Source organism: Acartia tonsa, chromosome 12 (assembly GCF_053477335.1).
Source record: "Acartia tonsa isolate MP-2025a chromosome 12, ASM5347733v1, whole genome shotgun sequence".
NCBI lineage: Eukaryota > Metazoa > Arthropoda > Copepoda > Calanoida > Acartiidae > Acartia > Acartia tonsa.
In genome coordinates this window covers 21,076,721-21,220,899 of record NC_137271.1, presented here as the reverse complement: position 1 = coordinate 21,220,899, position 144,179 = coordinate 21,076,721, and the positions used below count along the sequence as shown (strand labels likewise).

The 144,179-nt window shown below is 31.7% G+C and overlaps 2 protein-coding genes and 2 long non-coding RNA genes across 5 annotated transcripts; 3 read left to right on the top strand and 1 right to left on the bottom strand.

Annotated features, from left to right (window-relative positions):
• Positions 1 to 2,112: 2,112 nt before the first annotated feature.
• On the top strand, positions 2,113 to 5,221 carry LOC145333404 (phytanoyl-CoA dioxygenase, peroxisomal-like). Its single transcript, XM_080178522.1, has 8 exons — positions 2,113 to 2,271; positions 2,714 to 2,767; positions 2,850 to 2,903; positions 3,024 to 3,184; positions 3,335 to 3,430; positions 3,579 to 3,745; positions 3,848 to 4,015; positions 4,125 to 5,221. Exons 1-8 carry the CDS (start codon positions 2,211 to 2,213, stop codon positions 4,399 to 4,401), a joined length of 1,038 nt encoding a protein of 345 aa, XP_080034648.1. The 5' UTR covers positions 2,113 to 2,210; the 3' UTR covers positions 4,402 to 5,221.
• A 19,231-nt stretch (positions 5,222 to 24,452) lies between these two features.
• On the top strand, positions 24,453 to 26,355 carry LOC145333406 (uncharacterized). The gene is made up of 4 exons (XR_013884496.1): positions 24,453 to 24,546; positions 24,977 to 25,052; positions 25,474 to 25,544; positions 25,910 to 26,355. It is a non-coding gene; the product is annotated as an uncharacterized LOC145333406 (long non-coding RNA).
• Positions 26,356 to 43,710: 17,355 nt separating this feature from the next.
• Positions 43,711 to 138,433, top strand: LOC145333396 (uncharacterized). 2 transcript variants are annotated; one of them, XM_080178512.1, is made up of 21 exons: positions 43,711 to 43,778; positions 50,557 to 50,627; positions 80,737 to 80,812; positions 81,339 to 81,484; positions 81,805 to 81,909; positions 82,322 to 82,390; positions 82,634 to 82,671; positions 82,995 to 83,113; positions 84,030 to 84,083; positions 97,427 to 97,510; positions 98,010 to 98,071; positions 98,755 to 98,806; positions 112,090 to 112,190; positions 115,230 to 115,342; positions 120,054 to 120,130; positions 120,398 to 120,501; positions 120,885 to 120,938; positions 125,055 to 125,165; positions 130,390 to 130,493; positions 131,226 to 131,298; positions 136,271 to 138,433. In XM_080178512.1, the coding sequence occupies exons 2-21, from the start codon at positions 50,616 to 50,618 to the stop codon at positions 136,364 to 136,366; spliced, it is 1,650 nt and encodes a 549-aa protein (XP_080034638.1). In that variant the 5' UTR covers positions 43,711 to 43,778; positions 50,557 to 50,615; the 3' UTR covers positions 136,367 to 138,433. The 2 variants fall into 2 exon arrangements, with proteins under 2 accessions (XP_080034638.1, XP_080034640.1); XM_080178514.1 differs by lacking the exon at positions 84,030 to 84,083.
• On the bottom strand, positions 110,036 to 110,457 carry LOC145333397 (uncharacterized). The gene is made up of 2 exons (XR_013884491.1): positions 110,372 to 110,457; positions 110,036 to 110,073 (listed from the first exon to the last, which is right to left on the bottom strand). It is a non-coding gene; the product is annotated as an uncharacterized LOC145333397 (long non-coding RNA).
• Positions 138,434 to 144,179: the final 5,746 nt, after the last annotated feature.

The window sequence follows — 144,179 nt, the reverse complement described above, 5'->3', positions numbered from 1 at the left end:
AGAAGAAGAACAGAAAACTGTCATACAGTAATTCTAAACATATAAAAAAGTAACAGGATGTTTGCTACGTGTTTGTACCGAAGTATTGCAGTAACCGCTGAAATGATATGGTTATCTTTGCAGTGAAGCATCTTTAATTACATGGAAAGTTTATAAATATTTTTTGAGAGGTTAGTTTCACCCTCCTAAGAGAAATTGCCCGTGGATAAAAATAACTACCAGCTGAATTAATAATTGAAAAAATAGTGTTAATAACCCCTATCCCCTCTCATTTACTCAAGTGCCCTTAGAGGCCTATAGTGGCCGATGGTGTTTTATAAAGAACTAAGTTTTTTTTTAAAAGATCTTGTTAACTTCTAAACCAATTAATTAGGTTTTTCATTGTAGGGAAGCTTTCCGTTATAATAGATAATACTAGTTGCCTCGCCCCTAGATTCTAGGGGAGGACGAAGGGGGTCAGTAAAATAGCCTAAAACCACCCAAAGATATTTGTAATCTTCCCTGTAAAGTAAAATTAATCAGAACTACCAGTTTTCGAGATCATCTTTACCTTTAGAGTAGTAGCCGGGGTCTAAAAATAATAATTGAATAAGTTTTAACTTAATGGGACGATGAAATACAATAATGAAACGTATTTGGAGGTCAAAACTGCTTGTACTTCTTAATTCTAATAGTATGTTTATGTGTTTAAGCTGCAAAGTAAATAAAGTCTGGTAAAACCTGAGATATTAAAATTTAATAAACAAAATATGTAAACTAGGAGATAAGAGTCCATAGGAAGCATAGTCTATCAAATCTAAATATTGTTGGACAAACAAATAATTTGGATGGGAAAGCTTTGTTTTGGTCATAGTTATATTTTTCAGGGTTCTTTTCAAGTTGAATGACATCCCTTCAAAGAGAAAGAGCCATGTAAAAAACTACTCCACCTACCATAAGTTATATTCTTTTGCTTTTTGATATTATTTTAAGATGAAATGTTTTATATTTTCTTGAGTAAAGCTTCTACAGGGTGTTTTTTTTTAATGGAACAAAAGTATTGCTTAATATAACCCACTTGCCATTAAAAGAAATTAATAATCTATATCTTATATTCTTCATTGGGTTGGGGAGTTTTGTATAAGAAAAAAATGTTTAGCGATTCTCAACAAATTATGCCTTAAAAACCGGTTTTTCCAAAGTACCTATTTTTGGAAGATTTTTGGATCATGACCAATTTAAAGAGTGTGCAAAAATGTGTACATTTTTAAAAATCAAATTGTACGGCTTGTGTTAATAGTAGAAAATTGTTACGCATACCGTTAGAATTGTCATAAACTCTAGTTTTTGGAAATAAATGTATCGTATTCATGCTATTTGTAGTATAGAAGCTACGTTGGAAAATGTGAGAAAGGTTTAAAAGTTTTCAGTAAGTTTGGACATTTTACCACGTAGCTCCTAAACTATACGCAGCACAGGAATACTTCTTAATCACCCAAAAACTAGAGGTTATGACGATTCTAACAATATGCATAACATTTTTCTACTATTAACAAAAGCTGCGCAATTTGAATTTTAAAAATGTACACATTTTTGCACACTCTTTAAATTGGTCATGATCCAAAAATCTTCCAAAATAAGGTACTTTGGAAAAACCGGTTTTTAAGGCATAATTTGTTGAAAATCACTAAATATTTTTTTCTTATACAAAACTCCCCAACCCAATGAATAAATTAAGATAAAGATTATCAATTTCTGTCAATGGCAAGTGGGTTATATTAAGCAATACTTTTGTTCCATTAAAAAAAAACACCCTGTATATCATTTGACCTCAGTTTTTTGTTTGTTAGTTTATTGTTTTAGGTCAGGTTAGGCTAGATTATATTGGGCACTGGATAGTCCTGCAAAATTAGGGCACCTAAACTATAGGGTCCCCCACAAGGATTTGACATAGAAGAAAACTACCTCTTATTATTTTTAATTCATTTTAAAAATGGGGGTGGTTTCATTGCTCGATAGGCACTTTGTGGAAAACAAAGGGAATACATTAAGTAACTTATTGTAGAGATGCTCCGCACCTCAATAAAGCAACGAAGTTTGACCTGGAAATTCTAAACAAAGTGTTATCTCTAAAGTATAAAATGGAGAAACATCAAGGATAATTCATCAGTTATTCAACACACCTTGAAGTATCAACAAGTAAAAGCCTAATAATAAAACAGCATATCATTATGACTGTAACATACACAGTGAAGTCTAGTGTTAAGCAGACCTTGACAATTGACAATCCAGGTAAATAATTTTGCCTTCGCAAATCATAATTTATTTCATATGAACTATTATGAACAAGTAATTTATAGTATTTAATTTCATGCAAAAATTTAAATATTCAATTACAACATATTATAAGAGTAATTTATTTTCCAGTATGGCTTAGAAACCGATTTATATCCCCTGGATAAGAATCAGTTTTCAGCTTTAATAAAAAATCATGTGTAGCAGCGTATTACATACAATTTTCCATGACAAAATTAATCCCAGTTTTGTTAGGCCGGGCCTTCGGCTCCTTTGGGATAAATAAACTGGTTTTTTAATCTTGTAATTTTTCATTTTATTATCCGAGGAAAATTGTCTATATAACGATATGATAAATAACTATTATTCTAGTGTAAAAATAGTCATCTTAATCAATATTACTGAACTTAGTGTTAAATAATATTACTTTTATTCACAGGTGAACTTTTCTACCAGATGGCCAGAAAAATGAATAAAGGAGAAAAAGATTGTGGTAAGTGCTTTTACATTAAATACTCTTAAGCATAAACTTTATCAAATCTGTGAAAATTTTATAATTGTTTATATTATTTTAGGTGTACCTGGCACTACTCTAGAAAATGAAAAGCCTAAATACAACTATACTCTAGGTAACACTATAGAATCACTAAAATATTTATAAAAACTAAAATTTTAAACATTTCAATGCATAATATATTTCTTAAGGTTTTTACATCACTATTTTGATTATAAATATTTTTCTTATTTAGATTCAGCAGCCAAAAAGTTGACTAAGAAGCAGAGAGACTTCTATGAAGAAAATGGATTTCTTGTGATCCCAAACTTGGTGCCCTCGGAGCTCATTGATGAATGCTATCAAAGATTCATTGATATTGTCAATGGAAAGGTGGACAGTGGTTCTATTCTCAAGGTAGGTTAATCATTAAATTAATATTTCAAAAATCACAAAACCTTTCAGATATTTTTTTGCTATTAATAATGTATAGTTTTCTTTTAAGTAAAAAAAAATTAGTTATTTATGACATCAATGAATATGATCTCTTATTTTTTTCTCATTTAGATGAAGGATCTATCACTGAAAGACAGGACAGGATTACCAAATGAAAGAATTTACAACAAAATTCAAGATTATGTTTGGGATGAAATTCTTGGAAAGGTGAGATTTACTTATTTTGTGAACTTAAGCTACCTAAGATTTTCTCTTTTACATAATACCACAAATTGTTACTCATAAAGTTTGTTCAAAATTAAATTTAATTATTATGTACTATTGTCAAATGTATTAATATCCAATATATTTTCAGTACATAACTCTTCCTGAGATCCTTGACTACGTTGAGTGCTTCACCGGACCTGACATTCGTGCAGTCCACACAATGCTGATCAACAAGCCTCCAGATGCAGGAACTAAGACCTCTAGACATCCACTTCACCAGGACCTACACTACTTCCCATTCAGACCTGCTGACAGGTTGGTAGCTATTATTCTTATTCTTAAACATTAGTTTTGTAAATTTTTAAATCATGTTCCAAGTTAATGATCTTAGAATTTAACACTTTGTATGAATTGTAGGATAGTAGCTGCTTGGACTGCTATGGAGAGAGTTAATGAAGAGAACGGTTGTCTGGTTGTACAACCTGGTACACACAAGCTCAACCTCCAGCAACATGATTATCCTGATTGGGAGGGAGGTGTCAATGGGATGTATCATGGCATCAGAGGAGCTGAGAATAATCCTAGGTAAGTTTCATATTATTCAAATCTAAAAGCAATTTTTTTCAATTTTCTCAACAATGTGAAAATATACTCTTAATTATAAAGGTAAACTAATTTTTTATTTACTGTTTAGAATCCACTTGCACATGGAGAAGGGTGACACTGTGTTCTTCCATCCTCTGCTTATCCATGGCTCAGGCACCAACCGCTCCACCAACTTCCGCAAGGCTCTGTGCTGCCACTACGCCACCAGCCATATTGACTACATTGATGTTGCTGGCACCAGCCAAGAGAATATTGCCAAGGAAGTTGAGGATATTGCAGCAAGACGCGGCATTATCATGGATTTCATGGATCTATGGAAGTTCAGGTCACGTGATATCAGAGGAAAGTGTGCATCACATCTGTGAGTGTACACTTAACAGGGTTGTCAAATGTTTGTTGACCATTTCCATTTTTGATCTGTTGTCTTGGATAAGTTATTAAAAACTCAACAACTTTTGCTGCTAAAAGTTTATTTGCAGTTTTTAATTTTGACTTTTTAAAAAGTCTCTACAGCTTAATTAAAAAATATGTAAGTGTCAAATATTGCCATGTAAACAAATACTTTTATTTTGAATCTCAGTGTTTATTGAAGACATACTATTTATATTTAATCATATGATGTATTTATTATTTATTATAATATCTTTCTGTATTTATCCAATAAACTAAAATAAAATTAGGAATGAAAATAAACATGTTTTTTTAAGTTAATATATTCTACATTTGTAATAAGTATTCAGACTTAAATTTTAATATGAATTTTTGTTTGGCAGAAATTTTACAGGCAAAATTCATTCAAATAGGTCTATTGTATTATCAATGCTTAACTTTCTTAAGTTCACATAAATTATATATTATTATTATCTAAAATTCATGTTAAAATGTCTGTCAGTTCAAAAAAGATTATTTTAATATAACATGTAACATAAGTTTCCAAATTTAAAAGAATTTTTTTTTTGTATTTCTATAAAAGGGAAGGAAGGTTGTGTCAATGTAAAATAGCTTAAAACTTGCAAATGATAACACAAATCTTATTTGTCCTCGTATATTTTAAAAGATCTAACTACACACAGGGACTTCCAACTACTTTAAGTAATCAGGAAATAATTGTTTTTTTTAGTGATTTTTGCACTGCTTATGCACAATATTGTACTTGTTTGAAAGTTAATAAACATGTTCTCAAGGGTTGTTGTAATTTGAAGATGTCTAATGTATAATATTTCAAAAGCTATTCAAAATTTTTAAAGAAAAATTTCAGAATTAAAAACCGATATAAACCAGAACTTATGAGCAAATCATTCATTGTGGAAGTAAATCAAACAAAAAATTTCTAAGTATTCAATAGTTATTTCTCGTATCGTATTATAAACGGCTTTCCGCGGATATAGAATGTACAATTATAAGATTAAAACTAGTTTTATTCTTGTGATTGTACATTTCTATATTCGTAGAAAACTGGATATAATACGATGCTAGACATAGTTTTTTCGTATGGATGAGAACCGGTTCCTATCCACCGGATTCGAATGAATACGAGAAAGTTTTTTTTTTAAACATTTCATTTTATATGAAAATGATTAAAGAGTCAAAATTTATATATATCAGGAAATTCTTTCATGTAAGGTTTTATACATGTTAATGCTCTCTTTGATTTGATTTTAAAAGATTAGAGTCACTTCAGAAATATGTCAGAAATTAATTTTTAACATAGTTGAGAAAGTAAAAAAAATAAATAATCTGCAATTCTAATCAACTTTAAATCTTGTAATGTCTGGGTGAATTGCTTCTTTTATTTCATACCAGGACTCCAAATTATTAAATAACTTTTTCTAAATCTTAGTATATGACAGATGCAATGTAGCTTTCCCTCAAAATAACTGTTAAGTACTAAACCCCTACCTTTAATCAAAATAATGTAAAGAGGGGGGGGGGGGTTGATTTTTCCAATACCTGCGGGGCTCAAACCCTGTTGGGCTACCCAGTACCTAATATAACTTAACCTAAACAATGGAAAAACTACCCTTTATTTTCATTGAAAAAAAGGAAGGTTTGGAGGGTTTCAGAGCTCAACAGGCACTTTGAAGGAAACCGCAGATTCAATGTTCTCGACAAGATGCATCCAAGGCCGCCAACATAGCAGCTACTGGCAGCTGAACACTAAACAATTTGGTAATAGTTATATATCGCATCGTATTTTGGACAGCTTTCCGCGGATATTGAAATAAAAACTTATAAGATTAAAACTAGTATTAGTTTATGTTTTTTTAAAAACTATTACTATAATTTCCTTAGAAATGGGCTAAAGCATGCAATAAAAGGCATATTTGCAACAGCAACATGCGGTAGAATGGTGTAACTATAGAGGGAAGTTAACAACGCCCTCAAAATTGAAATTGACAAGGCCTGCCTTCTCTTTTTAAACCCCCTAATGGTTTCACTCCCCCTGGATAATCCCCGTGCACGCCACTGCTTTACATTATCAAAATTGAAATGTTCTTGAAAAGGTTGCGTGGTTTTACTTGGTTAATTATAAACCAAATTGCAATTAAATAGATTGTCTTGCATGGCGCGCTATAATGTCAACCTTGTCGTAAAGCAAACTCTTTTTTTTATATTCCTGCATTGGAAAATCAATTAAGTATTTAGCTACACGGATACGGTAATAGGGCAATGATTCAAATATTAATTCTTTGAGACAGTGTTTCAGAGCCGTTTGATTTTGGTGCGGCTCCGGCTCCAATTTTTGATAAAAATGGACTTGAAAAACTTAAAAGGGGCATTTGCACATGAAAAAACAGAGTTACCAAATTATAATTTATAAAAAATCTCTTTATTTATCTAGTCCGGAGCCGGAGCCGTTTTTTAACGAAAATACGGCTCCAGCTCCAGCAAAATATGGCAGCTCCACGGCTCCCGGCTCTGGCTTCGAAACACTGCTTTTAGATGTCTTGGACTTTGGGTACTAGAACTAACGCAATTTTTTTGGCTAATTTTTAGAGGACTAGCTTGTAATTTTGATTTTATAGCAGATTCCTTTTATGATCAATTATAGAACATACATAGCATTTTAAGAATGTGATAACATATTAACAACTACTGGCTTCGCCCCTAGCCTCTAGGGCCTTTGCCCCAAGATGTATAATTACATCTTCTATTACTTACCCAGCATATCACAAATTTTCGCACCTACCCAGCAGGAAAACATTTTGCAATTAAATTCGCAAAATTCGTAAAATTCGTAAATTTCGTAAAATTCGTAAAATTCGTAAAATTCACAAAATTCGTAAAATTTGTAAAAAAAACAAAACAAAAAAAAATGGGGGGGGGGATTTTTTTGTTTTTTGGGGGGGTTGGGGGTGTCCCACCCCCCAAGAAAATAGCTTAAAACCACCACAGGACCAATAGGTATATACCCTGAAGAGTAGAATCCAATCGGTTAAGGGGTTACCGAGATCTTAAGGGACAGACAGACAGACAGACGGAGAGACGGACAGACATCAAGCTACTTTGTATTATAGACTAGCGGCTTCGCCCCTAGCCTCTAGGGGCTTCGCCTTATATAGTTTTGGGAAGTCAACCCTCCTTAATAGAAATATTCAAAATATTATTCTTTTTTTAATTACTCTGTTGTAAAATTAAACCCAGGTTGTGCGCTTTATGCACAAAAATTTTAATTTGTACAAATTAAACCCAGGTTGTTTGCCATATACACAAAAATTTCAATTCGTAAAAATTAGACCTAGGTTGTTCGCATACAGAAAAATTAAAATCAAAAAAAAATATTTTGATTTTTTTTGGGAGGGGGATTCATGGGGGCTTCGTCCTATGTTGCAGTGGGGTTCCCCCACCCCAATTACTGGTTTTTGTTTTTAAAAAAATAAAAAAATAAAAATTTTGGATGTGGGGATTTTTTTATTTTTTGGGGGTTTGGGGTGTCCCACCCCCCAAGAAAATAGCTTAAAACCACCAGAGGACCAGTAGGTATATTCCCAGAAGGGTAGAGCCCAATTTGATCAGCAGTTACTGAGATTTTACAAAAAATGTAAAAAAAAAAATTTGGGGGGTTGGATTTTTTTTATTTTTGGGGGGGTTGGGGGTGTCCCACCCCCCAAGAAAATAGCCTAAAACCACCACAGGACCAGTAGGTATATTCCCTGAAGAGTAGAATCCGATCGGTTCAGTGGTTACCGAGATCTTAAGGGACAGACAGACAGACGGACAGACGGACAGACGGACAGACGGTCAGACGGACAGACGGACAGACATCAAGCTACTTTGTATTATAGATGGTAAATATTGTTTTATGTGCCCTTGCTTTTTCAATCCAAGAAGCAAGAAAAAGTGGCTTCCCGGATTATGACGTCATACTATATACTAGCCAATGAGATGCCAGTATACACCAATGGTAAAATTTATGCTGGCCCCACATTGGTTATTCTATCGTATAAAGTCATAATCTGTGGAGCCACTTTTTCTTGCTTCAAATCCTAATTTGATTTAGTTTGCAGTAGCCAAATTGATTTTATTTTCTAGATAAATCTGGTTGTCAAGACTATTTAGTTAAAATTGAATTATTGTCCATTGTCCTATACCTATATACATGATCCAAGAGTAAGAATATTTATGTAAAACTCACATTAGCCCCTTGTGTTTAACAATACTGGTTTTAATCTTATATAATTTTCATATCTTCGGAAAAATGTCTATAATACAATGCAATAAATCCTTATAATAAAGTAACAGGATGTGTGTTTGTCTGTCTGTTTGTTTGTACCAAAGGAACTCGCTAACCGCTGAACCGATCTGATTCTCCGTAACAGGGTAGCTTCTCATTGGTCCCGGGAAGGTTTGTAACTATTTTAGGGGAGGGTTCCATCACCCTCCTAAGAGAATCAACAAAAAAATCAGAACACAACATAGAAATATTACGTATTATTTAAAAAAAAAACATTTAAAGTGCCACTAGAGACCTGTAGGGACGTAGCTGCTAGTAACTATTATATAGAAGCGATGAATTTTTCTTTTGCTCTCTAAGACAGGACTAAGTCGCATATCTTACGATTTTAATCTGATGAAAAAGAATCTGGCAGATCTTATGCTATTATCAGCGCGCAGTGGTGCAAGTACGTGATTTAATCCCCAACTCTTAATTCAATTGTCATACGATAAAGTTTACATTATATACAACCCCAAAAAGAAAATCATACCCGTTTTTTTGACAAGTGAAAGTAATTGATCTAAATATGGCATGCTTATTGCTTAATTCTCAATAAATTGAAAAATGGGAAAGTGACAATTCATCTGAAAATCATTTGGAGTAAAATATATATATATATATCATTGCTTATATGTAAAAATATGGAGCTTTGATTGGCCCCTAGAGGCCACTAAGGGTACTAGAGATTTTAGTTTTAAAAAGAAAAGAAAAGTTTGGATGGGGTGGTCTTGAGGCAAAACAGAACTTATGAGAAGCTGCAATGTAAAGAGAGTCATATCGGCTGGTGAGATCCTTCGGTACAAATAGATACACAGACGATAGACAATCTTATACTTTCATATAAAGATTTTGCAACAATATTTACGTTCTAGCAGCTGATTACCATGCTCTGACCGCTGGATAACGCTATGGATTGTCAGCCTTGAATTTGCTAATTTTCTTCTTTCATATTTTTTTCTTTTTCATTATTTTCTTCCTTAACACCTAAGTCTAGGTGTCATTTTGTACCTTGTTAATTTTATTTTATAACTTGTGAAGTTTTAGGGTTAAGGTTTGCTGACCCCTTGTTAAATGCGAAGCTTTTCTATAGAACCTCTTTTCGTTAATTTAGACATGTTAGAATTGTTCTATCAATTTCTAGGACAACAAAGTACAATATTATGATCAAATCCTAGAAATGTAGAATATCCTGCATTTATTTATAATTTTGTTTAGACTTACAAATTAATGTTCTGCTTATGAATTTGTGTCACTATACAGAAGTTATTGTTCGTTTGTGCTTCCTTCTGGTTTCAGTTCTTCGCTTTAATGGAAGTTGTCATCCTAGTTTGTTATACATTTGTCATTTCTGAGAAAATCTTATGATAAATATATATTTTTACTATAATTGACATTGATTTAATTAATTCCACTGCAACTTAGTTAGCTTGGTCTCATGTCTACTTAGGTATGACTTAATTATCTTATTCTTTTAATCTATGCATAATTGTTAATATTTCGATACCCAATACCGAAGCTTAAAAAAACTTTGAATCTAGTAAATATTACTGGAATAAAACATATAAGAAAATAAAATTTAAATCTAACTCATAGCTGTGACCAAAAAATGTTTTCTCTACATTTTATACATTGGCTATTTCATGAGCTACGCTTATATGTATGTCGTCATCATTTACAAATAATATTCATGTCTTGTAGGGAAGGGTAATGCTCTCAAGTGGCATTTCAAACAAGAATGATAACAACCAGAATTAAAAGAAGCTAAAAAATCAGAAAAACTAACATTAAAGCGTCAGAACTAGTGAGTAGGAAGAATATGAAATTATTAAGTCTAGACATAAGTTTATATAAGTTTGTTTGAAAATTGTTTAAAAATAGGATTCTGTTTTAGGACATAGTTAATTGTAACCTGTTGTTCTAAAAATCATAATTCAAAAAATAAGAATAGGATACTTATATCAGTTAAGATTGGTGTCAATTTTTTATTGAGTATACATACTTTTTGGTAATAATTCCTACGCTGTCAAAATCATATCTAACTATTACAGGAATTATCATGTAAAGTTTGAAATGGATAGCACACTTCTATCATGCCTAAATTAGGGATCATAGCTATCAATTAAGGACGAACCATGATTATAGAAAAAGCTTTGTCTATTATAAGCAGTCTACCCGCAATTAGGATTTAGAAAGCGAAAATAATCTTGTATTTCAATATTTAATTAACAAGGAAAATATCATTCATCAAAATAATTAACCCTTTACAGTCGGGCCCCTTGCCGCACCTTAATCAGTCGGGGGGGGGGGGGGGGGGGGCGTTCAACGCCCCCCCCTATTATCTCAGTTCCTATTAGAGCTAGTGGGCTAAAATTTTTTGTGCAAGTCCCCTGTGTTATGATGAATTTTCGACCTTAAGTAAGTCAAGGTCAATTTTCGCTTCCTTCACCCTTTTATTTAACAACCTTTGTTTTTAGGTCCTTTTTTACTTAAAAATTTCAAACGGCTGTAATTTTTTTATTTTTGAAGCTAGAAGAAAATTTTTTTTGCAGAAAATATTTATTTTTATGTAAATTTTATGTTTGAAATATCAAAACATAAATTTAAGCGGCCGCAGCTGTACTTGGCAGCTGCCAGCCGCCGCAGTCGGCGGTCGGCGGGAAAACGGCGGCGGATCTTTATGAAATTTTAATACATTATGTAGACATGTAAGAAAAGCTTAAGTTTAAAATTTGAAGTCTCTAAGTCAAAAATTGCGGCCACAGGAGCCTTTAAAGATTTCTGGAGACCTGGAGGATCAGGACCTGCAGGATCATACCTGGAACCTGAAATTGACTTGAACACCTGTATTTAATATGAGGATGTACTACTAGAGGATATTTTAGTATTTTGGTAAGATAAAATGCTTTGTTTAAGTCAAAAAAATATTTTTGATCTTTACCTGGATGACCCTGCCAGGTTTGCTGGCATCCTGTGCCCGCCAGGATGGAGATATTCAAAAAATTCCAACTCTCAGTTTTGTGTCATACCCAAACTTAAAAAGTCAAGCAGTTTGGGCTCTTTATCTTTCACACACAGAAAATGAGATAGAAAAAACCGGATGGGGGGGCGTTCAACGCCCCCCCCCCCGACCGTTAAGGGTTAATGAACATTATTTTCGTCAATAAATCAATTGCTGAAACGAGATTTCTCTTCTTAGATAGGATTAATTGGAATTCCGATTTTCATCTAAGTAGATTCTTTAAAATAATTAAGGTCAATGTATTGCTGTTACACAGAAACAATTTTTGTGAGGCAGCGATGCAGCGACTCTATTTTTAAAAAAAATATCTACATATTTTATTACATTATTATTATTATTATATTTTTAAAGAAATATTACAGTATTTTATTTAATAATATTCCTACGTTGTCATTCTTGTTTAAGCAATCAAATTGCATGTAGCATATATCATTATCAAAAGTGAAGTTTCTCTATAATTAGGGTTAGTCCGTATGTCAATATCGGATAGTTTTTTTTGTTGATTTATGCAAATTGGCATATCGATTAAAAACTTTATATGATGATTTATATAACAGTTAGGTAAGATTTGGGAAGCGTAACAACTATATAATCGTTAAAAGAAAGTCCGTACGTCCATTTAAAACGTGCTGTTTGTTTACTCTTTTTAAAAAAAAAAATATTATATAATTAACCGATTCATTTGATTTTTACAATGATGATTTCTAGATTAACAAGGTACAATATCTTAAGCGAAGCAGATTCCAGTATTTACGCAATTTTGCAACAAATTTATATTCAATTCTGTTTAGAACTACAAATTAGTGTTCTGCTTATTAAGTTCTGACACTCCATGCAAGAATTATCGTTCGTTTGTCCTTCCTTATTATTTTAGAACTTTGCTTTTATGGATGTTGTCGTCCTTGTTAAAAGTATGATTGACACTTATATCTTAAAGCATTTTAATTACTCTTGGGTCATTAACGTAATAAATAATGATTTTGCATATATGTATTTCTTCAATCCTAATACTAAAGTAACAGGATGTTTGTGTGTTTTTGTGTCTGTGTGTCTGTACCAAAGGATTTCACTAACCGCTGAACCGATCGGGTTTTCCTTAACAGGGTAGTTTCTCATATGTCCTGGGAAGGTTTATAACTGTTTTGGGTGAGGGTACCACCACCCTCTCAAGAGAAATCACAATAAATCAATTTTTTTGCCTCCTACGTAACATTGCAAAGTATCATAGCAATTTGATAGAGACTCCTTCGCAACATTGCAAGGTATTGTATTAATTTTTTTAAAACACCAAAGATTTAAAGTGCCACTAGAGGCCTCTAGAGGCGTAGCCGCTAGTTAATCATAAAGTAAGCAGCTACTCTATATTTAGAGTATTTCAATACGCCTGGGACAGTTATGAAAGGCAAATTTCAATATTTCTCAAATAGCCCTATTTTGCAGGAAGTAAGGGAGGGGACAATGGATCAAATATTCAATTTAAAGAGTCTTAAACTTTGGGTACTGGCTTAAAGGGAATGTGCAAGAATTCAGCAGTTTCTGACTGACTTTGGGCACTGGCGCATCAATGCCCCGCTAACTAGCTGAGTTTGTTTTAATCATAGCAAACAGAAAAGTTTGTTATTAGATGGCTGGTTTTTACAAATATTTTTCCCAAGAAAATGTCATTTCATGTATAGAAACTTTACTGTGATATTTATGTAGTAAACAATATAAGAACCCCTTGAATTTAGGTGGCAGTTAAACATATATAAGAAGGGTTGACGAAGTTCTAAAGAATATTTTTCTAGTGATTAATTACAGAATGTTTACTACATTGTGATGTATTGGTAATTTAATTTTCAAGTAAATGATTTTATCTTAGAACTAATTTTGTTCTAAATTATATTACTGTGATTCCTTTACAATTTTTGTCAAATTTTCTGGATAAATCTGGTTTTCATCGCTTTTCAGCAAAAACTCTTAAATTGAATTAATTGCCCATTGTCCCCTCCCATACTCCCTGCCTATTTTGTCTGGTTGCAATGAAATTTGACTATTTCATCATTTCATCTGAAAAATACAAAGTAGGTTTGGCTCAATTGAAAGCAGATTAAATTTAATTTTTTCAAAGAAAGATAGTCATAATTGGTCACAAAACACTCTATTGTCAATATCCATGAAAAATAGGTACTTTATGATAGAGTTCTCTTGGGGCACTTTAGGTTTAGCGAGAATCAAGATCCTTCGGAACAAACAAACAGACAGTCAGATAGACATTGTTCTACTATGTATTATAGATACTGGATACAATTTGATATTTAAGCTTTTAAGGATTTTGTTAGCCTTGTAAAATTTAAAACATCTGACTTTTTAAAAGATTTACATTAACAATTTAAAACACACAGAAACAGTATAGAAATAGGAAAAGCTGAACTTCTTGAAATATTTTCCCTTCTTCAGGTTCAAACAATCGTACAGACGGTCAACATTAATAATTAGAGTGTGGTGGATGCCCAAAACAGGTGCAACTCATTACCATCCACAAATAGGACTTCCAAACAAAGGTTGTGTATTCAAGAGGTTGGTTGTATGTTGGGTATAACTTGCCATAATATCTGGGGTGATTGTACAGAAAAGGTGAGATTGGTTTCTCTTAGTTATTCTTTGTTGTTGGACCTGACGTGTCATGGACATGCAGAGGCCTCGTCCAAAAGAGATGTTTGACAAGGTATACCCAGGAAGGAAGGGGACAATGGGCTGTTTATTTATTACACTAGTTCCCAAAGTTTTAAAATAACGAATTTTTATTCATTGGTTTAACAACTTTGAGGACTTTTATTGAATTTTGATTGGTTAGTTAGTTGAGTTAAATGTCAATAATTTCAACCACTAATTGTCATCTAGAGAAGGGGTAATTATGTGCATCATCATTGGGGATGTATATCAATCTATCGGCCATTGTCTTATCCTTTTAGATTCCTGGGTATTTGTGTTTCTTCTGCAGACATGAACTGTTACAAACTATTAAAATGATTTTATTTATCTCTCATTCCGCAAAATTGAATTTAAAAAAAAAATTTGGTTGACATTATCTCTAAATCTAGGAACTTACCCCACGTTGTACTTACAGGACGATGACCGATTAAATGATGTACATCCCAAATGATGATACTCAAAAGTACTTCTTCTGTAAACTATGCTTAGTGATTGAAAAATGTCCCCAAATTTATTAAGCCAACAAAAGAGACGTTATTATAAAACTTTGGTGACCAGTGTAATAAACAGCCCAATCTCCCCCCCCCCTCCCTGTATTAAATCCTTCTTTAAGGCTTGCCAATTAATTTCCCCTCACTTGAATCTAACTTTAAAGATTTTAATTAATAATATATCTGAGATTAAGTATTTTCAATTGGCGATTTCTCTTGGGTTCTGTATAAAGCTTCACTGCTAAGAAGATCCTAAATTTTTCCAGAGTTATTTAAATATTTCGGTACATTTAGATAGACAGATAGTTGGACAGATAGATGGACAGATAGATGGTGTTTTGCTTTAGCAAAAATTAATAACAGAAAACAAATTTTTCCTTTTATACTTACATATATATTTCAGGAAATAAAGTAGGGGAAAAAAATGTCGCTTACTAAGAATGCTGCACATTCTTGTTTTAAGTAAGGAAATAAAGTAATAGATAAATTAATTCTATTTTTATAAATAAAATACAGATTTTTAGCCAACAAATATACTTAAACTTTATTCAGAAAAAAAACACTTGTTCTTTTAATCCTTAATATTGCACCCAAATAAAACTGTAATAGTGACTTGAGAGGAACAAAATATCTGCAAGCAGCAATAATATGGGAATGTTAAAAGTTAAAAAGGCCTGTACACAATGACCTTGACAAAACACTTGTGTTAAAAAAATAGGTCATTTAGAAGTCCTTCATATCACACCCAATGAAATTTAATTAGAAAAAAACTAATTCTAAACCTATTTCAGGCAGCAATCTTGACGGAACCCAAAAAGAACATTATATGTAATGTATATGAATATTTTTTTATTATGTAACTTGTTAGTATAAAAGCAAGAATAATTTCACAAAAAGTCAGTCCACAAAAAGGCTCAAAGCATCTTATATCTCTCTCTTATTCTCAGGTTAAAATCTTAGTTACTTTTATAGTTGCACTTAGAATAACTTTTCTTGCTTTTATACTTATGATACTTATAGTATTTGCTATATGATAGTTTGTTAAGTTCTCTTTTAGCTATTACCTGGCTAAAGACTTAGCAAATTTTGTATATTTGATTTTTCTTATGCTAAAGCTCTAATTCTGATACTTATAATATTTTTACATTTTCCTTTCATTTTGAAAAAAAAATCACAAGTGTTTTAATTTTCCACACTTGGAGAAAAATTAAGATCATATATTTGAACTTATGCTGAGAACTTAAAAGTTTCAATACTTGTAAAAATTTTTGATTTTATTTTGATAAAAAAAATCACAAGTGTTGATTGTCTATACTTAGAAAATTTTTTAGATTACATATTTAAACTTATGCTAAGAGCTTGATTTGCTATACTTGTAATATTTTTGGCATATTCTAATCTTTAAGAGAAAAATTGCAAGTGTTTAACTTTTCAACACTTGAATACATTTCAAATTATAAATTTGAATTTTAAGACTAACAGTCTGATTTTCCTGATACTGTTTTTAAAACTAATTTATTTAGGCCTACTTAAGGAGTCTTTGATTATTGATCTATAAACTTATTTAGGATAAAAAAGAACTTATAATCATTTAAAAAAAAAAAAAGAATTAAAAGAACAAAAATCCAAAAAAAATAATATTGTATGTGTATTTAATCCCAATCATTATAAATTAAAAAAAGAAGTTTTTTGTTGTCTAAATATTGCACTACATTTATTGCCATACTTAACCTTAAAATAAATTAAAAGAAAAAAAAAAGAAAACAAAAAAAAACTTAAAATAATTAAAATAAAAAAAGAGATTTCTATATATTTGATCATTATATTATATGTGCCTTATTACTAGTTTGTAAGTTTTATTTGATTGCATATTAAGATATTTAATCGCATCACTATATTGTATCATACACCTGTTTGAGCAAGAAATAAAAAGCAAAAAAAAATCTTTGAAGTTTTTTTTTTGGTAGTTACCTAAGTGCAATAAAGTAAGTTTATTGTAAGGAACATTGGAAGGTTTCGAACCCGAGCAAATATTATCCAGCTCCTCTTTTCTAATCGAAGTGGCATGTTCTATATTTCATCATCCTAAAAAAATAGAATAGGTTAGCAAAAGATAAGCCCAAGAAAATAAGTTTTTTATAGGTGGAAAGTCTTAGGAGAGGCTTGGAAAATTATTTACTATTTTCTTTGGTTGCAAACAAAGAATTGGTGATCTTTTTCTTGGTTTTCTTTTGGGAATTTTTGACTTATATTTTTTTTAAAGGAATAAATCTTTCTTGGCTTTTGTCTTAGAAAAAAATACTGAACCAACTTTATCATAATATCTACCTAAGACAGAAATAAACACCATATCACAACAATGGACAGATAGATGGACAGATAGATGGACAGATAGATGGACATATAGATGGACAGATAGATGGACAGATAGATGAACAGATAGATGGACAGATAGATGGACAGACAGATGTACAATTAGATGGACATACAGAATGACAGATAGAGGGACAGATAGATGGACAGAAAGATGGACAGATAGATGGACAGAAAGATGGACAAACAGACTGTCATTCCGAAGTTTAATCCTAATATAGGGTGGTTTAGCTTTGTTATTTTCTTTCTTTTCATTTTTTCTTACCTTAAATCCTTCTATCCCTCCATTTGGAACTTTTTGGGGATTGAAAAGAGTAAAAAAGACCACTTTAAAACTAAAAGTTAATCCGTGCAATCAAATTATTTATCTAGCATTCCATAAAGACTTTCTTTCATTACAATTAAACAGGAATATAGAATAGTGAATTGGAATAGGAGAATTAAAGCAAAATGATTACGTCCATTAGTGACACTATTTTATATAAATACTCTTGGCAGTGCCTCTAGCATCTAGGGGCTCTGAATTCGTAGGAGAAGATATCGACTGAAAATAGCCAAAAACCATGCACATAATTAGATCTAAATATAAAATGACATAATCATCCTAGGACCTATGGGAAGCTTTTCTAAAATGGAGAAGCCAATCGGTTTCGTGACAACCTACGCTACATACAACAAAAAACTTACTTCTTTGTATTAAAGGACTAGCGGACGCACCTCAATCATACGGGTACTCTGTATTGAATCTTCAACAAAATGGAGAACTCAATCGGTTTATTATTTATAGAAATCTTCCAGATAAAAATAGCTCACTACTTTGCCCCTATTCTCTAGAGGCTTTGCCTTATGTGGTAATTGGAAGTCAACCCTCCTATATAGACTTTTTCTTAGACCTATAGATATTTTCAAAAAGTGTTATCCTTTTTGTCAAATTATTTTTGGCAAAATCAAACTCGGGTTGTTCGCCGTATAAACAAAAAATATTGGCGTGCTTTTTGGTTAATTTTGAAACCTTTTGTTTTTTAGAATAATTATATGAATACACGTGGGAAAAGTTCACTGGATAAAAGGCCGATAAACTTTATTTCTTTTTCAAAGTCTTTTGACCCCTCTATTCGTACCCTATCCAATTGTCTAAAGGGATAAGACAATGGCTGATAAATTTATCTACATCCCCGATGATGATAAACAAAATTACCCCTTCTGTAGATTAAAATTAGTGGATGAAACGTTTGAAAAATCAACTTAATGAATTGACCAACCAAAATTCACTAAAGTCCTCTCAAAGTTGTTAGGTCAACGAATAAGAAAACGTTATTATAAAACTTTGAGGACTAGTGTAATAAACAGCCGAATATCCCCTCCCCCCTGTAATAATTAATATGCATATTTGATTTAATTGAACTCTATTTCTAATCTTGTCAACTACAGTGATATTTAGATTTCTAATTGTAATTTACAGTCTAGAGAGCAAAGATGTGATGTTATCCCATTAATTAAAAATTTTATGTTTGCATATTTTCAAATGAAAGGGTTTTATTTCTTGTTTTTTGATCTATAGTTAGTTCGCAGGTATTTAAATGGATAAGATAATGGCTGATTAATTAATGTACATCCCAAATTATAATACACAAAATTACCCCTTCTGTAGATTAAAATTTATAGTTAAATAGTTTGGACACTACTTAATGAACCAACCAATTGGAATTCAATAAAAATCCCAAAATTGTTGAGCTTACAAATAAGAAAACGTTATATCAAAACTTTGGGGACTAATAAATAGCCAAATGTCCCCTCCTTTACTGGGCTTTTATTCCTGTTTTACTAAACAGTGGCTGCGCCTTTGCCCACTGAACACTTCTATCAGGAATAATGGGGGCGGGGGGGGTGATTCCTTTTTTTAGTTCAGAAATAAACAAATAATAATTGGAGTTTCTATTTACTAAGCCATACTAAAAAATCATATATAACTAATGTATATTAATAGCATTGTATTACAGACAATTTTGACAAACTTGGTAAAGTAAAGGTGTGATTACCAAAATTCTTCAGATTTTTTGTCAAAAAAAATGACGGGGGGGGGGAATCGAGTGGGAATCGAACCGTTTGTGATTTTCTGGAAAGCAATCTACTAGTATTTTGTCACAAAAGATTTGTTTGATATCTCAAACCAAATTCCATATTTTTAGTATTCCAGACTAAAATAGAAAAAAAATTCGCGGATTTTTTCTAAAATGCCCCACTCTAAAATTAATTTTTTACTTTTTCCGGTATGTCAAAACATTGGATTTTAATTCTGTGCAAACCGCTTAAATTGTTATTTTCTAAAACCTGGAATCATTTTATCCTACCCGTGCTGTAATAATAAAGGTCGGTTTGTCTGTCAGATTGTATGTCTGTTTAAACTCGTTCAGATGTGATTTTTATTTATTGACGTTAAGGGCTCAAATGTCAAAATATTTTGCAATTTGTTTCTGTGAAATACCAAAAATATGATGTGATATATTGGTCTTTGATCTATTGATCTAATAATTTTGCTTCAAACAAATTGTGATAAAAAGCTGTCTTGCTCAATACCCTATATCTTTACTAGCGGCTTCGCCCCTAGCCTCTAGGGGCTTTGCCCCAAGAGGTGATAAAAAAAAGTTAAGGTGAAATTCGTAAAAAAATAAAAATGAAATCTTCTACAAAAAAGGACCAAGAAAATCTTCTACAAAAAAATGGGGGTGGGGTTGTTTTTTGGGGGGTTGGGGGTGTCCCAGCCTAAAACCACCACAGGACTAGTAGGTATATTCCCTGAAGAGTAGAATCCGATCGGTTCAGTGGTTACCGAGATCTTAAGCTTCAGACGGACGGACAGACATCAAGCTACTTAGTATCATAGATATTGCTGCACAAAATGGATATTGACATTTGTCGTCAATTTATGTTCCTAATATGGACCTCGTGTATTGGTCAGTTAGTTCATTTGGAAGAGAGGGGATGGAGTAAAGGGGAAGATGGGGGGGGGGGGTATTGGTATCTGTATTAAAGTATTAATGATAATGTGGTGTAAGACCAAGTAATAATAAATTCATTGGGTTAGGGGTATTTTGTTGAACCACTCTAAAAAGGATTTTACATTTTACAAAAAGAATTTGCATATTATTTTTTTTTTCATTATATCACAAGAGATAGGCAAAGGTGCTAGAAAATAACCAAACTTTAAAAGTTTTCTCAAAATTTAAATCTGTTTTTTTTTCTCGGAAGTATAGCTTTTCTATGTGTGTTTCATTATTATGATCAAGGCGCTGGATCTTTAAATCATTTCAATGGTGCGCCAAATCGGGGTGAGCCAACTTTCCACCAATGAGAGCACAGCATTTTACGAAATGCCGCGCTGTGATTGGCTGAAATTCAGCGCACCCCGATTTGGCGCACCATTGAAATTATTTAAAGATCCAGCTCTAGTCTTATTTTTAATAAAAGTATAGATGTACTTTCTAGACAAGTACCTGTTTCATTGCAGAGACCCTTTTCGTCTGCTAGAAAATTACTTTCTCGTATTCATTCGAATCCGGTGGATAGGAACCGGTTCTCATCCATACGAAAAAACTGTGTCTAGCATCGTATTATATCCAGTTTTCTACGAATATAAAAATGTACAATCATAAAATCAAAAATGTTATTAATCTTATAATTGCACATTCTACATATATCCGCGGAAAGCTGGTTATAATACGATGCGAGAAATAACTATTCTTTTCTTTTGGTTGGACTGGGGTGTGTTTATATTTCCGACACCAATAACTGATTTTTAAGACCCAATTCAATATTAGAACAGGGTCCCAGCCCTGATGTAAGATTTACAAAAGCTCGTTCTTCCTCTATTAATTTTACTTTAATTTGTTCTAAATTTTTGCTTTAAGGGTGTTGTTTTTTATTAGAATTTACAAAGGTTTCCATCGATATTTTTTTGCTAGTTATATTAAATTTGACAATCCCTTTTTGAATGTTAAAATTTCTAATCTAACCCATGCGAAAATAATTAAAATCGAATTAGTATAAATAATTTCTTTTATCTATAGATAACCACAAGATTACAACTAAAGATAGTATGAGGGATGGGACATTATTTACTAATCCACAAAGTTTTATAATAACGTTTTCTTATTTGTTAGTTGAACAAGTTTGGGGACTTTTGTTGAATTTTGATAGATTGGTTAATTAAGATGAGTATCCAAATTGTTTCATCTACTACTTGTAATCTACAGAAGAGATAATTTTGTGTATCATCATTGGGGATGTATATAAATTTTTTGGCCATTGTCTTAGCCCTTTAGATCCCTAGAAAACCACAAGATTACGACTACAGATAGTACAGAGAGAGTATAAAAATAGTTTGACCACTTAACCTGATTTAAAATTGTTCAACCTGGGAGTAAAAGGTTGTTAATCCCCTCAAAATTTGAAACAAATCATTTTACCCTCTCAACATTTCTCAAAATAAATTAAACTTAAACCTTTGAAACCCATCTAAAAATAAAAAGCTTGGACGTCCCTACCCTAAAGCCTAACAGATGTATTTTTTGATTTTCCAGTAAACCTAAAATCATTTCGTTGACCTCATGCCAGACATTCAACTGGTTTACCTAACTTTCGACTTGTTTCGACTTTCTGTCAAGCTCTAGGTTATTATATTGTACCCAATCTTCCCGGGAATCATCATTTCAATAACTTAATTATATAAGACATTGTTTAAATATGAAATTTTAGTTTGATATTATATATGATTATAAATTGATAGCCTTAAGGGCAGTAAAAAAGTTTTCTGAAAAGAAAAATTTAACTTAAACAGACTTATGGAAATAATTATCTATATGCAGGGAAAAGGTACAATGGAGGATTGAAAAATTTGGATTTTTATTACACTAGTCCCCAAAGTTTTAGAAAAAAATTTCTTATTCGTGGGCTCATCAACTTTGGGGACTTTAATTGGTTTGGTCATTTAACTTAGTATCCAAACGTTTCAACCACTAACTGTAATCTACAGAAGATGTAATTTTGTGTATCATCATTGGTAATTTACATCAATTCGTCGGTTATTGATTATTATCCCTATAGAACTCAGACAAGGGACAGTGATTCTGAGTGAAAATATTCCCTGAACCCACTTCCTTCTTACCCATTTCCCTTTAGTTACAGCACAAAACAAGTTTCACACCAAGTGACGTACCACAAAACATCCTAATTCTCAGCAATTTTAGAAGGAATTATTTTGCTGAATAACAGCCCCTGATCTTTGTGTCTTATGATTATAAGAAATTGTTGAATGATAAAATTGATTTAAATTTGCATAAAAAGGTTTTGTCGGTCTGATGACTTTTCAAAAGTGCACAGGATTTTTCCCAGGGTTTGCAGGGGGTGCGCTTAGGTATGATAAACAGGGATATAAAGGGATAAGACAATAATTATAAATAAATATAAATCCCAAATAATGATACACAAAATTACCCTTTCTGTAAATTAAAATTAGTGGCTGAAACGTTTTGATGCTCAACTTGATAGATCAACATATCACAATTCAATAAAAGTTCCCAAAGTTGTTGAGCCAACAAATAAGAAAACGTTGTTATAAAACGTTGGTGGACTAGTGAAGAAACATAGCCCAATGTCCCATCTTTACCTGCATAATATAAAGTTGTATCTTACTTTTATAATTTAAAGAAACACTAATTTAAAAAATCAAGCCAGTATTTAAAGGGGGGAAGGGTGGACTTCTTTAAAGCAATCAAAACTAAATAGGTAGTCAAATTATTTTGAGGGGGGGGGGAGGCGTGGTTGAAGATCTTGAAAGAAAATTAATTCCGTGTAAGAAAAGGCTGTGTGATTTTTATGATTGCAGAAAAAAAATAAAAAGTAAGTCTATTTTGTGTTGAATCTAGTAAGAAATATCCAATCCATTTATAAAAGTAATAGGATATTTGTACCAACGAAATTCGCTATCTATACTATATACTATACTTCTTCTTTACAGTAAGCTTATCATAAGTTCTTTGGATGTTTTAAAAAATATTTTAGTTGAGATTATCTAAATTCTTTCAAGTAAAACCGCCTCTAGAAAATTACTTTTACAATTGAGATTCAAAAAGTGTGATTTTTCTTGCCCTCCCCCATACATACCTTACTTAGACGATAAATTGATGTAGATCCTTAATGATGATACGCAAAATTACCCCTTCAGTGGATTAAAATTAGTGTTTGAAATGTATGGACACTCAACTAAAGGAATCAATCCATCAAAATTCAATAAAAATCTCTAAAGTTTCTAAGCCAACAAATGCGGAAACGTTAATGTAGACCTTTAAGGACTAGTGTAATAAACAGTCCCCTCACACCCTGAGTTTATTAATACAGCAGTAATTATCAGGGAGTAAGGGAGGGGACAATGGGCAATTAATTCAATTTAAGAGGGTTCGCTGAAAAGCAATGAAAACCAGATTTATCAAGAAAATTTTACCAAAATTGTAATGGGATCATGGTAACCTAATTAAGAACAAAATTAGTTCTAAGAAAAAAATCATTTACTTGAAAATTAAATTATCAACACATCACAATGTAGTAAACATTCTGTAATTAATCACTAGAAAAATCTTGTTTAGAACTACCTCAACCCTTCTGATATATTTATAACTGACCCCTCAATTCAAGCGGTTCTTAGATTACTTAATACATAAATATCACAGTAGAGTTTCTATACATGAAAAGACATTTTCTTAGGAAAAAATATTTGTTAAAACCAGCGATATATAACAAACTTTTCTGTCTGCATATTCAAAACTAGCTCAGCTAGTTAGCGGGGCATTTATGCGCAAGTCCCCAAAATCAGTAAGAATCTGCTGTATTCGTGCACATTCCCTTTAAGCCAGTCCCCAAAGTCTGAGACTCCTTAAAAATTGAATATTCGATCCATTGTCCCCTCCCTTACTCCCTGAGTAATTATTGAACACTGTCACTAAGCTGATGCATGCTTGCTTATGATGTATCAAGTGGTCAGTCTGGACATAATATAATCTTTTGACCGCTTAAAAGGGAAGGAGAGCAAATATTAGGAAAGCAGGGGGGTATTAAGAGTAAATTACATTTCAAACGATGAACCAAAAAGAGCTCTATTGTATAAAAGGAACACTTTTACATTGATTTCGTTAGTGTGCATCTAAATTTACAAATCGTCAAGGTAAGTTAAAGTTATCATTATATACTTATTATTAACAATTAAAACTTCATGAACTATTTGAAGCTGCTTGACTTAGGTTTTTTTATGATTGAGTTTTTAGAGGCTTTTATTTTACTTCTAATTTAGTCAAAGAGCGATTTACAACCAGATAGAAATGGGACAAAGGTCTGTTTATTACGCTATTACCCAAAGTTTTACAACAACGCTTTCTTTTCTCGTTAGCTCAACAACTTTGGGGACTTTTACTAAATTTTAATTGGTTTGTTCAATAAGTTGTTTGTTCAAACATTTCAAGAACTTTCAACCCTAATTTTGTGCGTCGTCAGTTGGGGATAAATGTCAATTTATCGGCCATTGTCTTATCCCTTTAGATCCCTGATTATTAACTCGCTGTAATTAATGTTTAATTCAGTTATGTTTGTATTATTAGATGAAATTCAGTCTAGCTCTCCTCTTTACTGCCATCCTGTTTATAATCACCCTACAAGCTTCTCCAGCTAGAAGGGGTAAACAAATTTATTTTTTCGGTTTGCATCAGGACAATTGACCGCTGATAGGAATATTACAATGATCGTATAAGTTTTTTTTCTTCAGATATTTAATGGCTCATAAATTGATCAACAATAATATACTACTATTCTGTAGACTTCTTCCCTACCAATACTTTTATTTTTTTCCTGCCTTCTAATAATGATATTTCTCGTATTCATTCGAATCCGGTGGATAGGAACCGGTTCTCATCCATACGAAAAAACTATGTCTAGCATCGTATTATATCCAGTTTTCTACGAATATAGAAATGTACACTCATAACATTACACCACGGGGCTAAAAAAACTAGTTTAAATCTTATAATTGTACATTCTATATCCGCGGAAAGCCGTTTATAATACGATACGAGAAATAACTATTATTTTACTCATTAAGGTGGCGTTAAGATAAAGGCTGGAGGAATCAAAGGCCCCCTTGGAGGATCAATAGGCGGTGCAAGTATTAAGGTAAGTGAAATTTTAATTTGCAAACTTTTCATGATTTGGTTGCTTACCTAAATATGTCACAACGTCAAAAAATTTTGTTTCTTTTTGATATTTATTATTTATTTGTAAATTATTTCATTAATCATGATTCTAGTTATAAAAGGTATAAATTTTACTGTGGATAACTTAAAACGTCTCAAGACAAACATTTCCACTAATTTTAGAGGACAATTCTCGAAAAAAAGCTTATCTAAAACCTAGTTTCTAAGTAAAGGTTGCGTGATTTAAATTTTAAAAAATTACTGAAGACTGTGTAATGTGTATTTAGCTTCAAATTTAATCTTTTTTTAAAAAATCTACTACTAGTAAAATCCTTAACATTTTAGGTCGGGAACGTGAAGATAAAGGCTGGTGGAATCAAAGGTCCCCTTGGAGGAGGTGTTGGAGGCGTTAGTATTAAGAAAACACGTGGATAAAAAAATATGAAACAGAATAGAAAAAATAAGCTTTTATTTCACTGTCCAAAGAATTCTAGTTAGTTATTTATCGCATTTTATTATAGAAAGCTTTCCGCGAATATTAAAATGAAAAGTTATAAGCTAAAACCAGTTTTTTTAGCTCCTATACTAAAATATCTAGTTTATAAAATATTAACTAGTATAAAAAATGCCAATACTACAAATATGATTTTAAAGCTTTTACATAAATCTCATTATTTTCTCTTAAATTAAAAAAAATAGATTGTTGTAAATACAATTTTGTGTATTATAATAATTGTAAAAATTTGACTGATAATTATTTTATTTTACAAATAAATTTATATATTGCTTAGTTTTAGTGTTGTTAGATATATTTAATCAATAACAGTTATATATAGATAGTTTTTTTTTTCGCCATTTGCAAGATATTTTTCTATAAACGGGGTTTGTACGCGCCTCCGTTCGTAACAATTTGCCATTTCCGTTAATTTAGGCATCTTCTTATCGATTTCATACTTCGCATGGTGATTCCTGCACGATTTAAAAAGCATAGCAACTCTATAATCGTCCATTAAAAACAGAGTACTGTTTTTATAGCTTCTAAACAAAAATTTTTTTTATTATAATATCCATTCGATTTTTGATTCCTAGATCATTAAGATACAACATTTTAAGCGAAGTACTCCATAATCAAGTCCTTAAAATATCATTATGTAATGTATTGTTCATTTTGCATTAATATTTTGCTTTTTAAGCTTTGAAAATCTACAAGTGTTCATGTTTGTTTGTTCATGTTAGAGATTTTTCAATTTTCTCACCCTTATTCTAAAACTGCTGTCTTTTACTAAACAAGGATGACAACATCCATAAAAGCGAAGCTCTGAAACGATATGACAGACTAACATTAACTTTTGCTGAGTGTCAGAACTGAACATACAAAATATGAAAATATAAGGTTTGACAAAATTATGCGTAAATTTGTTGCAAAACTTCTTAAATACAGAATTTTGTTTAATGACATACTGACATTTTAATACTTGATTATAGAGATGCTTCACTCATAATATTGTACCTTATTGTAATAGGAATCAGTAATAAAAAAAATCAGATCATTCGGATAATTTTATCACATAAAAAATTGTTCAAAAAAGTAAAAAAATCAACATGTCTAAAGTGGACGTACGGACATTCTGGTAACGATTATAGAGTTGCTACGCTTTCTAAATCGTACCTAACTACTACAGGAATCACCATGCAAAGTTTGAAATCGATAGGACAATTCTAACATGCCTAAATTAACGACTAAAAGCTAACTATCTCGGACGGACGGACCGACCCTAATTATGGAAAAGCCTCGCTTTTAAAAAATATCTACTATATTCGCATAATTTTAACTTTAGTTGACCTTTACCTCTAAAAACAGAAAATTTATATGTACTTAAAATGCATGATATAAATTATATAAAACTTACGGGTTGAATATTTTCACTGGATAGAAGCCCTTATATTTACCAAACGTAACACATATACCTAACAAATGGATATATTGACAGAGGAAAATTTCGTTAATTCAATTTGCTAATATGGATCTGATTTGTTGGTCAGTTCGTTCATCTAGTTGAAGGGGAGTGGTTATTAGGGGTGTAGTTAGTAACTAGCGTAAGTATTACTTATTAGAGTACATGAAAATCTGTTGCAATATTCAAGTAATAATATATTAATTACCTAACCAGATAAACCCTAGACTAGCAAAATGACAAAATATGGAGCCTTCTTAAAAAGGACAAATATGAATCAACCCTGATAATAAGAAAATATTTAGATAGGACAACATATACCAACAATATATATAATTTTAGCTGTCTTAGGGGGGCAACACTAAGTAAAATTGACAACCTTTACATCTAACCCCCAAATATTATTTTAGATTTATTTTACTTGTTGGTTATACTATACTTTACTCCTGCTTACTTATATTTTGGAGAATCGAATATGTTTTAAGATTTGATTAAAAATCTTCCAAATTAAGCTGACATTCCTATTTTAGGAACTTCAAATGTCAGAAAGATATGTTTGGGGTCTTAAATTTTCAACTTTAACTATATAATTCTTTTAAATGTCCACCCTCATATAAATATATTTTCTATTGTAATCATAAAACAAGGATAATAACATCATCAAGAAATAAATCAAACCGATGTAAAGTAAGCTGTTTTTTTGGATATCTACTTCAATAAGATCTTTAGAAACTGCTTTTCAGTTTTCAGAGAAGCTTTGTATTGATTCTGGTAAGGCTTGAGGCTATTTGCAAAATTGCACTAGAAAAGTAATCGTTTTAGGATCTGATTAACGTACATATCTTATTAAGGGCAGCTGCCTGTAAAATTGGACCTGATGTAAACAGATGTAATACATACAGTCTACTATCTTTAAAGTAGCTATGCTACAAAAAAAGGCCTATGCTGCTAAGCCTAAAGCCTTAATTTTACATATAAATAGTCTTCCTATACTTGGCTTATGGGTTAGGGTAAAAGAGGGGACAATTATTTTGAAAAAAAGGATGGATCAATGCATAGACGTCCAAGGGGAGGGGGGTAATGGGGTGATTACCCCCCCCCCCAAATGAATTTGGGGTTGCCGTAGTCACCCCCAAAATTTTGGATTTTCAATTTTTACCCCACCCAAATAAAAAAAATGAAATAAAGATTACCCCCCCCAATTTTTTTTAATTTTACCCCCCCCCCCCAAATAAAAAAAGCTTGGACGCCCCTGGATTAATGGATATTAATTACTTATCAGCCTGTTTGATTACATGGTAGGATGGCTAAAAATAATTAAAAACCCAACTTCCTGATATGTTTATTGGCACCAACTCTATGATATAGACAGACCTTTATCTTGAAGTTGTAACTCTGCATTATAGTTACACTTCACCTTTTATGGGCCAGAATTTTTCCTATGTCTTTATAACTATCATCATGCAACTGACACAGCAGCCATAAGTAAATATGCCCTAAGTTGTTATGCAGTTTGGACCGAGATTCAAACCTATCACCCATTTGTATAGATAAAAAGTGAAACTTAAGAAACTAAGGAAAGCTTTGAATGCAATTTGCATCTTTGACTGTCCTGTATACCTTTTAATTTTGTGAAAAATTATCTTTAAACTTTGTTAAGGGACCATGTTTAATTTTAATCGAAAGGGGCATGCTATGCGTATTTAAAAATCTTGGCAATTTTGCGAATTTTCAGCAATGTTTCTAACTTTGCAAAGATTTTAAATACTTAATTAGGAATGCACTATTATAAAGATTATAAAGGTATAAATGAAAGAGGGCTTCATTTTTTTATTTAGATTTTAAATGATTTAAATATTTTTGGTTAAAATTATTTCTGTTTCTTTTATTCCCCCCCCCCCCCGTTCTAATTTTAGTTTATTTTTTTCGGGGGGTCCTTTTTCTAGGGGCAATCTAGTTTTATAAACCTTTCCAGAACCTATGAGAAGCTACCCCGTAAATGTGAACCATATCGGTTCAGCTGTTATCAAGATCTTTTGTTACACACAGATACAGATCCTGTTACTTTATTATAGGGATTTTTCTTACAAACATTCCTCTATTATCTTCTATGTCTATTTCTTTTTTGTTCTATAGTAAATATATACTTTCTTTTATGCTAAGATTTATGTTATTGTATTAAATTATAACCATGAAGGATACAGCAATACATATTTTTTTAAATCATCAATTTTAAATTTATTGATAATTTTGTGAAAGATTGATAAATTATTGAAAGTACAACACACTTCAAGGGTGTGACACCTAAATGTAAGAATAGGGGAAATGTTTTGGCCCCTTGGTTACCACTCTTATAGGAAATTCAGTAAAATTATGGTTTTTGGTAATACATCCTTTTAGTTAATGAGTTTCCATTCAAATTTTTATTTCTAGTATAATGGAAAAAACGTATGTATGTTTCTTCCTATCTAATCCTTACAATAAATGAGAATAAATGATATCAGATATGATAATTGATAGTTGATGGCCTTATAAATGTTCACTAAAAAATTTAGACGAAAGTTTGGAGATATATTAAGAACCTAATTAACATATTTTACAAAGATGATTTTTAGTTCTAATTACATGTTTGATACCTGGTTAATTTTTAAAGTGTGTGGGCTGGGGCCAAGTGGTTTATAGGGCCTAGAGCAAGACAAGGGCGTGCAAAACCAAACTTTTACAAAATGCTATTTATATCAAAGAAAATTTTGCAAGACCGGTTGCGTTGTAGAACACAGGTTTATTTGTATTTACTTCAACGGCATCTAAATCTGCATGATTAGTGTGGAAGATTAATGGAATATCCTTATACTAAAGTAACAGGATGTTTCTGTGTTTGTCTGTATGTATGTGTGTTTGTGTGTTTGTACCGAAGGATCTCGCTAACCGCTGAACCGATCGGGTTCTCCTTAACAGGGTAGCTTCTTATAGGTCCCGGGAAGTTTTATAACTATTTTGGGGGAGGGTACTTCCACCCTCCCAAGAGAAATCGCCCCTAGGAAAAATTTTTTTCTCCCGAAAAAGAGACTTGAACGAAACATAAACCAATTATTTCTCTAATTAGATATTTTAAATAAAAATAAACATTTAAATGCCACTAGAGGCCTCTAGGGGCGTAGCCGCTAGTAATATAATATAGTAAAGAGGCTGCAGTTATTTGATAAATTTGATTTTGAGTTTTTTTTATATAAGGACATGTAAATAGAATTTATTTCATAGTGCTTTTCAGGACTTCTTTATTTAAAGACTTTGTTGCTTTTCTGGAATTGATTAAAAGGGTTATCTAACAAACACAACCTATTTATGCTATTATTTGAACCAAAATTTTTTTTTACTTATTAATTGGGAAAATTTTACTTCTTTGATTAGACATTGTTTAGGCACACCCAGTGTTTTGTTTAAATAAAAGGCCATTACAAACTATGTATTTTTATCATGGTTCAGAACTGTTTTAATCTGGTGGAACTATATAGTTTTTTGATTTTGGATAGTGGTAAAAATTGTTGATAGTGAAAGTAAATATGCGCACGAAGCACACAAACATTTTTTTAAGGATTATTTTTTTTCTTGGGGGGGGGGTATATTCCCCTCCAAAATTGTTTGGTAGGGGATAATCACCCCTTTACCCCATCCCCCCTTGGACGTCCTTGACTATGAAGCCATATGGAATTGAATAAAATCGTCTACCTTCAACGCAACCTATTTTAAGTGTTTAGTCTAACCAAATAAGATGCGCCCCAATTATTTCAGGGAATGCAATTAGATATTTTTAGCACACACACACACACACACATGCTTGACTATATGTAAAGAAACATAAAAATGGTCGGTTCCGCATTTTGCAAAGTTAATATGTAGGTCTTATATGTTGGTCTGTAATGCTTATAAACCCTGTCGAAGCATTGTCTTGACATACAATCTATTTCAACTTTATTGTTAATTGGCGTTATAAAAATTATTTTGCCTTAAGCCATTTCGCCTTTTAATTCAATTAAGATAATAAGTCAGCCAGTAATTATTTTCTTTTATGGCTTCAAACCCGATGAATATCCGCTGGATTAGAACAGGTTCTAAGTCATACTGAAAAATAATGTATAGTATCGTATTACAGACAATTTTCCCCAAATACTAAAATAAAAATCAGAAAATTAATTTTTGTTAAGCCGGGCCTACGGCCCCTCGGGGCTTGTAAAACTGGTTTTAATCTTATGATTTTTCATTTTGATATCCGCGGAAAGCTGTCTATAATAACTATCATTGTTGCTATAATGCTGACTTAAAATATGGAAAAAGAAGGTAATAGTATATGTATCAAGAAACTGGCTGACTGACTTATTTTATACATATTCTTTAGCATAATAAATAATATTTCCTTTCATATAAAATAGTAAGTTTTTATGTTTGTCTCTTAGGATCTTACCAACCACTCAACTAATTAACTTTTTATTTTCAGTGAAGCTGAACATAGGCCCCTGGATTGATTCATGCTTGATTTTAGTCGTCTGATGGTTTTAGGCTATTTTACTAGCCTCATTCCCCTAGATGCTAGACCGCACCCGCTAGCAAATTATATAAAACTATTATGACAAAGGCATTGTGGCTTGAAAAAATTCTTATGTTGATATAAAAACAGCAGATGTCCTTTATTCAGTTCTAGTGGCTGTGCCCCCAGCACTTAGGAGGTATACAAATAGCTTAAAACCACCCCAAGTTTTAGATCTTAAAACAAAACAGCCTAAACCATCACAGGACCTATGTGAAGCTTTCCTGAAATAGAGAACCCAATTGGTGAGATCTCAAGCTTCAGACAAAAAAACTTACTACTTTATATAATATCCACTAGCGGCTTTGCCCCTAGCCTCTAGGGACTTTGCCCCAAGAGGTGATAAAAGAAATTAAGGCAAAAATCGTAAAGGACCATGGAAATCTCCTTCAAAAAAAAGGACCAACGAAATCTTCTACAAAAAAAATAACGGACAAAGGAAATCTTCAGCAATAAAAAAAAATGGGGGGGGGTTTGGGGGGGGGGGGTTTGGGGGGTTAGGGGTGTCCCACCCCCCAAGAAAATAGCTTAAAACCACCACAGGACCAATATGTAGATACCCTGAAGAGTAGAATCTGATCGGTTCAGTGGTTACCGAGATCTTAAGGGACGGACAGACAGACGGTCAGACGGACAGACGGACAGACATCGTTCTTCTTTGTATTATAGATAGACACAGCGTTTCGCCCTTTTAGGACTCATCAGTATGGCTCAATTCATCAGAGTTAATTTTGCACGTGGCGGGGCTTAAACCGGGAACCATTTGATTACCAGGCCAACACCCTACCTATTGCGCCGTTACCCCATGACAGGTGAGAAATGAAATTTCGACCAGAGAGCTCAACCAACTTATGACGAGTTGGGGGCCTTGCACTTATGGCTAATTAGTACGTTTTTTATATAATAGTATATAGTATGTGTGAGTTTGAGTAATTTTGTTTGTTTTCTTAATTAATATGAAAAATGTATTGAAATTTAGTTTCGTATTGCACTATCATTTCAAAAATGTAATAATTAGGAACTTTAAGTTGTTTTATTTTCACCTATAGGCCTCTAGGGGCACTTGAGGTAGTTGGAGGTGAAATTCAATCCCATTTTAATCGAGTGGTACCCAACCCGAAAATAGCTATAAACCTTCCCAGGAGAATCTAAACTTTAAAAGAGAAGCGTATCGGTTCAGCGGTCAGCGAAATCTTTCGGTAAAGACTCAAAGAGATCATGTTATTCTTTTATAAAAGAAAAGCTCACTTTTCTTCAGTTGCATAGTATAATTATAGCTGCGCTACTTATACACAAACTTGATCTTGCAGAGGTTAATGTATGGAAATCGATATATTATTACTTGGATGTTGCAACAGATTTTCATGTACCCTGACAAAGTGTACTAGTAGCTGGTTAAAATTTGCCCTTAACATTTTCTTCTACTGGATAAACGAAATGACCAATAAATGAGGACCATTGTAGCAACCTAAAATGATGAAAAATTTTCCCCTGTCAATTTATCCACGTATTCTATATCCATTGGTATGAAAAAGTTTTGATAAAAAGTCGGGTCCATTTAATTATCTGAATATCTATCTTGATATAAGAAAACAATTTTGGTTTGCATTTAAGCAGGGCTCGGCAGCCGCACCTTAGCGGCACATGAGCCTCACTTTTAATCCTGATTGTGTGCAAAAAAAGTAAATTCCGAAGATATAGATTTTCTGTTTAGAGAAAGGTTTAGACACCAAGCTAAATTTTAAGGTTGTAATATGACAATTTTTATTGAGACTAACACTCGGCTGCCAAGCCCTGCATTTTAGAATACAATTTACAAAAAAAGAGGAAGTATGCCTTGCAATGATAAAACAGTGACATGAACATGCCAAAGAAAGACAAAAAAAATGCCTTAAACTTTTCCGCATGTCAAAAATTACCGCTTCCTCTTATAGGAAGTCCGTTTTTTGTCTGTTTATATATTTCATCATAATATTATGTAATCTGTAGAATTTCATTGTGTGGGCACTTGAGATGGTTCAACTTTAGTTTTGAAAGAAATTTTTGAAAAATTTGGTTTAGGCCAGTTTTTATGGGCGATTTTTGTTGGTAGAATTGTATTATCATCTCCCAAATTAGTTATAAACCTTCCAAGGACCTATGAGAAACTACACACTGTAAAAGTGAAATAAATTAGTTAAGCGGTTGGAGAGATCCTTCTGTACACACATTATCTTTTAGCATTTAATGTAGGCTTATTGATTCTAGATTTGGTAGGGAAAAATATATTTCGTCCCAATAATGATTATTTAACAAATTTAGATTCTGATTTTTATACCTGATAATAAATGTATAGTTATAGAAGTATAATCCAGACATCTATTTGCCCAACGTGATGGATACTCTTTTCGTCTGCTAGCAAATTGCCCTCTGTTCTTTTGTTGGGCTTGGCTGTTTTAATATTTCCGATGCTATTAGCTGATTTCAAAGTCCCAGTGCAAAATCGGGACATGGTCCCCGCTCTGTGGCAGAGTTTCATAAAGGTCATGTCTTCTCTATTCTTTTACTTTAATTCCCCCTGATAAACAATCTTCAAATGTATTAAATGGATACAATTAAGAAAAATGAATAAAACATTTTTAAACAGATAAGAACACAAGAGTTTGAACTCATTTAAAATGATCACTCAGGCCTTATTACCCTGTTAATCTTGTGTGCTAATGTTATATCGACAAAAAACTCTTTGCAATATGTTATTAGAATAACGTACTGCCAGTTTCTATAATGTATTACTTTATATATTATTAAAATAACAATATATTAAAATAATGTCAGTCTTGCGCACTTTTATGAATACCAAATAGTCGACATTAATAATGTCATTCGTATTGAAATATCGCTGCTATGTCAGCCATTTCTACTTTTATATTGTATCAGCCACCAGAAGCTAGATTCTTAAATTTTACTAGAAAAAATTTCGCTACTTCTTTGGGCTTCTTCGCCAAAGTTTAACTGGGTGTTGGATTAGTCCCAGAGGGGAAGGGGACATTGGGCTGTTAATTACACTAGTCCCCAAAGTTTTATAATTACGCTTCTTATCCGTTGGCGCAACATTTTTGTGGACTTTTTATTAAATTTTTTATTGGTTGGTTCATTCAGTTGTGTGTCCAATTGTAATCTACAGTGTGGTTTATTTTGAGGATCATAACAATTTATCGTTGTCTTGTCCCTGTAGATCCCTATTTAGTCCGGCAATTAAAATGATGTATGTAATGTACAATTGTATGGCCTAAAAGATTATAATCTGTACAGGAAGGATAGGCAGTAGACATTTGAATGATTATGCTTTTTTTTTATTGGCAGAAAAGTTTGAGGCAAAATATATAGGTAAAACAAGTTGTATGAACTATAATCTAGGTAACAAACGTATTAACCTCCTAAAAACGAACAATAACTCTTATAGAGTTTATAACTTGATAAACAGACAATTAAAGTCTAAACAAAAGTGTACATAATTTTTAATAAGGGGGGGGGGGGGCTGTACTCAAATTTTCAAAATTGAAAAAAAAAATTCTAAGAGGATATTACCAAAATTGTTGTAAAAAAGCTAAAAAATCAGCATGTTTTAAATATACGTACGTTCTTAGTTACTATACTTCCTAAACCGTACCTTATTGTTAAAGGAATCATCATGCGAATTTTGAAATAGACAATCCTAACATATCTGAAAAAAACCCCAAAACGGACGGACCTATCCTAATTATAAAAAAGCTTCACTTTCAAAAATAAGTGAACTAAATGTAATTTACATTATATTTTTTTTAAGCAAAAATAAATATAAACACTTTTCTATAAAACGTTTGATAAATAGTTTTATGTAAAAATAATAAATTTACTGACCTAGAAGGACAGACGGACAGACAGACCCTAGCTATACATTGTTTTCGATCCCTAACAATTACTATTGCATTGACAATATATATTCTATCATTTGAAAATGACATTACACAATAAGTAGGAACTACAAAAATTACTCAAATTTTATTGTTTTAGCTTTTTTGTCTGATTTTTGTAAACAAGTACAATTATTTTCATAAATAATTCAATATAACTGAAGATTATTTAATTAGAAAAAAGATTATTAGAATGGTGTATATAATAACGCTAAAGCAACTGATAAAGTTTTTTAAAAATTTTCTCGTATTCATTCGAATCCGGTGGATGAGAACCGGTTCTCATCCATACGAAAAAACTATGTCTAGCATCGTATAATATCCAGCTTTTTTTACGAATATAAAAATGTACAATCGTAAGATTAAAACCAGTTTTTATGCCCGCTATATAAATAAAACAGGTTTTAATCTTATAATTGTACATTCTATATCCGCGGAAATCTGTTTAAAATACGATGCGAGAAATAACTATTCTCAACCTGTAAAAATATACATTTCACGTCGATATAATCCTTCCACGTGGAAGCGCTGGAAAGTGTCATGTGTGACGTCATAAAAATGTGTCTAAAATTTAGGGATAAGTAGAGAAGTGGAAAGGAAACTCCTAAAAAGAGATGGATAAAAAACGTATTTTTATGACTTCACACATACACTTTTCCTCGCTTCTTCCCGGTGCTTTTTCGAACAGGCTCTTAATCCACTGCTTAACCTATCCTACATTAAGCATCAAAATAATAAAATTTCGATGAATTGAAATTATTTAAACGAAAAAAAAACAGGAATTAAAATGTAGTGACCTGCGGAGTAGCCTTACTACTACTAAAAAAGACTTATAATTGTCATGTTTGTTTAATCATAGTAATTACTAGAGTTGGCTCGATATAATTATCTCCCTATTGGCTAGATTTCTATATGCATATCTATTTCTCAATAAATATATTTTCCTCACCCGGCATTACTATCTAAAAGAAAGTAAATATTTAATAATCTAAATGATTTTAAAAAGATTTTTTAAATTATATTTTTTTCTTTACATTACCATCACCAAAGGGTTAATGATGATGATTACAATTTTAGTTTAATATTTGAACACACAAAGTGTCGCCACAATCAAATTCTTTTAAAACAGAGTTTTCTTAAATTTATCATATTATAAATTTAAATTTTCTTTTTTATGATTAGAAATTAAATACATTGATAAAAGGTAAATAGCAACATGAAATTAAAAAAAGGAATGTATTTTTAATAAAGTAAAATAATGGGTCTTATCGTTCTGGGCAATGAGAGTTTATTATGGATTATTGGAGCACTATGAGTTTTAAACAAATATTTCTTGGAAAACTTGAGCTCGTTTATAGACATTTATTTCCTATATAGATCTGACATGGATCTTGAAGCAATTAAGCAGGCCGTTTTGTACATGTTAAAAATTGGAAGATTTCATTAAATAAAAGTTATCGCAAATATACTTAGTAAATAAGAAGAAAAAAACTTACAAAACATTATTATTATATAATTAATTTGTTTGTAGCTTAAGGTCTCCAGAAATGATTGAGTTCTTCATTTTGAGGGAGATGTAAATCGGTCCCATTATGGTTTAAGTCTATTCCACTTTTAGAATCAAGTTTAAGGTTTTTTATGAATTCCCTAACCGTTCTAATTCTGATCCCCTAGATGCAAGAGTGCAACTGCTTGTATGTTTAAAAGTAACAGGATCTGCGTTTGTGTATTTATCATAGTTCTGTTTGTGTTTGTCAGTAACAACGAGATTTATCTTACTGCTATACTGTGTCGTTCTCCTTTACAGTGTAGCTTCACATAAGTCCTTGGAAGGTTTATAGCTATTTTGGGGGAGGTTACCACAACCCTACCAAGAAAAATGACCATTAGAAAAAAATATATAGTTATTCATCAATGTATCTTATTTATATATTATTGGTTTGTCGTCTTTTAATGCTTTTCACATGCCACACATATTTTTTTTTTGAGTTTAGGTAAATGTTTTTTTTTAAATTTTGCAAATAATGTTTAAACATGTTAAACCTAAATACTCTAATATATGAAGACTGTAGTCTACTTTGAGAAAAAATACTCTGATTTGATAGCTAACCATTTCTAGATTAATAAAAACTTTAACAAAAATAATCACGAAACCTTTCAATGAAAGAAGTTAGATGATTTTATTTTTATTTTCTTATAGTGCAATGACGATTTTGATAAAGCTGTTCTATATAAGTGTTTTGGCCTTTATACACAGTTTAATCAAATGATATTATTCACATCAAAATTTATCCCTTTTAAAAGTTTTCCTAATACACAGGTAAATTAAGATAAGTCTCATGGACGTATGGATATATCATTACTTGGATATTACACCAGATTTTAATTTTTACTAATTAAGTGAAACTCGCAGATGGCTAAAATAACTATCCCACCTATCCACCCTCTATACTAAATTCCCTCCCCGTCTACTGGATGAACAAAGTGACAAATGAATGAGTTACATTATATATCAGCAACCCAGATTGACGACAATTTTTAAAAGCGAAGCTTTTCTATAATTAGGGTCGGTCCGTCCGTCCGTACGTCCGTCCGTCCGTCCGTACGTCCGTAACGGATAGCTTTTTCCGTTAATTTAGGCATGTTAGAATTGTCCTATCGATTTCAAATTTTGCATGGTGATTCCTTTAGTAATTAGGTACGATTTAGAAAGCGTAGCAACTCTATAATCATTACCAAAATGTCCGTACGTCCATTTTAAACATGTTGATTTTTTTACTTTTTTAACAACAAATTTTTATGTGATCTAATCATCGGATTGATCTGATTTTTGGTATATTGATTCCTGGGACAACAAAGTATAATGTATTAAGCGAAGCAACTCTATAATCAAGTCCTAAAATTGTAAGTATGTCCATAAAAATTTTCCTGTATCAAGCAGTTTTTCAACAAATTTACTTACAATTTTGCTTTGACTCTTATAAATTTATATTATGATAATTAAGTTCTAACACTATACAAGTATTAATGTCCGTTTGTCCTACCGTTTCAGTGCTTCGCTTTTATGGATGTTGTCATCCTTGTTCCGTTGTAATTAATGTGTGTCCCGAAATATAATTAACAAATTCTAGGGATTAAAACTTAATAAGTAATTAAATGTTTAAGGACAACGATTGAGAAAATGTGTTTACAAAAAGTTTAGTACCATTGTAATTTCTTGTTCATTGTCTCATCCCTCAAGGAGAAAAAAAAAGAAAAATACATGATTTCTAATGATGATGTCTACACCAAGTAGAATTCATCAATGTTATATCGTATTAGTTTGTCGCAGGGATCTAAAGGGATAAGACAATGACCGACAAATTGATGTACATCCCCAATAAATGATACACAAAATTAACCCTTCTGTAGGATTCATTTAGTGGTTGAAATGTTTGGAAACTCAACCAGATGAATCAACTAATGAAAATTCTATGAAAGTCCCCAAATTGATAAGCCAACGAATAATAAAACGTTATTATTAAACTTTGGGTACAAGTGTAATAAAAAACCCAATGTTCCCTCCCTCCCTAAATAACCATACTTTTCATGTTTAACAATAAATGTTTCTATAAATGGTTAGTATAGTTTGAGCTACCCCCCCCCCCCCTACATATTAAAAAAATGGAAAAGGATGGCAACATCCAAAAAAAAGCACAGCTCAAACATTCAAGAAACAATTTACCATAATAGCCAAACACGGACAAAATGACAAATTCATATCTTCACTGGAAATAATAAATGTAAAGGATGGATATAAAGGATAGATGTATAATTGTGGTGGAGACCCTTTTCGTCTCCTAGCAAATTGCTTCCAGTTCTTTTGCAGAGACTTGGCTGTAAGTATTTATATTTCCGATGCTATTAACTTATTTCAAAGACCCAATAGAAAATGGGACAGGGTTCTAACCCTGTGGGAAGAGTTATATTCTTTTGCTTTAATCTAGAAACTTTTAGACAACTATATCTGATAACAGCCAAGAAAATATTGTTTTTTCTTCTAGAATTCTCATGTACACCAAAGCGTAATATTTGAATTACATGACAAGGTTATGTAAAGAGTTGCTAACTTGTTTTTCGAATCTTCCTTTGAATTTCAAACCTCTAGCTTTAATAGCAGCTGAGTTAATAATAAACTTTTGACTTTAATAATAGATTGATTGAGAATCAAATTAAGTTACATAAGAAAGACTTAGAGGTTTGGGTCAACATTACATTTTCAAAATAGATTCACTCCTTCAGATTTATATATAGCAGTTAGATTTTAAACCTTTCTTAATGTTTTAAATCACTTAGTTTTATTCGAGTTTTTAAATCTTATTTGATTTTTACTCAAAAGCAATCATAGTAAATGAAAACATGGATCTATGACAATGGTCCATAAATTAATGTCCATCCCCAATGATGATACCTAAAGCTTTTCTTTAGATTTAAGTCATTAGATGGTTTTAGGCTAGGGGATGCTTGGGGCGCAACCGCTATTATAAATAAAAGAATAAACTTGAAGACTAAGAAAGTCCCTTAATGACGTCATAAAAATGAGGGATGAGGAGAGGTAATGAAAACCCCCAAAAAAGAGATGGATAATCCCTTGTTTTTATGACGTAACATGCTGACTTTTTGAGGGACTTCCTTCGTCTTCATAAACCTTGGTTGACGATAGAATTAATGTAAAGGTTTAGTGATTATTTTAGGAATATATTTATTTGTTTAATAAAAGCAAACTAAAATCACTTTTGTAATGAAGCAAGATTTAAATCCAAAAAGAAATAAAAGAGCCTAAAGCCTTCTATGGACCTATGTGAAGCTTTCCTAAATAGGATAACTCAATTGGTTTTAGTAGTTATTGAAGTCTCAATTGATTTCAAACTTTGCATGGTGATTCCTGTAGTAGTTAGGTACGATTTAGAAAGCGTAGCAACTCTTTAATCATTACCAGAATGTCCGTACGTCCATTTTAAACATGTTGATTTTTTTTACTTTTTTAACAACAAATTTTTATGTGATCTAATAATCCGATTGATCTGATTTTTGGTATACTGATTCCTTGGACAACAAAGCACAATATTATAAGCGAAGCAACTCTATAATCAATTTCTAAAAATGTAAGTATGTCCATAAACATTATTCTGTATCAAGCAGTTTTTCAACAATTTTATTTGCAATTTTGCTTCGATATTTATACATTTATATTCTGATTATTCAGTTCTGACAATATACAAGTGTTAATGTCCGTTTGTCCAACCGTTTCAGTGCTTTGCTTTTATGGATGTTGTCATCCTTGTTCCCTCTATGACTTTTGTCTTTAATATCTTAAATATCATAAAAATAAGGGATTATCCATCTCTTTTTTAGGGGTTTCCTTTACCACTTCTCCTCTCATCTCCTTATTTAATGACGTCACATAGATCATTTTTAACACAATTTTGCAGCATTTTGGTCTTTCTCCCTTTTCTCTCTATTTCTCTCACGTCAACTCTATAACTAACTTTGAGCGTCTGTCAGACTGTCCGTCTGTCTGTACAAGTAATGAAAAATATTATTTATCTTCTATTTAAGATATAAAGCTGATTTGAATTAGACATTATTTTTTCCGTCGGTGTGTCAATAATGCTTTTGGAGACACTATTTAAAAGCGAAGCTTTTCTATAATTAGGGTCGGTTCGTTCGTACGTCCGTCCGTAACAGATAGCTTTTTCCGTTAATTTAGGCATGTTAGAATTGTCCTATCAACTTTGCGTTGTGATCCCTGCAGTAGTTAGGTACGATTTAGAAAGCGTAGCAACTCTATAATCATTACCAAAATGTCCGTACGTCCATTTTAAACATGTTGAATTTTACTTTTTTAACAACAAATTTTTATATGATCTAATTATCCGATTGATCTTATTTTTTGTATACTGATTGCTGGGACAACAAAGTAAAATATTATAAGCGAAGCAACTCTATAATTAAGTCCTAAAAATGTAAGTATGTCCATAAACATTATTCTGTATCAAGCAGTTTTTAAACAAATTTACTAACAATTTTGCATCGTTTGTCCTACCGTTTCAGCGCTTCGCTTTTATGGATGTTGTCATCCTTATTTTAGGTAAACTTAATTATCTTGACTTTTATTAAAGTTTTAAAGCTGAGATCTTTGGTGAATATTTCTATGACTTATACACATCCACTTTATATATTTATGTCCGTCTGTCTTTCGGTAATATTATGAGATTCATTTTTACATGTGCAATATGATTTACAAAACTGCTTCTAAGAATAGATTCCAGATTTAATTTGTGGAATATTCTTATGAGCGATAGATAGATCAACCCTTTTACTCCTTTTACCGCATGTATGTCAATAATGCTAGTTTTTTTCTTGGCCTTCTAGTCCATTTATTTGACTTTACTTGATATTTTGCTATTTTTTCTTTATATATCTGTGCTAATTATAGACGTTGTCATCCTTTTTAGAGTAGCTATCTTATATCTATAATTATAAAAAGAAAAAAATGACAAAATATATATCTTTGTTTATTCTTATTCAAAATTCTTTCTTGCTTGCTATATCTTCTCTCATCCTCTCTATTTTTTACTGTCTATCTCTTTCTAATTCTGTCTATCTCTCTCTCTTTGTCTATCTGTCTAACTCTCTCTTTCCCTGTGAAAGGAAAGTAAAAATAATGCCCAAAAAGTTTCACTAAATATATATTACATATATAATAAACTCAAAATGCAGGTCGCCGAAAAGTTTTTTTTTAAAGGGATGGGGGGGGGGGGGGGTAAATTTTTGGTGCAAAAATGGTGGTGAAAAAAGAGAGGGCATGGGGAGGAAAATTATTTCGCGCGAAAGATCATTTTACCACGTATGCCTGGGACCGGCATTTTACGTGGCATTTTGCCGCCAAACAACCTGGGAGTGCGCGCACTGATCCACGTGGTTCAACTTGGCAGAGGATTGGCGCGGAAATGCGTTAACCCACATATGTAACGTCGGTGTGCCTTAAAACTCCGCGGAAAGATAAGATTAGCCAAATTTGATTTTGAAAAAAGAGCCCCAAAAAAGTGTTCTTTCTCTAAAAGTGTTTCTCGGGCACTGAGCCCACTTTAAATTAATGGGAAACAAGGGGAAATGGGAAGATTGTTTCCTGTTCATAGCCCCTGCGGGGCATATTACCTGCATTGCCCCAAACGAAAACTCTTCCCCACCGTAATTTTCAATTTATTTTTAATTTTGTGGAGAGGGGGTTTTTGTGCACAACAAGGCACTTTGTGGTAAAACATAAAAAACACTTAAATTTTTTAAAACGTAGGGTTATAAAATTTAATCAGCTTATATTTCTAAAAGAGAAAAACCTTATTAAGACTTCGTTGCAGACAAACAAACAGACTGACTTATAGATGCTTAGCTTTTAGAAAACACAAAATTTCGCGGTTTTCACGGTGCATTTTTCTGAGCGCCGATTTTTAGTGGGGCATTAGGATACAAAATTGTCGGAGAAGGGGGGGGGGGTAGAGTAGGGTGCAAGAATTTTTTTTAATGGGTTACGGAAGAAGGGAAAAATACCCCCTTATACCCCCCCCCCCCTCCACCCCTGTCTATAGATCCTTATTTTTTTCTGGTGAAGAAAATGTTATATATTGTGGTGCAGGACACTTCCTCACCACAGTTCCATTCCAGACATCAAACCTCACACATAGATAGTTAAACATACAAAGGAATTTATCCTTACCTTGAGCTGCTTAATTGTATAGGCAGCGGCGGTTGCTTTGTGATACTTTTTGAGCAGCGGCCCACGGCTGCTTTATAATGGTCAAAACGTTTGTCTGCTTTTCTTTGCAATTTTTTTGGCAACAAAGAAAAATTGTTTTCATTCAAATAATTCTCTCAAAATATTGGACAATTTTCTTTTTTTATTATACTGCATATCAATTTGCAAAGATAAATTGTGCATAAAGTTAATCAAAACATTTTTCACAATTAAAACTTTAAAAAAGAATTCGATATTTTATTAACTTAAACTAATATTCTTTATCACAAAGAAAAAAAACTAGCTAAAACCTCATTTTTTTTTCTTAAAGTTCTTTACAGACATTTTTTAATTTTTATTTTATGATATACAAATGTTGATACAACATCATTTCAAATTTCAATATTACTTCTTAAACAAAATTTAATTAAGTAAATATAAAACGTTTCTCTTCTTTAAAGTCATTAAATAAGGAAACCAAGCAAAATAAAGCAATTATGTAATAAGTAATTTTAAACGTCTTTTTTATTACATTGCGTTTTTCCACAATACAATCTGCCCTGTTACATTTTACCTTAAATAAACTTTTATTCTCGATAATATTATTTTACATTCTTTTTAGCCTTGGTCTAAATTTTTTTCTCATTCAAATAGTATAATGGAGAAAATAAATAGGTAAATTTTGTATATCTATTTCTACTAATTTTAGTTTTCTATCTTTTAAAACATGTAAAAAACCATGTTAAAATTATTCTATTTTCTTTTTAAAATAAGAACAAGCATATTAAAGAGTAAATAAAGATTTATATTTTTCTAAGATTAATATAAACTAGTAATAGTTGCTTCGCTCCTAGCTTCTAGGGAAGGGCAGGTATGTTGGAAAATAGCCTTAAACCCTTAAAGAATATTTATAAAGCCTCTCTCAAAAGCACAGTCAAATCAGCCAAGCAGTTTCAGAGATCTTTAGCTTTAGACATAAAAAACCCTAGGTACTACTTTTGAAATAAGCTAAAATATGGTTTAAGTTGGTCCTTTTTTTAGCCCTTGTTATCTCATTCAATATTTTCTTTTCCTTTTCAACAGGATTATATACTAGCTTTAAACCAACATATACTAACACTTTTAGAGTGTCTTTGCTCATAAAAGAAATGTGTTAGAAAATTTGCGAATATGTGCGAAAAAAAACAAGAATTACGTGGGTTGAATTTGAATTTTAAATTGTTATAATTTTTGGCCATTTAGGCGATAATACTTCATATGTTTTACACATGTAAAAAGGAATTCAGACGCTGGTAATCATGATTTTTCAATGTAATGCCTAATATTTAGCATAAAATTATGTATAAAGTAATTTGCAAATTATATCAAAACAACATCACATGATAAAAGTCAGGATAAACTAAAAACACTCCATGGCAATTATAAAGCTTCGTTGAAAAGTACAATAATTTCCGAGATCTTTGGCTTCAGACAACAAAAATTTACTTCTTTTATATTATAGGATTATTATGTCTATAAAACTGCTTATGTAATAAGGCCTTGTTTATAAAATTTAAATTTCGCCATAAAAGAAATTATTGCAACTTTATCGCATAAAAAAGGCAATACTAATAGACGTACTAGAAAAAAATATACTTTTAAGTCAAATAAATTTCTTTCAATACTATTGCATTTGACATTTTAGTCTTGTTTAAGCAAGCTACAAGCCGATTCCTCAATTTTAACATTAAAAACAAGCAACCCTTTGATTGCAATACTTTACTTAACCATTTTTTTATGTCACGAGCCTGGCTTAGCATTTTTGCAGCTTGCTTACAGCAAACGCAGTAAACACACAAATTCTAAGGGTTTTAAAATTTTGGTGTTTTACCGTAAAGTGCCTATTTATTATTCATTAAATAAATTGAAAAAAAGGTTGAGAGGTTAGTTAGTTTCAACTATGCCAAAACCCTGCAGAAGATCATAACCCTGCGGGGCTTCACAGAACCCAATATATCCTAACCTAAAGTAATAAACAAACAAACGAAATACTAAATTCTATTCTCTCCCTTATTTTAATTTATTTCAAAATAGCTGGATAGATAGAGGGCTCTGTGACCTGCAAGGCATTTTGAGGGAAATTATACCAAATATCTGCTACCTTTATTATTATTTGTTGTCTAACCCTGAATTTTACAAGGGTAACTAATATTAGTTGTTAAGAATAGATAGTTTTGGTTGAACAAGGATTATCAATGTTCCTTTATGATCCATTCTTTCAAATACAAAATAGTCCAATATAGTTAGATAGGTAGATAAACACACACAAACTAAATTTTAGTAGCGAAGCTACTTGGTAAGTGACTGGGTTCGTCTGTCCGTTTGTCTACCACGCTAATTTTCTCTTTTTTTCTCTCTATTTTTCCTTTTCTTATTCTTTTTATCTTCTTTTTCTTCAATCCTCTTTTTCACCTCTAACTAGCTTGATTCATTATTATACTTTCATTTTTTCTAAATATTCTTTTTAAAAAGCTTCTATATATTACATGATCGTCCTTGTCTTATTTTAAATAAAAAAAAAACTAAAAAATCATGCAGTTTTCCCAAAACTAAGAGCTATTTATATTCAGAAATGTTAACTATTTTATTAGTCAAAATTATCAGTTATTAAGTGATTTCATTGATTCTTAGCATTTCTTGATATATAGATCCAAATTTAAACAATATTGATAATTATTTTTCTTATTGTATAATCAACAAATAAACAAACTAAAAGACCGACAGACTTGTATAATATCTTCGCTATAATAAAAAAAAATTCCCATTCATTAAAGGCCTTTTCGCTAATGTATACTTTAATTTGCTTAATTAAAAACACAAGATACCATTGTTTTTTTTCACCCTCTAAATAAACAAAACAAAAAATGCCTCGCTTTTACGTTAATTAAGACTACTGCCGTTTTTTGCGGCAAAATGTGTCGCAATACTAAGAATAATGGTGTTCTTATAATTAGGAAAATTTACTATTTCTTTAGAAAAGTACAAACAGTACTTCTTAAAAAGGTTGTTAAATCAAAGGTTTTTGTAACAAACATAATTTGTGGAAAAATCATTTCAGTGCTAGGGGACTTTAAAATGTTCGATTTTTAAGTATAAGCTGTATTTTAGTCAAGGCATATCCCCACCTCTTGTTATTCAAACATTACAGTAAAGATTGACGTTCAACGGCGTTAACCTCATCTCAGCGTTTATTGTACATGTGTATATATTTCGCATATTTCGCGGGTTTATGTGCACACCTTCTGATGTAATGTGTGATTTTTAGAGGTCAGTTTTGTCATGAATCTTTCTTAAAATAAAATAACCAGGAACCTAAGAGATGTTAATACATGACGAAAATGTCTGTGTATTTTTTGCACATTTATGCATTTGCAAAGGATAGGACAATGTACTTTATTTTACTTTTTTATTTTTTATGTTAAGTAGTTAGGTTTTTTTGTTTATAGCACATAATTTCAATAACTTTTCAACTAATGGGGTTATCTATTTTAAATAAGCTTCACATAGGTCCTCTAAAGGTTATTTTAGCCGTAGTATTTTTAGATTCAAGTCATGGGATGGTTTTAAGTTATTTCTATAGCCCCATATGATAGACATTGTCACGAGTGTGATAATAAAGAATTTAATCCAGCTCCATGTAAATAAATTAATTAGTTATCCCTTCACTTGTGATTCTTTTGATTTTTGTCAGTAAAAGAGATAGGTTTTCTAAAATTCAAATATTTGAATAGGATCAAGAAATACGTAAGTGGATAATTAGAGATTATCAAAAAGCCCATTGCATTCATCCTTTTTTAAAGACTTTCTATGGACTCAGACATTCCCCTTATATTATATTATCTACTTTTGAAATGCAATTGATATACATATCTATAATAAAAGTATAATTACCAATAAACAATTTAGTTGCCTAATGTTTTGGCTAGAACTCGAACCAAGCACCAGCCTGACAACTAGCAGACGTGGTATTTGATTTTCACAAAAATTGTCCCCCTTGAATTTTTCGCATTATTCGGTCGTGATACTAGCTGACATGTTAATACTATTTAAAAATTCTATTAAATACTATGAAATTAAACATATACAAATCTTTCTATAAACAAATATTGATAAAAACATTATATTTAGTTTTTTTGTTCTTTTCTTTAAAACTTTCTAATAGAAGAAATTCTAACAGACAAAGATTTAAGTAAATAATTATTAAATCCTTACATTTATTTACTTTGGTGTTTTCCCTTGAAGTGCTTGTAGAGCACTTATTCCCCTTCCATTTCTTATTTTAGAAATTAATATATTAGGATGGGGGGTTAGTAGTTTTTCTTATGTCTAGAAACCCTATTTCAATATAGGGGTTGGGGGGGGGGGGGCAATTTAAAAAGGAACGTTCTAATAGAAAGTTCTTTTTTAAAACATGAATTCGTTTCTGTTTCAAAACAAAAAGCAGAGTCAAAAGGGACAATTTCTTTTCAAATTCACAAGAATAATAAAATACATTAGTAGCGCCGCAATAATATTAACTTATTGGCATTTTGTTCTTAAGGGAAAGGGATATTTTTAGAATATAAATTATTTTGCAACTCAAATTTTCTATTCAAAAACTTTTTAAATGTTCAATATTTTTTATATGATAGTTTTATTATGCTAACAAATCTTTCTTATTTTCGGCCTGCGGAAAAGTGGAAGGAAGATTAAGTAGAAGCATTGCTTATTATTTGCATGTTTACTTCATAATTGCTTTTGTCAACGATAATTTTTGCAGTTTACATTATTTAACAAGCGTAGCTGCTCTGTACATTAACCATTAGGTTCGTCCTTTCAATGGAATCAGGTGGAGACACAAAATGACGTAATCTTCTACATTTGGCCCAGAATAGCAAAGTTTTTTTCAGTATGGCTTCGAAGCCGATTTACATCAGCTGAATTAGAACCGGTTCTCAGCCATGTTGAAAATCATGTATTGCATCGTATTACAGACAATTTTCCACAAATACTAAAACAAAATCATATAATTAATACAAGTTTAGCCTTCGGCACCTAAGGACTAACAAACTGGTTTTAATCTTAAATTTGTCCTTTCAATATCCGCGGAAAGCTGTCTATAATACTGTGCGATAAATAATTATTCTGGATTCTCTACGTATGATATTTTTCTACACTTTTTATAATCTTATCCTTGTTTTTCTTGTCTAAAAGTAGGAAATTTAAACAATACAAATTTGTCTTATATTATAATTAGATTTTGTATAATTATGAATATTAAAAACTGTTTGTTTGTTTTTAGAAATAACACTAAAATTAGCATTTTTAATTAGTTTTACATATGTATAATTTCATATACTCCCTCCCTCCCTCCCCCGCCCCCCTCGGCCCCTCCACCCCCTGGTATGTTTCTAACAATATATTTTTAGCAAAGGTATTAGGGATTTTCAATAATTGCAATGATTCTTTGATTGGATAATGGAGACTTTAACTGAACATAAAACAACGTCGTTTTTTCATCCTAAAGATTTTCTTTTTTTTAGAGTTGTACATGTTCGCTTCATTTCTTCAAGATCCTTTTTGTAAATATTTTTTTCATAATATTTTTCTGTGTTTTATAACTTTTTAAGTATTACAAAATTTCGTTATGGTAATCAACTTTTTATTGTTTACAGAAATGATATGAGTCATTTTATAAACGAAAGTGTTTTTTTATTGCAAAAAAAAATAATGATTATAAAAGAAATAGAACAGGAAAAGCATACATTTATGAAGTTTGAAAGAAATTAACAAAAAAATTACCTCTTATCTTTTATTGTGTGTAAGTTTGTTTATATATATTCAACTGTTTAATTCATCCATTTACTTATAGCGTATCAACCAAATATAGGCTTAATATTATTTTTATCGTCTTTTAATTCACCTATTTATAAAAACTATAACCTTTATATTATTCCACTTACAGAAGAAGGGCGATGTAAGAGGGTTGTATCATCCCCCCCATGCAAATTTATGTGGGTTGATACATTTTTTTTTATTAGTCCATCCCCTAATACACACAAGGGGTGTCAAGTTAAACTCTCTTAAATTTTCGAAAGCGCTTCGCGCATCCCATTGCAAAACTCTGAAACGCCACTGGATACATGTGAACATGATCATCCTTGTTTATACAAATCTTTCTTTAAGTAGATTTCCTTTAAAATAGCATGTCTATTAGCAATTCTAAAGCTAGATACAATAAAAATATGATTGTAATAAAATAAGAAGGAAGGAGAAACATATTAAGAAATAAAGACAATTATGTCCATAAGTGGGGCAGCAATAACAAGTTAATAAGATCATAAACCAGAATTCATTGTAAAATAATTTTTGTCAGACAATGTCAGTAAATTACTCAAAATGTTAATGATGGCATTTTTTTCTCATTACATTGTTTCTAAAAAGCAAGAATATTTTAGCTCTTGCCTTTTCCATCAATTAAAAACTGGTTCTTTCAAACATCAGTATTTATGTTATTCTTATAACAAGAAAGTCATAATGCATTAGAAGCGAAAAACCAAGAAATTTTATTGATTTTGAAACTAAAATTGAAAATGGAGGGTTTACTTTCCCCCCACCCCCACTTTCTTCTCCCGATTACCCCTTGAGACCTCAAGATGTGTAGACGTCTGTTAAAAATAACCCATCCAATTTAAAAAGTTCATGTAAGGATAAATTTAAAATTGCAGATTCTCCAGATCCCTATTTATTATTTATTTGGAGAGAAACAGAAGAAATAGAAGACACAATGATTTTTAAGGTAAGAATTTTGTTTTCAGTATGGCTTTGAAACCGGTTAATAACCGCTGGATTAAACCGGTTTTCAAACATACTAAAAAACCATGTATCATATTGTTTTACAGACAATTTTCCGCTTATACTAAAATAAAAAAAAACTGAATATTTGTTTCCTCCTAGCTGACAAAACTTAAGTAAATCTTATAATTTTTACTTTTACTATACGCGGAAAGCTGTCAATAATACGATGCGTGAATAACTACTTTAAGTTGTCTAATTTTCAACATTGACTCTTAAACACCTCTTTTTGTTTTGACAGTCTTTCATAACCTAATAAATCAAAAGCATTAAACACAAATTAAAGAAAGTTAAAGAAATCGAATGTGCTAAAAGATGTAAGTTATATGTCAAAGGTGTTTCCTTTAAAACTTATAAAAATGAAAAGTATCAACAGCTAATTACTCTTTAGCCTGATTCTAAATGGCGGGGACCCTTCTGTCTGCTAGCAAATTGCTTTCTGCTCATTTGTAGCGACTTGGTTGTGCAAATATTTCCGATTCTATTGGCTGATAACAAATAACAATTGAAAGTCGGAACATGGTCACCACTCTGATTGTAGAGTTACATATAACTCGTGCCCCCTCTATTCCTCTTTTACTTTAATTAAATAACAAAAAGTAAAATTGGTGGTTTAATGACAATACCTTTATACTTATAATTAGTTTTTAATTACGGTTGCAATTACTTTAATGTGCTGAGTTACAAGATACATGCATGATGTTTAAAAGTAGTTTTTTTTTACATAGGGACAAATGTTTATAATACACTTTGGTATGCGTGCTAGTTTCATTGTTTTGGAGGATTTTTTAGTTTTAAGCAGGGAATTTTAAGGATAAGAAATGGAAGATAAATTAATCTACATCCCCATTGACGCTAAATCAAATTTCCGCAAATCATATGTTGAAAAGTTTAAACCCAACTAGTTTAGAACCAACAATCAAATTTCTACAAAAAGTACCAAAAGTTAAGAATCTTATTTGAATTTTTCACATATTTGTTTATTCAAATCTTCCTAAATGTCCTATTTGCTTAAAAATTTGGAAAATGTCTTTATTTGTTTAGATGCCAAAAAGTTAGGAAAGAAACTTTTATTCAGTAAATCTAAAAGTAACAGGATATCTATATGTCTGTACCGAAGGATCTCGCTGAACCTTAATGGTTCTCCTTTACAGTGTAGCTTTTTATAGGTCCTGGGAAGGTTTATAACTAATTTAGGGGAGGGTATCACCATCCTCCAAAGAGAAATCGCCCCCAGAAAAAAATAAACCCCCCTTAAGGCCCTCAAAGACCTCTAGAGTCGTAGCCGACCGTAAAATAGATAAGACAGAACAGACAATGATTTAAGCTAGAATTCAATTAAAAATTTTGTAAGTTCAGAAAAAAAGTATATTTTAAAAAAAATATTTGTTTTTATATTACATAAAACTTATCCATATTAAATGGATTGCTTAAAATTTTTATGGATGTTTGTTGACAATATTTGCAATTTTTTTACACCCTTAAATTTTGTTTAACTAGCAATAAAACTTTAAAATTCACTTTTGGACTTGTAATTTTATAGTATAAATTAGGTCAATATGTATTAAGATCTTAAACATGATGTACGAAAAGCATAAGTTTAGCTATAAACTTATGAATATATGTATAAAGTTATTATGAATTTAACCATCTATATTCAGCAGTTAAGTGATAATTAATAATGTTAAAAATTTGGATTATTTTATCCCATATCCTATATTTTTTTCAATTAATTTAACATTAAAATCAAAAATATCTTTAACCTTTTCTTTATTTGTTTCAATTTTCCAATTACCCCTGTTTAAATTCTTCCGTCGAGTATTTTTAATAAAATAGAGATATTAAAAATTCCTAATCCTTTAGCTCTACGACATGTATATTATATTTTATATGGGTAAAAATAACCCGAATTACACTATCTTTATGTTAAAATAAAGCCATGATCTGACCTGGGGCGCGTACCATTTTCCCAACAACTGCCAAGTTTTTTTATCTAAACAAAAAATTGTCAAATTTCGGAATTCATAAAAATCCTATTTATTTTCGGATATGTAACAATGGGTATAGGATATAAGTGAATAGGGGATAGGGTAAAGCGGTTGGAAGGGGGGTATCGTTATTTCAGCCAGCTCCTATGATCACTTTATCAGAATACATACAATTTTGGTGCAACATCCAAGTAATAACAAATCGATTTATATAACACAATGAGAAAATTTGATTTTGCAGATTTTTTTTCTCTACATCGGATAAACACCACGTAAAGCACATACATAGATCTTAATCTGTAAGTAAGGTCGTGTTTTCTTATATGCATAGGTATTGTCCCATAATCCTATAATTAGGTACATAAATTAACTTTATATTATCATACACTGTAAAAAAAAATATTTGATAATCTCCTGTTCAGTTTATCGAAAATTAAAGAATACCAGGTGGATAAAATGACAAAGGAAAAATTGTCGTCAATTTAGGTTGCTAAAATGGACATCACTTATTGGTCAATTCGTTCATCCAGTAAGAGGTTAGGGGATCGAGTAAAGGCGGTGAATCGTTATTTTAGCCAGCTACAAGTTTTACTTTATTATAAAAACATGATAATCTGGTGTAAGATCCAAGTAATGATAAATCCATAATTGTATTAGGATAGGAATAGTATTCTTAAGTCTTTCAATATGGAATTCAAGTTTAAAGTGTTTTACAAATTAATTAAAGAAAAGCTCATTATTTTACAGTTCATAATTAGTAAAAAATTATATTTTGGTATTAAATAAAAACTTTCACTATAAGAAAAGTCATAAGACAAGGTCAATAAGGTATGGCTTCGAAACCGATTGATATCAACTGGATTATGAACCGGTTCTTACCAATACTTTAAAATCGTGTGAAGCATCGTATTATAGATATTTTTCCACGAATATTAAAATATTCATAAAACATTAAAACCAGTTTTAAATCTGTTTGAAATCATATAACTTTTCATTTTAATATCCGCGGTAAGTTGTCTATAATTTTATTTTAAATTGGAACATTAGAAAGTGCCTTAATTATTTTAAACAAAAAATGAAATAAAACAATTGTGAATTTCCTTTGTAAAATATCCGTTTATGTTTTAAGATAATTAGAAAACAGCTTAAAGCATCTTTTTGCTATTTTTAGCGTGTTTTCTAAATATCAACAAAATTTTCACAAAAATAGCAAATTTGTTTTTCATTGTAATTTTTATTTTCAAATTCAATAAGTTAGGGATCATAATAGAAACACAATAACAATTATTTAGAGATATTTTTTATGTTAGCGCTTTTGATTGCACACCCTTTCCCTCTCCGTTTGAAGATTGATACACCTTTTTATAGGCAAAAACTTTGAAATGGTGAGCAATGTCTTTTTATTAACTCCATTCAGGGACTTAAGGACAGCCTCTCTGAAAACAAATTATTCATATAAAGTGCTTTCAAGCTAACTGCCTGTTTAGCAGTGTTAATCCACCCCCTCCCCTCCCCCCTATATCTAATAATTGAAAATAAGTGGAGGGGAGTAATATTTCTTTTTCCAACCAATTCAGTGGAGGGGGGGGGGGTGCTGCACATTTAGGGTTACCCAGTATCCAATATAACCTAACCTAACTTACTGACCAAAAGTAATAAACAACAAACAAAGAAAAAACTACTTCTTTCTTAATTTAATTTCTTTCTTTGTGTAAAAGTGTCAGAATTGAAGCAGTTACCAAGTTTGATTGTTTTTTTAGTGATTTAATAGCACAATTTTTTTTCTTGGTACACAAAGATACTTTTTGTTGCCCAATGCATATCCTTGACTCCCTGTCCCTTGACCATCAATACTCAACACAAAAATAATGACAAAAAGTTAACGGCTCATAACACTTTTCTGCCTCTAAGGCTAATGGGAGCTTTTAAAAAGGGGCAATTTTATTTCCATTGCAAATATGTAGTGCTGCTACTTTATTGTAAGGGTATGCCTGTAAGTCTTTAGGCTAGCATAAAACCACCCAAATGCATTTACGAATCTTCCCTGAAAATTACAACTCATACAGGCGAGCAATATTAAGATCTAAAGCTTAAAACACAAAATAAAACTTACTACTTTATATTATAGGATATATGAAAACTACTTTTTCTTTTAAAAAATGTAATTTCTTAACTGCTATTAGAGATAATTGCGGTTCGCTGGTGTAAATAATGATTAATAGACGCAAAAAGGTAATTTCTCCAACATTTTTCTGTCATTTAAATATTCACGAAATGTTAAATACTTGGCAAGCTTGGGTTAATAAATATATTATTATTTGGATGTTGCAACAGATTTTCATCCACTCTAATGAAGTAATACACGCAGCAGCTGGCTGATATAACAATATCCTCATTTAACGCATCTCCTTCCCATCTACTGGATGGACGAACTGACTAATAAATAAGTTCGGTATTAGCAACCTATATTGACGACAAATTTTCCCTATTCAATACATCCACGTATTCTTATATCCATTCTTTAGTTTTTGTATCAAAATATTATATCTTTAAAAATATAAACTTCTTAATAAGCAATCAATCAAGGGACATTTATTTTATTGATATCCAAGAAATGGTTGAATTTTCAGCATATCTAACTTTACTGTATAACATGTAACTGTCCTTTGTAACGCTGTACTCTGAATGTAAATAATTGTCCTTGTTATAACATATTTATATGAATTGCTACTATTAGTTTTTGCTTACTTTCTTTGGACAAAATCTTGTGTTAATATATTAACCATGATTTTTCTTTTTTTCCTTGGCTGTTTTATCTGATAACCAGGCGAAAATTGATCAACTTTTTGTGGTCTAGTTTTGGACTTAGAGAAATGATTATTCAAACTGCAACTGTTGTTTTATTGTTTGTAGCGCAGCTACTCTTTATATAGTGTGTTTGATGGCCATACGTCCATACCAAAGAAGTTCTTTTTTTACTTGGATCTTGCACCAGATTATCATGTTCTCTAATAAAGTGAAACTTGTAGTGGATTACCCATCCCCTGCACGAACTGAACAATAAATGTCAGGGGAAATAGCAACTTAAATTGACGACAATTTTTACCCTGTCATAGTTTTTTTTGGCTTAAACTTGATTTAGAATATTTAAATTTTTAAGGCCTGGGCTCAAAATGATTTATTATTATCATATTTGCATAGAATAAGGAGGAATAGAAATGAAAACCATATATATTTTTGGGAAAGAAGGTGTATCAACTTTTTTTTTAATAGCTAGCCGGTTCTTTTAGTAAGTAATAGATGTAAAATTTTTCATAGAATTCAGATATGCAATCGGTTTTTTTGTAGACCTCTTATTTTTTAAGTAATTTAAGTTTTTTAAAAAAATAATTAAGTCGGTTTTAAGGTACTAAAACGCAACAAAATAAAAGAAGAAAATGGCCAGTAAGAACAAAAATAGTAAGATCTTTAATTTGACACCTTACTTTTAAAATTCTGTTGAGTAATTATTGAAAAAATCTATTTTTTTAACCTCGGTTTAATAAAAACTTTAGACCTAAATATTTTCTCAAACAGACATAAAAAACATGGGTTCATATATACCTTTAGAATCAGAAAAATATTACGAATCCATTGTAAGCAAAATTGAAAAAAAGTAAAAAAATAAAAAAATGGCCAATTGTATTTTTTGTTCTGGCAACACTATCGTCTTCCCTTTTTTACCCCCTCTTTACCCCCTCTATACCCCCTTCCCATTTTTATACTCAATTAAAGAGTTAAGACGTTGCCTGTACAATATAATATGATATTTTCATATAATTCCTTTTATTGTAGTTTATATACTATATTGTAAACTTTTTTTTTCAATTTTGCTTACAATGGATTCGTAATATTTTTCTGATTCTAAAGGTATATATGAACCCAAATTTTTTTACTTGTGAAATGATAAAATTGAGTTCAAAGTTTTTATTCTCCTGGGTTTAAAAAAATCGATTTTTTCAATAATTACCTGACAGAATTGAAAAAGTAAGGTGTCAAATTAAAGATCTTACTATTTTTGTTCATAATGGCCATTTTCTTTCTTTTTTTTGTTGCATTTTAGTACCTTAAAATCGACTTAATTTTTTTTTTTAAACTTAAATTACTTAAAAAATAAGAGGTCTACAAAAAAAACGATTGCATATTTGAATTCTATGAAAAATTTTACATCTACTACTTACTAAAAGGACCGGCTAGCTATAAAAAAAAAAGTTGATACAACTTCTTTGAAGGAATCTTTGACTTGCGCAGTAAAGACAACAAGGCTAAAGTAAAAATCACAATGACTAGTTGGACAAAACTAGAATTATTTATTTTGTTTTAAATTCTAATATATACTGTTAAATGTTTGTTTTATTTTCATGCTTTTAAATTTCGTGATGTGTTTATATTTAGAAAATATTGAATCGAGTTTCTATGAGTGGAAGGTAATCAATGACCCTTAAAAAATAGTGTCTAACTAAGAGAGTTCCACGTCTGATACACACCATTTGAGGGTGAAAGCAGCAGATAATGCTTGGTCATTTTAGACAAAGATGAAATGTTACATGTAAATGTACATACTATTGTTTTGATTCTGATAAATATGATTGACCACATTTATAATTTTTAAGGGTCAGCTTCATGGGTCAAACCCTCCCCCCCCCCCCCCTACCTCAAGTTCATGTATGGATGTAGTTGCTAGTATGTATAATCAGCTGTTTGAAATCAAACATAGGAGCACAACCTATAATAAAGATATTAAGACCAATATTTTTGGTACATTTTTTAAAAATAATTTTCTTACTTAATTAAATTTTTTAAAGTCTTTGCACATAAAATTCCATTTTAATCCATTGTGACTAGGGAAGAGAAAGATGGATTCTTGGCTACATGGCTGTTAGTAGATTATTGCAAAAGGAATTTATTTTGAATATTTTTTCTGAATAATTACTGAAATCATGTTATTTACTAACAGCCTTATAGCCGTTTTGATCTTTCAAAAGTTCCAATTTTACTTCAGGCTAGCCAGGCAGAATCTTCTACCTGGATTCTATTCTATACTTTATTTTCTTTGCATATTTGTTACCTCATTTTTAGAGAAGACTCTCATTTATCATTTTAAAAAAAGACGTTTTATACATGTAGGGAGGGGACATCGGTTTGTTTATTACACCCGTCCCCAAAGTTTTGAAATAACGTTTTCTTATTCGTTGGCTGTATAACTTAGGGGACTTTTATTAAATTTGATAGGTTGGTTCAGTAAGTTGAATGTCCAAAGGTTTCAACCACTTATTGTAATCTACAGAAGATGAAATTTAATGTATCGTTATTGAAGTTATTGCCCTATCCCTTTAGATCCCTGGGTTTAAGTGTCTGTATGATTGTTTGTTTGTTTGTCTGTCTGTTCCCAGTCTGTCCGATTATGCAAAAGAAAGTAAATTAACAAGATTTTTAGGGTCTGCTAATAACCTTATCTGCTTTAAGTTTATCAACATATGATTTATGTTCTATTGTCAAGATTAGAAAACATAGAAGAAAGGGAAACCGTACTAAAAACAGACTGTACAATATTCTCGTTTTCATTCGAATCCGGTGGATAGGAACCGGTTCTCATCCATACGAAAAAACTATGTCTAGCATCGTATTATATCCAGTTTTCTGCGAATATAAAAATGTACAATCATAAGATTAAAACCAGTTTTTTAGCCCGTGCCTTCGGCATCTCGGGCTAAAAAACTGGTTTTAATCTTATAATTGTACATTTTATATCCGCGGAAAGCCGTTTATAATACGATGCGAGAAATAACTATTAACAGTCTAAAAATCAGCGGGTTATGAGCATAAAATGAATGAAAAAAAAACTCATTTATAACAGTAACCATCTTACATTTTTAAAAGCCATATCTGAATTTTTAACTTAACTTAAATAGTGAAACACAAAATTTGACCCCCACCCCTTTTTTTTCTTCATTTTTATGTTTTTAGTCTTTTTTGTAGTGAAATTGGGAAGCCAATGGCCGATAAATTAGTTTATATTCCCAATGAATATAAACAAAATTAACTTTTTATATAGATTACAATTGGTAGTTGAAACGGTTGTATACTCAAATAAATGAATCAACCAATCAAAAGTCAACAAATAAGAAAACGTTTATGAAAAAAACTTTTGGTACTAGAGTAATAAACAGCCCAATGTCCCCTCCCTCCTAGAGTGCTTATTTTTTTTTTTTAAATAGTATAACTTGTGACAAAAAAACTTTCTTTTCGCAGATTTTGAAACAATACTTTATGCAAAAGGCCAAAAAATTACACCCATTGATTCATAATTTTGAGAAATATCTGTCAAAAAAGTGCACATGAGAGTTTTGGGCATGAATGTACATATCAGTCAGTTTTAACTTGCGTAGCTATTCTACAATTCTGCTTGTTAGTTTACAGTTTTGGAAGGATGGGAATGCCATGGTAAATATAAGGCACAATCAATCCCCTTTCATAGTTTAGACTTATAGACAAAGGTGGTGCAATTAATGGATATGTTGTTTGCAGTGGCGTGCGGTGGGGGTCTAGGTGATTAGGGGTGTCAACACTTCCCTTAAAAATTAAATTGGGAAAGCATGTACTCGTCTCCCCCCCCCCCTAAAGGTGTCACACCCTCTGGTTAATCGCAGGGCACGCCACTAGTTGTCTGTAATGCTCCAAAAAGATTAATACTAAGCGTCCCTTATTTGATACAAGCTCCGCTATGTCTGAATATACCTATACTTGTTTTCTACCAAAAAAAAAAGGAAAAAGGAAAAAAATGCCTAACCCCCATTTTGTTGTCAAATTGAGATGTATGCCTGATCAAAACAAAGAGCCCCTTGTTCTCAATTGGCCAACCGCAGGGAGAAATCGATAGGCAAGCTTTAAAGATTTGTGCAAAAGGAATACATTTTTATGAATTTAGATTTTCTATACATTTTTCATAACAACAGACCTTTAAATTAGGTCTAAAGACAACTAACCTTGTGAGTGCATGTTAATGATTTCCGTATTTTTCAGGCAAAAACATTCCCTCTACTTTTAGTATCAATAACACACATCTGACATAGTAGTAGTAGGTACAACGCCTCTGCGTGTAAAGATTTAATTTTGTAAGAATTTACCTATCCACTTATCCCTGCGGGGAATAGGAAATATTCAAGTTAGAAACTTTAAAGAAATCTTACTGACAGACAGGCTGTATTCTTCAAAACCACCTAGAAGAATAAAATAACTGTTTGAATTTAAGCCAATATTTTATTAATAATAAAAATAGCAAGATATTAAATGTAATAATAATTATTCTTTACTTACAAAACTTTATTTAGATATAAAACAAAATCATAACATAACATTTACATAAAATCATTATAGCAAAAAGATAAGAAGGGGTTTTTTAGTGCGTTTGTAATAAATATGCAGTTTTGATGATTTCATGTACGGAAGTGAGGGTACACTTTTGAATAAATTGACGTGCACTGAATATTTATTTTAATATTTAGGTTATTATATATTTCCTAAGATGTAAAATATTTATTAAATGATTATAATACTTTTTAATACAGTTGCTCACTATCTAAAATACGTTAACAACGTTATACTTAAAGACATTAAAAATAATTTTGAATAGAGGGAAATTTATTGGCTTTTACACAGGTCATTTGAGTTTAGGACGCCAAGAGAAAAGCCAGCCAAGCTAAATCAAAGGGTTGGTTTTCTCAATATATCGTACAATTAGCACAAGTTGTACAAATTAGCTACGTCTAAGTGCGATCACCATTTAATGTTATTCTTACGTTGTCTATTTTTATGTCTGTCCGTCTATCCTTATGTTTGTTTGAATGATGGACATCCTAAGATTGATCATTCAAAGAAGATACCATTCATACGGCCTAGATCTTCATTTTCAAAAGCGGAGTTACTCAACAATTAGGGTATCTGAATGGTCTTACGTCCTTTCTGTAGAGAATACTAAAAATAAATTTTTGTTCAATATTTTTACCATAAAAATGTATAGCTCTGTGTGAAATAATATTTTTTCTCGTATTCATTCGAATCCGGTGGATAGGAACCGGTTCTCATCCATACGAAAAAACTATGTCTAGCATCGTATTATATCCGCGGAAAGCCGTTTATAATACGATGCGAGAAATAACTATTCTGTTGCTACTTAAGATGTACTGGTCTTTTGTTTGTTCATGGTTTATATCAATAAAATGTACAGCTCTATGTGAAATAGTATTTTCTTTGCTGCTGCTTAAGATATATGGATTATTTTTTGTGAATGTTCTCTTGTTCAAATTGCATCCAATTGACTTTGACCATAGGCTTGTTCATATGCTGCAAAAGAGATTTTGCCAATTAAATTTGCTTTATTTTCTCATTATCATATCCTTCTTTCTTTTTTCGTTCCCTGACCACCTTCTCTATAACTCACTTTGTCCATATATCCATCCATGACTTTTTGTGCTTTGCCAATTTAGGATGTTGTTATCCTTGTTTATTTCAATTTGTTGACTATTGTTATGTTTAACGAAATGTGGATGTAGAACATACGTGGATATTATGACAGGGGAAAAATTGTCGTCAAGTTAGGTTGCTAACATGGACAACACTTATTGGTCAGTTCGTGCATCAAGTTGGAAGTGAGGGGATAGGGTATAGAGGTTATTGTTATTTTAGCCAGCTTAATTTTTCACTTTATTAAAATAAACGCGAATCTCGTATAAGATCCACGTTATTTAATCAAGAAATAAAGTCAAATTATTTTTTTAAGCGTAGCTAATCTAAACATACAGACAATTTAAAGGCTTATAGAGTATTTTTGCTCAAAAAAAAAATTTAATTGCATTAGAAAAAAATAAATTCTATAAGCGTTTGCTTTGAGATATTTGTTACCATATAAATAAAGTAAAGATATACTCTCAAAGTTGCCAAAGATTGTGCGTTTGTAAGGCTTAATAAAAAATAGTCATGATTAAAGGAATATCGTCATAATATTTTACAAATCACATAACTGACTTTTTTATGTCGACTGCACTAAATTAAATGAACGTGGTCATCTCTGACACATAATAAACTACATACTTATTGCCATTGGTATATGATACTCATAAGATACCATTCAAGAAATATGAGGGTACTTTCAGATAAATACTATCTTATCTATAGCCTTGACCCTTAAGGTTGCTTAAAACTGCAGTCAAGAATATTTACCAAAAGTTTAAAAATAATTGAAAAGTCTTAATTTCAATGGGGTAGGGTGACATCAAAAATAAAGTAAACCTTATCTCGAAAAGAATGTTTGTGGAAAGCTTGATTTATCTTGAATTATTCCATCCCCGTATCCCTATTTCCTAACCTCTAAGTAAATATGATTTGATTGCATGCAAGTTATTTAATTTTCAAGACAATTTCATTATTTTCAACACACAGCGTATTTACTGAAATATGCGAGGGATCTAGAGGGATAAAACAATAGCCGTTATATTAATGTACATCACCAATGATAAAACACAAAGTTAACCCTTCTGTGGATTTTAATTATTGGTTGAAAGTTTTTAACATCCAACTTAATTAACCAACCAAGAAAATGCAGTAGAAGTCACATTATTTGTCAACCCAACAAATAAGAAAACGGTATTATAAAACTTTTGGTATTTGTGTAAAAATCAGCCCAATGACCCCTCCCTCTCTGAAAACCAAGCCTTAATAAATAATGTCCAAGCTTTTTTTTGGGGGGGGGGTGGGTTACAAAATCTTTGCCATCATCGTAAAGGAGAGACATGTTCATTGGTTAGCGGGATCCTACCCAACAAACACACACACACATCCACAAGACACCCTGTTACTTTTACATAAGGATTACATGGTACTAACTTATTCAAAAAGGGCAATGGGTTTTTTTTTATTTAACTATTAGTACATTTATCATATTATGAAAGTAAACTTGTAAAAATGTTGATTATTTTTATTATCTAAAGTTTGCATGATGATTGTCCATAAGTCACAGACTTTAAACTTTTACATACCATAAGATGCAACCCTCAGCCCCCCCCCCCCTTTAGAAACCCCCCATAAAAAAAATCAGACTTTCAGAAAACAGGATCTTAATTTTATCAGGCAATTTTGGAGATATTTATTGACATACAAAATACCAGGAGTCGGCAGCAGCTGAAACATTTCTGCAAAAAACTTTAATTTTAGTTTGATAAACTTCCTTGATGCTTTGGTTATTAAATTGATCATACCGGCAACTTAGTAAAATAATAGAGGGGCATGAGCTTTATGTAACTCTACCAACGGGGAGGGGATCCTATCCCGATTTTGTATTATGTCTGAGATATAAACACAGCCGAGTCCCTGCAACAACAAAAAAGCAAATTGCTAGCAGACTGAAAGAGCCACCTCGGGCCAGTTAATTGTATGGATTATATATCTATACTTATACATTCATTGGTAACCCCAAGAATGTAAATTTTTGTATGCTAAACTTGTGCCTGTTTACTACCAGCGGCTGCGTCCTTATCATGAAGGGGCTCTGTATACAAAAGGGGTAAGAACGGGAAATAAAAATAGCCTAAAACCATACCAAAACATAAATCTAAAATATAAATAGCTAAAAACCATTCTGGAAACTGTATGAAGCTTACATGGAAGGATGAACTCAATCAAGTCAGTAGTTATTGAGATCTTAAGCTACAGACAAAAAAACCTTATATTAAGATTATGAATCTAAATACTTCTCCAGTTGTTGAATTATTCAAATATGAAATCATTAAGCCGACAAATGACAGAAATAATTGATATATAAGTTTCGGTAAAAAAACGTCTTTTAAACATGGACAATGTTTCCCAAAGAAAAATGTGAAACATTTAGTTTAAAAATTTTACTTCGAAACCGCTTAATATCCGCAGGATAAGAACCTGTTCTGAGCCATTCTAAAAAATCATGTATCGCATCGTATTGGAGACAACTTTATACGAATAATAAAAAAGTGAAGCCAGTTTTGTTAGCCCAGGCATTTGGCCTCTTGTGGTCAACAAATCCTTTATTTTTTACATTTACTATCCGAGGAAAAATGTCTATAATACGATGTTATAAATAACTATTCTCGCCTTTTAACTTGCTGTTCAACCTCTATTGTATTGTGTCCCTCCTTTTAGTCAATCTTTTAGAATTTATTTAACAGTAAGTCCTTTTCTTCTATAAGAATATTTTTAAGAATATCATTCACTTTTTTAGTAAAAACAGTGTAATAATAAAAGAAATTATTGTATTATACAAAATAGAAAAAAAGAAAAACAGCTAAAACGTAATTTTCTTTAAGGAATTAAGTGTGAACATTAAAAACATTGTGTACAATAGCATGCTGGGAATGTAATCAATAAAGAATTTGGTGTATTTCGACTATTCAACGTTAGTTAATTACACGTTTTCTTTAAAGACTTATTATTAGTTTTATTTTGATAAAATTGCAGGAAAAAAAAGATGATTTATGGATGCACACCTGAATAAAGTCATTTTAAATGACAAAAAGTGATCTTAGCACGAATAATAAATTAACTTTTTTACTTCTTGTGAAATAAAATGTAATAATCACTTATATTGCAATTGGAGAACACCCCCCCCCCCCCCTCCGTGGTGCAATAGTTTCTGAAAGGGATAGGCCCCCATTTTAATTAAACTATGAAGTTCTAGAGTTATCCTTAGGATTTTAAGAAATACAACATTTCCTGGGGGTAATTCACTAGTGCCAAACTTGAAGAAAATGGGATTCTGCTGATAAAAACATAAAAATTAAGATAAATTATTTGATTTTAAATAATACTTATTAATGATATAAAAATGTGTTAAAGTGTTGTCTAAGATTGAATTTGAAAACTAGAAGAAAAAAACATTTTTTTTGTATGAAACACGAGATTTTATTAAATATTTAACTTATTTATATCTCCATTTGAAGGAAGCTAAACAAAGGTCCTGGGATGGTTTTAGGCTGTTTTATTCTCAAGATTACGTTATTGGTTAGTTTAATGCTATTTTTATTTCTCCTCGTAATACAAACACCCCAGATGCTAGAGCCGCAACCGCTAGTAGTGATAAAATGCAAAACCTAAAATAATTCAAAAGGTAAAATAAAATCTCAAATAAAATGCATAGCCTCAAATTATTTGGGCAATTTACTCCAAAACAAAAATAGCTGATTAACACAAATTTACGCAGTGACAAATGACGGACAGGCGGAAAGGTCATCTATAAGTGAAGACACGCAATTAATTAAAACTGACCTCATGGTTTTTTTTCTTTGGACACGAACCTGTAGAGTAGAAAACAAATCAATAATAACGGTTAATTTAGTCGTCTTAATTAATCTACAGGCTACATCCCCTAGAGGCCTCTAGGGTCATTTGAGGTGAGTTAAGGGGGGGAGGTTACCTTCATCTTTTGGATGGTCCTCTTTTCTGTTGGTGATTTCTCTTGGGAATATTGACTTATGAGGAGCTACACTGTAAAGGAGAACACTATCGGTTAGCGTTTTGCATGATCCTTTGGTACAGACAGACAAACACAGATCCTGTTATTTTATATAATGATATTTAATTAATTTTGCAGAAAACCTGTCCAAATTCTCGTAGCGCCCAACTGTGAAAATATAAATGACTTATCATTCTACCCATTACCGTCTTGCAACGTTAGACTGTCCCAAATTTCTGTCTGCAAAAATATGAATTTTTAAAAATATGTTGACAAAACATTAATATTTGCATATTGATATATGACATTCATGCTTAACCCAAAGTAAGGCAAAATAATTTACAACTTACAATTAAATTTTCAATTTCAACCATTTTAATATTTGTTATGAATATAATAGTTTCTTTTACAATTACAACAAATCTTTCTTTTTCTTCAATTTCGATTATTTTTCCTTTTCTAAATTTTGGTCCAGTCTATTCTAAATAGAGACAGCAAGTCACATGTAAATTGAAGATCTTATCTTGTCCGTGGTAGAATGACCCAGCCTAATCAGAATTCAAATGTTTTTACTAACAATTTTTGCAGATTACATTTTTGGAATGATAATTCGAAGTTTTTTATAAATCAAATAAGTGTTCTTTTGTAAATTGACACAACACAGATTTTTAAATTTAAGCATTGTGCTGCTTTCCCTCGAAATATCTACCGAGCTATGAAGCCAGTTTTGTAAGCCCCGAGGGGGTATTGATTTTAAGATTTTTCTTCTGAAATTTGTAAAAAAAATTGTCTGTAATACGATACTATAGATGATTAGCAATACTGGAATAGTTATTTCTCGTATCGTATTATGAACGGCTTTCCGCGGATATAGAATGTACAATTATAAGATTAAAACTAGTTTTTTTTAGCCCCGGTGTGCCGGAGGCACCGGCTAAAAAAACTGTTTTTAATCTTATTATTGTACATTTCTATATTCGTAGAAAACTGGATATAATACGATGCTAGACATAGTTTTTTCGTATGGATGAGAACCGGTTCCTATCCACCGGATTCGAATGAATACGAGAAAACCTATTCCATCCATTTATGGCTGTTACAATGTATCTAATTTAATCTCGGAACCATTGAATAATACATTTATTTACCATTATCTATCACATTTGTTTAGATTTAATTATTGTACTTTCAGCGTTAACTCTGGACACATTTGTTCTCGTACTAGATGCTAATTAGAGCATATTAAAATTAAACAAATTCGTCTGGACAACATCTACTTAATTATTCAGGGAGAGAGAGGACATTGACAGTAAATTAAACTTGTACCCAAAGTATTTTAACCACAATATCTTATTCGTTGGCTTAAAAACTTTGGATATTGTTATAATTTTCCCATTGTTTAGTTGAACTAGTAGTTTATAAACTGTTCAACCAATAATTTTGACCTACAGAAGGGGTATTTTTGTTTTTCATAGTGGTCGTTTATCATTTTATCGTTAATCATCTTATCCCTTATGATTCCTGTCTTAATTTCAACCAGTTTTAATTACAATTTTAAACATCAACCAAAAATTACAAAACTAAACAAATTTTTATTCTAATATTAACTTGAGATAGGGTAAGATAGAAATTTATAATAAAAGCCTAAAACATACACATAATTAACGAATAGCCAATTTTATATCTCTAGGACAAGCCATTAATATTCAATATTATTCAGAGATTTAAATGGATAAGACAAAGACCGATCAATTGATGTACATCCCCAATAATGATACACAAAATTATCCCTTCTGTAGATTACGATTAGTGGTTGGAGCGGTTGAAAACTCAACTTAACGAACATAAAGTTGTTGAGCCAACGAATAAGAAAACGTAAATATAAAACTTTGGGGACTAGTTTAATAAACAGCTCAATGTTCCATCCCTCTCTGCATATTAATACATTTTTTTTGCTGTATGTGTATTTTCAACGATTTTTGGGAAACTCCTTTTTAAAAAATGCTACATTCATTACCCAGACCATTTCAAATTGAAATAATTAAACGTCGTTGATCAATCTAATTAAAAATATGATCTACATTTAATTAAATAACAAGTGACAAGTAATTTAATTAAGGCAATTCAAGGTTTTTAACCCTGTTAGACATGGAATTTGTATTGACATGAAATAAATATTATTTGTCTACACAAATTTAAAGGGTTAAGACAATGGGCAATAAATTGATGTACATCCCCAATGGTGATACAGAAAATTACCCCTTTTGTAGATTGCAATTAGAAGTTGAAACGTTTGGACTTAATGAACCAGCCAATTGAAATTCATTAAAAGTCCCCAAAGTTGTTAAGCCAACGAATATAAAACTATGGATACTATTGTAATAAACAGCCCTATGTCCCCTCCCTCCCTGATTTATCTACTATAAACTTATAAATGAAGAAACTTTAAATAGACTTTTATGGCTATTTTTTTTGCATAGATCTTTTTGTCAAAATTTTTACATGTTATGCAAATTATATTCACAGTTTGGCACCTTAAATTTTGTTAACACATCAAGAAAGGTCGCGTTCATCCATAAAACTAAAGGTTTCCCGATTTTATATATGCTGTTTTTTCGCCGGCAAAAAAGTAAAAATAATTTTTACACCATTTTGTTTGATCCAATGGTTACAGAAAAACATCACGCTTTGTCTTTCATTTTATTAGTGACAATAGTTTTCCAGTATGGCTTCGATCGAAACCGATTAATATCCGCTGTATCAGAACCGGTTTTTAGTCATACGGAAAAACAATTCGCCCAATTTCAAACAAAAACCAACGAATTACACATAATTTTCTACAAATATCAAAATAAGATTCATAAAATAATAAAATTTTGCTAGACCGGGACTTCGGCCCCTCGTGGCTTACAACACTGGTTATAAAACAACTGCGATGTGATAAACAACTATTCTTTAAACCATAAATTGAATTATTGTAGAATACATTTTGCATGTTAAAAAAACAAAGCAACAATTGGCTAAAGAGTTAAGGTATTCATATTTTTCCTTTAGAAAAAAGTGTATAATATACATAAGAAAAGTGGGAGTAAGGACATGTATACTCAAAAACAGTTAAATTCAATTTTGAGGCTTTATTAATTGAAGTAATTTTTTTCATCATTAACGTTACTAAAAGATATTAAATAAAATCATGCGAAAAAGTTTAAAACAAACTATTCTCCTAATTTTATAATATTTTTTTTCATAATAATAGTCCCTTACCACGTATGTGTATTAACTTTTTGCTTACTCGTAAACGCACAAACAAAAAAATCTTCCAAATGAAATTAAGAATTTTAAAAATTAAATCTACAAGAAAAGATATACTTAAATCAATGTTTTAAAGATTACTCTACTCTTTGGTGGAGATTTTGTTAATGTTCTTTTAAAGTTTTAGATTAAAAATAGTTTTCACAAAGTTACGCCAAAATTGCACTGTGTAGTTTTTTTTTATAATTTTTCATTGTTTTTGTATAATAACCGCCTAAAGCCAAAATTTAAAAACTTGAGAAATGCGCCAAATATTTGGTTTCAGGATTTGTACTACTTGTACTTATTTACTAGACAATATCTTTGTCTGGTAAAACCATTTGTTTTATATATTCACTAGCGGTTACGGCCGTAGCATCTAGGCAGACCAAGAATTAAATCTGAAAATATAATAGCCTAAAACCATCAAAAGACCTTTTTAAAGCTAAACAACAATAGAGAACCAATCGGTTTAAGCTTAGGATAAAAAACCTTACTACTTTATATATTAGGATTGCATGAAAATCCAATGAATTCTGAAAAATTAAAGATATCTTCCAAAATATCCTTTAAAATATTCCTTTTTCAATATTAAACAAAATCTTTATTAGTTGTACAGAACCTTAAAATAAGTGTAGTCGATTTTACTTATGAAATGTTTTTGTCATATTCTAGATTTCATTCAACTGTCAAATAGTTTAAACTGTTTTGTATATAGCAAATTTTACAGGGACGCAAGGATACTAGCGGCTACGCCCAAAGCATCTAGGGGCTCGATTATGCAGCAATTATTGATTTCTTAAGCTCAAAAGAACCTTACTTATTTATATATGTAATATGATTATGAATGTCAAAGACTGTTTTCACGAATTCTAATGAAACTTCCTTTCGTTTTAGCAGATTTTTATAACTTTAAAAAAATTAACGAAAATTAAGTAAGATTTTTGAGGAATTTAACACATTTAGTAATTTATTAACATTATCTGAAACAAAAGTTTTTTTTCTAGTTTAGACCTTTTTTATTGGCATTTATACAAATATCAAATGAACTATTTTTTTGTACGGCATCTGATCTTGCCTCCCTGAGGAGTTATATAGACCTGTCAAGAAGTTACATTTGAAAACATATTTGTACACTTCCTGGATGATGAAATACCTAAACAATTGGTTAGATTGTATGTCTGTCGGACTATATATTAGTAATTCTCTTATGGGACTCCCACCCCCTATGCTTAGTACCCACCGTTTTAAAATTTCGTTTTCTTATTCGTTGGCTTTGGGGACTTTTGGGAATTTTGATAGGTTGGTTGGTTAAGTTGAGTGTCCAAACGTTTCAACCTCTAATTGTAATCTATAGAAGAAGTAATTTTGAGTAACATAATTGGGGATGTTCATCATTTTAATCCCTTTAGTTCCCTGAATTTTTCAACAGTGTTACTTTAGTATTACTATTAACACGTGACGGTGAACCCACATTCATTATCAGAATCGCATTAAATAAAGATATCTATAAGATTCTAGTTGTGAAGCTTAATAGCGATAATGATATTGGTGTAAAGAATAGGAAAGAAGCTCCTAAAATCAGGGATCTTAAGGTATAAGGCAATGACAATAATTTTAGCTATGATCCAAGAAGGAATAAAACACTTGAAATAAATTTTATTATGTTTTTTTACAGTCATTTTATTGCCAGTCAAAATTATTGCTATTTTTTGGCCAAATATGTAATTGAAAGTGACATAAAAAGGCTTTATGGATAGATTTTTAAAAAGATATTTAGTAATACAAGTAATTTTAAACCCTTTTTATATTTATAAGTGTAATTTACTGTCCAATGTCTCCTCCCTCCCTGTATATTAATAAAATACTTTTTATGGATGTCATTGTCTTAATTGTTTTGAAAATCTATATATGATAGCCTTTTTTAATTGGTCAAAACGTATTTGGCGTTTGCACCTAAGTTTGCGAATGAAAAATGGGCTTTGGATGGATATTAAAATATTCGCGAATTTGTTCATACACTTCGCGCAAATTTTATTGTTTTTTTAGCACATTTATCATTTAATAACTTGATAATATATATTGATTTAATTTATAGAATTGTCTTTAACAAATTTTTTTTTTATATTTTAGGTATGTTTTGAAGTTTGTTACCCCTCATTATGACGCTTTTTTACCGATTGTATGATTCAAAAGACTCTTGAAACATACGGTTTTAAATTTTTCACATGATCATTTTGATAATAAATCTATAAATATAGATTTATAACCACACAACTACCTGGATCCCCCTGTTAGGGACCTTTTTCGTCTGCTAGCAAATTGTTTTCTCTTCTTATATTCCTAACGCTTTTGGTTAATTTTCAAAGACCCAATTGAAAATCGGCACAGGGTCCTTGTGGATGGGACATACAATTATATAACCTATTCTCTCTTTCTATTGGTTTAATCTTATCATTTGAAAACAAAAGTGTTTAAATTATGCTACATACCAAGAACACTTTTTAAGCAAAGTTTGGGACCACCCCGAAATAAATACACACTTGATATAAGATACAATATCAATAATAACAGCGTGTACGTACTCCAGTCAGGGATAAACGTCCAGGCAAATTGTATAATAGTTATTTATCGCATCGTATTAGAGACAGGTTTCCGCGGATAGTAAAATAATATATTATAATATTAATAATAATTTTGTAAGACCCGAGAGGCTAAAAGCTGGGCGAACAAAACTGCTATTGATTTTTACTTTGATATTTGCAAAATATTTCCGATGCTATACATGATTTTTTAATATGGCTAAGAACCGGTTCTAATCGAGTGGATATCAATGGGTTTCGAGTCAATACTAAAAAAGATTTTCAGCATATTTGTATATTGGACGATTTTCATTAATTTCAATTATATTATGTTTAATGCTTTGTTGATTGGGAGGTGAAACGGTATAGCATAATGATTAAATCTGTCTTTTTTTCAACTATTTGTTCATTTACTTATCATTTCATCTCGCACAATCATATAAAAGTTGTAAACATAAGCCTTAGATTGTTTTTGGGCCATAGGCCTGAAAAACAGCATGTTTTATTTAACATGAGATTGGTAGGTGGCAAAAAATTACACTTTTTTTTTCCAAAAGAAGCGCATTAATATTTGATATAAAATATCAGTTTGCTGCTAAATAGATTGATCGATACATTATTACTTGGATGTTGCATCAGATTTTCATGTATTCTAATTAAGTGATAGCTGGCTAAAATAACGATACCCCAATACAACCCCTTTACACCCCCTCCCTTCCTAATGGATGAACAAACTGACTAATAAATGAAGTACATATTTTTCCCCTACCCTAATATCCACATCCTACATCCAATAACTCTTAAAGGGGTTGTCCAAATTTCCAAATTTTAAGGACTGTGTTAAATGGAACATATGAAAATTTGCAATATGATTATAGGAGTCCAAATCATATAAATTTTATTTCATTGCCGATATACACTTTTAATACATAGTTACGAGTACACTCTTAAGTTTTAAGTTTTTGTTGCAAAAAAAATACTTAAAACCTGCCTTTTAAACACGAAAAAAAGTTTTTTTTATACATATAATAAGATTTTATTTAGACTATATTTTAAAAATAGAATTGCTTTTCTTGGTAATTATACGTAGTTTCCGAAAAGAATTGAATAATAGATTTTAAATCATGCATAGAATCAAACTGGTAGCGTGAACAGGAATTCATGAAAGAGGGAGGGGGGGGGCGAGGTCATGAGGGGGTGAAAAATTGAGAGACAACTCTTTATTTAGATTTCAAGGGGGTTTTGCTACGCCCATCTATCACTTTTAAAAATAAGTCAAAATGAAAGACTCTACTTTTGAATAAATAAGTGTATACTTTTAATACATAGTTATGGCGGGCGATGAAATTTAAATTGAAAACTAAGCTTTTATGGTATGGCATCACTTCCGTAAAATGTATCACATTAACAATTCTTCAAAACCGCATATTATTTAAACGTCAAAAATACATTATCTATTAATCGGCTATGCCTGGAGGGGTATAACTTTTTTGTGGTGATTTCTCTTGGGAGGGTGATGGCAACCTCCCCCAAAATAGTTATTAAATTTCCCAGACCAATTAGAAGCTATCATATAAAAGAAAAACCATATCGGTTCAGCGGTTAGCGAGATCCTTCGGTACAAACAGAGAGACAAAAAGACAGACAAACAGACAGACAGACCGACAAAAATGCAGACAGACAAACAGACAAAAAGGGAGACAGACAGACAGATCATTCCTTGTAAATTTTCGTATCCATAAAACACTTTGAGTAAATGATATTAAGCGGAATGGATTGAACACTGCTTGAAATGGCTGTAAAAAGGGCCTCAGCATTTTGCATTCAAGAATTCGCTTTTACTTTCGTTTAGTTCTTTAAATAAATCAGTAAATAATCCATAAAAGTCGTATCAATATATTAGAGAGAGGATAATCTGCTATTATTCTTTATAGATATTGGAATTTATAAATAATTTAAAACTTCTACAATGAATCTTAGGTATCTAAAGGGATAAGACAATGACCAATAAATTGATGTTCATCCCCAATGATGAAACAAAATCTTACCCCTTCTGTAGATTACAATTAGTGGTTGAAACGTTTGACACTCAACTAAATCAAACCAATCAAAATTCTATAAAAGTTGCCAAGGTGCTAAGCCAACCAATAAGAAAATGTTATTATAAGACTTTAATTTATGAACCTAATTTTTGTATCTAACACTTGTCCTTGTCGTGTACATGTTAATTAAAGTTGAAATGTTGAATATTTTCAAATAATCTTGTCAATCTATATTCAGGGATTAAGGGATGAGTAAATTGACAATAAAGAAAATCAGGGATCTCAAGGGATAAGACAATGGCCAATAAATTAATGATACACAAAATTAACCCTTTTGTAGATTACAATTATTAGGTGAAACGTTGGACACTCAATAAATCAACCAATCAATATTCAATAAAAGATCCTAAAGTTGTTGAGCCGACGAATAAGAAAACTTTTGGGACTAGTATAATAAACAGCCCAATATCCCCTCCCTCCCTGGAAAAAAACTTACTAATTTAGAGGCGTCTACTACAGCGATTTAACAGAGAATTGGGTTTAAAATATTGCCACGGTCGTAGCGGTCATGCGTCTTGCGTCATATTGGCAAGGTGACGCAAATTTCAGATCTCGTTTTTCGCTGATTTTTCTTCATAAGATAAAAGCGATGCTTGCAAGATTATTTAATTCGCTATAATATAAAAATAAATTTTGTCTCAAATGGCGAAATCATGATCTGAAATTTGCGTCACCCCCTCCCCCCCCCCCCCCCCCCCAACCTGAATGTGGGAGGGGTAGAACCGGTTATAATAATGTTTTGTTTTCTTGACTTTAAATTAGACTCTACCGACCTAAAGGGGGTGCAAAGAGGAAGAAAATTCTCATTTTAGAGGGTTGTTGAAAACACCTACATTCCCCATTTTCCTATGCTACTGTACCTATATACTTCTCAATTTATCCCTGATTTGATCTGGAATCGACATTGATTGTATAGCGATTAAAATCATGTAAATCATTTGTTTAGAACCTAAAAAATGTATTACCAAATTTGAAATTATAAACACCCCTCCCCCCCCCCTTTCTAATTATATATTTAAGTTTACATTACATTTAACCAAATTTCATTCTCATTACGACATCGATTGTATAGCGATTGAAATCATGTAAATCATTTTGTTTGTGTGGCTTAGAACCTAAAAATTGTATTACCATATTATAAACAACCACCCCCCCCCCCTTTCTAATTATATATTTAAGTTTACATTACATTTAACCAAATTTCATTCTCATTACGACATTGATTGTATAGCGATTGAAATCATGTAAATCATTTTGTTTGTGTGGCTTAGAACCTAAAAATTTTATTACCAAATTATAAACAACCACCCCCCCCCCTTTCTAATTATATATTTAAGTTTACATTACATTTAACAAAATTCCATTCTCAATACAAGTTTGATTTTAGAATTAGAGTGTTTCATCAGATTTATCATTTAAAGATTAAAAAAAACACAAATAGCTTTATTTAACTTCCTTTAAGGAAAATGTTCCCATATTTTTCACCTATTTTATTGAGAACTAAGTGACAAAAAGACGCGAGATTTCATTTTCATTTGGGGTAAAGTGATCCGTAAGTATTGTAATCAAAAGTTATTTATTTGTATTAATAAGCTTCATACTAGCGGTTGCGCCCCTAGCATGAAGATATGGGCAGAATAATAGCCTAATTAGTAGTTCTCGGAATCTTAAGCTACGGACAAAAAACCTTAAAGAATATGTAGCTATACCATTCTTATTAACTTTAAATTTATGGATCCATTTACCTAAAAACTTTCCCCCGACATTTAAACCAGATTTTTGTTGTATTTTCGATGATATTTTATGACATAAAACTACTTCCTTTTATGAAAAATTATGTAAGGAAAAGACACTGTAAAAAATAAAAGTAAAATTATTTTTTTTTGTTTTAAGTATTTTCTCGGGAGTCTTATTGGGTGTCGTACTCCCCCATCCTAGCAGTCCTAATTTAACAAAGCATACTTGATAATAGTAAAACTTTAGGCTAGCCGTTTAAGAGATATTAGTAGACAAATAAACATTAAACTACTTTTGATTTTTAAGAGTGTATAATAGAGGCCTTTTGGTGAAATATATATGTCATGTAAAAATGGAAACAATTATTTTTTTATGTCATAGGTTGTTCCTAGAAATCAACCAATTTTTAAATATTTGTACAAAAAAATGCCCCAACTGTAAAATTTCCACTTCCATCCCTAAAATCACAAATTTAAGTGTCCCCCTCCCCCTAAGTAAAAATCTACCAAAAAGTGTAAACTTTTAATAGCTAAAGCTATCTTTTGTTTACTTTGTTGGCTATTTTATTTTGAATGTCGTTTTGTAGAAATATATAATTCAGTAAGGCAATTTTCCTTTCACTCATTTAAGGGAGAAACATTTTATTTTTGAAAAACTCTGATTTTTAGTGAAGTTAGGTAATAGTAGTAATTGTCAGGTTTTAGTCTATTTTCTTAGTCATGGGGAGTTCGAGGTTTTACCCCTCATGAACATTAAAGCAACATTTCGTTTAAAATTTAGTTTAGGGGGGAGGGGAGGGGCTAGTAAATCTAAACTTTTTTACAGAATGTTTAGTTTACAGAAAACTTTTCTGTGTCCCCTAGTTTAGGAGCAATTTTGTTGAACTTATAAAATTTCGATCACAAGAGTGAAAGTCTGGTGAAAAATCACAAGGACAATCATGCCCATAAGTAGCGCAGCAACATCAAGATATTTCATTTGAATTATTAGAAGGGTTTCTTAACATGACATTGGAAAGACAAACTTTTTATGTGGGGATCTAAAGAGATAAAACATTGGCCTATAAATTGATGTACATCCCAGATGAAGGTACACAAAATTACGATTAGTGGTTGAAACGTTTGGACACTTAACTTAATGAACCAACCAATCAAAATTCAATAAAAGTCCCCAATGTTATTGAGTCAACGAATAAGAAAACATTATTATAAAACTTTGGAGACTAGTGTAATACACAGCCAAATGTCCCCTTTTGTCAGGCAGTGGAATAGACGGACGGAAAACCACCAAACTATAGAATAGCCACGCTTCTCAAAAATACGTCTAGTAGGCATGTTTATATTTAAATACAACACAAGCGTAATCATGTCGTAAATTAGGGAAACTTTTAGATAATTATGCCTCCCAGGCGCAAAAATTCTAGAAGTTCCAACAAAATTTAAGTGTTTTTTAAAAAGGTGTTGAAATCTTTATGCTCAGTAGTTTTAAAATTCAAAAGTTTTAAATTATTTTGTTATCAAAAATAATCTTTTCTATGGTTCTGTTTTGTTTTCTTTTGAGATGCAAAAAAACCTAAATCTAAAACTTTGTAGTCAGCAAATATCTTTTAAACAAAGATAATTAATATACAATCAATATACTTCATTCTTTAATTAATCCAGTCTTTCTCTACCATAATAAAAAGGCTGCAATTATATAAGAATATAAGACTAAATTATTATCGATTATCCTATCCATGTGCACTATACGGACAAACTTTCATAGATTGCATACCTCATTCTAGTTGATTCAAAGACTTTGAATCAAATATTGTAGAAGCAGGATAATGGAAAATAAATAATTCTTCAGACTTGATTTTGGTACCTTTTTATTAGGAGGAAGATTACTTCTTTATTAACTTAATTATGTAAAAAACTTTCTTATAAAATAGAATGCATATATGTTTGCCAGGGGACGCCACGATGGGTAGGAGCGTTAAACCCCTATAAACGCCTATAATTCAATTTAATTTTAGAAATATTCTAATCTCAATGGATTTATTATTACTTGGATCTTACACGGTACACCAGATTATAATGTACTCTAATAGTTTGATAAAGTGAAACCTGAAGCTGGCTAAAATAACGATCCCCATTTTCATCCCCTTTACCACATTCCCACCCTTCCCATTGGATGAAGGAACTGACCAATAAACGATAGCCAAATTAACAACCTAAAATAATATATTATACATATATCCATTATAATCTTTTATCTTTCTAGGTGGATTCTTTTTAGTGAATTAAATAGGCATAAAAAACGTGCGTTGGTAATATAAGAAATTGTGGCCATTTTTATACATTTTTATATTTCAAAAACATTCCGTTTTTCTATGCTACATTATTAAGGGTGGGGTTAAAGGTGTGTTTACCCCCCTCAAACTTTAAAACACTCCAATTTACCCCCTCAACATTTTTAAAATACATTAGATTACCCCACTTAAACCATTTGAAAAACCTAATTTTACCCCCCTCAAATTAAACAGCTTGGACGTCCCTATATAAGCTCATACGTTTAACAGGATAATATTTGCTAAAGCTGCAAAGTGTAAATAATACGAACTGGCACTTCAGAAAAGGATTCAATTACACGTTATTTTGCACTTTGCTTTAGAGAAGTCTGATATTATATTATTCAAGGATAAATGTTTTCATTTTCAGTATGGCTTTGAAACCGATTAATAGCATTTTACTAAAGACAATTTTCCAAGAATATTAAATAAAAACACAGAATTAATGCTAGCTCTTAAACCTATAAATTTCATGGCTAGAATGGCAAACAGGCAGCTTTAATAGTAAAAGGAAATATGCGGTTTCAAACTATAGTTTTACAAATTTATACCCCCTAAAAATATTACAGTTTTTGCTGTCTTAAAGTTGGTTAACCAATGAATGCAAGTGGGGAGGGGGGGGGGGCCGGGGGGAGTATTCACCATATTAAAGTAGTAAGATGTGTGTCTCAAAAGATCTTATAAACGCCACATTGTTCAATCGCAATGGATTATATTAACCAAATACATTTTTTAAAAAAAGTTTTTTCATTAAACAAATGCATCACAAAATTATACATCTTATATGGAGGCGTGGGTGACATTTGCTGTTTATTACACTAGTCCACAAAGTTGTATAATAACGTTTTCCTATTTGTTGTCTTAACAACTTTAGGGACCTATGATGAATTTTATTTGGTTGGTTTATAAAGTTGAGTTTTCAAACGTTTCAACCTATAATTGTAATCTACAGAAGGGGCATTTTTTGTATATCATCATTGGAGATGAACATAAATTTGTCATTCATTGTCTAACCCTGTAAATCTTGACTTGTTGCCCTTCATAATTTTTATATTTTTTTAAAAAGTACATCCCATCTACTTTCTATTAATTTCCCCTAAAAATTGTAAACTACCAGCAATTATTAATCCTTTGAAAAGTTATGGTAATTAAAAGAGACTTTTATAAGCCCTGAAACCTTTTAAGATATTGTTTAAAATCCTATAATTGCCATTTCATGACTTTATATGTCTTATAAACAATAATGCATTTATCCAAAGACAGAATAGGTTGAAAATAATGAAAGTTGAGGTTGGAATCTCAGGAATTGATGGTCCAAATGGGTTGTACTATTCAGGGCAGCTTTATCAATGTTCTGGGGTGGTTTTAGGCTATTTTCCTTATTTTTATGACTAGTAAGAAATTGCATTTAATAAAATGTCCCAAAAGCCCTCACAAAAATGTTTTTTACTTTTAAAAAATGTACTCAACCGTAAATTGTCGACTCAAAGATTTTACAGGGTAATGACGTCAATTCTGTGCTGTGATTTAAAGATTATATTCCATATTTTAAGTATATTTTAGTAAGCATCTAATGCAACAAATAAAGAAGTTTAGAATCTAAGGTCTATAGAACATACTTTTTTGTTAAAAACTAAACTCATGAAGGATAATGTTAAAATTTTATTGATGTGTAAAGGAGGCTCATTAGTTGGAAATCATGGATACCTACATGGATAGATAGCCAGATAGATAGACAGAAAGATAGATAGTCGGACAGACAGGCAGATAGATAGACAGATAGTTAGACATGTAGGTAGATAAAGAGATAGATAGATAGTTAGACAGATATATAGATAGATAGGCAGATAGATAGAAAGACAGATAGACAGTTTACAGAAAGACAGATATATAGATAGACAGACAGACAGACAGTTAGATAGATAGACCGACAGACATATAGATAGATTGATACTGAGATAGATATAGATAGATAAACATATAGGTAGACAGACAGATTGTTAAATATAAAGATAGATAAATAGAGAGAAAGACAGATAGACACACAGAAATATATATGTACAGATAAACAAATAGATTGATAGCTAAATAAATAGATAGACAGATAGATAAATAGCTAAATATATAGATAGACAAATAGATAAATAGCTAAATATATAGACAGACAGATAGTCAGACAGACAGATTGATAGATAGACAGATAGATAGATAGACAGAATCTAAAATATCATATAATCATCTAATAAAGTTTGAATAATTTATTTGGTTTGGCTACAAAATTAAATACCGCGGCATTAAGGCAAAATTCTATTGGATTTTTTTTTCCAATGCACGTACATATAATTAATTTTGTTTTTGCATATAAAATTACTACTAAGAAAACAATCTAAGTTTATAATTTTTCATCATAAAAACTTCAATTTCCCGTGTATGTAATTGAGAGGGGGTTTTAATGGGGGGTGAGGGAAGCTCCAAAGTCGATTCTGATTTATTTTTTCGTGCGTTCAAAATTACGCAAGAAATTTATAATCTTATGGCAAAAGTTGGAATTTTTCAGGACATACCATGTTTAAAACATCCATGTTTATTTTGTTACTGCTTTAAACGCTTGTAGACAATTAATCTTCAAGAAATGTCTTTTTTGGAGTTAATTAATAGTGCATTGTCTAATTTAAAAGTTTTTATTTCCATAATGTTTATTTAGAAAAATATGTTTATTTTCAAAAACAGGCATGTTTAGAAATTTCTCTAAAAATTGTGCCCGGTGCAGGAAAAGGAAATTGTTATGATTGCACTAGAAGGTGGATATTATATTGTAAGGTTACTAATATAGTTGAAGATCTAAGTAACATTCATGGATGTAGAATATACATGGATATTATGACATGAGAAAAATTGTCGTAAAGTTTGATTGCTAACATTAACAGGAGGGGAGGGAATAGGGTTGGGGGAGGGGGGATTATCATTTTAGCCAGCTACAAGTTTCATTTTATTAGAGTACATAATAATTTTGGCGTTATATCCTAGTAATTAGAAATTCATTGTAACATTCTACATAGTCTACATAACTAAGAGCGTTACTGAAAAATACTGCTACACAAAATCTTGTTACATACCCAACTGAAATATATAAGTATTGTATACTACACACACAAAAAAGTACATAAAGAATTAAGCAAATGAAAGTGAAACGACTATTTTACTGGCTGTATAATAAATGTATCTTTTAGTATCTTAGTACCTAAGTTTTAGAAGCGCAGCTACTCTATAATTAGGGTCTGTTCGAATATTATTTCATAGGGATCCATCTCATTTGAGTAAACAAAACTTAGATCCTTATTTAAAAGTGTGTTTGTCTGTCTATTCTAATGGATCTCGCCAATTGCTGAACCGATATGGTTTTCCTTTACAATGTAGCTTCTCATGGTAAGGTTTATAAATATTTTTTTTGGAGGGTACCGATAGTGAAAAATGAAGCCGCTATTAATATTTTGTTTTTCATTTCAGGTTAGCAGTGTGGTTGTCTTGGCTTTAGTCGCTCTGCCTTCTACTTCTTATGGAAGTCCCTTCAGCCTATTTTCAGGTATGATACACTTGCAGAAGCAGCGCAGCTGCCTTACATTAGATTAGTAAGTATGTCAGTTGGTTTGCCTACACTTCCAAAATTTGTCAATACAGAGGAAAATACACAAAAGGCCAATTTTCCCCAATTATGATTAACAAAATTCAGGGTATAATCCGTTGTTTGTTCTATAAATTTATTATTCCCTTGTAACATTTCCTCTTACAAATTTAAGCTGTGATAAATGTAACAGGAAGGCTATTTATCTGTGTGTAGCGATGGAATTCACTCTTTCACGAGAAATGCGTTTAAAAAAAAAAGTAGAGGGTCGACTCCACCACCATTCCCTCTAGTATCCCTCAAGTCCTATAGAAGTATAATCTCTAGTTTATAAAGTTTGATTAAAAGGTCATCATATGCTTATTAATTTCATATAAATTTTACACCCTATACATGGGAAGGTTTTAAACTATTTTATTAAAACATGGTTTTTGATCACTTCGGAATATAGTACTTAACCTAACATAATTATTATTTTCTAATTAAGACTGGGACGGGCTCTCCCCCCGCCAGGGCAGGAACTCCAAGCTGATGACCTTTGCGCAGGACCCCACCACTGCCTCCCCCCTCACCATCAAGACTAATGGTAACCCTTCTACATACATTGAGGACGTTGTTAGTAACATTCAACAGGTAACAATTGTTTTTTTTATTCAAGTGGATAAATGTGTTAGTCTTATCATAGGTCCAGGAAAGGTTTATATTTAGTAATGATATAAAGTAGTGAGATTTTTTGTCTTAAGCTTAATACTCACAAAATTCTTTCCTAAATTTTCAGAAGGGAATTCCAGTAAGTCATACAGAGGCTGCCATCATACAAAATACTTATTAACTTTCCCACAACATATGAGAAACTACAATGTAAAAGAGAACCGTATTGTTTCAGTGTTTAGTGAGATCTTTCGGTAAAAATAGGGACACAGAGATCCTGTTATTAAAAATTTATTGTTCAGGCATTTGCTGGGAAGCCTGTTCCTGAAGAGAACCTGGGAGAACTGGAGAATGCTGTTACTGATATGGTTATGAACGAGGTTATCAAGGACATCATTGGTGGTCAGGTTGGGGCATTTATCATTTAATTGCAGGATTTAATATTCTTACAAATTTCTAATTGTTGGACAAATTTTGAGGAATTATATTTGGTTCTTTCCCTCAAAATGCATATGTCTTACCTCTGCAGGGGCCCTAACCTTGCAGGACTTATACCTACAGTGCCACAACCCTATGGGGCTATCCAGTACCCAATATAATTAAACTAAAGCAAACAAATAACTACCCTTTCCTTATTTTTGATTTATTCCAAATTAAGGTAAATGTATGTGCTCATATATACCTAATTTTCTATCAAACATTTGAGAATTTAGATATTTTTTTTGGAAATGTTCAAGATTTGGTCTGATGCAAATGATGGGTATATTTAAGACATAAATAAAATCCAGTTTTTTATTCATTTAACAACTTTGCTTTTAGGATTCCATCAGAGATCAGTTCCAGAGAAGACCTGCTGTCCCCCAGAGACAATTTAACAGACCTGCTGAGGTAAATCAGATTGACAGATGAATTGAACGACAGAAAAAATGACTAATTAAAATTTTTGTGTGAAAAAGCAGTTGGGGACACCAAACTCAAAACAAAATAAAAAGCTTCTCAATAATTTATGTATCACATTGTCTTTTAATCATGAAGTATATGATTAATTTAGTTTAACTTGCATTTTTCATACTGATATAATCAGACATTTGAATTTTGTTAGCAACTTTAAACAAGGATATTATTTTTAAGACTTATGGATATGAGGCTCAACCCCAGCTTACCAACAGGTAATTAATCTTTAAATATTCTCTTACTAGATTGTTTTTCATAGCTTTAAAATAATATTTAAATTAATATGCCATGATGAAAAAACATTCTAAGAAATCTTAAGAAATGGACTACCAAGTTCCCCTTCCAAAAAAATTAGGAGAGTAAGCAAAAAGAGACTTAGATCATTCATAGTTGAAAAAAATAAATAGGGAATATTTGACCTTTTGAAGAAACAGCTGAAGGGTAATTTCCAATCCCATTCCTTGCCTGTTAAGGTCTTGCTGGAGTCTGGATATTTAAAGGTTGAAACAATGAAATAAACAAATATTTAAATATTCAGAGGCCAGTATGGAAACCCTCGTGCTGACAATGGAATCTCTGCTGACTTTGGACCTAATATGGGAGCTGATGCGTTTGTTGACCCAGAGAACAATGTTTACAGCAGAACACCCCAGCTTGGTAAGCACCTGCATGAAAATATGATCTTTTTGAACTTTTTAATGCTTGTTAAAGTTTCTGCTCATATGCTTGATTATGTATATTTTAGTTCATATGTAATTTAATCTGATTCAGATTTGAATTTTTTATGTTGAAGATATTAGCAAGCATTAAAAAGACCTAAATTTAGTTTTAATTAAGCGTTCTTTTTTAATTATGTTTAAAAATATATTTTAGGAAAATTTTAAAAATGAAAAGCATGATAAAATATGATATTCTATTATACATTTGAAATTTTATGCACACATAAAGATTTTAGCATGGGTCCTTCAACAAGAAGCAAAAAAAAGCTTGTGAATGTAATATATGGGCAAATATATTCATTTTGGGTACAATCTAAAACTTTGTTTATAACAAGTTTGCTTAGATAACATTAAGTGAGAATTGCACCATTAACTTGATATGGGGTCAACCTATTTAGGTTAATTTTATTTTTAAAATTATTACAGGAATGGGGATACCAAAGTCTCAAACATACTCCAAGAACTAAATATCTTTGTTGATTGGATAAACAATAGTTTGAGAAAGACGATCTCTATTTCTTCAAAACAATTGCATGAATAGCTTTAATGACAAGCTAAGCTAAGATTGCATTGTGTTTACTGTTTGATTACATACAAAACACTTGCATCCAAACATAAATTAGTCCCCTGTAATTTTCCAATTCCTATTCTCCTGATAATTAGTTTTCCTAATACTTCAAATATAAATAAGTCCATGCCCAAAAATTAATATAATACATGATTTCTATATGAAAAGTTACTAAATAAACAGGATACTTTGATGTTATAGATTCAATGCTAAAATAGGTTGTGCAGATGCTAACTTCATCTAAAATAGCACCTGGCATACAATTGTCACTTGTATGTATATTTAGAGAGGTTTGCTATAGATGGCGCTGATGTCGGAATAGAGCAGAAATTACTCCTAGGCAATCAAACACAACAATAACTTTTTTTGGGATGAAGAGATTGGTTGTATTTACCTTTTTAAAAAACTTTTAATAAAATTATTACAAATAATTTGATTTTAAGTACATGGATCTAATCTCTTTCATTAAACTTTTTAAAACAAGACAATTGAATTAAATTTTATCAAGTCCATTGGACAGTCCCAAAATTTTTGAGGTAAGTATTAGCACGAAGTAAAAGTAATAATTTCTTTGCTTTACCCATAATTCTTACAATTCTACTTTTTGACATTTTTACAAATAGGATACACTTGACTTATACTAAGGACAATATTTTGACTATTTGACACTACATTTGACTAATAATACATTCATTTATTTACTTTTGTATTGGGAATGGCTTACTTACCTTAACTCTATTATAAAAAAATTTTGTTTTTCATCTTAATTATACACGATTAACATCAATAATCCATCACATTTAATCCCTTGCACTAGATTACTTGAATTAATTAGGCAGATCAATATCATTCAAATTAGCAAATTAGATGTATACAATAATATCATAATAACTAACAATAAAAATACATACAATGTAATTATGTAATTAATTATAACTAGATATTTTACAAGCTTATATTTTTCAGTTGCCTAACTGTCAAAGGTTATTGGGTGAATCATGATTTTTTGATAACACCACATGAACTTTACTGAATAGTACACGAAGAAAAATTAAGATGGAATTATTACTTTTTGGGGGCATAAAAAAGCTTATTTTATTCACACTAGATATCAAATAAAAATAAATAAGTTCTACTGATATTAAACATAGGACTTTAACATTAAAGCATTAAAAAAAATTAAATTCTTGTATTACTATGTGCAGTCCTAAAATGTTGTGCAAAAAAGTAAAAGAAACTTAGGGCCACCCAATTTTTTGTTGACATAGTAAAAGCTTGTCTTATTAAATTTTTGACAAATTCCGTTTCCTGCGGGGTCGCAACCCGAGGAGCCAACAATTTCTCCTTTTCGCAATGGTGACTCTTAGACTTAAACTTTAGTAGATTTTTTTTTGCAAAAGTGGTAAGTGTTAATTTATCCAAAGAAACATATTTCATTTCTCATTTTTATAATTAAAAGATTAAAACACACCATTTAAAAAATTTGTATTGAAGATATGCACTTTTAATCGTTAAAAAGTTAAAAATGACTACCTAATTAATTCTAAGAACTTTTTGTTTTTCTTCATAATTTGAAGCTTTATTCTTTCTTAAGCTATCTGTTTATCAGAGTACTCTATCCATACTTAGATCTTAATTCTAGTAATGAAGGTACTCTAAAGCCAACTTTGTCTGACAGTCAGTCTGTAACGCTATGGGGGAAATTAAATTTTCTTAGCTGCTATTTGTGATAAACGGCTGATTTTTTGTAAAGATTTCATAAATCCATGAGCATCCACAATATACTTTACTTTGTCCGTCGGTCTGTCAGTCAAGCAAAGTATTAAAAATTAAAAATATGTTATAGAGGTTTCGTGATTTCTATTCTTTTATTAACAAATGCTCTTGTCCGTATTTCCAGCAATGATTTTTGTGCTTTGCTTATTATGGATTTTGTCATCTTTGTTTTATTCTAAAAACACAAAAAAGAGTCTACTTTTATTTCAAAGAATCAAAACACACGTCACTATTCTAGCTTTCATTTTATTATTTTATAGTTTGGAATCAGAATCGAAAATTATTTCGAAGTAAAAACGTTTTTGCCTTTTATTTTTCTGTCTGGCAATATTCATAGGAATTGTCTCGCTCGATGTAGGGTTTCTTTTAGACCTACTTAACTAAACCTAACCTTAAAAAAAACTAAAATGATTTTTACCAAATCCTTTATGATTATTTAATAAAAAAATCTCCTTTTTCCTTCACTTTTGTAATCCTTTTTTGCATGGCAGTTACTCTTTAAAACTACACATTACAACAGCATGGCATGAAGCTTATACATATTAACATATTATGAATTCGTTCTTCAAAGAGAGATAGCTCTTTTCGTTAATTTAGGCATGTTAGAATTGTCCTATCGATTTCAAACTTTGCATGGTGATTCCTATGGTAGTTAGGATAAGCATTACCAGAATGTCCGTAGGTTCATTTTAAACATGTTGATTTTTTTACTTGTTTAACAACAAATTTTTTTATGATCTAATCATCCGATTGATCTGATTTTTAGTATATTGATTCCTGGGACAACAAAGAATAATATTATAAGCGAAGTAACTCTATAATCAAGTCCTAAAAATGTAAATATGTCCATAAACATTATCCTGTATCAAGCAGTTTACTTACAATTTTGCTTCGACTCTTATACATTTATATTCTGATTATTCAGTTCTTACACTATAGAAGTGTTAATGTCCGTTTGTCCTACCGTTTCAGTGCTTTACTTTTATGGATGTTGTCATCCTTGTTAGATGTTGCTCTATAGGTCAAAATGTTTATCGGTTTGTAATGCTAATGTACTAGTGATTAATATGCGAAGTCTATTTATCTTGGGAGGATAAAATAATTAAAAGTCTATCCCGAGATCTATAGGAAGATTCCTTATAAAAGAGAGTTATATCAGTTAAGCTGTTAGCGAGATCTTTTTGCACAGACTGACATCGAACGTATTTTATTTTAGACATCTGTTTGAGGCATTAATTAAAATTTAAATCGCATGGCATGTTTATTAATCTAATAAAATACAGTGTGTTTTTGTTATGAGAACTTTTTTGAAAGCAATTTTACCCCACTTATAGTTATTAGAATTTAATAATTAATGGCTTATTTTCTTTGTTTTTTAAGGCAATTAATAGAACAACAAAAAAATATTTCAGTTTTTATTTAAAAAGTACAGTAAAATCTAAATTTCAAAACTTAGGTGTCAACATATAAAAATGGTTTTAGCGCATTTTTCTTTAAAAAATGAATTTTCTGTAGTCGACTTTGGGCGGCCAGTACTCCCTCCCTATTTGAGATATGACCTTCAAACTTTGATATGTTCTAGTACATGTCCCTAATAGTATCTGTATACATTTTTAGCTCTATATCTCAACTTTGAAGTGTTTAGCAGCCATTCTTGCAAAAGGTTGATTATTTGAGCATAAGAAAAATGCGCTAAAACCATTTTTAGATGTTGACACCTAAGTTTTGAATTTTAGATTTTACTGTACTTTTTAAATAAAAACTATAATTTTTTTGTTGTTGTTCTATTAATTGCCTTAAAAAACGAAGAAAATAAGCCATTGATCATTAAATTCTGATAACTATAAGTGGGGTAAAATTGCTTTCAAAAAAGTTCTTATAAAAAAAAACACACTGTATTATGACTAAAGAAAGAAAATAATACCAAGGAGTGAGAGAAAATTGTAGTGGTACCTGATGTTTTATAAACACGTTCTGTCATACATTGGCTTAATAAATATAGGTACTTTCATTAAATCGTGATTGGAGGGTGTAAACTTTTAGTATTTAAACATTTCGAACAAAAGTTAAAACCAGAACAGAAGGGGTAGTTTTGTTTATGATTATTAAGTGTGGACATCAATTTATTGCCCTATCCTATAAGTTCTCTTAAGAGAAAGGCAGAAAATAGCATAAAACTATCTAAGATTTATTTAATTAAAACATTAATTAGCTCAAAACCACAAAGTGACAAATATGAAGCTTTCCCAAAATGGAGAACTCAATCGGTTCAGTATCTTTTAGATTATTAATCTGCAGAAGGAAAAAAAACATTAATACTTTGTATAGTAGGATCTATAGCTAAGGCAACCCTAACCTTAGGCTATCCTGTAGACTCATAGAGTAGCTAAACGTGAACAACACTACAATAAAAACGAGCGCATGTCCTAATACTAATTAAAGTATTTTTTACTCAATCAATCAATCATATACAAAGATGATTACGTCTAAAGAAGTCAGTCTTTGAAAAAGTCAAAAATGTAAAGCTGTAGTGCCCTTTTTAAAAATGACGTCTTACAATACAAATGACCAATGATAGCCAATACACAGGTTAAATTACCAAGAGCAGGCCAGTTTACATTTTAATTGACTAATGGCAGGCCAGTATGATTGATTTTCCATTCAAACCCCCATTTTTATTTTATTTTATAAAAGTATAGCAAGAGATTAATAAATACATACATAAAGCATTTTTAGTGCATTTATTTAAATAAATTGCATTAAATTTACATTACCATTAGATAGACAGACTAACAGAAGATAAATTTACAGAGTAGTATTGCTAACAAAAAAATACTCAAATCAATCAAAAAAAACGTCTTAAAACGTTAAATTAATGTAATCTGCCTCCTGATAATTAATGGATTTATTTACATAGACTATCATGAAACATTGGCTACATATCACTTCCACAAACAGTCTTATTTTTTAAATTTTCAAAAGTAATTCATGTCTCTAAAGGGATAATACAATGGCTGATAAATTTATGTACATCCCCAATGAAGGTACACAAAATCATTCCTTTGATAGATAACAATTAGTCGTTGAAACATTTAGACACTCAACTTTATGAACCAGGCAAGTAAAATTCAACAAAAGTCACCAAAGTTGTTAAGCCAAAAAATAAGAAAACGTTATTATTAAATGTTGGGGTCTTGTGTATAAAAACAGCCCAATGTCCCCTCCCCCCATGAAAGCAAGCATCATTGAAAATTAGGTCTACAGCACAAGGGTTACCTTCCCATCTGCATATAACACATCATTAATCACTTAAATGTTTGCTATTGTATATTTTGCTATTATTACACTTTAGCGGAAGGTATAATACACCCCTAACATTGTGTAAAATATATAATAACATACAGGGTAGGTGGATAGGGGGTTAAGCAAAAAGTCCTTCACATTTTATATTTTTTTTTTGCTGTTGACCAAAAAATAGCAGTACTTTTATTGACATTTTATCTCATTACCATAAAATAAAGAGTCGTCATAATATTTTTGGCCATATTGTCACTAGCTGATAGGTCGTCTTGAACTAAATTTAATGAACAACAATGGAGTTATTATTACTTTGATCTTACACCAGATTATCATGTACTCTAAAAAAGTAAAACTTGTAGTTGGCTAAAATAACGATCACCCAATCCACCTCCTTTATTCCATCCCATCCCCATCTAATGATTAAACGAACTGACCAATAAACAAATTCCATGTTAAAAAGCTAAATTGACGACAATTTTTCCCATTCTATATCCATTTGAATATTCCCCTAAAATATAGCAGTTTGACTACTTTGTATTGTTTTAGAAAAAAATTTATATCAAAATCTTAATTCCCAAAGTCCTGAGATTAGCATGCGTGATATAGAATTAAATTGTACTAAGCCCGAGGGGACAAATATTACCCTATTATTCTTTCCCCCCTCCCCCCCCACCCTACCTACACAATGAGTCACAAATTCCCCCTGCAATTTTTTCCCCCTCATTTATTCATTTATTGGTTTGTGTATTTTTCAATGCCATGGCTAGTCTAGGGTCGCAGGTATAGGTGACCTGAAAAACAAATAGCAGACTATGGTAGAAAAAGATTAAGAACAGATAAAATTTAAAAAATTAGGTCTTTTATCATTTTATTTCATAAGGGGTATCTTTGTAATCAAAGCCTACCTTTTTTTGGCTTTCTTGCTTTTACATAGTTTAATCATAAATTCAACATTTTAATCCTGATTATCAATACCTAATCCATGGCAAAAAATACGCTACTGTATTTATATTTACGTACGTGCCCCCCTCCTCCCACTTGCTCCCCTCCCCGTGGGAAAACTGACGTAACATGTTGAAAATGCCCGACCCTCGGGTGGTGTTCTTATAAACCCTTCCTTAAGAAATGTTTTCCCTGGTATATCCTTCTTCAAAGATATATGATGTCTTACCTTTTAACAATAAGATTTCACGAACGGCTGGATAAAGTAATTTGTCATTTCTAAAGGCATGTTTTAGGCTATTGTGTTGTATTTACAATTTTGATAAGCCCCAACCCCAACAAAAAGATTGCGGGATTAATTATTTATCATAGATTATTTCCTTTTGTTTTTTGCTGTTTTTACAGTTTTTTAGCTTGATTTCGAAAACAACCCCTGAGGGAAAAAATTGTCTGTATGTTTGTCAATAATTTTAAATGAATGTCTTGCTTACGTACATTTTGTAGCCTAAGGACATTATTTTTTTTTCAAAAGGGGTATTCAAATTTTGGTTCAAAAAATGTACAAAATTGTAAAAGAATTTGATTTTGTCTTTATTTTATAAATATAAAACTATTATCCCAATGTTATAATCAGAAAAGCGACGAAATATGAGTAAAGCTAATTGATACCAGCTGATTTCGATAATACATAAGTCATTTTAACATTTACATTTTTACAAGCTCTAAAAAAGTTTTAGCGATTCCCATAAAGTTTAGGTTTTCAATACTTTAGGTAATAATTTTTCAATGTTTTTATAATATTTTTTCTATGTGTTTCAATGTTTTTAAAATCATCGCGAGAAAAAATCTTCGAACTGAAAAATATTGAGAAAAAAATCCTCCAATGAAAACATACAATTATCATAATCTTTCTTGGGTTCCGCGTAAAAATGACAATTTTAGCAAAATATTAGAATTTTTGTATCAACACATTTTTTTTTCTTTTAAACAATATCTATAAAAGTGAAAAACAATAACCCATAAACAATAAAAATTGTTTCATTATTACATCAAATTGTTTACAATATTAGTCAAGGTAATGGATATATTCTACGTGGATATATTGACAGGGGAAAATGTGTCGTCAATTTAGGTTGCTACAGCGGTCCTTTTTATTGACTAGTTCGTTTATCCAGTAGTAGGAAAGGGATTGGATGGGGGATATCATTATCTTAGCCAGCTGTGAACATTTTTAGAGTACATGAAAATCTGGTGCAACATCCAATTTATAATATATCGAATGTCAAGGTTAAAGATTTAAAAAAGACAAATTTTTATATTTTGTAATTTAAAGTATTTCTTCAAAGGCATTGTTATTTAATATTAGACAACTTATGTTGATGTAAAAACATCATATAAGCATTATATTCATATTATCTATTTTTAGAACATTTGTCCTTTTTTTAAGATTTTAATAATAAAGCTTCCTACTTTTTGTTTTTAATTGTTTTACGCTAAATTTACAGTTTTTAATAACAACTTTATTAATCAATAATGGTCCTTTGTCAAGTTTTTTTTTGTTTAAAATTCAATTATATTTAATTATTTTAAAAAATTGAAAAGAGGCATATAGGAGGAAAAGAGAGAAAGAAAAGATTATTATTATTATTATTACGTATTTTATTGGTTTTTAATCAGTTTATGAAATAAAATCACAAAAATATTACAAAAATATAAAATTGATAATTATTTACAATTACTACATAAAAATAGATTCGGTTTCTTTCATGTGCTCCGTCGTCTAGTCTGAGTGAGGGCAATAGCATCTTTATCATTAACACAAGGATCTATGATTATCCTGATTCTCTGTTAACTCTGAGCCATCAGCTTAGAACTGAAAAAAAGAGAATGAAAGTTTAAGTTAGAAAAAATACATAGTAGAAAGAAATATTAACGGATATTAAGACAGAATTACTACACTTAAAAAAAAACAGTTTTTCTTAATGACCCTGTAATAACACTAACCCTTTTATCCTCTTATCCACTTATTATATGCATTTTGATATTTAGGAAAACGCATAAATATTGATCTATAATTCTTTAGAAACTCTTTTAACATTGACAATACAGGTTTAATTTTCTTATTTCTACATTCTAAAAGAAACCAAGCTGAAATAATAATTTCTGTATTGATAATTATAGCTTTATAGAATGGTATATTAGACGGTGCTCCCAAGAAAACAAAATTGGCAACCCATGTTATATTAGATTGGTAAAGAAAAGTGTTAAAATATTCTAAAAGTAATTCTGTATTTGATGAGCAATACAGATAAAAATGACAAGAAGTTTCTCTAGGGGTGGGAAGATTTAAAGCTATTGTACATTGTGTACATGCTGGACTAGTGTCACTAAATTTTGATAAATTTGCATTAAAATGAAGAAGATTATTACATAATTTAAAAGCAAAGTCTCTTATGTTCATGGGAAGATAGGATAATCTCCACATGCACATAAACCTTGATTCTCTATTTATATCTATTTCATTACTGAGCCACATGTTTCTAGTTTTAACGGGTTGACAATTTGTTAACATAGATTTGGATATATCTAAGAAGTATCTAAAATCTTTTGCTCTCAAATTGGGCTTTGAAATACAGACCAATATTGAAGCAGATTTTTGAGAAAATTTCGTTTTACACCTATTTAAAAATAATCTTAGATTATGTTTCATTCTTAGAAATTCATTTGGGGTTACATAACAGGAAGATTTCCTGCAAAATTCATCATAATTTAAAACATTGCCAAAGTTTGAAATAAAATTACTTAAGGTAAGATTTTTTAGTTCATTACCATACCTTAACCATGAGTTTATTGTAAAGAAGTTGTTATTAATCATATTTCCCTGATTATCCTTGATAGAAAAGATAGAAAGATGAATATTAAGAAAGACAATATAGAAAGAAAGAAAGATTTAGATAAATAAAAAAAAGATAAAACATTGAAGAAAAGAGACTTGAACTAGAGAAAAAAAGAAATCGCAAAATTCCTTTTTTTCCCCTTTGTATACAAACTGCATGTTGAACACTTAAAACCTCCACCTCATAGACGTCCAACCCCCCCCCCTTCCCCATTTAAAATTAACCCCTACCCTGGGGTTGACGTAACCCCCCCCCCCAAAATAAAAAATCTCTAATAAATTTTGGGGGGGTAAACTAAATTTACCCCTGCCAACAGATTTCAGCCAAGCAAATTTGACCCCCGAGGTAAAAATTTTGGGGGGCTTCGCGCGCCATTTTACCCCCCCCCCCCCTTAAAATTTTTTACCCCCCCCCAAAAAAGCTTGGACGTCTATGCTCCACCTCCCTCTATTTTGTGTAATTAATTGAAACAAATGGGGATTGACAGTTTTTTTTAAAAGCGAAGCTTTTCTATAATTGACGCCCGTCCGTCCGTCCGGACATGTTAGAATTGTCCTATCGATTTCAAATTTTGCATGGTGATTCCTTTAGTAGTTAGGTACGTTTTAGAAAGCGTAGCAACTCTATAATCATTACCAAAATGTCCGTACGTCCATTTTAAACATGTTGGTATTTTTACTTTTTTAAATAGCTTTTTTCGTTAATTTAGGCATGTTAGAATTGTCCTATCGATTTCAAACTTTGCATGATGATTCCTGTAGTAGTTGGGTACGATTTAGAAAGCGTAGCAACACTATAATCATTACCAGAATGTCCGTACGTCCATTTTAAACATGTTGATTTTTCTACTTTTTTTACAACAAATTTTCAAGTGTTTTAATTATCCGTTTGATCTGATTTTTGGTATATTGATTACTGGGACAACAAAGAACAATATCATAAGCGAAGCAACTCTATAATCAAGTCCAAAAATGTAAGTATGTCCATAAACATTATCATGTTTTTAAGCAGTTTTTCAACAAGTTTACCTACAATTTTGATTCGACATTTATAATTTATGTTCCGATTTTTCAGTTTAGATACTATACAAGTGTTAATGTCCGTTTGTCCTACCGTTTCAGTGCTTCGCTTTTATGGATGTTGTCATCCTTGTTTTTTGTAAAAGCGCCGAATGCTCAGTTCTCTTTTTACCTGTTCTTCTTTTTGTTTTAGTTTACATGGTTTCATGTCAAATAAAAGCGGGAAAAATTCATATTCAGCAACGTTTTGAGTAATATGGGTTACACTTGCAATACAATAAAGCTACAAATCTTATAGACGGCCATTTTTATATACCTTTAACAATTTTGGCAATGACAATGTAAGGACAATCTAAAAATGGATTTATTATTGCTTGGATGTTACATGAGATTTCCAAGTTCTCTAATAGGGTGAAACTCGCTGCGTGCTAAGATTACAATACTCCTCATCCAACACCATTTACCACATCCCCTCTCCTCACATAAGAAGAAGGAACTGACCAATAAGTGATTTCCATGTTAGCAACCTAAATTGAAAATAATAATTGTTCAAATTTAACCACATCCCCTCTCCTCATATAGGAAGAACGAACTGACCAATAAATAATTTCCCTAAATTGACGATAATTTTTCAAATTTAATTTCTTCTTTTCTTTGATATTCACAAATCTAAAGACTTTATTTTTTGCAACCCCTCCCCAATTATTGTACAATCTCAACTATGACCTCAGCCCAATTTTTTTTAAAAATCAATGATGTATGGAATTTCTTTTACATTGATTGCTTTCAGGGATCCAAAGGGATAAGACAATGGCCGATAAATACATGTCCCTTTCATTGAATTCACAAAGTATTCCTTCCTGTAGTTTACATTTAGTGGATGAAACTTTTGGACACTCAACCTAAAAAATCAACCTATCAAAATTTGAAAAAGTTCACCAAAGTTGTTAACTAAACGAATAAAAAAACGTTATCATAAAACATTGGGGACTAGTGCAATAAACTGCCCAATGTTCTCCCTCCCTAGATTGCTTTGTCTTAAACGATTTATTGAAAATTGAACATTTCATAGTTTTATCTGTAACTTCTTTGTTCAGTTTGATTGCAAAAAAAAATACATCACTTTTAAAGATTTGTTTCTTCAACTCTGTATGTTTGTCTGTCTGTTTGTAATGCATGTTTAATTAATGTTAACTGACGGAAATTATGATGGAATAGTCCACCAAATTAATGTATACTAGCAGCTACGCTCCCTAGAGGCCTCTAGAAGCACTTGAGGTAGGGAAAAGGGGGGGGGGGTAAGTTCTAGGTTGCACTTTCACTTTTAATTAATTTTTTTCAAAGAAAAAGTACCCTATAAATTTAGGGTGGGTTACTTTCTCGAAAGGGGTGTGGTTTCCATCCTTCAAAATACAAAGTAGTTTCAAACCTTCCCTACTTTGATATAAAAAAAAACTGTCTCCTATAACCTCATATGAACCACAATATGAGATTGTTAAATGAAGAGAAAAAAAAAAATTTTCGCTCGAAATTTGAGACAATTTCCTTAACGATTTTAATGGACTGTTAGCAAACCAATCCACCCCAAAATCTGCTCTGTTGATCTTAATTATAACATTATAAGATTAACATATAAACTGCAGGGAGGGCGGGGACATGGACTGAAAATTACACTGGTACCCACATTTTATAACCAAGTCATCTTATCCGATGGATCAAAAACATTGAGTACTTTTATTTAATTATGATTGGTTGGATAAAAACTTGTAGTTTCTAAACTTTTAATTATTAATTTTAATCAACGGCAATGGGGTAGTTTATATACCCCCCCTCCCCCCACTAAAAATTAATATTTTTGGGGGCTTTGCAAAGGGTTCTTTTTTAATATTACAAAAATTTGATAGATACTCGACCCAAATTTCTAAGAATCCGAGTTCACATTGACAAGACCTCATTCAAATTAATTTGACGGACGGGATTTTGGTACACGAAGAAAAATCATTATACTCTTTAAAAATATTTGTTACTTACTTGTGATATAAATTTCTATAATTCTTCAATTTTAGTTTTTGCAGTGAATCTTTAAATTTCGTGTCCAGGAAGGGAGGGGAACATTAATTATTTCACTTGTCCCCAAAGTATTAAAATAACGTTTTCTTATTTGTTGGCTTACAAACATCTTGGGGACTTTTTATTACATGATTGTTTACGCGTTTCAACCACTAGTCATTGGGGATGTACATTCATTTATCGGCCACTGTCCTATCTTAGTAAAAATCAATCATTTACATAATTACATTTCAAATGAACACTATGCATGTTATTTTTTTATGGGCATGAATACATATTTAAATGTACATTTTGCAAGGTTTGGAGAAGCGAAGCTTATCTATAAGTTTGTTTCTTAACATGTAGGTCAGTCTGTATGTATGGTATACTTACTAAGAGATATAAGTTTTTGTAATGTAGGGAGTAGATTTGAAATCTGCATCAAATTTTAAGGATTTTTTATAAAATTCGTTTTTTGTATAATTCTTTATCTAAAAGCGGAAATACAAATTAAGTTAAATAATTTTGGCATGTGTGATTGGTGGATTTAAAAAATCTGCGCTCTGATTGGATGTCGTACATCATTCAACCAATTAGAGCGCAGGTAGTTTAAAATCCACCTATCCTATTGGTCAAAATTAATTAACTTAAAATGTATTTTCGCTTTTAGATAAAGAATTTTACAAAAAACGAATTTTATAAAAAATCCAAAAAATTTAATGCAGATTTCAAATCTACTTCCTACATTAAAATTCCGGAAAACTTATATCTCTTAATACTTACATCCTTACATAAAAGTAACAGGATCTGTGTCTGTACGTCTGTCAGTATTGAATGATCTATGTAGAACTGCTGAACCGATATGGTCCTCCTTTCTCAAAAGTCCAGGGAAGTTGGAAATTATTTTGGTGGAGGGTAGTTCTACTCTTCCAAGGATAATCACCCTTAGGAAAAAATCGACCCTCCCCCCCTTTTTAAAAAATGGGGCATCGGAATCAACGTCCACCCCTCTCCCCTCCAATCTTAAGTGCATCTAAATGCATCTAGAGCCGAAACCAGTATTAAATTGTTGCTTAATTTTTCATAAAACAAATATTTCTGTATTATTTCAGCATGATTTTTTTAAAATTTCAATTATTGCATGTAAAAAATCATTTTGTATTTTATATATTTGTAAATAGATGTTCATTTACTCTTCTAAAATTTTCTAATATCTTTTTTACTTTTTCTAATAACAACAAGATTTTCTAATAATATTCTCATAGAAAAATAGTAGAAAAAGACAAACACAGATTTAGAATTATATTTTGCAATGGATATATTTTTACCTGGATCTTACGCCAGATTTTAAAGTCTCATAAATCTAATAAAGTAAAATACGCAGTAGGATAAAATAACGATTCCCCCCATCCAACACCTTTCCCTAATTTTCTTCCCTCCAAAGGGATAACGAAACGACCAATAAACGAGTAACAAGTTAGCAATCTAAATCAACGACAATTTTTTCCCTGTCATAATATCCACGTATATTCTACATCCATTATTTTACACTCAATATGTAATGTCTTATTCTACTATTTGTCATTTAATATAACAATTTATTTCGTATCTCTTTGTCTCCTTCTATCTATCTTTTTTTCTCAACTTTTTGCAAAAATCTTGCAAGAAGGAACGCTTACGAAATTGTGTTTGGTTTCTAGATCAGGAAGAGCTTGGATTCCGTCAAGGAGAAGAGGTATCCACTGAAAACCCAACCACTGAAAGCGACCTCACCGCCCTCCCAGGTAGTGTCAATCAATCAATCAATTTGGTGCGATGCTACTCTACAAGTCACAAAGTCAGAAGCCTTATTTATTCTTGTATTTTTGCTTGTTCTTTGTTCAAGTTTACTCCGTCGTTTACTTCCTCTTTTTTCTATAGGGTTTGGAGTGTCATGTATCAACATTCTCTAAAAATAGCCTAAAACTTTCCAGGGTTTATCCCTTTACACCTTTACTATTATAGATGTTATCTGACCTACAAACATACCTTTAATTAATAAAAAGGTGTTCTCTAAATCTTTTTCCCCATTATTATATCTGTGTATATGTAACGAAGGGTTCCCTAGTAAATCTTTTTTTTTCGGCAGTATTCTTTAATTTATTGAAGTTGTTTATATTTTAATATACTTTGTTACTTTTGTCACCTATTCATCCCTTATTTTAGGCATTTTTTTATTTTTTTTTTGCGTGCAATGACCGTAAAAGGTCTAGCTTATTCTAACAACCTACTTTGCTTTTTCAGGCTCCGTAGATAGTGGAAGTGGAAGCGATGATGAAGTGAGATGTGTCAACAAGGTTATGCAGGTCAGTGCTTTTATTCAGGGATCTTAGGGGATAAGACGTTTTTCTTTCCCACTTCTCCCACTCATCTCCCTCATTATTATAACCTCACATGGCTGATCTTTGAAACACTTTGTCAAGCTAAGACAATGGCCGATAAATCAATGTACATTACCAATGATGATACAGAAAATTCGTTCTTTTGTAGATTACAATTGTAACGTTTGAACAGTCAACTGAATAAACAAACCAATCAAAATTCATGAAGTCCCCAAAGTTGTTAAGCTAAGGAATAAGAAAAACTTTTGGGACTAATAATAAACAGCCCATTGTCCCCTTCCTTCATGACATTTATTTTGTGAGCGCGCCAAGCCACGTAATTAAACAACTCTTTGATATCACGTTCTTTGTCTTGTATAGCATTAGTAGATACTTTTTTGCACGTCTCTGTTATGATGCAATGTGTTCTTGAAAACTGCTAATAAATATTTCTTTCAATAGATATACCATAGGCCTAACCTATTTTAAAAGAGTTTCTAAAAATGACAATTTCATTTTAAAGAACAGTCATTCCATAAATAAGACATGTCAGTTTGTATCTATTTTGAATATTGGCGGATTTTAAACACTAAAAGATTATAAAATGCTGAATAATTGTATGATATTTCTCTATATAATGATTTAATGACGATGCCTACCTATTCTAGGTTGAAGAGACTGTTTATGAGGAGAGAATCAAGTGCCAGCATACATTCCAAGGTAATTTGATAGATAGATAGATTGTCTTATAGATAAATAGGTTGGCTAATAGATATAAAATTGTTTAATAGATAGGTAGATTGATAATAAGATTGTATATTAGATTGATAGATTATCAAATAGACAATTGGATGATAAAATAGACATTTATGTTAAAGATACGTTCAATTTTAATTTGAGCTTTAGTTTAATTGGACGTTAGAACATTAACAACAAGCAGTACTTAAGTAATTAAATCTTAGGTCAAAATTAGTAAATGTAAGCTTAAAAGACAAAAGTCCGAATTTTCGTAAACATAGTTCATATACGGATATATGACAGACCATATCCTGTAGTCATAGAGCAGCTCTGCACTACTTAAAAAGGCGGAACTAAAAGTGTAATATGAAAAAGGTATGCGCCTAGCCAAAATTTGCTATAACTCACTTTCTTCTAACCTATTTTTCGCTATGGTGTTCAAACAAACACACGGATCTTTGAAAATTCTTTAAAAGCTGTTTTATGGTGCCCCGCAGTGATAAGTTGCAAGGAATTTGGCATAGGAAAAAAACTACCCTTTCAGAACTAGTGGCTACGCCCTTAGTGGCTTCTAAGGGCAAAACTTGAGAGGGGAACATAGTAATAGTGTCGGACTGATTATGACGTAAAAAATAATAGCCAATGAGAGGCCACTATAAATTTTACCATTGGTCAATAATGTCCTCTCATTGGCAAGTTTTTTTTTACGTCATAATCAGTCCGACACTATTACTAGGTTCACTCATAGATATCCTGTTACTTTATTATATGGATAATGGAGAGGGGGGAAATCAGCGCTCAACTGACACTTTGTGTTAAAGTAACAATATTTTATTTACTATTTCGAAAATTCTTATTAAATGGTATTAAATAAACCTTTTTACTTCCCCTTATAGGTATGACCTTTAAAATTGCATTAGCCAAAAAGTATGGCATCCAAAATTATAATCAGAATCTTCTTTTTCTTTATGAACTTTTCAACCAATGAAAAGTTAGAGTTTATTTACATGATATATTTTTATTCGTGCTATTTTAATAATTTGATTTGTTGAAAAGTTTGAGTTTTTCTCAGGATGAAACATATCCCACCCCCCCTTGGTAGTATAATATGAGTTAAGGTTAATTACTACCCCCTGTGGGGCTTGGAACGGCCCACTCAAAACAAATCAACTCAAATAGGCCTTCCTAAAATAGCACAATGGAGTTATTATAAATAGATACATGGTTTAATAAAATAGAAATTTGTATAAACACAGAAAAAAAAATATTTGAAAATCCTTATGATAAAGTAACATGATGTTTGTCGGTCAGTCTCTACCATTGGATCTCGCTAACCGCTGAACTGATATGGTTCTCCTTTACAAAGTAACTTCTCATAGGTCCTGGGAAGCTTTTTTAACTATTTTGGGGAACGTAACACCACCCTCCCAAGAGAAATCGCGCTCCCCCCCCCCTTTGACGGAAATGAATAAAAAATTGTATGTAAAAAGAGAAAATGGAAAAAAGATTAAATGAAATACGAAGAGAGAGAGAGAGAGAGAGAGAGAGAGAGAGAGAGAGAGAGAGAGAGAGAGAGAGAGAGAGAGAGAAGAGAGTGAGAGAGAAAAAGAAATATATGGAGAAAAATACAAAAAAAAAGAATGAAAGATACACTGTAATATATTATCCTCTATTTCTATAACTCGAATACCTTAATTACATATATTAGGCCCTATAAGATAAAAGCTCTAAGAATTTGGGAACAATTATTTTAAAAAGTAAAAATTAGAGAATAATTGGAAGTGAAAATCCTTTTTGGAATTGGTTGTATCTTTCTTTTTTTTGAAAACTAGTTGCTGCGCCCCTGAATTTAGGAGATCTGTATTTAAAGGTGTAAGAAGCGGGCATAGAATAGCCTAAACAAATGCTCAAGTCTAAAAATAAAATAGCCAAAAACCTAAATGTGAGGCTACCCTAAATCAGAAAACTATATCATTCCAATACTTAGGACACATTTTAAACTTGTAATCTTTAATCTTGTGATCTAATCTTTGGGTATTCTGTTGGGTATACTTTTTTATCAGAATTCCTGTCCCTACCCTTCTATAGGCACTAAAGTAAACCCCCCAGGGGGAAATTCCTTATGCCCTTATCCATAGATGTGTCCACAAAAAACCGTCAAATTCGAAGTTGATATTTTCAATAAGAGGGTGGTAGAGGTTATGGAAAAAGGAGTAGAAATTTTTTAATGTGGCTCTTTTACTAATTTTTTTGGGAAGGGGGGGGGGGTGATTATTATTCTGAAATATTTTAGCTGTCTTTATACAAAAAATTGGTTATTTTTATTGAAACTTTAGTTAATCTATTGGTATGTTAAAGCATTATATATTGTAGTATGCAGTAGAAATCAACTATCTTTTTTATGTTATCAGAATTAACAATGTATTGTTTTATACAATTTTTAAGCTTCCATACATTGCCTACATAAAAGTTTTATAACAAAAATTACGAAGGATATTTAAATTATTCTGAGCTACTATGGGGAATACCTTGACCAAATAAAGGACGAAACTCATGACAATACAAAGTTAGAAAGGCCAGACAATGGTCGTGCAATCAAATGGTTGAATGGTTGGTTGTAGTCTTAATGTTTTTTTCCAGCCTTAGTGGAATTAATATTCCAGTATTACATCGAAACCGATTTATATCCGCTGGATTAGAACCGGTTCTCATTCATACTGAAAAATCATGTTTAGCATATTATTACAAAAAAATTCACACAAATGTTATAATAAAAATCATAATATTTTTGGCCTTTGGGTCCTTTTTTAAAAATAATTTTTCATTTTAATATCGCGGAAAGCTGCCTATACTACGATGTGATAAATAACTATTCCTAGGCCTCTTAAGCCAATCTTCTACTTCAGGAAATAGATAAATACAGTTAGTCCTCCTTCCAGTTTTAAAAAGTTGTAATCGTTGCCTTTTAAAGTTAAATTTAGCATAAAATTAGATATTGCAAAAATGTTTTTTTTCTGCTTGGTTGATACTCTTAGCAAAATTGGGGAATTTACCGAAAGTATCTCAACAGAAGTCATGAATTTAAAAACTAAAAAATATGGTTTCAAAACCGATTAATATCTGGTGGATTAGAACCAGTTGACAGCCTTACTTTAATCTTTATAACTTTTCATTTTAATATCTGCGGAAAGCTGTTTACAAAACGATGTGATAAATAACAATTTTCATATTTTTCTTATTATTTTCTTTTTTGATAATAATTACAGGATATATTTCAATTTTCCTTTGATCATAATTTAAACAATATTTTAAATAATATAATAAATATTTGTTAAATATCAATAGTTTAAACAATTTTAAAGGCCAATTTTTTAGATGCACTGATAGCTACATTGAGATCATTTTAATTCCAAGTTACTAACTACATGATAGACATTGCAAAAAATTTCCCTTTGAAAACATTTTTTGCCTTTCACACAATTAATAATCATACAACTTAAGTGATAAGACAATAAACAATACCAATAACATTAACCAATTGTCTCAACCATGACACTTTGGTTGAGCTTGACTTCCGAATTAGCGGGAAGTTCACGAGATCAGTTGGCGAACATACAAACCCCCAATACCAGGAACCATCAAGTTTCAACAGCAGGTTTGAATATAGATTTATTGATGAAATTATTTCAAAGACCTGAAATTACAAGATCAATTAATAAACAGAATAAATATTATTCGTTATCTTAAAACTTTGAGCACTAAAAAAAATCTTTTTCTTTTCTTATGGTTAAAGAATCTTTGGAAACTTTGGCTTTAAAGGAAAATTATTTGGTTTAATAAATCCTTGTTAAATGCAACAATAAGGCACATAAAAATTACTAAAACATATATTAATCATAATTAAGTTTCATGCTTAGCTGGCTAAAGCCTTTTTAAAACTACATATCATCGTCCTATACACCATACTTCTTAATCAAATTAACAAATTCTACCTGAAGCTCTTATGGTTTCAAATCCCTGATATACTAGGGTCGTTCACACTCAATGAGACCAATGATAGGCCCAATTTTGTTCTCCGAAATCTTCACACTCTCATATCTCATTCAAAAGTAAAGAACGTGCGCATCCAAAATAAACAAACACTCTATGCCGCGCCACATTATGAAAGGAAAGCCCTAAAAGACGACATTTGCGCTTTGATTTTGGTTTAATGATAAGGAATTTAATTTCGAACTTGATAAACACAAAGCTTCCTCGAAAAGAGGTTAAGACACACCCCCCGTTTGAAAGTCAAATTAACTTCCTTAACGAGATTCAAGGTTTTTTTTCGCGCTGAGCATTAGCAACATTTCTCACTAAACTCAACTCACCATAATCACATGAGAATGGCCACATCCCGAAAACGTGACAATTTTGCTCCTAACTAAATGAAACCCCGTGAAATGCATACACAATATTATACTCCTCACTAGGACTCATGATACCTCACAGTTTAGGATAGAAGGATGGGGATTGGTTTGTACCATAAAACATTCCATGCACATGACAATCACAAGATCACATACACAAATCCTAAAATAGATAATCCTATTAATCATGATGTTGTAAATATAACAACTACACTAATAATAATCATTTCATAATCAATAGGTAATAAATCATTATTAATAAATCAATAAGTACCTACGAAATCTGGTTGAAATGTAAATGTAAACAAATAATGGTAAAAATAAAACGAAATAAATCTTAGACAAGAAAATTAAGATTTATAGGTACTTAAAACTAAATTTGTTAAGCATCAAAAAGAGTAGTAAGAAAAAATTTTTCAAAATCCTTGGGCAGAAAGTTTTTCAAACCTAATGAATAAGAACTGTAATATCTTAATCAACAATAAAACTTTTTAATACTTAAAGAATAGCAAAATAATAATATCTTCGTTAGAATTTTCATTGAAATTATGAAAAAAAAATACCAATTTTTCTTTGTAAAAAAAAATCAGACTTTAAATATGAATTTTCAATCATTCCTTGATCTGAATAAAATGTTTTACTTGATTGAAATTCATATATATAATTTTAAAAAAAATCTGCTAAAAAAAATACTTGATTTTTTCTTAGAATAAATATCGAATCACGCAACCTCGACACATTTATTCTTTTTTGTTAAACTTTTCAGGTAAGTTTTAAAATGAATTGTACTTTTGAAAAGAAATTAAACTCAATAAAATTAAATTTGAGCATATGAAATAGAAGAATATTTAATCGCATTTCATTTGATTCTTATTTTAGGCATAAAAATAGGCATATGAAAAATGTGGCTTTTTGCTAAAAAAAAATCTCAATTTCCATAAAATAAGAATCAATTATTAATCATAATTTTTAACAACTGCCTGACTGATACAGCATGTTCTTCTAGGGGAGATTTTTCTGTCAGTCTGAACAAGACTCTTGCAGTCTTTCTCCCATCCTCAATTCTCGTCACTCGGCCCATCCTCAAACATCTCATCAGGGGATTGGTACTCGTAACCAGAACTATATCTCCGTCAGCTAGTGGCTCTGCCATCTCATCCTTCCACTTGGACATCCGTAATATCTTCGGTAGGATCTCCTGGCGGTAGGCAGTCCAAAACTGGGCAGATAAATCTTCCAACAACTTCAACCTGGAGGAAATTTGGTCCTCCGGTTTCATCGCCACATTGCACAACGGCTGGCGGTCAACATTTCCCAGCAGCTGGCCAGGGGTAATCAGCCGCCAATTCTCCACGTCGTTCGCAGCTTCAATCGTCAGTGGTCTGCTATTCATAATTTTGCTGACCTCCGCCAACAGCACCAGGAGCTCGTTGAAATTAACAGAACTATTCACCAACTTCTTGGACAGCAATCTCTTGGTTAATCCCACCATTTTCTCAGCCTGCCCAATATAATGGTGGGCTCGGGCCGGGATCTGAGACCAAGAAAACTCTACCTGGCTGCCCAACTTCTGCTCTAAAACCTTGCGAGCACCGGATAATTGTGTGCCCATGTCGCTTACTATGATCTTCGGCAGACAATGAACAGCTTCCAACTTGCGCAGGGACAACAGGATACTGCTGGTATCATACTTTTCCAAGGCATCTAACCACAACGCCCCTGAGAATCTGCAGACCACCACGAACACCCACACCTTCTTCGTTGCTGTCTGACTCCTCGTTTTGGCGGCAGCTCTCCTCGTAACCAGCGGACCCATCAGGTCGACTTGCACAGCTTCAAAAGGCCTGCTCGGGACCAACTTGTCAGGTAACACCTCCTTCATGGTAGCACGACATTCCTTAGCCCTCTCAACACTGCAGGGCCAACATTTCTTCACTTCCATGATGGCCAACCTCCTTGCCTTCACAATCCAGCACCAACGGCGGCTCTCAGCTAAAGTTCCACGGACACCAGAGTGAAGCTCAACATGCGCTTCTCTCATAAAAACAGCAGCTAACCAATTACCAGGCTCCAAAATTATTAAACCTGGCATGTCTTCAAATATCATTTTACGGCCGCCAGTAATGGCGTCAATGACTGGCTGTCCTCGACCAACCATTTTAAGAATCCTCATCTCCTTGGTCACATAATTTCCACCGGGACCAACGACAGGCCAGGTCAATGATACTTCATGCACTAATGGATTTAATGACGCATAATTGCCTTTAGCATCATTTATCCACTCATCCTCTTGGCTTCGTGACACAATGAAAAGTTCCGCCGCCGCCATAAAATTGTACAAAGACGGCTTGTACACAGAATCTGCGGCTGCTACATGACTACCAGCGGCTGTAGCCTTACCTTCTTGTCTGCTCTTTAGCTTCTTCAACCAGGTGTTCGCAACTTGCAGGACAGCTGCCATAATACGTTTGGCCTGTCCAAATGATCTCCTGTGCTTAAACCTAAAGACATCTTCAGCGGCTTCTCCGGCAACTTTCATTGAACATAACTTAACCATTTTGGTATTCAACTCCTCTGGGGGTAAAACCTGCTTGACTTCCTCGGCAGTTTTCACCGGCCACGCACTTTCATCCTGGCGCAACCATTCTGGGCCCAATCTGTACCTGGAACCTGGTCCCAAATCTGATACTTTGCAGGTGCTTCTGGTGCCCAAATCTGCAACGTTTTGCGTCCCCGGGACCCACCTCCAGTCATCCTTGTTGGTCGCAGATTGAATTTCTCCAATACGATGAGAATTAAATGTGTTCAACATAGCACTGTTGGAAACTATTTGTGATAAAACACACGATGAATCAGTAAAATACATCACTCTGATAATATCAAAGGGCAGGGCATCTCTGACGGACTTTGCCAACCTTGTGGACATCTGGCACCCCATCAACTCAAGGCGTGGAATTGATTCACACTTGACCGGCGCAACTCTTGACTTGGTGGCTAGCAGAAACGTTTCAAATCCTTGTCTAGTTGGCCACCTCAAATATGCATTAGATGCATAAGCCTCTGATGACCCATCCGAAAACATCATCAAGGATGGAAGGCCAGTTGGTTCATCCGGGACCACACAACGGTCAAACTCCAATTTAGCGACCTCAGCTCTGTCCTCCAGCGACTGAACAAGTTCATCCCGTAGACTTTTTGGAATGAAATCTTGCCAGCCCAAATTCAGCAAACATGTTTTCCGCAGGACAAGTTTAATTCTCAACAGAATAGGGCTGCAAAGCCCGATCGGGTCGAAGGTTTGGGCGGCGAACCTGTGAACCATCTTTTTTGTCAGATTCTCGTCCAAGGCGTCCTGGAGGTTGTACAAATCAGCATCCTCTTTCACCTTCCTTCCCTTGACTTTACCATCTTGGTTGACTCTTGTGGCGATGGACAACACATCGGTGGCTGGCTTCCATATCAGCCCGAGAACCTTGGTAGGCTGGCAATCATCTCCAGAATAAATGACTTGTTTGAAGGAAAAACTACCTTTGCCGATAATCCTGTCGGCCTCTTTCATCATCTCCTTGGCTTCTGGCTTCGATCCTGCTCCCGAAATAACGTCATCTATGAAGCTGTGCTTCTCAAGCTTGACTGCAACTGGAATCTGAGGTAACTTGAACTCCTCATCAGGGTAGGTAGGTATTTGTGGCTCCTTCCATAATTCAGGTTTGGCAACAATTTCACTACCGTTTATTTGTCCCTCTCCATACATCTCCTTGACCTCTGCTTCACTCTTTCCGCCGAACAGGCGGGACGTCAACTTCAGGGCTGTAACTGCCAAATTTCCCGCAGCTAACTCGCCGAAATTTACAACTTTGGTCAGGTAAATTTCAAGTGGACCATCTGGCGTCGGGGAAAATAAAACTCTCTTCATCTGGCTGTCGAACTCTGTGGCCAGGATGGAGTTATAAAACTTGGAGATATCCGCGGTTATACCAACCTTGTAACCGCGGAAAAGCATCAAATGATAAAATATCTTCTGCATTGGCGGCGGGCCTCCCAGCATTATGTTATTAAAACTGGTACCCTTGAACGTCAGAGAACTATTTGCACACAATCGCATGGGTGTGGAACTTGAATCCTCCTTGAAAGCAACCACTATTGATGAACAAGACTTAGGTCCTTCATACTGCAATTCTTCAGGCGTGGCTTTTTGAAAAACGCCTCTTCTTATGGCGTCGTTGAATACCTCCACATACATTCCATAGGTACCTTCCTTGACCATCCTGGCACGATCCTTTTCAGCAATTTTGCGGGCTAAACTTTCATTGTAGGGTAAAGTGTGAGGATCTTCAATATAAGCATATTGACCTGTCCACTTGTTGGACTGCAAGTCTAGTGTTAAACCTGCCTCAATTATCCTCTGCCTCTCACGCTGGTCCCAGGTAGTGCCGTCGGCCATAGCCTTGCACTCTTGACAAGCAGTACATCCTGGACAAAGTGCCTGCGGCTGTACGCCAAACGATTCAGACGTCAGAAAGTCTGGCAAGGTGCCTCCACTGACACTGACAGCCTTATAAGCCGACTTTTGATCTCCAGCTCCACCATCAGCACTCGTACAGATAAAACCACTACCAAAAATGGTTCGCCACAACATAGACTGGCCCACTTTCTGGTAGGTTGAAGGAAACACGTCAGGATGTGTATTTCCAATGATGATATCTAAGCCTCCACTAATATATGTAAACCTTTCTGGCGGCATTTTAAATATCTCGGCGGCAGTTTCGGGGTGGACCGAGCGCATCTCGTTGGCCCCGCCGAGGGTAGGCATGACAGCTGCCTCAAACTCCCTCAGATTGCCGTCCCTATCCTTCAGATAAAACACAACATTGCGGCAGGAAGACTCACTGCCATCAGCTACAGAAATAGTTGTATATCTGCCAGTAGATTTCAGCTTCAACTTGTTGGATAACTTCTCAGACACAAGTGGCAAATTTGCCCCGGAGTCAAACATTACCGTGGCGTGGCAGGTGCCGCCGCCAGGTGCTACAACAGGAACTAACTGAAGTAAGAAGGTACAGGGGCTGGGTGCAGAACTTGACTTGTAAACTGTATTCACACCAGCACTAGCCTCATGGAGTAACCTGGAATGGTATCTGTCGCAATTATTGGTACCACAAACACCAAGCTTATCCGATTTATTACATTTGTCAGCAGTATGGCCGTCACACAAGCAGAGTTCACATAACTTCTTCTGCTGGACAACTTTCTTGCGGTCAACCACATCCATCTTCTTAAACGTGAGGCAACGGAAAATCGGGTGCTTCTCCTTGCAGCTCTCCACAGGACACGCACTGTTCCACTTGGAAGCCTTGTCCTTCCCAGCCTTTCCATTCTTATTGTCGCTGCGGCCAGATACTTGCGCGGCGGCAGCTCTGTCACGATTTCTCTTGCCGGCTCCACTGTCATAGGACATATCACCGGCCAACATGGCACCCCTGGTCCTCTCCAGCAGTTCAACAATCTTCGGGATGTTTGGTTGGTTCATGCTACCTAGCTCCATCATAATTTTGTCTCTCAAATTTTCAGGGCACTTGTCTTTAAAAATATGAATGAGAGTTAGGTGGTTGTAATCCTTAGCTGCAGAACCAACGATGGCTTCTACCTCCTGCATCATGCTCTTGAAGGTAGCAATTGCGCTAACCACGTCCACAGGTTTATCCACAGGTTTCATCTTGTTCAACTTAGTTAAAATCCTCATGAACCGGCGAGTGTTTGATAAAAACATCTGGTCAAGAAACGCCCATTGTTCATTGTGATCTCTAATCGCTGACACTTGCTTGCGTAGTTCCGGGTTGGTTATCACCTTCTCCATACACAACATCAGACTTAACCTCTGGTCAGCAAATCCATAACCAGAACATAGATCTTTAAAGACCTGTTTAAAGTTTGGGTAATCCGTGTCAGTACCGTCGAACGACGGCAACAAACTGTTGTCCCAGCGCCCATACTGCGGGTTGGAACTCCGAATATCCACAGCAGACATACTTCTGGAGAGCATGGCAGGTGTCCCACTCTCATCCAGATTCGATGAACGACGTTCCATCTCTCTAAGCCTTCGGTACATATCACGTACTTCTTGGCGCAACTCCACGGAAATTTTAAGCACTCCCATGTCCATCTTCACCTTCTCAATGACGTCGAGGTTCCTGGCGACAGTGCTTGACCTCGCGTCATCTGAATCATTGTCAAGCCAGTACAGAATTTTTGTGCACTGCTCCAACGACGCATAAACTTTGTCTGCAACAGTTTTCTGCTCACTAGCTTCATCCAAATCACGCTTAAACTCGCGCAGCTCACTAGTCTCCACGGCAGGTTTTAGACTTTTTATTAGGTCAGATTGGTCCTTGACCTCACTAAAAATGTCACGAATTGATTTTACAGTCACATTTTCACATGAACTAAAACTTTGGCAGGCTTTTAGATTGTCATAAAACACTTTTAACTGTTCATCAAAAACTTCTAGCCTTTCACTGCCAATAGCGATAGCTCGCTCAATTTTCTGCTTTTTGGTTAGTGGCATATTGATTCACTAGGTACTTATTTCACAGAAAAATTGTCACAGTTTATTGCATCAATAATTCACTAGATGCTATTGATCTCTTGATGAATGCTAACGCCTATTCATCAGATACTTTGAAATTGTCTCAACCATGACACTTTGGTTGAGCTTGACTTCCGAATTAGCGGGAAGTTCACGAGATCAGTTGGCGAACATACAAACCCCCAATACCAGGAACCATCAAGTTTCAACAGCAGGTTTGAATATAGATTTATTGATGAAATTATTTCAAAGACCTGAAATTACAAGATCAATTAATAAACAGAATAAATATTATTCGTTATCTTAAAACTTTGAGCACTAAAAAAAATCTTTTTCTTTTCTTATGGTTAAAGAATCTTTGGAAACTTTGGCTTTAAAGGAAAATTATTTGGTTTAATAAATCCTTGTTAAATGCAACAATAAGGCACATAAAAATTACTAAAACATATATTAATCATAATTAAGTTTCATGCTTAGCTGGCTAAAGCCTTTTTAAAACTACATATCATCGTCCTATACACCATACTTCTTAATCAAATTAACAAATTCTACCTGAAGCTCTTATGGTTTCAAATCCCTGATATACTAGGGTCGTTCACACTCAATGAGACCAATGATAGGCCCAATTTTGTTCTCCGAAATCTTCACACTCTCATATCTCATTCAAAAGTAAAGAACGTGCGCATCCAAAATAAACAAACACTCTATGCCGCGCCACATTATGAAAGGAAAGCCCTAAAAGACGACATTTGCGCTTTGATTTTGGTTTAATGATAAGGAATTTAATTTCGAACTTGATAAACACAAAGCTTCCTCGAAAAGAGGTTAAGACACCAATGATGTACATAGCCAATGATGATACACAAAGATACCACTTCTGTAATTGCAATTAGTGGTTGAAATGTCAGGACACTTAACATAATGAACCAAACAATCAAATGAAATAAAAGCCCCTTAAGTTGTAAAGCAAATTAATGAGAAAACGTTTTTAAAACTTTGGGAACTGGACTAGTGTATTAAACAGCCCATTATACCCTCCCTCCCTGTTTATAAATGGTTTTAAAAAGAGGGTTATTTAAAGAATGGGTCATTGTGCAATTCAAGAGATATTGTGAACATTATGGTCTTTAAACGGATTAAATACGGATTGTTGGGTAGCTGACTAAGGGTAAAAGTGGCTGGCAGGGTGATCAACAAAAAATACCATTTAATTTTTTGCTTCTCAAATATTAACGCTTATAGGATAACTTTTTGTCGGCATAATTGTCTTATACCTACTTGTGGAATTGAATTAATTTACAAAACTGTTTCAAATATTTTATAATTACAAACTTTAAAAAAATATAGTTATTGCAGTTTTGGGGGAGAAAAGATTAATTAATAGCTAGTATACTATACCTCTCTCTCTCTCTATCTATCTCTTTAAGGTAAATTGAAGGAAATAGATACAAACATTTTTTGGAACATCCCATAACTCTTTTATTTTTCGTAAAAAAGGGGAGGATGTGGAATTTACCAAAAGTGTACACGAAAAGAGCGTTGGATGGAGAGGGGGAGGTCATATTGTACCGAAATTGCAGAGATCAAAACAATGATCAAAATTGTGCAAATAACTGAAAGGGAAAATTTGCAAAAATTAATTCAAGACAGGATAAGTAGAAACAAGGATGATAGTATCTTAAAATTGTTCATCAAATGAAAGAAAAGAGACATATGCAAAAATTAAGAAGCTTTACTGACATTTAGATAATCAATTCATTTATAATTAGCGACAACGTCCCTGGCCTCTAGGGGCTCTGTATTCGAAGAGAAAGGCTAGAAAAATAGCCTAAAACAGTTCCAAGACCGAAATATGAGAATTGATTTGCCTTAAACCATTAAATGAGCTATGTTTAGCTTCCCTAAAAAAATAACTCTGTAGGTTCAGTAATTATTGAGATCATAAGCTTCAGACATAAAAAAAAACTTACTGCTTTATATAATAGGATATCCTTTTTTCTTTGTATATAAAAAAACACTTATAGAGTAGCTGTGCAAAAAAAAGGGTTTGCTAAAAATATACTTGAGTTTTAAATCCTTTTAGCATGTTAATAATTATTTACGCAATTTAACTTTTCAATCAAAAAAACTCTTGAATTAGAAAATTGACCTTATTTTGATAACCCCCCCCCCCTAATTTAATTTCTATTTTTATACTTTATTATTGTGGGGTGGGGTTAGTCCTTAATAAAAATTAAAATGAATTATTTCACGGATTTTTTCCTTTTCAGAGAAGTGCCATGATACATTCATCACCGACTATGTTCCATCCCAGGAGAAGAAGTGTGAGACCAGCTTCAAGAAGAACTGCCACATTTACTACAAGCCTATGGTAAGTGATACTTTCATAAAAGCCTATACAATTTAATTGTGTTATTTACTATTAGCCCATTAGCAGGTAATTTTCTTAATGCTAGAGAACTGAAATATTTACCACAAGCCTTTGGTAAGTATTACTTAAATATAGGCCCAAATAGATTTTACATTAGATATACTATTTACTTATTTACTATATGCCAAAAATCGATTAAATAATTGCCTAGAAAAAGCAACTTTTACTGCAAGCCCTACTTGTTTATGCTACTTTACTATAAGCCATACTTAATTACCTTTTACAAAAATTATCAAAAAAATTAATAATACTTCTATTTACTGATTCTATATATTTTTCTATAAGCCCATGGTACACACTAAAAAGTAAAAAGAGTAGACTTTTAGATATTTATTATAGCCAATCGCAAGGTTTAAAAGAGTAAAATGATAGCTTTGATTTTTTTTAACAACACACAAGAATTATAGAGTTGCTTCATTATGATAAAAAAAAGTTGTTCAATAATTTAAAGACAAAAAGCTTCCAATTTACTTCATACAGAAATAGTTATTCTTCTTGTATCCTTGGCTAAAATACCAAAATATTAGAAAATAGATGTACATAAATAATTTTAGTTGAATAAATCTTCACATGTGTGCCTCTAAAAGTATTTTATAAAATATAAGGATCTGGGCTTGCAGGATCATACCTGGAAAAAATAGCAAGATTCTTGTAGATTTTTAATTTCTTGAAGATGTTCTTTACCTGAATGGTATAGCAAGGTTTACTTTTTATTTTTCTTTATTACACAACCTTTATTAAAAAATCCTCGAATTTAGAACCCAATAGTTGTGATGTTAAAAGAGATCAATCATATTATCTTATTGATTTTGGTTTTGATAACTCTCATGTCCTTATCATCAGGGAGGAAGGGGGCACTTGGCTATTTATTCCACTAGTTCCCAAGGTTTTATAAGAACGTTTTCTAATTCGTTGGCTTTACAACTTTGGGGACTTTTATTGAATTTCGATTTGCTGATTTATTGAATGTAGTGTCAAATCCTTTCAACCATAAATTGCAATCTACAGAACGTGTAATTTTGTGTATCATCATTGAGGATGTACATCAATTTTTCGGCCATTGTCTGACGAAGCCCAATCTGTCTTTATTTTAATTCCTGTGACGTCATAAAAATGAGGAATTATCCATCTCTTTTTTAGGGGTTTTCTTTCCCACTTCTCTTCTCATATACCTTATTTTTATGACGTCAAAGGAATCAAATGTAGGACAGATTAGGCTTCGTCCATTGTCTTACAACTTGAGATCCCTGTCTTTCCATGGAAATCAAATCTACATTCAAATTTTCCAGTCTATTTACATACCCTCTTATCCATTTTTTTCATTGAAGTCACTAGATTTAGTCAGAGAGGGAGGAGACATTGGGTTGTTTATTACACTAGTCCCCGAAGTTTTAGAAAAAAACGTTTTCTCATTTGTTTAATGGTTTATTCTGGTTGGTTTATTAAGTTGAGTGTTCAAAAGTTTAAACAACTAAATTTATGCTACATAAGAGATAATTTTGTGTATCATCATTGGGGATGTAAATAATTTATTGGCCATTGTCTTATCCCTTTAGATCCCTGAGATATAGTTATATCAAGAAAATCGAAAGTTTTTTTGGGAGTGTTTTCTTAAAATTGTTAATTTAAAAAAAAACAGCGAGGGTCCTTTTTGTTTAATTTTAGCTATTTCCGTTGAAGGAAAATTGACCTGTTGTCATGAAAAAGCACAAAATCTTAGGACAATTACAAAGCTTTAGCAAAAACTGCACATTCAAACATTTTATAATTTAGAATCTTTTTGGCAATTTTATGGGATAGTTATTATAGGGCAATCGGTCAAAAAGTAGTTCTTTAAACCTTTTGGGCTTACGTATATTATCTTTTTGTCGTTTACCTTTTCGGATTATGATAAAAAATTAGATATTTTTGTAAAAAAAATAATTCGTCTGTCTCCAACTCATCCACCTGTCAAAAATGATCCTTTATAAATGAAACTTACCCTCATAGCTGATGTTAACTTTAACATTATAATAGTTTTAAAGATAGTTTTCCGTGGCAATTAAAAAAAAAAAAAGAGTAAAACTAACTGTGGTAGCCCCGAGGGGCCAAAGGCCCGAGCGAAAAACGGATATTAAGTTTTACGATCTTTATTCGTGGAAAATTTTCTACAATACGTTGCTATACATGATTTATAGTATAGCTGAGCACCGGTTCTAATCCAGTAGATCTATAAATCGATTTCGAAGCCATACTGAAAATAAATTAAAAATATATGTTGGATGGCGAAAAATTTCAAAGCAATACTTTATTTTCAGATTGTCCTTCCCTGCCCCTTTATATTCAACGGCTGTTAAGAATTGTTTGATGGATGCTGACATCCGACATAACTTGTTAAAACAAGGACCAATATGTCAAGTAATTTCGCAGCTGACTTCAGAATCGTTTCATCTAGTTGCCGAGTCGAATATGGATCACATTGTTACATGCTAAAGGTCTTTAAGATTGTTGCCATTGCTGCTTTGTAAGACGCTTTAAATTATTATTTGAACAACAAATTGGCATTAAAAAGCAGAAGAAAAAAACAATGAATTAAATATTTGGTCGTTGGTAGGATGTTGATAACTTGCAGTTTCTTAGAATTATTAAGTACCAGACTGTTGCCTGTTATAAACTATGTCTGTTACTTTCAATAAAGTAAACGACTAAGGTTGAGACTACAATAGAATAAATTACCCCCAGAATTATAGAATAGCTACATTACTAAAATAAATGTTTCAAATATTTCTGTAAAATCCAAGATTTCATATCTTGATAAAGAAAGAAAAAAAGTTTTTCCTGTTTATTTTCCTATATTTTCTACATATCCTTCAACCTATCTAACTTGTATATAACTATATCTACCTAACTATATATCTAACTATCTATCTTACTCACTTTCTAGCCGTCTATCTATCTAAAAATCAATCTATCTATCTAACTATCTATCTATCTATCTAGATGTTTGAAGAGAATGTCGAGATCTGTGAGGAGCCCCTGAAGAAGGTTTGCAATGACGACATTGTTGGAGAGGACATCTGCAAGACTCATTATGAAACTGTCTGCGAAACCAGGTAATAACTGATGGACTTGTTGATTAAAGATTTACTACATACAACCTAAACAGATGGCTTAATTAAAAACTTTGATTATTTGTAGACCTTCTTATGCCGCTTAAAATGGTGTGCGGGTATGATCTGTACGTTCAGCCGTTTGACAGCTAGCAGTCTTTAAAATTCATAGATTTTTGGAAATATTGCTTACCAGCAATATTTTACCGTGAACTGCAGTAGATCCAAACTTTGTATAAAACTCACTTATATAGCCTGTATGAAAACAATGTGTGAATTTACATTACTGCTTACTTCCTACGTTTTAGGGGAAAAAATATTCATATAAAGTAACCATATCAATAAAATTCGATTGTATATATTAATGTATAGACTGATAGATTTACAGATAGATGGATAATTTAAATTTTGTTTATTCTCCTTTGCAGATTTTTATTTGGACTAAATTCCACTTTCCGAATATTGCTTAAATTCCATCTTGCTGTCCTTAACACATAGCTAGAGCCGGATCTTTGCTTTAAACCATAGGCTAGGGAGAAATGTACAAAAAAAAGTGCGCATTTTCGGTAGAAAAATATTCTTTAGATTATAGGAAAATTTAAAAAAAAACACTGAAAATCATAAGAAAAATGTCACAAAGTTTTAAACGATCTTTTTCTCCGCTTAATTTATTCTTAGAGGTCGTTTGCATGGATATAGAATATACTTGGATATATCAATTTATGTTGTTAACATGGAACTCATTTTTGTCAGTTCATTCATCCAGTAGGAGTGGGGGGGATGGGCTAAAACGAGTGGATGGGGGGTTTCATTATTTTAGCCTGCTGCAAGTTTAACTTTATTAGAGTACATGAAAAACTGGTGCAATGTCCAAGTAATGATATATCGACTTTTTCACTTTCAATATTCTTTTAACCCTGTGGATACCGCCCTAATTTTGCAAGGTCGCACCTTGGCAAAAATTGGCCCCCTTTTGTCACATTATTGGGCAGGAATTGGCACAGTTTTTGCAACCATTTACAAATTTACAACCTTTACTACATGTGGAAGTGTTTTTCAGATTAAGCTAAACTTTAAAATATATATAAAATAGCACATGACCTAATAAAAAATATAGTAAAACTTCAATGAAAAGCACAAAAACTAATTAAGAAATATATAAAGACTTTTTCCATAAAACAAATATACTTTTCTTAAGAAATTTTTTTCGGTAGTTTTTGAAAAATATCTTATGTTAAAATACAACTTGTATATTTTAATAACATGACATTGAATATTTATGCTTTTCTTAGCGAAGAAAACATTTTTACATCAATATATCGCTCCAATAATCTCTTTCAATTGGAAAACATGAAAAGGAATCAATTAAAAGCAAATTAAACTGATGTAAAATATGATTCCTTCCTATTATATTGATTTGGATTATTAAATGTATGTATAGATAGTTTTAGTGTCTTTCATGTGAATTCTTGAAAAATTGAACGTTTGTTGTGCCACTAATTGTCCTTGTTATCAACCTGACTGGGACATTTTTGCGACGAACAAGCATTTTTGCACGGGTTATAAATCAACAGAAAAGAATAGAACAAAATCTTTTAAATTACAGCAAATATATAGGACACAGTGATGGGGTAATTAAAGGTAAATCTTTCCCCATCCCAAATTCTATTAACTCATTTATGCATTCGTTGCGTTATTGAAAACACATACAGTAACACAATTATTGAGACGTTTCAAAAACAGCAATTAATCTTATATATTAGCTGTTAAAATCAAGTTTCCTTCAAATGTTTCAGACATACATACAGACTTTTAAATTCAATTCAAAATAAATAAAAATCCTCCAAAAGTAGTTTTAAAAACTGAACGTTCTTAAACATTTTTACTAAGAAAGTAAACTTGAATTTAAGTATTGGAGTAACTTATTGTTTTACAAATTTAACAACTTCTTAGGTTACTGCAGGGATATAAGGATAGGAAAACCAATGATAAATTAACCACTCACTTCCAAATATAACTTATATGGGGGAAAATTAGGAGAATATTATTCGGAAATCGTAAGGTTTTGTTCCCTCCCAACTGGCTAATATAGTAATTCCCATATCCCCTCCCCTTACCATAAATTAATGTATTGATCAATATCTGAAGACTATATTAGCATCCTAAAACGACGACAAAGATTTCCATGTCACAATATCAAAGTATTCTATACCCATTACTATAAGAGTTTATAAGTTTTTGTTTATAAGTAGAAGTTGTTTCATATTTTCTCTGTTTTAGTACAAAACGACATAAGAAAATACACTACATCTAACGTAGGTTTGCAGCAAAAAAGTACACGTTTTTCCTATGTTGAAAGCCAGACATCAAATGGTTATATTTTGAATAAAAAATCAATTTTCGTCTCAAATATTTTGATTACTTTTACCAAAACTGTACAGAAAAAGTACTGGAATGTTTGTCTTTATGTGTGTTTTATTTAAAATCTTTAAGTATTTTCAGACAGACACAATCATTTTTTATTCCTTTATAAGATACTAGCGGCTACGCCCCCTAGAAGCCTCTAGGGGCACTGAAGAGGAGGGGGGGGGGGGGGAAGTCGACCTCATTCCATTATAAATTTGAGTTTCAAGGGAGTTAACAAATATTTTTCGGGGGGGGGGGGGGAGTGGTGAAGACACCCTCTCCAAACATAGTTTAAAACTGTAAAGGAGAACAATATCGGTTCAGCGGTTAGCGAGATCCTCCTTCGGGACAGACAAAAAACGCTTATTACTTTATATAAAAGGATATCAATATTTGATATAAATAGCAAAAGGAATGAAGGAAAAGGGAAAATATTAAAGTTTTTTCTATTAATTTGAATTTTTGTAATGTTTTTTGTTCTTTTTACCCAACCATTTTTTATCAGTATTATAAGGTTAAGACAAACACTTTCTTATTAATTGATACATTTCAAACTAAGTATTTGTTTATCCATGGCACTGAAGCAATACATAATCTAATTTTGATTTATATCGCTTCATTTATAAAACTCTGCATGATACTGCTTCGGAAGCGCAGCTACTCTATAACTAGATCATGTCCATACGTACGTCCGTCTGTATGTCAGAGTAAGATGAGCCTCTCTGGTACACACACACGCCAAAAAAAACAAAATTTTCTAAATCTAATTTAATTTCTTTTGTAGATATTCACTGTATGATAATTTATTGTTCTATTTTATTTATTTCAAAGTATTTAACTTATTTCTGCACTATTTAAAGCTTTTTTGTCCTTGTTTTTTTCTTGTGTTTATAATTAAGTTTAATAACTCAATCAAGAATTGGCTCATTGTTATTTTTTATCATCAGGGCTAAAGGATTAGTTACCTAACTAAACTTTTGATTGCAAATCCTTCTCTGAAGTAATTAATTAAAAATAGGGTTGGCAATCTGAATCCGGGATCCGGAATCCGGAATCCGCCCAATTTTTGGTCAAATTTGGAATCCGAATCCAAATCCAGAATCCGTTTTTTTAATAGCGGATTCGGATTCTTAATTGGTAGGCTAAAATTAGCTTCTTAAGTTTTTTCTTTCAACTCCCCCTTTTTGAAGGCAAAGATTTTCATCATTATTTATAAAATCTTTTAAAAATAAATTATATAGAACACCAAGAACATTGATTTTTAGGACATATATATGTAGCACTTATTTTTTTAAATTTTTTAAAAAGTCTTTTAAAATATTGCTAGAATCCGGAATCCGCCAAAAATAAGAACCCGGAATCCGCTGGAATCCGCCATTTTTTGGAAGGATTTCTGTAAGAATCCGAATCCAGGCCAAAAATTTGACGGATTACCATCCCTAATTAAAGGTCTATCTTTGTATTATTTAGACATAACTATTTTTCTATGATTTTGTGCTTATTCTGACTTAAAAACAAAAAAAAAACGTTACAGGCCAAAAAAATGAAAAACTAATTTCCTCAGATAGCATATCCTTCTATCCCTGCAAATGACACTTTAGGCAAATTTAAAGACCACGATCGAAAAAAAAGAACATTGTCATGTTTAATTTTGATTCATAATGTGATTTGTTTTAATGTGTCAATACTTGCTTATAACATAGCATTAATTAGTTTATTAATCTATCCTATCCTATTATATAAAGTAGTAAGCGTTTTTTTGTCTGTCCCGAAGGATCTCGCTAACCGCTGAACCGATATTAGTCTCCTTTACATTGAAGATTCTTATAGGTCCTGGGAAGGTTTTAAACTATTTTTGCGGAGGGTATCTTCACCCCCCCCCCCAAAAAAAAAAAATATTTTTTTACTCTTTTGAAACTCAAATTCAAAATAGGCTGAGGCTGACTTTTCCCCCTCCTACCTTAAGTGCCCCTAGATGCTTCTAGGGGCGTAGCCGCTAGTCCTTATAATAAAGTAACAGGATCTAAGTGTGTGTGTGGCCGAAGGATCTTTTTAACAGCTGAACCGATACAATATAGCTTCTCATATGTCCTGGGAAGGTTTATAGCTATTATGATAAATCACCCCTAAAAAAGAAAAACTATAAATGTCTTTTCTTTTCATAACTACAATTGAAAGGGGGTGACTACTCTCCACCTCAAAGGCCTCTAGGGACGTAGCTGGTAGTCTATTTATAAATCAAATTATATAACTATTCATATATCTAACTATCTTTTATTTTTATATGTCTAACTATCCATGTTTCTAGATACCGCGAGCACGAAGTTGAGCAGGACGAACCCGTGTGTGAGATGGTTACTGAAAGACGTTGCAACGGAGTTACAGGTAGAAAATATTTACCAGGGCTCGACAGCCAAGCATCAGCCGCGAATAAGCTTTAAGTTTAAAACCATTTACATATATTCTTTGAAAATTTTCTGTGTCAGGTTTAGACTTCTAGCTGATTTTAAAATTGTAAAATTTGATTTCCCTGAAGCTTACAGGCGGCTTTTTGAGTCACTTTGTAGGGGTGGAATTTTCAAGATTTTTACTAGTCCTTGTATTAAAGGACGAAAAACATTTTGAATATCTGTAACACCAAACTTTTTTTAGTTCCCCTGCCCGACAGCTCTAACAGCACTGAGTTCAGATACAAACGTCAGGCTGTTGATGATGATTCTGGCAATGGACTCAATGCCAACCTTGGATTCCTCCAGGTAACCAGGAAGGGAAGGGACATTGGACTGTTCATTACACTAGTCCCCAAAGTTTTCTTATTTGTTGGCTTAACAACTTTAGGGGTTTTATTGAAATTGTATTGGTTGGTTCATTTAGTTAAAAGGGTGAGAGAGTAGGAGGGGGGGGGAGGCAGATTTTCGTATGTTTATTTATTTCTGTAGGTCAGGTTAGGTTAGGTATAGGCTCAGCTGGGATTACGCATTGGGATAAAAACTAACCTTCATCTCCTATTTTGATTTTTTTTCTAAATTAGGTGGAAGGAAGGTTGTTGGTTGTCTGTATCATGTTACCTTAGTCTAATGCCAATAACATATTGTTAACACTTTTAACATGAGATCAATGAAACTTTTTGATTTTTTAGAACAACGAATTCGTGAACGTTGGTGCTGATTGCGAGGAGTGGCCTGTACAAAAGGTTTGCTAATTCTTTGAATTCAATATGCTATTTTTTATTCATTTTATTCAGTTCAAGGTTACAGGAATAATCTAAAAAAAACTTACATTGAAGCGATGGAAAGTATCATGTGTAATGTCATAAAAAAAGGAGGGATAAGAGGAAAAGTGGAAAAGGAAACCCCTAAAAAAAGAGATGAATTTAGATATGCTTTATGACGTCACATATGAAACTTTCCAGGACTTCACTTACATTGGAATAATTAATCAATCAAGTTTAATTATCTATTCCTATATTCTTGATGTTTAGACATTTAGCAGATGGGTATACCTAATGGCTAATTTACATTTTGTTTTTGCTTTATAGAAGAAACACCATATTTTTCCCGTTAATTGAGAATTCTTAATTGATTTTAAACAAAAATTATATGTTTTAAATGTAAAGTTGTACTAAGTACTTGAATACATTTTAGTTAGATCAAGCCATTAAGTTACAGATTATAAAATGAATTAATTAAAGCCATACAAATTCTATATACATCCAATATTTTTAACCCTTAACGGTCGGGGGGGGGGGCGTTGAACGCCCCCCCATCCGGTTTTTTCTATCTCATTTTCTGTGTGTGAAAGATAATGAGCCCAAACTGCTTGACTTTTTAAGTATGGGTATGACACATGACTGAGAGTTGGAATTTTTTGAATATCTCCATCCTGGCGGGCACAGGATGCCAGCAAACCTGGCAGGGTCATCCAGGTAAAGAGCAAAAATATTTTTTTGACTAAAACAAAGCATTTTATCATACCAAAATACTAAAAAATCCTTTAGTAGTACATCCTTATATGAAATACAGGTGTTCAAGTCACTTTCAGGTTCCAGGTATGATCCTGCAGGTCCTTATCCTCCAGGTCTCCAGAAATCTTTAAAAGGCTCCTGTGGCCGCAATTTTTGACTTAGAGACTTCAAATTTTAAACTTAAGCTTTTCTTACATGTCTACATAATGCATTAAAATTTCATGAAGATCCGCCGCCGTTTTCCCGCCGACCGCCGACTGCGGCGGCTGGCAGCTGCCAAGTACAGCTGCGGCCGCTGAAATTTATATTTTGATATTTCTAATGTAAAATTTACATAAAAATAAACATTTTCTGGGAAAAAATTTTTCTTCTAGCTTCAAAAATAAGAAAATTACAGCCGTTTGAAATTTTTAGATAAAAAAAGACCTAAAAACAAAGGTTGTTAAATAAAAGGGTGAAGGAAGCGAAAATTGACTTAGACTTATAAAAGGTCGGAAATTCATTATGAAACAGGGGATTTGCACAAAAAAATTTAGCCCTCTAGCTCTAATAGGAACTGAGATAATTAGGGGGGGCGTTGAACACCCCCCCCCCCCCCGACCGATTAAGGTGCGGCAAGGGGCCCGACTGTAAAGGGTTAATAAAGAAAAAAAGATATTAATCTTTATAGCTATAATTAAATCATTTTTACATATATTCAAATTATCACATTTAAAAAAAAAGACAATTTAAGCAAAATGGTGACCTGTACAAATTTATGCAAAAGATATTTTTAAAGTTATCTAACATACATATTATTATGTATGCATATTTATAAAAATCATTTATACTAAGTAGTTGAGGAAAAAGACAATTTAGTTAATGATATTTTAATATAGCAGTAAAATGGTTGGTTAATCTCAGTTGACTTATTAATGACAGGGGAAACGCTCTTTTCCTTAATGATTATCAGCTTAAGTATGTATCAAATTCAATAAAGGATCATAAAATATCAATAGTTAATGTTTATTTTATGTAAAATATTGTCCATATTTGCTTAAATTGTCTTTCTTTTTTTATAGAATTTTTATATGAAAATCATTTTTAAGCTAAAGATTGAATATTTTTTATTACTTTAGATGAACGAAAATCTTTAGTTTAAAGAATATATTATTTCATTATTTTATCAGTTTGGACCCTAAAAGAGCTAAATTATTTAAACATTACCATCTAATTTATTGAAAATTAAAGCACAATAGCAAACTATTGTACTAAGATATTCGCAATAAGGCTGAAAAAACGATTATTATCCGCTGGATTATAACCGGTTATCATTCATACTGAAAAGTCTTGTATAGCATCGCATTACAGACAATTTTCTACAAATAATAAAATATTAATCAAAAAATTAATGGCAGTTTTATTATCCTGAGCATTCTGCCCCTCGGAGCTAACAAAACTGGTTTTAATTTTATGATTTTTAAATAAATAAATATTCCTTTGTCAAATAATTTAGCTTTTAAGGAGTCCCAACATTTTACAACAAAAAAATCATATACCAACACATGGATATGTAAATTGACCTAATGTTTTATAGCTTCCAAAACTTGCTGAAACAAAATTCTTTCAGTTAAAATTATTGAAATAGGTCATTTTACTATTCTATGAAACAGGGGTAAATGGATAGGTCTACGAAAAATGGCCACATTTTGGCCTATTTGATTTATATCCATCTACCCCTAAATACAAATATACAATATGCTAACTATGACGCTTTTATTTTTTTTCGCTGGATGCACTGAACGCCGCTCGATGCTGAAATTATCTTTGGATTTACTTTTAGCAAAAGGTATATTCAAACAACAACAAAAAACATAAAAACAGTGTTCTTATAAATAAATAGTAAAATTGGAAACATAAAAAGATTAGGGTCGCTGCATCGCTGCCTCACTAAAATTGTTATTGTGAAAAATCTTCCAAAATTGCATAAGAAATCTACAAAAATTAGATAAAATTTTATGTTAATAACCCTTCTATTATTTTATTTAATTTTCATAGATTTTTTATGTGCTTTTGGAGGATTTTTCACAAAAACAATTTTGGTGAGTCAGCGACCCTAATGTTTTATAAGAATTAACCTCTGTTCTCTACACAAGGAAAAACTGTTTTACCCTCATTATTTTCATATGGCAAATAAAACATTTGTTTAATCTTTGCGTGTTTTTCTTACTAACTATTTATCAGAATAATTGTTGTTTTTCTTATTTTCAAAAATCAAAATGAAATAATAAGGGATTAAACCAAAATTAACTGTAATATTTGTTTTAAAAAAATATCTTAAATTTTTTGTTTAATCTTTTTTTATTTCTTACTTTTTTTAACAACCCCAAAACCAAATAGATTTTGATGCATGTTGCTTAAAAGCTTTTTACTAACGCTTATTGATTTAGGTCTAGATACTAACAATTCTATTTTGTATAACCTAACCTTTTTTTGTAAAGTTTTCAATTTTTATTTCTAACTCAAACCTATACTATTGGAAATAGATGAAAAACTTGTTTTTTGCTTATTTAAAGTCTCAACAAGTTAATATAAAATTTATGTTTTTATAAAAAAAATCTATGAATGAGTTAAAAATCATTTTGCTTCATTGATTTTGGTAGAAAATGCATTTAGGTCATAAAAATGCTTATAAAATTGATGTTTACAATTTTTGTTATCAAAAAATGCAATTTTTTTAAACCTTCATGAAAGCAAGGAATTTAGGAAATTCGGTTTTATTTTTATTAGTATCAAAACTACTCTACAAAGTTGATAGTTTGTCAAAATAAAGGATTTTTGATATATTCTTTCATGAAACTTAGTTTAAAAAGCTTTAAAACATTTTGCCTTGCACTAAAAGAATCCAAAAATAATTTCCTTATTTTATATAAAATGCATGATAAAAATTTTACATAAAATAGATTTAGAAAAAAATGCATGATTATTCTATTCAGACATGGAAAGATCTTTCAATATTATAGTCTAAAATAAATTTTTCAAAAAAAAAACTTTATCTCGACCAAAGGGCAAGGTTCTTTTTTAAACAGCTTATAGTGCCTAATAAAGAATGACGTCATACAATACAAATGACCTTTGATGGGCCAGTATACATTTACAATTGGTAAATTGAAATGTATACTGGCCTATCATTGGTCATATTTATTGTAAAATATAATTTTTATTAGGCACTAGAAGATATTTCTCTTTTTTGCATGTTTCTATCATTTAAACTAAACTTAAAGATCCAGACCATATCAAAATTCTATTAAATCAAACAAAATTGTATTCAGAGGATAGCTAATGATTTATTGTTAAAATTTGTAGTGCACTCTGGAGAAGAGAACTGTGAAGAAGGTTAACCCCGAGACATCTTGCGAGAAGGTTCCCAAGGATATCTGTGCACCATCCAACTGCGAAATCAGAAAGGCAGATAAGGTAATAATTCAACAATATATTATATAGTATTTTAGCTTTCCGCGGTTATTAAAATGAAAAATTATGAGATTAAAACCATTTTTCTTAGTCCTAAGGGACTGAAGTCGCGGGAAAACAAAATTAGTATTTATTTTATGATTTTTATTTTCATTTTTGAGGAAAATTGTCTGTATAACGATGCTATACAAGTTTTTTTTAAATTTATAGAGTGTGTTTTTCTGTAGGAAATTTTAAAACCGATGCATTATTTCATTTTTTTTATCTTGATCTTATTTTGTATTTTGTGTTGACAAAAGTGTCATTAAAGTGAAATTAGTTTAATTAGGAATACAAAAAGGCATCATTAAATCTGTCGCCACTAGTTATTTGTATTATAGATAGATAATAGATTGCAAATAGAATAAGAGGTAAAAAGTAAAAGTAAAAAGTAAAATTAGAGTAAGAATGGGGGAAAATCGAAAGAAAAAGATGAAAATAAGGCAAAAAAGATAAAGAAAGAAAGTAAAAAAAGACATATGAAATATAGAAAATTAAAAGAAAATTCTTTAAGTATTGAAATACATAAGAAAGGTTTGGTTATTTTTTCTTTAATAAATCAATTCTTAATGCTCTTTAAAAAAGTGTTGTCCATATTCTTATCCACGTTTTTTATGCTTATGAATATTGTCATCCATTTAACTCCCCCCCTGTCCTATAAAAATTAAAATTATAGGGTTGACACCTACCCTCCCAGACCCTCCATGCTAATGGCTCAGCCTGTATTACCATAAAAAGTAATCACGTAGTAAAAATACCAAAACATCAGGGTCAAGATTAAAAGGGGGTGATATCACTTCCACATCAGAACAAAAAATTGTTAAAACAGCACAAAAAATTAAAAATCCTTCTTAATCTTTTTGCGAATATGTAACCCCAACCAATGGAAATATTATAACTTGGATGATACACCAGTTTTTCATGTTTTCTAATAAAGTGAAATTTGCAGCTGGCTAAAATAACGATTTCCTCAATCCCCTTCCATCCTACTGTATTATCAACCAACCAATAAACGAGTCCAATATTAGCAAGCTAGGGTGACGAAAATTTTTCCCTGTCGTAATATCCACGTATATTGTACAACCATTCCCCAACCATAAGTGATAGTATGCGTAGATGAATGCACACTTATCAGAGCATGCCTATATAAACACATACAAAAATTAAAACAAGAACCTGATTTGTTATTGCTCTTCAACTAGGGTCTGTCTATACGTCTGTCAGTAAACTAGAAAAATGAATAAAGAATAAACGTGGATATTATGACAGGGGAAATATTGTCGTCAATTTATGTTGCTTACATGAAACTCTATTATTGGTCTGTTCGTTCATCCAATAAGAGGGAAGGTGATTGGGTAGAGGAGGTGGAAAGGGGGAATCGTTATTTTAGTCTGCCACGAGTAACACTTTATTAGAGAACATAAAAACCTGTTTTTAAATTAAGGTAATACTTAATCCATTTCTAGAAATGAATATTTGCAAAGATTAATTTTAAGCATAAAAAAAGATAAGTTAATACATATGATTAATAGGTATACAAAGTTAAGAAATAGGTACATCTATATTAAGATTAATACATACATATGAATTTGCATCCAGGGTTATAAAGGGATAAGACAATGGACGATAAATTGATGTACATCCTCAATGATGATACACAAAATTACCCTTTCTGTAGATTACAATTAGTTGTTGAAAATTTTGAACCAACCAATCAAAATTGATCAAAAGTTGATAAGTTGGGAACTAGAGTAATAAACAGCCTAATGTCCCCTCCCTCCCTCATGTGCATTTGATATATTATCAAAACTTTTATGTATATTTGTATTGTCCCATTTCTGACATTTAAACTAACTTTAGTCATTCTTTTTCTCAGACTATTTGTCCATGAAATAGAAACCACTTTCCCTTGTTAAATCATAGATTTCACAAATAAAAAGACACATTCCAAAAATATTTTATACAAAATTCTTACGTTTGTAAGATTTTTAAATTTCTCTTATTTTTATATATTTGCTTTAAAAGCGTAGCTACTCTAAAACGTTTATCCGACTCTAAAATTCATTAATTTCTGAAGTAAACATTTATAATGTTCTTTTTATGGAGATACACGTCCTTGTAAACGCATATTTTTCGCAAAAAGGGCGAAGGAACATAAAGTAATCATCACGTAAATTCACCCCTAGCTTTTTTGCTATTTCACCCCTTTTTACAGCGTAATTTTATCTGTCTATCTAAGTTTTATGATCTTCCTCTCAACCCCGGTCCCCGACACCTTCCCCTAATGGCCTGCGTTTTTAAGTTATTATTATTTCATTATTTCATGTAAAAGAAAAGTGGTGTTTCAATTTTCTCGTTAATTTTTCTACATAGCTAATAATAGGCTAGTCCTTCCTATATTTTGATTTTATAGCATTTTGCTTCTACTTCTAAACAAAATATACTTTTAAATAATTTGTCATTTGCTATAAATTATTAATTTTACATATATCACGAACACCAACGCTTTTGAACGCTTTGAAATTACGCCTGTACGTACGGGCTTAATTAATTTTTTGCTAAATTTTCTTTGGATTTATAGTTATGTAAATGCTTGATATAGATTATTAGAAAAAGTAGAAGCTTAATATACCTAATAGAGATAGTTTTAATATCTAGTAAATACAAAATATTACTAAAATCATATGAAATGATACCTATTTTAAGTCATTCTATTAACGTATTCCTTTATTCTTGCAAATTAGCGAAGGGTCGTAAAGGTCGCCCTGGGGTACCCCGCAGATTTTTTACCCCTAGACCTTGCATTCAAGGAGATGTTTATCTATTTAGCTAGATAAAACATAAAATAGCAAAAATTAAAAATTAATCTACTCCTACAACCCCCCCCCCCCCTCCACCTCAACAATTTTGAGCAATCAAAGACAGAATCAATTATATAATGTTTGGGATAAGAAAGATAAATCGTCCATTGTCCTCTCCCTCCCTACTAAACACATAGTGTATTTTCAAAGTCATCATTACGTAATTTATGCAATTTTGGCGGCCTATACGTGTGTAATTTTAGAGTATAAAACAAAATTTAAGTGAATATTAAAAAGATATCTTGAAGACGCCTTGCACTATGTTCGACAAGAATGATTATTTTTAAAATTAGCAACGTTTTTTGTCTTTCTTATTTTAAGCGTGTTTTCTTCAGTCAAGCATTTACTATGGATCATAAGATTATTATAGGACTTAAAACGCCGTGTATAACAATGTGCGGGAATAACATTTATGTTCAGTCAATGGCAGCTAGTAGCAGCCTTTAAAGTTTATAGGATATTGGATATAATCGATCCAAGGAACATTTTACTGTGAACTGCACCATAGTTATCTAAAATGAGGGAAATTATCATAAAAATAAATGTATAGTGTAGATATATAACCAGACAACTACATTGATCCCCATGTTAAGGCCTATTTCGTCTGCTAGCAAATTGCTTTCTGCTTTTTTGAAGCGACTTGGCTGTGTTAATATTTCCGACGATATTGGTTTCATTTTAAGGAACCAATTGAATGTCGGCACAGGGTCCTTTGGAAGGGGACATACAGTTTAACCTCTCCCCCCTCTAGTGTTTTACTCTAATAATATAAACATTCATTGTTAAAGAAAAAATTAAAAACTTACCACCCCAGAGAATTTAATATTAGCTCAGCTCCTAAATCCTACGCTTAGTCGCAAAATTTTCTTTTCTTTTATATCATAAAATGACCTTTTTACTCCCACCTGAAAAACATTTATTGATACTAAAACATGTCATAATTATATACTTTTCTTAAAACAGCCAACATTTATGTAAATTATGTGATGCTTCTACTTTTTTTTATCCCTTAATTTAACCTTTAGGACATCCTCCTTTTAATGTTTTATTATTTGTGTCCTACAAAAAGTTAATAACGACTGCATTACAGACAGACTAACATGCATAACGACCCAAAAATATTTATTTCGTAATCAACGTATCCTTTAAGACAATATGGCGTATGGTGACTTCAACGATCCATAGTGAGGTGTCTGTTTTTGTTGAAACAGTACACCTTAAATACGTTTAAAAAAGAGTCCTTATTAATTTACGGGTCATATTTAAACTATTTTTTCTATTATGGCTTCGAAACTGATTGATATCCGCTGATTTTGAACCGGATTTCAGACATACTGAAAAGTCATATATAGCATTGTATTCAGTCAATTTTCCACGAATGATAAAATAATGATCATAAAATTAATACCAGTTTTGTTAGCCCAGGCCTTCGTCCCCTCGGGGCGAACAAAACTAATTTATAATCTTGTATTTTCACTGTAATATCCGCGGAAATCTGTCTATTATACGATTCGATAAATACTTTTGCCCTCGGATTTATACCTCCCCTATTTTTGTATGGCTAAGGTCATGCTAAGGAAATTATGTTTTAAACAAAAGCTAATGACAAAACGATATTCACATACACACTTTACTGAAATGTAATTACGGTTATTTAGCGTTACTACTGAAAACCTTATTCTACAATTTAATCTTTTTTTCAAAATAAAATTCAAAAATATTTTGTGTTTATAAAATTTGTAAAAACAAAAGTACAGTGAAATCATCGTGTTAAAATCTACGAAATAATACAATTCCATTGAAACAATCGATAATTGGTGGAATGACTTTTTAATATTTGGATTACTTTTTGACAATACCTCAATTATGTAATGATAATTGCTATAATTTTAGCCTTATATGCTTTATAAAGAGTAGCTCCTTAACTCAATGCGTCTAAGTACTATATTAAGAATTCATAACGGAATTGTCTTATATTCCTTTAAAAATTTAATGATTTGTGTAAAAACAATGGTTTATTTACTTCAAATGCCCTTCGAGCACTGAACACAAGCCCCCATATTCTTTAGAAGATTGAAAATGGTTGGGGTGTCGTTTTTCCCTTGTCTAGACCCTGCAATGGAGCCTGATCCTTGAGCCCTTACTTGAAGTGCAGTGCCCAATACCAATCTAATTTAACCTAACCTGACCTAAAGTAATAAATAAACAAAGAAATCCTCCCCCCCCCCCCATTTTAAATCTATTAAAAATGGGGGAGTATATGTACTCGAATAGCCACTTTAAGGGAAACCGCAAAATAAACTGATTAATTGTCAATATCTATCTAGGCTTGCAGAACTGAGACCAGAAACCTGATCCAGAACATCCCCAGCGAACAGTGCGACCTGGAGCCACAGGAGAGCTGCAAGATGGAGACCGTCCTCGTCCCCAGGTATGCAGATCTTTTATTACGACCGACCAAACAAAAAAAAGAACAGATTAATAATTAGTCAGATAAAAAGTCAAACATAGCCAGGCGTCAAATAACAGATTAATATACAGATGGACTAATAAATATACATAAATTCAAATAAATAGACATACTATTAGATAAATATATAGACAGACATAGCTAGAGACATGCAAAAAGACAAATGAACCAGCTTATACCAATAACTAAATTAATTCGGGAAAAATCACGAAACCTATACGTGTTTTTCAGCTGTCGTTGGGGGGCAACACATCGTAAAATTGACGACCTCTCCATTTGCCCCCCAAAAATTATTTTAGATTTATTTCGCTTGTTGGTTATACCTTATACCTGCAAATGAACATAAAATAGACAAAAACACAGAAAGATAGATGACTAAATAGCTAGATAGACAAAACAAAATAAATAGACGGATAGATTGTAAAATAAAAAGATAGACAGATAGATAAAAAGACAGACAAAAAGCCTATTATATAAACGAACAGACAGTAAGTCAAATAAGTATATATAAAGATATGAAAATACACAGAAAGAAAGACAAATAAATTGACAGACAGATAGATTGATAAACGATTAGATGAACAAACAACCATTTACAACTGGTGACTTAAATAGAAAACAAGAAATGATTAAAATAATACAATTATAAATACAGCTTAGAGTGATTTATTGAAAATACCTTCTCTATTTTAGACTGGTTCAACAGCCCAACTGTATCAAGGTCCCCAAGGAGGTCTGCGTCAACGCCAAGACCAACCCCAAGAAGGTAGGCTTGATCATAAAGATCTTTAGAACGGCAGTTTTTTTTACATGAACACTATTGTTTGCACTGTTCTTTTCATCCCATAAATATCAAAATTTAAAGTATTCTTAATGAGGTATCGAAAGAGATAAGACAATGGCTTATAAATTGTTGTACATTCCCAATTAACCCTTTGGTAGATTTTAATTAGTGGTTGAAACGTTCGGACACTCAACTTAATGAACTAACCATTCAAAATTCAAGAATAGTTCCCAAAGTTGTTATCATAAAACTTTAGGTACAAGTATAATAAACAGATCAATGTCCCATCCCTCACTAAGGCTTAATTTGATAAATATACATCAAGTAATTCAATTTAAGATGTAAATTACACAAATTGTAACTTAAAAATCCCACCTCCTAAACCCATCAACAAAAAGTACCAAAAAATTTAAAATTCAATTTATTAAAAAAACGCGCTAAAATGCACTAATTTGGCAGATTGCAAAAAATACATGTGCAAATTTTTTGACGCCTAAATTGGCCAATATTAAAATAATATTAAAATCGAGTAGCATTTTTTTCGCACTGATGTTTTTAGATAATAGATTTTTTTACAGAAAAAGGGAAAGTGGTAAAAAGGTTGGGTATCAAAACAGCCTTTTATTGAAATGAATATTAATAAAATAAGTATGAACATTGATTTTTAAAAATGTTAAAAAAATTACAATTAGTCAAAAATGAAATACGGCCGAAATAACAAAATGGTAGTTTCTTGTTACCACTGAACCAATTATAAGAACTCCCCCCCCCCCCTCCCCGTCCATCAAACATGATTTCCCCTCTATATTCTTGTATGTTTTATAAATGTTCTAAAAATATATAAATAATCTTTTCTCTAAAAATTGTGATTAAATTAGTCGTGGGGTCAGATTATCTACTTGTAAAATCCACGAGAGAAAAAAAAATAACTAATTGCCTATTAAAGAGAAAGGTTGAATTAATTGGCCATATCACGCGAGATTCTCATTAATAATTACCAAAATTAAAACCTAAAGAAATTCATCAAAAAATAGACATCAAGTTAAAGGATAAATTAGCGCAAGTAAAATTAATTGGTTTTAAACATAATGGCCATTTAAAATAAATCATGGCGGTTTTAAAATTTATTTATTGTTTAAAGATATGAGTTTGTAAAATATTTATTAGAAACCTATATATACTGTACGTCTAAACGTCATTGCTTAAAATCAATGTCACATTTTGCGATGGCTTCGTCGTGCAAAAAATGCGCAAAATTCAAATACTAAACAGCAAACACATCAGATTTTAACTTTGGGCCTGTCACATTTTGTAAATAACATTTTATTTATTCTTACCTAAGATAAGAAGATGAACATTAGACTATGAATGAGTTAACCTACTGAAGCTTATTTAAAAGTATTCAACTATCGATTTTTTGTACTTTTTCTCTACCCTAAGAGAATTTTTTTTTATTACATTTAGGACGAAAATTAGTTCGTGGTCCATTGCTTATCACTTTTTTATGACCGCCTGTATTTGCATAATAAGTCCATTTAGATCTTAGGAACTTTTAATAGCTAAAGAAAAAAGCTCAAAACCCGATAGACTGACCAACTCGTAGTAAATATAATGTTGCTTACTTTCAAAAAGAAATGTTATTACATGCAAAAAAAAATGCCTACCACTAAGTTTTGAATATTATCTTCAACGTGCATCTATTTGAATTTTTCACAGCAAAGCTTTTCTGTAAATCGTTCGCTACTAAATGACGAAAAAGGTATGTAAAAAGTTTTTTTTAATGATATAGAATATATTTGTCCTTGTTTGCTATACGAATATTTAAAAAATATATATTTTTATTTGAAGTCAAATTTAAAAAGAAAGATAATATAGTTCTTCTATTTTGTACATCAACTTAAATTTACTACTAATGGCATTCGTTTGAAAATATTATTAGAGGATATTGGTTTCAGCAGAATAGCTTTTTGTAAACCTTGAATAACAATGTAAATTTTTGAGAAAAAAAACTGCTTAAATCAAATACCAAAACCTTGTTAAAACTGTTAAAATTTTTTGACTATATTGCTTTAATAAAAATTGGTCGTTGCTGACTTAATAACTTAATTATCAACAGTTTAATAGTATAATATGATACAAGTTTTGAAAATGAGGGAAATTTAAGTCAACAAGAGAATACTGGGTTTAGCAGGATCTTTGCTGGTCTTAAACTTGTCCTTCTGTCATGAACTTCAAGTCCATTAAACTTGACATATTAATTTAATGTCTGTCTGTCCTTCTATCTGTCCGTCTGTATGTCTTTCTTTGACAATAGAAGAAAAGTTGAAGAAAAATGACAAATTACCAAATTTAGAATCTGTATTGTGTGTCTTGTCTGGAAAAGAAACAAGGATGATACCATCCACATGTTGATATAATTAAACAAGGATTTTATATTTTTAAAGTAAAAGGATAGAGGGGACATGAGCTATATGTAACAGGGCAGGAACCCTGTCCCGATTTTTCATCCCTTCGCAAAAATAGTCTTTTTATCATCATTTGGTTTATCTTTAGTTTTTTTTACAATTTTATGTATTAATGATCAGAGATAATGCAATGGCCTATAAATTGATGCGCATACACAATGATAATATACAAAATTACCCCTTCTATTATTTACAATTAGTGGATGAAACGTTTGAACACTCAACTTATTAAACCAACCAATCATATTTTAATAAATGTCCCCAAAGTTATTAAGCCAACGAATAAGAAACTAAGCTTTACAAAGTCTCAAAAAAAGCCGTGTGACGTCATAAAAATGAGTGATTATCCATCTCTTTTTTAGAGGTGTTCTTTCCCACTTCTCCTCCTCTCATCCCTCATTCTTACAACGTCACTCGGCTGATCTTTTGAGACACTTTCTAAAGCTTCTAAGAAACGTTATTATAAAACTTTGGGCGCTAGTGTATAAATACACAGCCCAATATCTCCTTCCTTTCTGATTTTTGCGTCTAACATTTACATAACAAGGCATTTTTAATGATAGAAATGTTTTTTTTCTATAACTGTCATATCCCTGTGGTAAGAAATTACTTGTTATGAACTTGAGTTTAATATTATTAATATGACACATAAAGGACACTATTTAGAGGGGATGCCATTACTCACGCAAAAAGTTTCAAATCATCAGAACAGCAAATATTAATTAAAAGAGCAAAAACAAACTCTTTTGTATTGCTTCCCTTTCATTATTAAACTAGCCTGTAATTTACCCGAAATTTGTTTATAGTGTCCAAAAAATAAAATCATACTTGCAAATAAAGTGTATACTGGCCAGCCATTGGTAATTTAGTCAGTGTATTGGCCTATCATTGGTCATTTGTATTGTACGTCATCATTTTTTATAGGCACAGCTTCTTATTTTGTTATTTTGCGATTTACGGATATAATAAAATGTTAACGTAATGAAACACCTATTTAAGGCCTCATTTAGGCCTAGCTAAGGTCCAATTCAAAAGATTTACATTACTGATGTATGTGTTAACAAATGACTCAATATATTAAAAAATAAGTCATTTGCATGTAGATTTAATTCTTGATAATAACAGCCTTTTTTTCTACATATTTCGTTATTTTCTTTATTGTTAGCAATGGGAGCATGCTATTTGTGCTAAATGTATCCTCCTTTTCAATAATAGCTTATTTTATTTCCTTTCAACCGATTTTTTTTTAAGGATTGCGCCCTATGACAGAAGAATAAATTGTCTATAAGGAACGTGCTTTATTAAGTGTGTCCTTAACACTCTTTATAAATACTTTTGAGAAGTACAGCATTTCTAAAATTATGTTTTTTGTCGATCATCCATCGATTGTGAGGTAGCCCCGTAGGGTTAGGGCACCGCATATATAAACCTTGCAGGATTAAAGCCCCCCCGCAAGGGTTAGGCCTAGAAATTACCATCTTCCCCCACTCTTATTTTTTACATTCCTTTTAAAATCAAATGGCGTCAATTTTCTTACTACTTTGCGTTCGTTTTTAGATATTGAGTCATTAAGTTACTAAATGACACTCTACTACATACAAACCTTAATAAAGGAGAAGTATTTCCTTTAAAAATGAATCATCTTTCTTGAAATATATCACAAGGTCATAAAATAGCATTTTTTAATGATATTTTTTCTTATTGTTATATCATTTTAGTGGGATAAGTAAGTTGGAATAAAAAATAATTACAGACATTCCAAGAAAACTTTTACTAAATATACAATAAAAGTTTGGATTATTGATCTTTTTATAAAGACTATAATTAATTGTAATTTGTTGCTCTATTTTTGTTGGTTTTTTTTTGGTCTGAAGCTTAAGATCTCAATAACTATTAAACTGATAGATTTAGGTTTCCTGATGGTTATAGGCTATTTTTGCCCTTTAAAACCCTTATAAAATTAAGCCCTAGAAGCTAATGGCGCATCCACTAGTATTTATTTCATTTAATTATCATTCTTTCTCTATGCATATGTACATAAATTCGAGACATCATTAAAAAAACATTAATTAAATAACAGAGCAGTAATTTAATCATTAAAATTGTAATTTATTTCTTAAAATTATCTGTTACTGTTAAGTTACAGAGGCGTAAACAAGATTTTTTTGGGGGTGAGGGGTAAAATTTGTGCAAATTATTTACCCCTCTTTAAATTTGTTTTTTTTTAGTTCAGATTATTGCTATATTATACTATTTTTCTCCTGTTTAGCAGCTGTGCCCCTTAAAAGCAGAAAAATCGACTAAAACAATTCCAAGACTAATGTAACAACAATATTATAGCCTAGAACCATTCCTTGAAGTTTTCCTAAAAACAGTTTAATGGGTAGAAAGATCTGAAAGTCAAACTAAAATTACTTTTTTTATATTTTAGAGTATCTTCTTAATTGATTCAATTAGGTTTCAATGTAATAATACAATTCTATTTCCAGATGAAGAAGCCCGTGATCAAGGAGTGGTGCTACAGACCCTCCGACCTCAAGTCCCCCACCTCCAGGCTCGCTCTCAGCCAGTTCTTCAGGAACTAAACAAGTTTTCCCGCCACAGTAATTCTCCAAGTTTTTCACAGCTTCATTATTTATAAAATACAAATGTCGTCTGATTGTTGGGAAATGTCGTCTTTGTAGATACATTTCAGTGCTACGCCAACAAAATTTTACAAGCAAAATAATTTTTTTTAAATGATTTTTATATTAATGCCTTAACATTTTTCATTCAATGACAATTACAAATTACTTTTTAAAAGATTAAAAACTTTAATTTTATGTTATCTAAGTCTTAATGTTGTTTGTTTAATAGACTTTTAACATTTTATTAAAGTTTTTGATATAAATTTTTCAAATCAATTTTGAAGCTGAATACATTTGTAGCACAAATAGTAAATAAATTTAATGTAAGTTTTCTGTAATGTAAAATATACTGCATATAGATAGCATTGAGCGAAAAGCAAATTTTGCATTTTTAAAAGAAAAAAAATGCAGAAGCTAGCTCTTCAATATTGAACCTTATGCTTTCTCTAAATGCCTTCCAATAATCATAATATTGTAAACTTATTGTTGAATAGTTTGGTATCGTTAACTTTTTTTTGTTTCAATTGTTTACCACATAGCAATTTTGATCAAAAAACGGTTTTTGAATCTCAATATTTAATCAATAATAGCATATAAGTAACCTCCCACTAAAGAAAAATGTTTGAATCTCATCTACACCTAAGTGTGTAGACTTTTCTCCGAGCTAATCAAATTTCCAAGACTTTCTATAAACCACACTGCTCATTTTTCTAAATATTGTATTTTTCTGTACTGTATTATTATTATTACTCATATATACTCCACCATAATGTATGATCATATATTATTAGTGCTTTCCTTACACAATTACTTTGAATTTCATTAGGAACAATAATAAAGCATGAATATGCCTTTTGTTCCCCGGCCCTACCCACATTCATAACTTTTCATGACAAGGTTTAAAACTAAGGTATCTCAAACATAAAAAAAATACAAAATAAATTGTATGTAAATTTCAAAATAAGAATAATCTTCAATAATGGTAAAAAAAACATGAAAACTCACCAAATAAACGAAATTTTTAACCAACTCTTTGGGGGAATTTTTGATACCTTTGAAATAAACCTTGTCATGTATTCACAAAGCACAGCCATTATAAGGGCAATTTATCCTACATTATGGTCTTTACTCAATTGATGAAAAAATTGCACACATCAGACTTGGGATGGGGGAGAAAAATATGCAAGAAACCCGTGTTTTAGGTGCCTTATATGGGCATCATTTGAAATACAATCCAGTTCATGAAAAGTAGAATTTTTAATATTAAAATTCTTATTTGCATTGAATTAATTTCAATAAAAGAATCAGCAATTTTTTCTCCCTTAAAAAATACCAAATCTAAATTTTACGATTGAAAATAGTCTATAAAAAAGCACAAGGAAATCCAATAACTTAAAAGGCTATATAAAGTGTAGTTATTAAGTTTATTATTTTTTCTTGAAGGTTAAAAAACGCCCGCGGTATTGATTGTGCTTTATATCGGGGACAGGGAATTGTTTTCTGAAAATTATTTGTAGGATAATTTAGATTAGGGTTGTGTGGAGATATGAATTAAGTTCTAAAAGACTTTCTGGCTTTTGGTTCAATACTCTTATCTATTTTTCAACAAATTATTTTCAGAACACTAGTCTCTTATCCTGATTGTGCTTTGTTATTAATGTCATAAAAATCTATTTATTTTGTGGCCTTTTTTTCATTGCAATTTTTTTCATCATGAAATGTAATCAATTATTTTTTTATTTCCCTATTTATAATGTAATGGCATCTCATTTGTTTTGAAAATTCAAAGCTTTTCTTTTGTAAATAATGTATTTTATGTAAAAAAAAGTGTGTTTAGTCGTTAACAATTACCCTTAAAAGGATCACCATCTAAAACTGAATTTTTAATAGCTGAATATACTTTTTGATATAGTTTATTTTTTGTCCCGGTGTTAATTATGATTGTGATATAATTAATGTAGGTGTTGGTTTATACTGTAGTATTTTATTACTTTCATATATAAGCAATAAAATATTCGAATTGTATTCTTTATGTTATTTCTTTCTCAAAAATTGTGTTAATCATCGTATTATTAGAATAACGTCCTGTGTGGATTATGGTTTTAACAATAAGAAACAATTTTATTCATAAAATGTAGAAACATTTTATTATGCTAACAAGCTTACTTGCGGCTACATCACTAGAGACCTTTTGGGGCACTTGAAGAAAGTAGGAGGGGGGGAAGGGTGTGCCGATCCTCGACTTAAATATTAAAATAAAATAAATTAAATGCTATGGGGGATTTCTCATGGGAAAGATGGTAACCTCACCTAATATAATTATAAACCTTCACTAAACATATAAGAAGCTTCACAGTAAAGTAGAACCATATAAGTTTAGCGGATAGCGAGATCATTCGATACACACAGACAGACAAACGTCCTGCTATTTTTTATCAAATCATACCAATATTGACTACTTTCATCCTTTTAAGCTTTACACATCTATTTATGCACTTGTTACAGTTATGACGAGCTTATACAATAGAAAAAAGGTTTATAACGTCTATGATATAACAAGGATGACAACATCCATAAAAGCGAAGCACTGAAACGGTAGGACAAACGGACATTAACACTTATATATTGTCAGAACTAAATAATCAGAATATAAATATATAAGAGTCGAAGCAAAATTCTAAGTAAATTTGTTTTAAAAAATGTCTATACAGGATAATGTTTATGGACATACCTATATTTTTAGGAATTGATTATAGAGTTGCTTCGCTTATAACATTATACTTTGTTCTCCCAGGAATCAATATACCAAAAATCAGATCAATCGGATGATTTGATCACATAAACATTTGTTGTTAAAAAAGTAAAAAATCAACATGTTTAAAACGGACGTACGGACATTTTGGTAATGATTATAGAGTTGCTACGCTTTCTAAATCGTACCTAACTATTAAAGGAATCACCATGCAAAATTTGAAATCGATAGGACAATCCTAACATGCCTAAATTAACGAAAAAAGCTATCCGTTACGGACGGACGGACGGACGGACGGACCGACCCTAATTATAGAAAAGCTTCGCTTTTAAAAACATGTAAATTGAAACAAGGATAACGATGTCCTTAAACGCAAAGCCTAACAGTATAAAGGATGGGATAAATTAAAGCTTACAATTCTTAAGAAATAATTGGTTCAAATATTGGGTGGTTTAAAAATATTCCGGTATGGCTTCGAAACCAATTAATATCCGCTGGATTAAAACCAGTTATCAGCCATACTGAAAAATTATGGAAAACATCATAATACAGACAATTTTTATTTTGATGTCCTCGAAAAGATGTCTTTAATACGATGCAATACATAACTATAACAGTTACGTGCACAGACATTGCAATGCACATACTTTTAAACCATTAAAAAAAACTCAAAAACGCGCGGCTAGAGCTAACTACACAACAAGAACACACAGTTTGCAATCAACATGAAAAAGATGCGCCAAAATGAATAAATTACCCAGGAAGATAGAGAGAAAAGATAGACAGACAAAAAGATGCCTAGATTTATAGATGTCTATGTATGCATGAGTTGTGGAAGAAAAGGGAGGAAGATTATTAATAACGTTGTAGATTTAAACATACACAGATTTAAACTCTATAATATAACACAAAGATTATGTCTCAACCATGACACTTTGGTTGAGCTTGACTTCCGAATTAGCGGGAAGTTCACGAGATCAGTTGGCGAACATACAAACCCCCAATACCAGGAACCATCAAGTTTCAACAGCAGGTTTGAATATAGATTTATTGATGAAATTATTTCAAAGACCTGAAATTACAATATCAATTAGTTCATAATTCCAGTTATTTATAACCACGTAATCTTATTTGCTTTTTAAAAATCATTTTTCTCTACGGTAAAATCTTTGGAAACTTTGGCTTTAAAGGAAAATTATTTGGTTTAATAAATCATTGTTAAATGCAACAATAAGGCACATAAAAATTACTAAAACATATATTAATCATAATTAAGTTTCATGCTTAGCTGGCTAAAGCCTTTTTAAAACTACATATAATCGTCCTATACACCATACTTCTTAATAAAAATAACAAATTCTACCTGAAGCTCTTATGGTTTCAAATCCCTGGTACACTAGGGTCGTTCACACACAATGAGACCAATGATAGGCCCAATTTTGTTCTCCGAAATCTTCACACACACATGTCTCATTCAAAAGTGAAAAACGTGGGCGCATATAAACAATCCATGCTGCGTCACTTTATGAAGGGAAAGTCAAAAAAGACGACATTTGCGCTTAATTCTAGGATTAATGATAAGGAATTAATTTTGCACTTGATAAACACAAAGCTTCCTCGAAAAGAGGTTAAGACACACCCCCCGTTTGAAAGTCAAATTAACTTCCTTAACGAGATTCAAGGTTTTTTTGCGCTGAGCACTAGCAACATTTCTCACTAAACTCAACTCACCATAATCACATGAGAATGGCCACATCCCGAAAACGTGACAATTTTGCTCCTAACTAAATGAAACCCCGTGAAATGCATACACAATATTATACTCCTCACTAGGACTCATAATACCTCACATTTTAGGATAGAAGGATGGGGATTGGTTTGTACCATACAACATTCCATGCACATGACAATCACAAGATCACATACACAAATCCTAAAATGGATAATCCTATTAATCATGATGTTGTAAATATAACAACTTATACTAAATAATAATCATTTCATAATCAATAGGTAATAAATCATTATTAATAAATCAATAAGTACCTACGAAATCAGGTCGAAATGTAAACAATAATGGTAAAATAAAACGAAATAAATCTTAGACAAGAAAATTAAGATTTATAGGTACTTAAAACTAAATTTGTTAAGCATCAAAAAGAGTAGTAAGAAAAAATGTTTCAAAATCCTTGGGCAGAAAGTTTTTCAAACTTAATGAATAAGAACTGTAATATCTTAATCAACAATAAAACTTTTTAATACTTAAAGAATAGCAAAATAATAATATCTTCGTTAGAATTTTCATTGAAATTATGAAAAAAATACCAATTTTTCTTTGTAAAAAATATGAGACTTTAAATATGAATTTTCAATCATTCCTTGATCTGAATAAAAATGTTTTACTTGATTGAAATTCATATATAATTTTAAAAAAATCTGCTAAAAAAAAATACTTGATTTTTTTCTTAGAATAAATATCGAATCACGCAACCTCGACACATTTATTCCTTTTTGTTAAACTTTTCAGGTAAGTTTTAAAATGAATTGTACTTTTGAAAAGAAATTAAACTCAATAAAATTAAATTTGAGCATATGAAATAGAAGAATATTTAATCGCATTTCATTTGATTCTTATTTTAGGTATAAAATAGGCATATGAAAAATGTGGCTTTTTTTACTAAAAAAAAATCTCAATTTCCATAAAATAAGAATCAATTGTTAATCATAATTTTTAACAACTGCTTTTATTTTAATATCTGCGATAAAAATGAAGGAAAGGTTAATTTAAAATATGCATAGTTTATCTTAAATTAATTCTGTGATATTCATATAAATAATAATCAATCATTTAATAATATCATACATCGTGTTCATTATTATAAATGCTTATTTCATAGAAAATAGAGTTACATTTTTAAACATGAACGAAAATATATGTACCTAGGAAATAATTGCTATAAAATACTTTCTCAAGGTTTAAAATTGTCCGAAGTCGCTAGGTACATATATTACTACGAATCTCTGCTCTCGGAATGAAGAAAAATCTTTGCGCGTGGATTATTAGGAATCCTTGCCTCCGGAGTGAAAGAAAAAACTTTATTTGCTTACAAATTAAAACAAATATCTTGATTTTTTGCGATAATCTTTTTAAAATAATAATAAGAAATATTTTAAACATTATCATAATAATTTTACATGTTGTGTTCTTTACTTTAATGCATTATCTCATATGAGAATCTGAGAAATAACATTTTTTAAGCAAACGTGAACCATGAAAAAAATACCTCGAAAAATAATTTTAAAAAATCTATTTTTCTCAATCTAAAAAAATCTGCAAAAATCATTTGGTAGTTAATACACACAACTTTTGCTTTTCGAAGTCATACTTAAAGAAACAAAATCTTTTAAAATCTGCTTTTAAAGTCTAAACAATTTTGTAGAATTTTTGTGCTTAAATATGAACAATAAAATTAGTTGAATAATGAATACTTATTCTTTACAGAACCTTTTTAGGTTCCCTTCACAAGCTTAATATATAACTTGTATTATTTTTTCTTTAAAAGATCATTTTCACACATAAATAGTTTATGTTGTAAATTAGATTTGTGGGGTTGGTAGACTTTCAATAACTTTCTGGCGGCAACACCCGCCATATTGCAGGCCCTTTACCCTGTGTCGGGCGGCCAGCCTGGCAGCAGCCAGGTCGATTCTTGATTCACAACAGCACCAACCTCTATATCAGAACCGGCTGCAACACAACCAATTTCAGCATCATCATTGTGAACGGCTACAGCCTCACCTGCCGTAGCAATGTTATCAACAGCTACGGCAGCATCTTTAACATCAGATTTGACTGCAACACAAACAACAGCGTCAACTGCAGAAATAACAGGTTTCTCAATAACAGCATCACAAGCAGAACCAACAGGTTCATCATTAACAGCTACGGCAGACCCAACCGGTTCATTATCAACAGCTACGGCAGTACCAACCGGCTCATTATCAACAGCTACGGCAGTACCAACCGGTTCATTATCAACAGCTACGGCAGTACCAACCGGCTCATTATCAACAGCTACGGCAGTACCAACCGGTTCATTATCAACAGCTACGGCAGTACCAACCGGTTTATTATCAACAGCTACGGCAGTACCAACCGGTTCATTATCAACAGCTACGGCAGAACCAACCGGCTCATTATCAACAGCTACGGCAGTACCAACCGGTTCATTATCAACAGCTACGGCAGTACCAACCGGCTCATTATCAACAGCTACGGCAGTACCAACCGGTTCATTATCAACAGCTACGACAGAACCAACCGGCCACGCACTCTCATCAACAGTTACGGCAGCTTTATACGCAGATTTCTGCTGACCAGCTCCATAGTCAGCACTTGTACAGATAAAACCACTACCAAAAATGGTTCGCCACAACATAGACTGGCCCACTTTCTGGTAGGTTGATGGAAACACGTCAGGATGTGTATTTCCAATGATGATATCTAAGCCTCCACTAATATATGTAAATCTTTCTGGCGGCATCTTAAATATTTCGGCGGCGGTTTCCGGATGGACCGAGCGCATCTCGTTGCCACCTCCGAGGTTAGGCATAACAGCTGCCTCAAATTCTCTCAAGTTACCATCCCTGTCCTTCAGATAGAACACCACATTGCGGCAGGATGATTCACTACCGTCAGCAACAGAAATGTTTGTATATCTGCCGGTAGATTTCAGCTTCAACTTGCTGGACAACTTCTCAGACACAAGTGATAGATTTGCACCAGAATCAAACCTGACGGCGGCATGGCAGGCGCCGCCGCCAGGTGCTACAACTGGAACTATTTGCAGCAGGAAGGTACATGTGCTAGGCGCAGAACTTGATTTGTAGACTGTATTCACACTAGCACTAGCCTCATGCAACATACGACTATGATAACTGTCGTAATTATTGGTGCCACAGACACCAAGCTTATCCGAGTTAGATGAACGACGTTCCATCTCTCTAAGCCTTCGGTAC

Coding starts and splice junctions, on each gene's coding strand:
- LOC145333404 (XM_080178522.1), top strand. CDS start 2,211: ATGACTGTAACATACACAGTGAAGTCTAGTGTTAAGCAGACCTTGACA. Junction 2,768..2,849: donor TAAAGGAGAAAAAGATTGTG/GTAAGTGCTTTT, acceptor ATATTATTTTAG/GTGTACCTGGCACTACTCTA. Junction 3,185..3,334: donor ACAGTGGTTCTATTCTCAAG/GTAGGTTAATCA, acceptor TTTCTCATTTAG/ATGAAGGATCTATCACTGAA.
- LOC145333396 (XM_080178512.1), top strand. Junction 82,391..82,633: donor AATTTAACAGACCTGCTGAG/GTAAATCAGATT, acceptor ATTATTTTTAAG/ACTTATGGATATGAGGCTCA. Junction 97,511..98,009: donor CGACCTCACCGCCCTCCCAG/GTAGTGTCAATC, acceptor TTGCTTTTTCAG/GCTCCGTAGATAGTGGAAGT.